The sequence below is a fragment of the Streptopelia decaocto genome (assembly GCF_964273445.1).
Source record: "Streptopelia decaocto genome assembly, chromosome: 9".
Taxonomy (NCBI): Eukaryota; Metazoa; Chordata; class Aves; order Columbiformes; family Columbidae; genus Streptopelia; species Streptopelia decaocto.
Window position 1 is genome coordinate 4,470,438 of NC_138664.1, and position 104,184 is coordinate 4,574,621.

The 104,184-nt window shown below is 43.2% G+C and overlaps 2 protein-coding genes across 2 annotated transcripts; both read right to left on the reverse strand.

The window, feature by feature from the left end:
• Positions 1–772: 772 nt before the first annotated feature.
• Positions 773–46,933, reverse strand: LOC309443964 (cell surface hyaluronidase CEMIP2-like; the record flags this gene model as incomplete). Its single annotated transcript, XM_082061379.1, has 22 exons — positions 773–1,125; positions 3,189–3,298; positions 4,577–4,737; positions 6,083–6,184; positions 6,931–7,159; positions 9,101–9,283; positions 18,239–18,447; positions 26,085–26,300; positions 30,475–30,652; positions 32,418–32,570; positions 33,392–33,427; positions 33,548–33,679; positions 35,035–35,120; positions 36,134–36,262; positions 36,894–36,963; positions 38,571–38,776; positions 42,449–42,658; positions 44,250–44,419; positions 44,761–44,949; positions 45,264–45,433; positions 45,721–46,282; positions 46,435–46,933. Coding segments are annotated over 22 exons (4,221 nt in total), but the record flags the coding sequence as incomplete, so codon positions are not given.
• Positions 46,934–58,632: 11,699 nt separating this feature from the next.
• On the reverse strand, positions 58,633–88,005 carry ABHD17C (abhydrolase domain containing 17C, depalmitoylase). Its single transcript, XM_082060809.1, has 3 exons — positions 86,698–88,005; positions 62,998–63,177; positions 58,633–59,083 (listed from the first exon to the last, which is right to left on the reverse strand). The coding sequence occupies exons 1-3, from the start codon at positions 87,228–87,230 to the stop codon at positions 58,864–58,866; spliced, it is 933 nt and encodes a 310-aa protein (XP_081916935.1). The 5' UTR covers positions 87,231–88,005; the 3' UTR covers positions 58,633–58,863.
• Between the last annotated feature and the right edge of the window lie 16,179 nt (positions 88,006–104,184).

The following is a 104,184-nucleotide window of genomic DNA, read 5'->3' on the forward strand; positions in this document are numbered from 1 at the left end:
CACCAAGTAACACCATGTTCACATCAAAAAAAGTCTGTCATCATTTTAGGGTAACTTTGTACTTAAACTGTAGCCAGTGAGGTCATCAGTTGTGTCTCGGTTTGCATACAAAGCTCCATTTTTGTCTTTACTTCAAAAAGCAGCAGCATAAACAAAAATTCAAAGAGAATTAACCACTAATACGGACAGTATTTCAGTCCTCAATGGGAGCAGAAAATCAATATGAGCATTGTCTGAAAGGAATGCAAGACTTTACACAGCACATACTTTATCCTGAGTTTTATTCCTGTAGGTCTTTAATTAATTGTTCACATCAGTTGGACAAACATAATTTCACCAGTCATTAGCTAGAGACAGAAACACATTTATAACTCCCTGTTGCACTCTAGATATTCGGTTTGATTAGAAGATATTATTGTAAGATCACTGCATGCTTACTACACAGATGTTACTGAGTTCACTTAAGATGCCACAGCAGATGGACACTTAGATATTCAAAAGCAGACATGAATGGAGGGGAAACGGGACTGAATGGAGAATTCCCTACCTCTGCTGAAGTTCATCTCTTTCCCTGGTGTTGCTAAAGTTTCCACGCCGAATTTCATTTATTTCCAGTCCTTGTGATATCAGAGAGCAGGCTTTTTCCTTTAAAACTTACCTTTTGATACCAAATCGTAGATACGTTGAAACACTTCTCCTTGGAAAGGGCAGCCCACAGGCTTTTCCTGCCCTGCACAGCACTGCGTGAAAAATAAAGCTCCACCACAGTGGGTAAAATGAGAATATATTTATTAGTTATAAAATATACAAGTGAACACCATCGGTTTGGTACAATCCCGTAAAAACAAGAGGAGGTTTTGGTGTCAGCAGTGGGCCTTGCCTGGCTGGAGTAGCCCCCATGATGCTAATCCCGGGGTGCCCCAGCCTCTGCAGACATGTGCTCCCAGGGCTTCTGAGAAGAAGAGAATTTTACCGATTCATCAGCATTCGCTGGACATTGATATTCTTTCAGCTTCAAGGGAACATAATGCTGTAGAGAAGCAGCTTTCTGATAACCAGCATGATTAAGGACTTTAATCCAGGAGGGTCTGGCTTGTCCTTTATAGCCAAGCATGGCAAAACTCCCTGAAAAACAGACACAAAGAGAGTGACCCTCTGGATGGGTCAGTTCACTTACTAGCAGCACAGCACCAACTCCCTCCACATATCATGGAAACTTCGTAGCCCTTCTTTCTTTTTCCTTGAATTAAAATAACAGAACATTTAAGAGAGTAAAAGGGCGATGGAAGAGAGAACGAGCCTTGCTGAAGCCATAACCTCACTGCATCCCAGATCTGCAGGTATTTCAATAAGCTAAGACAAGTTCCCAGATGTCAGTTAGCTGGACTATTGGTTTACTCTTTATCTTTAAGCATTGGTACTTTTTCATATTTGACTACATGAAGATGGTTAGGTACTTCGAATCCTTCTTTTATTAGTTTACATCACTTTCTTCCTGTTATGCCTGAACTATTATTCCCCATGCCGACTCTGCTCTGGTCCTCTGCTGTCACAAAGTACAAAGGCATTATGTATTCTTCCATTTTAATAATAATGTCTTGTGTTTATATTATGCTTTTCATTGCAAAGACTCCCAAGGCTATTTGCAGCTGGTTGGATCGAGACTATTCCTGTAAACACTTCTAATTTAAATAAGATTTTGCAAAAACCAGGCAACAAGACTCTAAATCCTGATCCCACTGGGGTTAAGGGGATGGGGGGTTTTTTTGCATTATCGCTGGCAAAAACAACATGTACTCGGGAGAAATGCTCCAGCCTGCCCTGAAACGCAGCCTCCCAGTGTGGACCAGTTCTGTGTGCGATCACTTTTGGAACTGTGAAGTCGCATAGTGCGCATACCTGAATCAGCGGGAGAAAGCTCGTGAAGCAGAACATAATTACCCAGACTGGAAATCAGGGCAGACACGGTGATGAAAAATCTTGCCCTTAGGAAAAGCAAAATGGGGGTGGCAAGTGATGGGCAAGAAGCGGCTCGGTCCCATGGCCAGACACCAGCATCCCACTGAAATGGCGGGGAAGGAGATGACCATCAACCAGTGTGTCCCCAGGACAGCGGTGGCCCTGGTTGCTGCTTTTTGTGTCCCAGGAGCAGTCGGAGCTGAAGGTTGAACTGAGCTCCCAAAATGACCTGGAAATGCTGCACCCAAGCGAGCAGCACAGGTGGTTCAGGGAACAAAGTTGGACAAAACAAACAAAAAAGATTGCTTTTTAATCAAAAAATTCCTTTCAAAAGTATTCAGGGCTTTGATGAAAGAATGAAGCAATGAAGTTTCGGGATGAAAAACAAAAAAGAAACCCTCAAATTTTTGCTTTTAAAAGGATGAAAGAAAAAACAGCTTCTCTGGAATCAAACAGGCACCAAAGTGAAATCATTCTCTCTGCTGTAAAGACTATGCTGTCCTTCCCTGGAAGGGTCATAGCAATGAGTTTTGAAACTTGAACTAGAAATTGATATAAATTTCAATATAGCAGTAGGGGAAAAAAATCCCCAAGCCCCCAAGAAAAAGAAGAGGCTGCAAATACAGCCAGTTCTACAGCTGATCTCTGCTTGAGAGGCTGCAAATGAAACCTGAATCAAGCTGGTTGTTTTCCTGATTTCCTTATCACTCCAATTATTCATTCAAAGCTGGACTCAAGCATGAATTACCTGCACCAATGATACCAATGGATTTCTTGCAGCAATCCAAGGTAAAACTGTAATAAGAACTTTCAAAAACTGGTGATTTCACCTTCCTTCCCTCAAAAAAGCAAATAGCACCTATTTCACTTCAGGCTATTTTCTTTTTGATCAACCTTTCAGTTTATGACTGTTTTTCCTTGTGTTCTAGAAATGTACTCTGTACCAAATGATTTTTTTTGTTTGGTTGGCCTTTTTGGTTAGAAATTCAAGTTTCCTTTAGGGTGAAAATTTGCAGCATGCAGCTTCTCACTGGCAAAGTAGGGTCAAATCCCCAAAATATCCCTTGTACTTCTCACCGCCCTTGAGCCAAGAGGTTTCAACTAGGTTATACTGTAATATTGTGGTGGGAAATATATTAATAAATGCTCTATCAGTATGTGTACATTTTTGGTAGGGAAACACACCAGTAATTCTTAAGCGAAAGAAACATGGTAAAATAAATATTTACCTTCCTTGTGGAAGACAATAGGCTTTGCTGAACCTAACCTGGTAAAAACAGACATTTCAGAGCTCCCCGCCTCCTCTGCAATATCTCTAGAGCACACAAGAACAAGTGATCTGAAAAGAAGGACAGTAATTACTGCATGACTGCAAAATATTAAGTTCATCCAGACTCTGCAAGATATTTAAGCATCTAATTCAGAAAAGTACTTAAGAGCTTGTTTAACCTTGAGAACACACTTAACTCACCTTGATTTCAATCACACATAAGCTTTACTAAGCTTAAGCCTCTGTTTAAATGTTCCTAAATTAAACCTGTGCTTCACATGGAAGCAAAACGAGCACAAATGCCTGTTTGCAAGCGCATCTCTCATGGGATCGTGACATTCGGATGCAGAAGAAATTGAGTTGCTGTACAGTCCTGAGACTCTGAAACCATCTATCTGCTGGGTTTGATTTTCAGTCAAGCCTCAGTCTGGCTTTGGCCCTCACAGATGAGCTTTTAGTCCCCAGTGAATTGAACCTGCAATTAATTGCAGGTTGCACAACTGGTTGCATTTAGCTGAATGCCTTGACTTGCAAAATACACATCTTAGTAGAAAATCAGACTGAACGTACAGGCATCACATGGATATATGTCACTTCATGCACGTTTTGTATGTGTACATACTCATGTGCATAAATACAGATGTAATAACTCAGGAGTGTTCAAATCTTTGGTCATGAACTGCTTGGAAATATCTTGGACTGAAAGTCTGTTTTCTGGTTATTTGACCTGCTTCTGCCAGCAGCCAAGAATTTATCTATAAATCTCTGTTGTTCCGTGTTTATGTGGCGACACATAAAACCACAAGGAATGTGAGACAGACACAAACAGAGATGATCCAGACCATTGCCAGGACACATGCAAGGTAACAGAGCCCGCAGGCAGGCAGGTCTATTCGTTGGTTCACCCCAGAAAAGTCCTGTTGGAAAATCTGGCACACCTATGATTTTCATCTGTCACAAGAGGCAAAAACAATCAGTAAGAGTAAACAGAAACCAGCTCATTTCAGAACTGGAAAACTGAATCATCGGCTGCCAGGAAATTGCTGGACACCAGGGTAGGTACACAGTGTTGCAAATGTCATTGCAAGAACCTTATCTACTCCATGCTGGAAAATTAATGGTTAATTTAGAAGGAATTGCCAGTTTTCCAGAGAAGCTGTCTCTGCTCTAATCTGTGCAATCCTGGGAGAGAGACACTGCTTCTCTTATTATCTGCGTGATATCTGGGATTTGCACGTATTTAATCTGTGCCAGATTTCTTCAGAGCACAGGTTGGGTTATGAAAGTAGGTCATTTTCCTTTCTTTTTCTATCAGCCACGGGTCGCTACATGAAGCAGTTTGCTTACCTCTCTTTTATAAATGTTTGAACATAATCGGTTATTGCATTAGCGGCGTTTTCACCAGTAACCGTGGCAAAGTGCCGCCTGCTCACAACTGCTCCTGAACACACATCCAACACCATGAAGAATATCCCACGGCTATTGAACAGGAAAACTGTGTCATTTATCTGCAACAAAAACCAGGGAGGTTTTATGGAGGCAGGCTGGAGGACTTCAGACTCTGATCCTGCTTTTCCATAAGAAGAGAGCGACAAGCGAGGAAAATACCAAGCTTTTAAACCCTATAATTTAAAATGTATAATAAGTGCAGATGAAGTGACATAATTTATAGATGGTCAGTGGCAGGAGGAAGCAAAACCCTTAGTTCCCAATGGCACTGATAAACCCAGTGGGGTACAAAACCATAAGAATGAGGTCATCAGCATCGTTTGTATATTAGGAAGATACATTTGGGAAGCCAAGAATCTTGGGAATAAAATGCTTAGTTCAGTCTTAAAACAGTTGCTTTCCATGTAGGGGAAATTACTGTCACTTGGCGAAGCAGATTTGACCACAGAACAAGGGAGAGGTGCTGAGACAGCAGATGGGGGAATAGAAGCGACATATGGACTTTTTTTGTTTTCCCTGGAAATGTAAATATCAAACCCAAAATATTCCTTCTTAGTAAGGCTGCCCCAGTGTCTCAAAGGAGTTGTAGCACAAGTGGCTCCTACTCCCTTTCCTACAGCAAGGGCTTCTTCCCCAGGCTACACCTCTCAGGACGTGTCACGATATTCGCTTTTAGAAAGACAATGGTTCTCTGAGGTGCCTGGCACTGGCGCATCTCCCCAGCATCCCGGGAGACAGACACAACCTCCACTTCACCGCGGGTGAGGATGCTGCCTCCACTAACACCTGCTTGCTAATGGGTTTGAATAAATTTTTCATGATGCAGCCGGTGCACGTGGCAAGAAATCTTGGCTGCTCTGGCTCCTTAAGGATGCTGTGGCAGCTTTGCTTGGCATTTGTTAGCATTAATTATAACTCAGTAGCATACAGGCATGTAAGGCTGGACAGTACCCTTGCAAGCGTGATTCCAGTCACCTTCACCCTCTAGACAGACATATAAGGCATGTGTAGGGGCAACCTGACAGCTCTAAACCCCATCAGCAGTGAAATATAGTTATTTTTATCTTCTAGTGCAATGCCAGCAGAGAAAATCGGAAAAACAAACTTGTTTTTGTCCCTACATCCTTTATAAACAATGAGTTCTGGTGTGTTTTCCTTAGTCTACTTTACAGTGGTGGTGTTAATTCTTCTTCCTAAGGGCTCAAATCCTCATCTGAATAGAATACGAACTCCCAGTGACATTAATGGAGTTAATTGTAAGGGAGAACAATACACTTGCCTCTTCCAGGGGAACTTCCCATTTCCTTTTGCCAAGGCTCAGCAAGACTTTGCAGTAACTATCCTTGGAGATAAAGTTTCCCCTGTTTCAAATCCCCATTTCAAATGCAGTAAAATACAACATACCTTAATGAATGCAGATGTCAAGTGGTTCTGTATGTCCACCCTGCTGAGAGACTGGATCTGGATTCTTGTATACTCGAATGAGGGTGTGCTAGTGATAGCAACCTGCAATGACACCAGAGACAGAAACTTAAAAAATGCCTTGCTAAGTGGTTTCCATCAACAAAATGACACCAGGTACCAATGTTCGTATATATGATCTCAAAAGTTTATAAATTCTTTTTTTCAAACTATGATCCTGGTTCACAAGTAAGTGCTTACTATTAAGACACCATTTATCAAAGGATTGTGGCAACGCTGGTTGGAAGGGACCTCTGATGGTCACTCTGCCACTAAGTAAGTTTAAAAGTTGAATATGAATTTCATATATTTTGTCTGGCTACAAACTCAAGGGCAGATTTATATGAGCCTGAAACAATTCTACAGGATTTAGAGCGGGGTGAATTTACAGTAAATGACAAGAGAACTTGGCTCTAATTTTCCAGTTATTCCTATTAACCAGAATTACTTCCCAGTTTGAAATTCAGAAGCAATGTCATACTTTGGAATTCAAAGCTAATCCCATCTGAGCCCTCTTAAGAGTCGTTTTTTTTTCTTGTTTAAAAGAAAGAAATGGAGAAAAAAAGGCGCCGTGAACGTGCATTCACCTGCTTCCATTTGGGTATTTTTTTTCAGGCTATCTTTGAAGCATAGTACAAAAAGTTGCAGAAATTCAGAGCAAAACCCTTCCCTCTACACAGGTTACGTGGTGCTGTGCACATTCGCATGTGGGAATTCCCTGTGGCTTTTTTGACCTCACGTGGATGCACATTCACGGCGTCACCTCAGATGCTGTTTGGGGCAGCAGGTACCTGCGGAGCCCCGCACGCCCGGCACGGCCCAGCCGGGCGCTGGGACACGGGGCGCTGGGACACGGGGCGCTGGGCACCCGCTGGCCTCTGCGGGAAAGGGTTTGGGTCACAGCTCCAGGAGTCCCCTGAGTACATATGCGCCATGATTTTAATACGTTCACAGCCTTGCCGAGAGCAGTAACTGTGTCCTTTCCGAGCTTCATGGGCTTGCAGGTGAATAAACAGGTACCTACAAATGAGAGCGAACAGAGGGATCAGAACCACCACGTGGTTTAGAGGAAAAAGCTGAGTAGAAGCGGGGTCTGCACTTGCTAAATTACATTATCCCTGCCATTTCCCAACAAAACAAACCAACCCTGTCTTAGACCAGCGTAATGCAGCACAGCCGTGGCAAAATGGGTCCTGCAGGGATGTAGGTTGAGCTCCCCTCTCATCCTGCCGTGACAAGACCTGCAGCACTTTTAGCCCATACACCCCAGCCATCTGCCTTCCCCAGGCAAGCACCGTGTGGGGCAGACACCCCCCAGCCCCAGGCACCCCGTGCTGTCCCCAGGCATGGTGGCATCCCACCAGATAAAGAGCAACAGCAGCGCTCGGGCCGTCATGCAGAAGGGGACAGGTTTGCCTGGAAATACCAGCATCCCCCCTTGGGCTCTCCGCATCGCCCGGTCCTGGCCCGCAGGCAGAGCTCAGCCCAAGGCACGCGTGACAACAGCTCCAAGGCAGCCAGGTCCTCTGGCCTTTGGAGTTCATATTTTTTGCTGCCTGTTCTAAGTATGTTTTCAATTGTGTCCGTTCTGCAGTTCAGGCTGAGGAAATTATATAAACAGCTCACTTCAGCTCCAGGATCAAAAAGATACTTGAGCTTTAAAGGGATTTTTCTTTCTCTTTCTTTTTAAGCTAAATATTTGTTTCTATTTGTCTGGAAGAAAGAATGAGTAAGCTTGGTTCTTGTCCAAGGATCCAGCATGTGGGGTTAAAAAAAGAAGGAGAAATATCCCACTCATTATGAAATAAAGTCTAAAAAACAACAACAGGAAAATAAAAAAGCCAATCCCCTCGCTTCTGTACTCTGAAAGGCTAAAAAAATCACTGCTGAATTAAACAGAAAACCAAAAGGCTGACACTGCCAGAATTAAGTTAGGTTAGACCCATCAATCTGCATCTACTGGGACCAGATGGCTGCTGGCAACCTATGGCTCTTCCTCCAGAGACCCACATGTGTAACCATTTTCCCCACTATTCAGTAGTAAACAACCTGTTTACAGAATTTGGGCTTTAAAAAGAAAAAAAAAAAAAAAATAAAAAAGAAATGGAGGATTAGCAAATTGTTATTTCACAATTCCTATGATGAGAGAGACCTGGCCATCAAGGAGCCTGGTTAGCGGGGCAGGCATTCCGGGATTTGATTGCTCATGTGTTATGGTTGAATGAATAAATATATCCCATCTTATTTTCAAATCTGGCATTTGTGGATTGATTCCTGAAGTAGCTACTTAGTCAGGTGAAGTATCATGGGACCCATGGTTAAACCACAAAACACTTTTTTCCTCCCTAACTATTTTAGCTGACTGAGAAACAAAGTTTTGCAATGTTTTTTTTTAACCAAAGGTGTCCTAGAGTCTTATAAAGGTAGTGCAAGATCTCCAGGACTCTCTTCATGCCCTCAAAATAAGAGATGTACTATGGGGCTCTCCTGTTTTTTTCATGAGATTTAACTTTTAGAATGTGATGGTTTTAGAAATCTCTCATCATGGGAATATGAAGAAGTTGAAACTTCCCAAACTACCTCAGTGTTGAAGTTGCCACAGTCACGAGAGGACTCCTTTTCACAGCCCTTTGGGTGCAATGGATTTAAACAAATATTTATGTTGCACCCACACCTGCAGTGATCTGAGCAGCAGCGATGCCTCAAGGGAGCTAAATCCAGGCAAGAAGTCAGCAATTTTCATAACAGGATTGCAAATCACTGCTTGGTGATAAGGAAATAGACCTACTCCAGATACCCCAGCCTATAAAGGATTTTGACCTGAAATAAGTGAAAAGACCATACAAGATGAGTGAGCCTCAATTTTTAACTTTGAGAAAGGCAAAGGAGACACTGAGGCTGGTAAGAGAAAGACCCCGAAGGTTTTCTTTGAGGGACCCTCTGGGGCAACACAGGGCTCACCCTGATGCTCTGTCGAAGTAGAAGAGCCGCTGGCCGGTCCCGTTGAGAACGCTGGCCCGGGAAGGAGCAGCGAGGTGGTGTCTTACGCTGTGCACCATCCCTGTCCCCCGCTGGTAGACATCTGCCACCACCTGGAACACGGTGTCCCGGGGATAGCAGAGGGCAACGTGCAGCCAGTCTCCTCTGTCGGCAAAAAGGAGAGGCAGGGGAAAGAGAGAAAGCGCACTTAAGGGCCTGAGTACAGGGGAGATGGTCTCCAGCCAAGAGTACAGTCTTCAGGGGAAAACAGAAGAATGTCCTTTGAGGTTCTATTCCTCCTTTAGAAAAACACAGCAAATCCTCAAAGCCAAAGAAAATCACTTTTTTTTTTTTTTTGCTTTGTCTGGAAACAATGGCTGCTTATTACAAAGGTCTGATCCAGGGACCCCGGCTGACCTTGGAGGACTTTGAGTCAGGTGCCAGGGTGGCTTAAACCCAGAAATTTTTCTCTTCCTTGCCCTGTAAGCCTGAGGTACAACCGGTCACATACACTCTCACATCTCCCAAGGCAGCCGGGGCTTGTTTTAGTTCATCTGGAGCTGCAGCAGGAGAGGGAACCGGCATCCAGCAGACGTTTCACCAGGGGCACAGATTCAGGAATTAGAAAGTAATCTCTGACTTGAACCAGAGCCATGGTCTAAAGAGACCTGCTTCCTTCCCTTTACAGCAAAGTTTATTATTATGGTTTCCATTAAAATCTCCCTCTCCCCTTCTCTTTCTTCAACATCAGTTTAGAATAACTAAGGGTAAAGTTAAATCATCTTTTAACTCTTGTGTATCACAATTTCAGCATGCACATTTACAAAAATTTCCCCCATAACTCTCAATTATCCTGTGATTTGCATCACCATCCTCATGGTGAGAAAAACTGGCTCCAAACTAGATACCTTTGTTACACAACTCAGCCAAAAGATGCAGTCACGGTGCAATTTGGATGCAGACGGGAAGGATCTTCCACAAAACCCAACACCCTTTCCTGTCTGTGGGATGCTCTTGTGCTGTACAAAGCAGAAAGCCACAAGAAGTTTACACTTGAAAAGAAAAGCTGAATACCAAGATAATTAGCCTGAACCAGTACTGTGATTAGCTTTCTTTATAATACCAAAACCATCCAGGCTTTAAATTTATTATTTTAATTACCTGGCTTCCTGGTTAAATGTGGGAATATCAATTTGGCTCAAAGAAAGACAAATACCACCTTCATCAGCTGTCTTTCTGGGTCCTACGAAGCTCAGGAAGACAAACTTTCTCCAAAGGCTCCCCTGAAATGACCCACCACCCATCACTGCCTACAGAGCGATCAATGGGGTGAAACCGCTTCTATTCAGAGAAATCTGGGAATCTGCATGCCTAGATCTCTACTTTGTGTTACACATGGAGAGCACAAAACCAAAGCTATTTCAGTCTTTCTCTGGTTTTCTCATTAAAACAAAACAAAACGACCTATAGGATGGAAGAGGGGACAGGCTGTTCTAGAATAATAAATCAAAGCTGCACAAAGACACATCAGCTTAAGCCAGATACTGCCCTCTAGATTTTAACCAACTCCAGCTGTGTCATAACACAGGACAGCTAGAAAACAGATATATTTTCAGATTATTTGGCCTCCAACTAGAGGAAATGAAAGAAATGTACCAGAGCCATGTTTGTGGAATATTTTTAGGACACAGTCCCAAGACATTTTGGCTGTTCCATAAGGGTGATTTGCATTGTGTTAGCACATTTTCATCCCCTGAAGACACCATCACAAAAAGGGCTCATCAGCTCCCTCAGATGCTGGGAAGCAGCTTTGGTGCTGCACTACATTGACTGTCACTTCCCCACGTAATGAGAAAGGCACTAGAAGAGGGAATTGGAGGGTGAAAGGAAAAGAAAGTGTGAAAAAATCCACAGCTGTAACTGTCCTGGATCACCAGTGGATTTGGGAATATGAGTGCCTAGTGTGCATGTGAGCAGGCTGGGTAAAACATTGAAATAAATTATATCAAGATAGAAAAAAAATCAAATGAAAAGCACCTCCCTTGGAGCTTGGGGAGGAAGAGATGGAAATAAGTACATTCCCACAACAAAGAGCTTGGGAGGAGATGTGAGAAGAGAAGGTATTAGAAGTTATCCTTCATGTAAATATAGGAAAGAATAAGGTGGTTATTTTCTCCTTAATTGAGTGGTATTTTAACAGCTTCCTATTTAGTTCTTTACTTCAGTTCTGTTTCTTTAGCCTCTACAAAATCCACTGTAAACCCTCCCAAATACCTGCCTGTGTGGCTGAATGGGGCTCCACCATCTCCAGGAAAAGCAAAGCAAGAAACTGAGCTACTGTGGAATGGTCCTCAGGTCCTCAGGCACCGGTCACCAAGGACCTCCTGGGTGGGTCTCAAGTGCGGGAAGCCTTCATCTTCTTCAGGGTGGGCAATGAACTGTTGTCCTACATTATATCTCTGCTTAAAACCTCTCCATCCTGTCTTATTTACCAGCTGCTACTCTGGGTTGAATATTTGCAGACAGAATAAGAAAAATAAGCCCTCATTCTGCTGGTCTCAGTACCAGCACATCAGCTGGGATCTTTGCAGATGCCCCGAGGCTTGGGGACACACACAGCACTAGCAAGAAGAGAAAACACTGAATTAATAGTAGATCCCAAATTCAGAGTAATTTCAGACCCCTGCCTGAATGCTGTGGGAACCTCTGTAGCTTTAGATGCTCTTATGCTTAAAACCAGCACAAACAAAGGGAAAAAAATAACTTAAAACACAAGGGATGAAAGTCAGACTATTGATAAACAAAATGCTGTCCAATGTAGTCAATACAGCAACATACATGACTTTTCTTTTAATTCTTTAAGCTTTCATTCTTAGGAGTTTCTTGCAAGAGAAACAAAAATATTCTCAGGTGGAAAGTCTGACTTTAGAATTAGCTGTCAGCTAAGTTAAAGTCATATTAGCATGTGTAGGAAACTAACCTGAGCTATTTAAGTAACTGTGTTCACAGCCTTTTCTAGTGATAAAGTTCAGTCCATTTTAGAAGCAAGGAACAGGAACTTTACTGTTCATAATATGGGAACCAAGCAGAAATCCCTACGTACTACTTCAGTAAGTTAGTCCCTCACAGGCTGAATTTTGAACTTTAAAAGACAAAAAAAGCAAAGTCACCATTCAGCCTCCAAATCGTCCCACAAACAAATCACAGGAGGTCAATGTTCCTCACTCTCAGTCAAGATACAGCTGGTTTTTATCTCCAAAATATGTTTCCCAACCTGACAACAACCTGCCCAGCACCGACTGAATCTCCTCTGGCACAAAACCTGTTTTCAGGACAAGACACCTCCCCTCCAACCAACACCACTGGTGGGGAAAATGACGTGAGAAATACCCACACATCTCACAGCTGCCAAGAAGAGTGGAGAAAGGGTTGAGAGGAACCTGGCTACATCCTTACCACATTTTCCCAGTTCAAGCTCTTATCCTCAAACCCACATTTCCCACTGGCTCCCTGCAGCTGTCACTCCTTCCCTTTTTCTAGATTTCTTTTTAATTTTCTGCCTTCAACTCAAGTCCATTAAACTCATGCAAACCCCCTGCAATGATGCACATGGCTACTGGGCGAACATCCAGCAATTCTTTTTCAGGACCTTGTTATTAAGGATAGACTCTTCTGGAAGACCACTTGCTGCAGGGATAGTAACAACTTCGGTATGTGTTTAGTTAACTAGAGTTGTGTGTATTGGGATTTAAATGTCTTTCCTAAATGTTGCCATTTAGGAAATGCCATTAAAAATTCAAAAGCATTGGCCATCTCTTAATATAAATTAAAATTTTTTGTTTTACCCATGTGCCTCCTTAGGCAAAAAGAATGATTTTTGCTTTTGTGAAGCTCAACAAATTATGAACGGGATCCTGCCCTGAGGTACGCTTCTGCTGATACTCATGAAACCAGGGTTTGACTCAGCCAGCATTTGGCTCACGGACAATTGCATTCAAGCAAATATAAGAACTTCCTGTGTTTAAATACAGTACATCATCTTATTGTCTTTTTTCCCACCCTACATGTTTTCATGAAGGAATCACATCCCAGTTCAATTTGTACTTTTTTTTTTTTTAATGTATTCCCAGGTACTCTAGTGCTAACTATTGTGTATTTTGTTTTTTCCTGCTGCTGTGTCTTGGATACATCAGGTCAGAAGAGACTGGTGGTCCTGAGGAGCCACAAACCCCACTCCATGGGCCAGGAGAATCACAGAATCATTGTGGTTGGAAGAGACCCTCAAGATCATCGAGTCCAACCATTAACCTAAGACTGGCACTGGTTTAGTTTATCTGCCTAATAACCTGCAGCAAGGACTGCAGGTGGGAGGCAAAGACAGGGCTGTAGGATCACTCAGACTTGGCCATGTCAGCACCAGCTTTGGCCCAGCTGTACTAAAACAGCACAATCTGCAACCTGGTGTTCTAGCAAATGTTTTAGCTTCTTTCCAATTAAAAAAAAAAAAAAAAATCTTGTGGCTTTCATCCACGGGCTGACCTGTGAGTAATTTAAGGGATTTAAATAGACAGAAGGGAATTCAAATATATCTGCTGACTTCTGTGTTGTGCAGATGATTAACTCTGAATTACAGATGTTATCAAGAGGGGCAGGCTATGAAACCCAAGTAGCACTTTACTTATTATTATTGGAAATGGAGTTGGTGTTACTTGTATTACATCCAGATCTGGGCAGATTGAGGTCAGAACTCATGTACGTACAAGTTACAAGCAAGCAGTCACAGCCTTAAACTGTTAGCTCTGCTTTGAAATACTAATTTTGCCTTCCTGTGCATTTATCAATCTGGGAAGCAGGAGAAAAAGCTCCTTTAGAACTAATCTGAAGAAGAAACAGTTTAGGAAATATCCATAAACTGGGCAAGTCTGCAACAAGTACATTCTAGCCTTGTCTCGTTATCTTTGTTTCCCTCTAGACCTTATCACTGCTAAGGAATTTAATCACAAAAATGACAAGTAGCTGAAAGTATGAATCATTCTGGCATTGATTAAGAAGCTGTAGGAAAAACACCTGACACAACCCTGACAAATACAAATATAACGAGTCCCCCAGAGTCTCAGTGCAGACATGGGCTGCAGAAGTTTGCCTGCACTGAAATCTTCACCTTTGGATGAGATGCAGCATCCTTGAGGCTTCATATCACCCAGTGTCCAAAGGCTCCACTACTTTTAATGAAGAATTTAAACACAAACTCATTCCAGGCTCTTGAATTTTCAGATAATTTACATTATTCACTGGTGAATATGATAACAAGCACTAGCGCAGAACTCCAGCCTAGCAAATAGAGGAGTTGAGCTGTGCACCTGTGCCCATCCCTGCGCAAACACGGCAGCAGGGGAAAGGCTGGACACGTGCCCAAGCACACACATGGACATCTGCCCTTTTGCTTGCTGCTGACAAGAAATTTGGCATTCCTCCACCAATTTTTATGGGTTTTTTTAAGGCTTTCATAAGGATCCTGCAAAAGGCACCGAAGAACATCAATGTTATAAGCCTCGCTGCACCTCTCCAGGGGAAGCTAAGAGGGATGCTGATGGAGAGAGCCCAGGGAAGGTTCCTGCACTGTCCTTGGAGCCAGCATCTGTTGGGAGACATGCAGTATGAAGGAAAGCCCCTGCTTGCAGAACTGTGGCAATCTACCTACAAAAAAATACCCTCTTTATCCAGTTAGCTGCTCACATTTCTCTGAATTCTGTCAAACCAGAGCAGAGAGCCCTAATAAGGGAAAACCCTTCCCTCTGAGCCTTAACAGACCAAGTATAGAGATATTTGCCTGTGCTCATTAAAAACAAGGAATGTTTAATCTAATTGCCACTGCTTTTCAGGCTGCTTCAACAGCACAACTTATTACACTATACTTCAGATATGTGTTTTGAGGAGATTTAATTCTTATCTTTAGATGTGCTGATAGCACAAAGCAGTCTGGCTGATTCACTGAACAGCTCTGTGCCTTTGATAATAGTATTTGCCTTAGCTTCTCCTGTGATTAGAAAATTTGCACATGCATAAAGCCTAAGTCATTAAATTGAAGGACTTCTTTTCTGACTTTGTTTACTATATGAAGTGCCAATCTTTGTACTGTTTTCCAGCACCTGAAAGAAGGCACTTGCTTGCAACTGAATAATGTTTTCCTTGCTCTCCTCCTGGCTTAACAGCCTCTCCCCGCTCTGGTAACAAGCTTGATGCTCTCTGCTGGCCTTTGTGCTTCAGGATAGTAATGTGAGCAAAGCCCTTAACTCAGTCTTGCAAATAATTCACATACTTCTGTGCAGCAGGAAAAAAACAACAAGAAAACCTACAAACAGCTCTGAGGGGGAGAAACCGCTCTAACAAAGAGATGAAGCCCATGGAGAAGAGGTCTGAGGTCCCTGTTCATGAAGGTTTCACACACGATTTATGCCCGATGAGCGCAATCCTCAGCAGATCTGCACTGGTTCTGAAGCGCACTTCATTGCTGGTCATTAAAATTCCAGCCGGCGCTCTCCTTCTGTTCACTTGCCAAAACCTTCAGAAGCTACTTGTCCTGCAATACCTCTATCCACAAGCCTCAATACCCAGCCGTCTTCTCATCCTCATAGGGAAACACCCAGCCATTAGACAGACAACCCTATCTACAGCTTAAAAAGGGCATTTCTGCTGAGACAGCTATGTTCCCCAGCAGCCTGAAAACACAGCCTGCAGGTCTCCGCCATGCCTTTATATTTGCCTATCAGTCAGCTAGTGGCTAATGCAAACAAGTCTACCATACCTCTCCTTGGAAGGAAACATGGTGTGCATCAAACAGCTCATTTGCACCACACGGCCACAGATGGCAGCATGTGGAGACACAGCGATAGTGTTTGGTTTAGCTACATATTTCAATGGAAGAGAAGAAACTGAAGAATTACTTTAAACATGGCTTGAATTAGCACAAGGAAGACACAAGTGCAGCAGCAGCCCTTCAGGTGCCCAAGGTAGAAAGAAAAAGATCTGCTTGGTGTCTGTGCTCAAACTAGTGCCCTCCTCTGCTCAGTAAACCCAACAGCGGAGCCGCTGAGCTCACCGGACAAGATCCACAGCTCGCAGAAAGCAGCGCTGCCAGTTTCAGCTGAGTCACATGAATTCATCCCCAACAAGTCCTGCCCACCTGAGGAATCCGGACGTTCCAGTCTCATAATAGACATCCGAACTGGCATGACTTGTATCAGAGCTTTCTACAGCACTTCAGAAGCAGGGAAAGGGTTAATCGTGCAAGTATTCAACATCAGTGCTACTCCTGACCTCCACAGCAATCCAAATCCTGGGACACATCTCCCTGTCAAATTCCTTATTTCCCCTCTGACCTTCCTTCAGCCAGCACAGAGCAAATCACTCCAGAAGCACAAGGGCTGTCTATCTGCAAAGGCAGCATCCCGGGTATATCTATCCATCATTTTACAATGACAAGACTAAAAATAGTTTCATTGTTCACTCAGATTGTGTTTGAAATTATTAATCCTAGAATATTGCTGTTGAAGTTCATCAAACATTTTTTGGTTTGCACCACAGATATTCTACACAGATGTTACTATTTTAAGGGCTCGCATTTTTGGCACATTATTCAGTATTTTGGATTTAAAAGCAACAAACAAAGCATAAAGCCACTTGAGATAAGTAAAAGTCTTCCTGATTTTCTAGGTCTGATTACTCTGGGCTCCACAATCTGAGATTTCTTCCATTCCAAAAATGATTAGAAAACAATGTTTAATAAAGATCATACATGGAACTGCTTAAGCAGGCACTTGATTTCCTTCAAACCCATAAACCCTCTTTTTCACCTCAACTGCTTTACCCTTCTACAGGAAGATCATTTCCCTGTGTTTTTGCATGAAGTCTGGACATTTCACCATTGCCATTGCATCAGCCCTCAGTCTCACAGTCGTTAGCATCCAGCACACTTGAGGTGTACACAGAGAAACCACACATTTCTCTCCCAATTATTTCTTAGCAAGATGCTTTAAGTGAAATTAAGTAAAATTGTGGTTTGCTTTCACTACAGTATATTTCTTGGTTTTAGTTCTTCAAAACACATACTTTGCCAACTGGTTCTGGATCAGAAAAACCTACAAACCTTTGCCCCGTTGAAATAACTGTTTTCACACAAGACAAAGAGAACCATAACCACATTGTGGCTTTCAATAGTAAAATGTAGTTAAGTTGCTGCTTGAACAAGAGCTAAACTTCAAGCCGAGTTTTACCAAAGACCCAGTGCTGCCTTCAAATTTGAATCTGTGCTTGAAGACCCCAGGCCAAAGCTTTGGCAAGCCTTAATTGGCACAGGGATGGAGTAACCACCAGTTACCCAGCAGAAGACTTAGATCTGCAATTGCAAGGAAATAGCTAATCATTTTAAAAGAGATAATAACTGCAAAGCTCAGCTTGTCCATGAGTGACTAATAGATTTTCCTCTTCCTTAAACTGCACAAAGATACATAAATAAAGAAAACAGGAAAACTGTAAATGAAATTATGCAAAATGAAACAGATTGCAAGGGAAAAAAAAGTACTGTCTAAAATGAATATACCCCACTTTTATATAACGGTAGAAGAAATCATGGAAAAACAATGCAGCACAGCCTACAGTTTTGCTGTACTGAGCCTTAACATTTTAAAACTTTATGTAAAAAGAAACAGTGATTGTAGGGCTGTTTGGATGAGAGAAGATGCAAAGCTCTGTGCACATTCTGATGTATTTCTGCACTTTATATGTATGGGAGATAAATTATGTGTGCAGTAACTAGTACAAACAAACGAACAAGAGCCAGAGCTCTTCTGGAGGGAATTCAGGGACAGCAGGCCAGGACTTACTTGGATTCTGTTTCAAAACTTTCTGGAAAGAGAAACATCTCTGCACATCAAAAAAAGCTGAATAAAGTAAAAGTAGAGGCATCTTTTTGCATCAGTAAGTGCCAGCCATTAACACCTTGCTTCCACACCCTCAGAAACTGCTGAGGCATTTGACAGGTCACTTGCGAATAACCTGGGAAATTGTTAAAGCTCCAGACCTTTAGAAAACAGAACATTTTCCTACAATGTAGGGCAGTACCTATTGAAGTTGATCGGGTACAGGATAATATCCTCAGGTGCTCTGCCGTCCCACTGGATGATATAAGCCTGCTCGAGCATGACGACGGGCTGGTACTGCTGGTACGGTGCTCCTCTGTTCACACCTTGCAGCCGCACGGGATGAGAATGGTATGCTGCTCTGGCAATGGATAAGGTCAGATTCTCGGGGCGTCTGGCCTGAATATAAAGCTGAGGGTGAAAGGAAAATGACAAACATACCCATTAAACCGGCCAAGCTCAGCTATAACATGTGCATTTGATCATCGTTGCCTGTACATGTTTTTTTGCCAATGAAGAGCTCAGAACATTTGGAAAGTCACTGAAACGTTTCCAGTTCAAATATAAAAGGTAAAACAGAAACAGCATCTGCAGCCATTCGTCGGGACACCATGAAGTGAGATATGAATTGTACAGCACCATAAAAATGCTCACTATTCAAAATCTCAAGGGAAAAGGGCAAGCAAGGAAATATCACGAAGTAACTCTTTTTTATGAATTCAAATAATTGCACTTTAAAAACAGGCTTATTCCATTGAAAAGACAGAAAACTTTTAAGTTATTTCAATGGGCTTTGGACTAGATCCAGTGATCTAATGGAATCCACATCGTTGCTCTCAAGTAGCAGACGAGGCTGAAATTTTGGGGGCTAAAATTCAATGGCCTGGCTATATGATCTTACAGTCTAATTACCATGTTCCACAGGCTTGACCAGAGAGCTGCTCTGTGCAGGAACCAACAGATGCCCTTGGCCTGTAGTTCACTTCTACAGACCAGTTACAAAACTACGCTCCGGTTGTATCTCTTTCTGTCCTGTCATCACTTAAATGAAGGCCAATTCATGTGACAAACATTGGTTTTAAGGACAAACACATGATGTTCACCTGCTTCCCCTTGCATGAAATTCCGATGCCAAAGGAGGATGCACAGCCAGTCATACAAATCTAGTCTCGGCACATGGGGTTGTAGCAAACAGCTTGCCATGTTCCCTAAGGGATTCAAATGCACTGAGGACAGGCGAGGACACCTATATCCCGCTTCCTTCACTCTCTTACAGTGTGGAATAGCGCTCTTCGCATCAAGAACTTGAAACATCCAACATAAAAATCCATGTGAGCTCAGAAATATCTAAGTTTCTACATGAGAACCCATTCAGCAAAATTGTTTTAAAATGCAATTTCTGTCTTTGAGGTAGGTCAAAATGAAGGCAGCAGTCTCTTAAGTTTTTAAAATGCAGGCAAGGATACAAGCACAGCCAAGACCAGCAGAGAGCCAAGACTCCATCTACCAGGATATCCACTTTCTAATGCTGGGCTGTGAGACTTTGGCCCCTCACATCTCCATATCTGCTTCTCTTCCTCTTGTCTGTCCAGATTGAAAGCTCTGCACAAACAGAATGTCTCTCACTGGCTTATTTTAGTTGGGATTTCCAGCCAGTTCCATTCCCAGTTCCAGTTTCACACTCGGAAGGACTCTGCACTTGTTCCTGATCCTCGTGTTGAGTTGGAATTCCTGAGGACCTCCACAAGACAGGTCCTCTCTGCCTACCCCTCACCTCACCTGTGAATTCAGCAGCCTCATGCTGAATGCTCAAGTTAAAAAATTTGGTGTCGTATCAAAGAAGTAATCCAAAAGTGATTGTAAATGTTTATTGGATGTTCGGTCTATTCCTCCTTTCGCACAATTGCACTTTAATGATGAGAACCTATCCTGAGTGCCATCTGCAGACCATTGAAGATTAAAGTGGATTGCAGAATTGCATTAAACGGAATTTTTTCCTGACGGCTGAACTTATTGATCAAGTAATTCACTCCAAACAATCTCTGAGCGGCAGCCCATTTGCTCTTTCTTGATGGATCAAGGAAGAATAAATTATTTTTACAGCCTGATAAAAGACTTTTTTCATCTATGAAATCAAGGAGGAAAACCTATTTTCCCTTCACATTCAAATAATGATTAGAAAAGCAGTAACATGCAATGCAATGAGCCACATTTTAATCTCATTTGTCCCCACCTGGATGGGTAAGTGCCAAGGTCAGAGCAGGTGATCAGTAAGGTCCCTTTGGACCTGAAATCCCATCAATGTGTTAATTGTTCTCAGTCAAAATGGCGATTTGTGACAAAGAAATGTGGGAATGAACTGTGATACTGCAAAATAATAGCCCACTTGTGTCTTTTTGGATAAGAGGCAAGAGTTTCTGTCCTATCACTGTAAACTTTGACATTATTTCCTTTTAATATGTGTCTCTAGCAAGCACAGAATGTTAAGGTGGTACCTGCTGTGCACTTAGTACAAAATGAAATGCATCAATGATAAACTAAACCAAGAAAGGAAGGAAATGCATTCGATGAGTCCAAAAAGTTCCTAAATTACAGACTGCCAAGAACAAAAGATTCTTATATACTTCAAGGTATTTGTGCAAAAAGAAAAAAGGAGAGAGAAAGCTCTATGCATGGCCTAAGTTGCTCGTTACAGTGGTTGTTAATGAGTTCAGAAAGTGCTGGAAGAGCATGCAGTATGCTTCAATCAGATGTTGAGGAAAGCATGTCAGAGATCTGCTGGTAACATTTTCCTCCCAGAGCCTAGGGACCAAGTCACAGGTCTGACATTAAGGATAATGGTGACAGCTGTTTTGAGAATGAAACTGTAATTACAAGAATGAGGAAAAATGCCACTTCTGTGTTGACAGAAATATTTGTAAACTTATTTTGTCTCCTGCAACGACCAACAGTGGAAACTGAGTGAACGCCCGCCAGAACTGCAAGCCACCAAGGATGTGATTTTCAGTTCCACAGATATACAGCAGAATATCTGGTGGATCCTGCAAAATATTTATCACTAAAGGAGGTCACGGTAGGTAAATTCCCTGAAAAAGAATAACCCTTTTAAGCTCTTCTGGCCCCAGGTAGGTGAAACATCAGCCACTGTCGCAGCGTAGTGCCCTTGGGATGTCACAACGTGGCCTCTTTCTTCCTCAGCCATCACTCTGTGACACCTTTACTTACTTGAACTAAACTTGGGAGACTTCATCACTTTTCTTCCTCCTACCTACCTTTCCAGGGGCAAAACACTTGTGAATAGGACTGAAAATGAGATTAACGAGATCACTTCTTTTCTAGAATAAAAAAATCCATCTTCTGTAGCAACACCTCCATAATTTTCAGTTAGCTCTAGCGAAATATTTAAAAGAAGAAAGTGGGTCATAAAAGTACTTTAAAATATGAGAAGTGGTGACAGCTTAATGTAGTAGGAGAAGAACAGCTAGTTAAAATGTTATAAAATGTGAGCCTTCTACTTGCTTGGATGGTTTAATGGACGTAGTTGTCATTTTAGCTGCTTAACACTTCATGCTAAAAAGATGTGTCAGATTTCCCTGTGCTTACATGGCAATTTTCCCAAGTAGATTGTGAAACTGAGAAGATAAGTTCTTTTACAATTCATGGGGGACCTGCTATACAACTAGATAGCAAGTATGAAGATAAGCAACATGCAAAGTATTGGAACAGAAAACTTTGGTTTCTGAGAATAGGTTTGCATTGCTTTCTAGTTTCAGCTGTCAAGCTGGGGCAAAATGAGAAGTTCAAACCACACCTTCTCCTCTTCTGGTTGACTATTCAAAAAAGGTTAATTTATCAGGGCAAAACATTTTCTCTAGGAAGTTTCCAAATGAAGACCTTTCAGAAAGAAATTCTTTCAGAAGGAAAAGAAATCTGTCTTTCTATAAGGCATGCTAGGACCAACTTTTGGTTGTAAAAATGACAGCACCTTCACTGCCATCAGCAAAACTACTTTGATTTTCCATTGGTGCACACCACAGGTCAAAATTGGACCTCCTTGTCCAAATACAGACACCATTAGGTGAAAAAATATCTTGCAGGCTTTCCTTCTTCCCAGTGTGTGAGGTGCTGACGATACTCAAGCATCACAGGTACACTGGGACTGTACGGTTTTGCCTGTGCTCAGAAAAGCACCATTTACTACCTGCTGCATCTCCCACTTTACGTTTAGAAGCATCAATACCAAAATTAGCTACACAGGCAGTGAATACAGCGGATACAAGCTGAAGATATATAACTTGGAGATGCAGGATCAGTGCAATTGTGAGCATTCAGTGCAAGAAATGAGTTAACAGAAGGGCAAGAATTTCTACTTGAGCAGCCGGCAGCAAGGCAGTAACCAGGTGAACTGGTGAAAAATCAACAGCATTGCCTGAAGTATTCTATAATAGCAAGGCATCAATTTTTTGGTAATGCAAAACTGACACTAATTTAGCTATGTAGCAGTCTCTTATGACTGTCTAACACCTTTTTAAGCTTACAAAAGAAAATAGCATGTCCTGCCAAAACCTCTGCTTATTTAATAAAGATGAATACTGAAAAAGAGAGCTTTCACAGCCTCTGCTGATGAGTTGCTGTGAAGTCTGTGAGGAAGCAGTAAGTGCACAGTTTCAATTGCCCAGTGGGAGCCAAGGCACTTGTCTTATAATTTATATAAAAATCAGAAATGGTTTAGGAATCTCATTTACATTTTAACAAGTAATGCAGGTGTTGAGGTGTCTCCAGTCCAACGCTGTTGGAAATCTCACCCATCTACATGGAGAGAACTACAGGATGAGCCTCACCCTACATTTTTCTTTTATTACTGACCTTTGCAAGAGCTGAAGTCAGGTTGACAGGACCTCAGTGCCCTGCCGACGGAGTCTGAGTGACTCATAGAGATTGCCAGAAGATGTGGTGCTGCCAACTCTTGTGATTTCCCTGTGAGTCTCCCCCTACTTGGTGTTCTTCCTCAAAGCCTCGCTTTATTTACATTACAACATGAGAGTTTCAGCCGTCACTAAAAAGCAAAGGGGTTGGTCTTGTTTGGACAACACTAACCCCACAGCCTCCAGAATCGAAAGGAGGAAACAAAAAGACCTGATAGTCCTTCCTTGTGTAAATTTTGTGATTTTTAAGGTGGTCCCAGAACTATTTTTACGTAGTGAAAAGCAACAAGGCTTTTCTCAGTGCTCGCTGCTACAGGAAGGTCTCAGATACCATGTGGGGAAGGTGAGTGGTGCTTCTTGGAGACGGCGAGCAGGAAGGACCATGAACCAACCATAGGAAGGTGGGAATGTCAGCCTGAGTTGCCAGATTTAAACACCCTCAGGAAAGACTGTCCCCAGGTTTTTGTGGATCTAGAAATGCTGCCAGAGGAATAGGTTTTCCCCAGGCATTTCCTTTCCTGCACAAGTTGCATCCAGGAGAAGATGAGCATGAAAAGTGCACGGAAGAAACCAAGCAGAAAGGAATTAACTGAACTCGAGGCACTTTGCTCAGAAAGGATTTGGCTGCAATGTTAGCTAAAGGACTTGGATCTCGTTTTTCCACGCCAAGTAGCCCATCCCTAGGCTGACTATCTTGGGACCAGTTCAGCAGTAATACGAGAGTCACTATTTCCTTCAACTGAAAGGACATTTTCACCTGCTTATGCTAGGGAAGAATAAAAGGTCTTGTCTACCACAGCCACATGAAAAGGCGAAGAAAAACAGATTTTGTAATAGAGTTGCTAAGATCAAAGCAAACCATCTTTCTCCATAATTGGATTCACTCTTTTAGGCTTTTGATCTAAAATATGAGACTCAGAATTTCACACACAAACAAACCATCGGTTTGTCAATGCGCTGAGAACAAGGGTTAAGCTGAAATACTCCAACACATATACCCTTCAAATTAAATCAAACCCTGCTGCACGGAACCAATTTCTTCTACCCTGCACACATATATATTCCCCTACCCAAAACCCATAAAGTGAAGCATTTAAAATGAGCTTTACTCATCCTGCTGGATGCTGATTAGTTGAAAAATGCTGGTAAGTAACGGATCCCAGAGAAGCAAATGTTTATGCTTGCCTAAACCTCGCCAAGGAAATTTTCTATGGTGGAAAAACTGCCTCACCACATAGAGTGCCATAACCAGGAGAGTATTAATAGAAATAAAAATATAACTGCCTACTTGTTTACAGTTCTGAATTTAACTGTTAGGGTGCCAGAGCAGAGAATATCATGCCTCTAGAGACACAGAGCAAAAATAAGCACCAAGCACAAAACCCTGATTCAGCGAGAGTGTTTCATAGGAGCCCAATCCTGTTTCTGCCAAGTCGATAGCAAAGCAGAGTGCATAAATCCGGTGTCTAAACACTTAAATAGCAACTCCTGCTCTCTACTGTGCAACTAAAGCAAATGCATATCATTGTTTTAGCTTAAGGAGAAATACATAATCTGGATTTGACTGTGCACATATTATGTAGGCATAGAGGTCTCAAAGGTACTTGCGTTCCTAAAAGTTTCACACATAAAGTTCCTTGGAGAAAGGGGAGGCAGTGTTGTGCCTGACTGCCCAAAGTGCAAGCCCACACATCACTACACATCAGAGAAGCCACAGAAAAAGCACCTCCAGAAATCTCCCAACGCAGAAAAAAATCCATGAGTCTAGGTTTGGAACCCATCCTGAGGTGCAGCTGTAGGATATCAGGCTCTGCTAATCCCCACACTCACAGTGCTGCATGTTACAAAGGGAAAGCTGAGGACAGCCTGTTCCTCTTGAGGCACTTTTGATGCTGCCCGATCTTCAGTGGCTTCAGGTAGAGTTTCATGTGCCACACCTGCTGATATCTGGGCAATGTCTGCTGACTCCCAATGAAACAGGAGTTTGCAGCATGTTTCCAAGCACACAGAAGGCTCTTAACAAATAAATAATTAAGTAAACAACACCTGCTGTATCTCATGAACTCTGATCTTATTTTAAGATCACTTTGTATTCCATTCTTGCCTTTCCCATCCAGCAGTGCACACCACTGCAGTGTTTATCTGATAGTCCAGGGCTGTTCTCTGGGGTTGCAAGAACACAATGGTCCTTCCAAAAGCAGCATTTTGCATGAGGGCTCCCAGTACCAACTCCCCAACCCCAAACCACATGGTGCTGTATGTGCCCACCAGACAGTGTCTTAATACAAGGAGAGGAGACCTGGCAAGAAGTCCAAGTAATTGGAGTTTTAAAACAGGCCTGGATAAATAAAATAAATTAACATCCTTTAGAAGTGGAGGAGCAAGGAGAGCCATCTGCGGTCTCATAAAGGTGAGCATGAAAGCTGTGGTGAGTCATGTATTTACAGTACACTCTATCCCCACACAAAGGACTTGTTTAAATGTGAGCAACATACAGTGAACCACAATCTGATTTTGAGGTCACATTTTCCCTCCATCTACTATTCTCCTCTTTCTTTCCCTACTGAAATGTCACCTGGGATTTGCAGCCCTTTCTACCAAGGTGTTGACATCTCAGTTAGGGTCTCTAACTCAAGTGTACTGAAGAAAACTGCTGTGAAGGTTTAAGACCACCCTGACTCAAGACTAACCCTCCCTCAGCCAGTGATTTCTGGATGGCAATAAGTGTGAGTTTGTGTCTCAACCACCATTTCACCATCCTGAACACAGTGGGATGTATCAGAGGAGTAACATCTTCCACTACTGAAACTTGATCCACCAGAGACCCATGACACAGTGGACAAGCTCCTGGAAGCAAGAACCAGAAAATGCCCAACTGTCCCCCAGCTAGATTTCAACTTGCAGCTTCTTGTGGGCAACTGGGAAGAGACGGGACTCCTGACAGCCACAAGCTGCAGACTGAGTGCCTGGAGTTAGGCAGATAACACTGAGAACAGTAAAATTACACCAAATCCATTATTCACCTCTTGTCTTATGGAGGGTTGAGTAGGCTTCACTCCACCACCCCTCAGCAGACCACCTGAGGACACCCACCCAACGCACCCAGCGACGCTGCCCCGTTACCTGTGCGAATTTCCCAGTGCACATCACCCCGTTCCAGCGGGGGACAGTGAGACACCCGGGGTGACGCAGCAGGTAGTTGTCCGCTCTGCCCACAAAGGTGTCTGGATACCCTGTCACTGAGCCATCCAGGTCATGGAAAACAGACATTTTGTCACCATCATTATCGTTGTTTCCAAACCACTGACCAGATCTGCCAAAAAACACTTTCAGTCCAACCTAGCAGAAGAAAATAAGAAGAAAAATTATTGGTTATTTCTAAACAAGGACTTGGGTTTGCAGGGTTTTAACAGCCAAAACAGTGATACAACAAGAACTAGAAAGCTCTGTTGTTTGTGTAAGAGTTTTGGTTTTGCCTCTTCTATTTAGAAACATTTCTGACTGTCTTGGTTTTCCCCCTCATTTCTTAATCTCAGGAGATATTTTCATTAAAATTGGACTTCTGGTTCTTTGAAATGCATCCACACAATCGTGTACTCCTTGGAATCACACAGCAATAAACTGTGCAGTGACAAAAGGAAGAGGATGACTCAAAGAGTGAAGAAGTACTGTAAAATTATTAATTTTACTGAGGAACATCACAGCAGTGATCAAAGAAGCAAAAATTACTCCATATTTGGGGAATTTTCTCATATATCTTCAATGGCTGTTCTAAGCAGTTCTGGGAGTGCCTTTTTTTTTTTCTAATTGTTCCCCTAAAACCTTGTAAAGCTCATAAAAGTGACAACAATTCTCAGAATTGGTTCTTGTGCGCATTCTAATATATCCCCTGAAGAATTTATCTAGGAAAGAGGAATAATAGGAAACAGCATTATCCTCATTATTATTAGCTCTGTTTTTAAGAGTTCTCAATAGCTAAGTTAAAGAATCTGTCCTGATATGAAAATCCAGCAAAACAAGGGAACTGCAGATGTTCGGGGAAAAAGGCATGGAATATTTTAATGTCTGCAGAGAAAATTATTACAGTGTATGGCAATTAAGTTCTGAAGTAATCAAGAAAATAATTACTCCAGGTCAAGTACTCCGAATGAATCCTGCAGCAATGTGTATTAAAGCAGACGGCATAAATAGCAACTGGATCATGCCGACCCAAAAGACTGTAATTTGTTTCATTTAGCCCAACTATTTTTAATTGGACTCTGCACATGAGTAAGAATTAATGTTAGCAGGATTAGGCTGCAAGTTTACTAAGGGCTTTAAAGGCTTTATTTTAACAATAATAAACAGACCAGCTTAGGAGAATAGGAGGGTCATTGTGATTCTGAGTTAGATGGAAAGTCCCATTGCCTTAAAAAGAATGGCCACTGCAGCAAGAACTATGTGCAGAATAAAAGTCTTTATTCCTTTCAAAATAAATGAGAGCCTAGAACAATTTTTCTCCCACATTCTTGTCTGAGTCTCATAAACAAACACCTGAAGCAGTCTCATTTAAAGGAGGCTCAAACACATAGAAATTTAATGTCTATTTTTGACTGTTTTCAAACCTTTTCTTACTGCAGTGCAGGAATTCTTTGCCCAAAGGGCTACTTGGCAAAGTAGAAGGATCACAAAAGTTAGTTCTGTTTTTTTTTTTTTTTTTTTTTGGTTGTGTTTTTTTTTCTTTCATTTTAATTTATAAAAGAGGAGATATTAAAAAAATGTAAACACTGTGCTGCCGCTCAAAGCTCCATTGTAAATACTTCGTGACAGTGTATTTCTGGAGTTGAACATGAAAATGGGCACTTCACTGGGGAGGAGAACAAAGTCTGTTGAACTTCAAAACAAACGGAGGCACAGCCAGTACAGCTCACATTTGATTAACACCCTCAGTGTTTCCATCCAGCAGCAGACGGTTTTGGTGCTAACGCTAGTCTGATCTCTAATATTCTCCTCTGAAAAGTCTGAAAGTCAGAATCAAAGTGGAAATGGTAATGAGCAGTGCCACGTCTTTCATAAGTCTCAAGGTTACCTTACTTCTGTGTGCTGAGGGATGGGGTGCACTGCATTTGCAGTTACAGCGATGGCAACAGGTATTTTTTCCTAAGTGGATGCCCGTGAATAGAGAAAAGACTCAGCTCGTCAAGTCTGTCCATGGGGAATGAGCTCAAGGAGGGTGCAGAGACAGGGCATGTCTAACCAGCACACTACTACCCAGACACCTGATTTTCATTATGTGTGGACTATCTGGGAGTGATATGGCACTAAGGGTACCTGAATTACCTGTCTGAAGCCTAACAGGGAGACCTGACAGATGATGGTTACATGAGTACATAATCTCTTAGGAATACGTTAACTCAACCTGTCCAAAAGCAACACACCTAACACAGATGCAGACAAGCTATGAAAACTGCAGTGGAAAACACTTTCTATAAATGCACAAATTTAATATATGAGATTTAGGTGTGTCGACAGAAAGGCAACTAGGATACTTTTTGTGGAGGGGAATGTTCAGGTCTTCTGTTCTGCTTGACTGTGAATTTTATGCTGGAATTAAACAAGACCTGACTGGCCCTATGAATTTGTTGTCTAGCTGATCCGTTGATTAGTCTGATCAATTATACAATTATTCCTTCCGCATGACTAATAGTTTTGTCATCACTACACAACTTGCAGTAACGCTTAATTTCTTCTTAAAAAACAATTGTAAAATGATTGTCCTTCAGGGAATTAGTACTTAGCTAGCCTTTACAAAGTAATAAAATGAAGCCTGTAGATGGAAAATTAATTAAAACAGCCTACAGGGTCTATCTTAACTAGTCAAAGACATATTGTCCCATATAGTAATTAGCATTGAAACAATAAACTAACCATGGTCCTTCAAGTCTGAAATCAGATTTAGCACATCTGGGTTCAATCCAGATAAAACAGAGTCAAAGTGAAAAGTGCTGGGATGCAGGTGGTTACAAATATAAATGGTTTTTAAGCTGGCAAAATACCAGCTTCAGAAATTGATATTTCTTGGAAATATACATACAAGAAATAATTATTGAGATAGTGATATATACTAGGGGGTTTTTGTGATCAGTTGACACTATATTATTTTAATTTGCTTCGCTGAAGTATTTAGTTAGTCTTCTGACCAATTTTACCCCCAAAACCTCAGATCTTAAAGGCGTTGGAGTACTAAACTGCCTCTCAGACAAAAAAAGCTGGGATATTTAACAGGTTCATTGGCAGCAAATGGTGCAACTGTACTAAAGAGCTGCATTTTCAGCCATTCAAGAGTTAATCATCCTCTTCGCTAATGTGCACAGATACCATCTGTCTGAAACCATTCTGTTGGACAGAATTCTGCACCCATTACTGGAGGAAAATTCCCACTCTCTTCAGTCCACCAATCGAACTTCTTCATCATACATTTTTCTTTAAGCTCCCCTCTCTGGTTCCAAGTTGATTTTTTCATTAATGTTCCCCATGATCATCTTATAACCATTTCCCCAAGGACATAAAGAAGGTATGGCAAATTAGCCCTTATTCTTGTTTCAATGCTCCCTAAAGCATCTAAGGTAACTAAGTTATCTTTACTGAAATGCACAGGAACTGTGTTTTCTTTAGAGAAACAGTCAAGTGACTGCAATCAACATCGCCCTTTCATGAAATACCCTCCTGTTGTTGGTCTGAAGTGTATCAGAGAGGGGACAGACAAACTAACTGCTTGCCAGAGGGAATGATACTGGTCAATCCCAGAGCAATGGAAATTTCCTCAAGATAAAGCCAAACCTCAAGCCAAAGTTACTACAGTTCATGGACATCCTAACAAGCATGGCCCTTGTTTGAAAAAAGCTAAGGAGAAATTATGATCCCTGGGAGCCAGCCAGGTGGAATCTGTCATTTCCCAAGCCAAGTGTGCAGGGTCATGATCCCTGCAGGAACCCAAGACAAGGACAGGAATTGCTCAGCATCCTACGGCTCCTCTCAAGGCAGATACAGAGCCCCCTTCTCCTGTCACTGCTCAAGGGAAGTCCCTGTTGCGCTCAACAGGAATTTCACTGCTGACCCCAGAAACTGGGCCACAGCTTTGCTTCTAAGTGCATTTGTTTACTTCTATATGAGAACTGCATAGCAGCTTACTGCCTCCTGAGATCTCTGTTGTGTTCCACTCAACCTCTGAGACTGGGTCCTCGCAACGTTCTCAGCATATAGAAGCTGGTAATGACACACCAGCTAAGGTTGGATTTCCTGGTTAGAAGATTAAATTTTCCTCTAATGTAGATTTTGTAATGTATGTCTGCCCAGTCATAAGATACCTTCACATTTTACTGGTTTATAAATAACCTCCATTAAGAAAAAAAAAAGTGTCGCAAAACAAGTCAAAAGTATGTACCAATGTAACATGCATCACTGCCTGGAAATTCTCTCACCACGTCAAAAACTCGCCCATCTAACAGCATGCATTCCTGCTTTTCTTACTTACACTTTTCTCCATCAGGATCTGCGACACATTATTCTGGGGGCTTATCTGCCAGGAGTTTTTCATGAAGAACCCAATGGCACTTGAGTATCTGTCAACAGTTGGGGTGAACTTTTTGAAAGTGCATTTTGCTATCCTGACAGGCCCATCATAAATCTGGAATCCACGAATAGGGAATGTCCTGTGAGATTTAAAAACAAACACAATCCGGTGTTAAAAGCTTGAGTAAACTGAGTCTTCTCCTGAGACACAGAAAGATACTAACAAGTAGCTAAACCACCTCTCCTTTCCCAAAACCGGGACACAGTTAATGAAAGATGAAACTCTGCTAAACATCCTCTACAGGATAAGGTTCAAGAGCCAAAAAAAAAGACTCATAAGCCTGCCTAAGGCTTTAAGCTGGGGCAATGCAGTTCAAAACTTGTCCCCAGCAACCCAGGGGCTCATCATCACAAGGAAGACCCAAGGAGCTGTGTGGCAGCATTGCCATCAGGTTTCCTGTTCCAGGGTAGTCGAGTTTCTCAGGAAAACTTGACCATGATTGAAAAAATATCTGTCAGACTCCCTGGAGGCAAATGTCTCTGTGGAAGCAAGTACCGACTGGTGCAGAACAGTTTCTCCTCTCCCTACAAGCCATTTCACACGAGATCCTTAGGACCTAGTCCACAGCGTTTCATACAGAAAAGCGATTTCAGTCCAGGGACGTGTCAAAATATCAGAGGAGATGCCACTAGAGTCACAGGTAAGAACCTGCCCCTTCCATGGTCTGCAGACAGTAATGAAGTTGACTAGTAGTGGCATGGAAGGGTGGGTCGATGCTTATGGAGGTCAGACAGAGTTGTTCAGGCATGAAAGCCACAAAGTGGGCATCCCATGGGCATACAGGCTCTCTCCAGCCTGGGGGTCACCGAGGCCCAGATTCCCTCCCAACGCTGCTGTTTTTCCTTACTGGTTGGCTCTAGAAATCCAGAAACACTTTGTCAATTGGAAAAAACAGGCACAAACAGTTGTTTCTTGACCAAATAATTCTTCAATTTCCAGAGCTGTTATCCCAGTAGTTTGGTCTGGTACAATCCCTACATCCCGTTTTGCACTACGGTGTAATGACAGGACAGATATCAGACGTTTTGGCATATTCCTTTCCAAGAGCACATTGCTTAACAGTTTCACAGATGATAAGACCTTGTTTGAACTGCAAAGGAGTTTTTTGCAATTGCAGTTAAAATAACACCACCAATAATGACTGAGGATAGCTCTGATTATGCTTGCTGTCCTACATAGATCCCAGTACTCTGTCACTTATGGTTGAGACATGTATAGTCAGTGCTGTGTGCATGGCATGTCTACTGAGTACTGCTTATTCCTTAGCTTTATATTCCTTGCAAAGGGATTAACAATTGGTGGGCATCATCAAAAACATACATTAGGGTAGAATTTCAGCTTGGGGAAGCACATTTTGCTGTGGGTTTGTGGGTAGGCACCATGGTTGCTAGACAGGAGGCTACCAAAATAGAAAATAACATACAGCTATTGAAAGAGAAGTAAGATGCAATAATGAAAAATGGTTTCTCCTTTGTCAAACTGGCCATGTTTGCCCAGCTACACTGGCAGGAGGGATGGTGACATGGTGTATGGGAGCTGCTCCATCAGCTCGACGCTGCGCTACTGAAGCACTACACAAAAGCCATTTGGTATCTTTCAGATTATCTAATCCATCCTCCAGTGACTAATAAATTAAGCAGAAAATTAAATCAAAACACTTTCAGTCAAGAATGCTCTCAAGCTGTTGGCCTGCAGGGTGAGCTTTTTCAGATGCTTATTATTTCTGGCCTGTACGATAATTTAAACACCCAGTATAAATTACTTGTTGGTAGTCACATTAATTCCTCAGGCTTTTCTTCTAGTTTATGCTAAGGCCAGGAAGAAATGGCAGAAGAATAGCTCACTTGTTTCTGGGCAGTGTTCTGTATTCTCCATTTGCCCCTTTTCCCCAGTAGCTGTTTTGGCCTCCCTGGGAGCCAACGTTGCTGCTTTCTCCAACAAAAATGGAGTGTGTAACCTCCAGGCTGGAGCCTTCATCTGTTGGGAAAGTCCCATCACTATGAGCAAAGAAACAAGAGGTAACTATGCAGTACAGCGCAACCAATTAATTAACACTTTTAATTAAACTACAGACACAGCAGAATTTCTTTCTTAATTTGGAAAAAAAAAAGTGCAGGTGCCGATATAACAACTTGCCTTAAAATCTCTTTAGAAACCAGCAAGTTAGTTTGGAGGTAGCTCAGTGCTCAGATATCAGTAATACAGGTAACTCAGTCTGGGTAAAAACATCTCTACACCATATATGTATATATATAATTTCTCTATATTGAGTTGGTTTGTACTTTCTAGCTACATTCCTGAAGTGAGAGCCAAACATCACTGGTTCTCATTGCCTGCAGTAGATTTTGGATATTTTTGCAGGTCTTTTGCAAGAGTGGTTGAGATGACAGCAGCAGGAGCTTGGCAGACACCAGCAGAGAAGACAGGAGACCTGCTGTGCCACCAGGTGGGACCATCCCAGCCACCCTGCCCCAGCAGCACAGAAGCTATGAGTGGTGCTGCTCCACCAGGCTAGAGCAGAAGAAAAGTCTCCCTGAAGGCAGAGCCAGATGTTTAGTCTACTGGTTCAGGACCTACAGTCCAAGAGGAAATATTCAGCAGTTACAATGTATTCCCCAGACATGCTGAGGAAAAGAGAATTAAAGCCTAAATTGCCCCTTGTATTAACGGCTGTGCAGGGAAGACTTGATGTGGTCTGGGATGCAAACATGAGGTTTTCTCATGTCTTACAGTAATTACCAGGGGAGTGTCTCGGTTTCCATTCATGAGCCTCTTACATTGGGAAAAAAATGGAAGAAGGTAGATTTTAAGAAATTACCTTGCCAGAGTGAGTCCAATTCCATTGTCTGAAAACCTGGGACAGGAGAAACACAACAGTGTAAACGGGGAGGAATGTCTGCAGTGAATTTGGCGTACAGACCTATTTATGTCTGCTGCGAGGGGAATGGTATAACACGTCATTACAGTAACCTACCCCGAGTTGCGGAAAATAATGTCGCCACCCCTGGCCCAGGCCCCGTGGTCATTATTTTTAAAAGCAATAAGACCATCAATCATGGCAGGAACTCGTGGCTTTTCAGGATCAGCATCTTGATGTGGGTGAAACCTGAAGGAAGGAGCTTAGTTAATGCAGCGCAGGAGACATAAGAACCGACCTCAGACAGAGGAGGTCATGCCTGGCAGACCTCATTTGGCTTCCAAATATCAGTGTGATGGGCCTAAAGAGGTGATATGCCCTGGACCGGAGTCAATCTATTAGCTTGATTTCACCTCTGTGCTTTGGTACAAAGCAGAAAACAAGAAACATTCATAAGCATGAAATTCTCACCCTGGAGAAATCAACAGGAGATTTCTTGCTAGACTTCAATGGGCCCATGGTTACTCCTTAATTTGATTCAGTGTGATTTAGAAGCATAGAAAACATTTTTCCCAAGTCTCTTGGGCCCTTGTGTAATTGTCCTTACAAGGCCCACTGAGAATCCCTGAACTGATGCTAGAAAATCAATTAGGCACTTTCAAGAATCTCATTCAACAAAGATAACGGAGTAATTGGAGCTGCTTTCCTTGCATGTGCAGACAAGACCTCCATATGCTCCTGTCTCTGTCAAAAAAGAAACTGTCATATGAAAAAAAGGATTCGCCCAGGGAACTGGGCAGTTCTCAGTTACTTTCAGGCTATTTCTTGCCACAATGGCTGTTCAGGGTAGACCTGTGCTGTGTTTGGAAAAACTCATCTTTGCTTTTTTTGAGTCTACCTTCACCTCCTACTTCCTCCAGCTGATGTCCCCAGGGATGTGCCACCTCAGTGCCCAATGGGGTGGCCCGAGGAGGGAAGTCTCACTAAAGGGGGCAAAGTCACCCTTTCCTTTCAGCCATACAGGAGCATTGAGAGGGTGCGACAGAGGAGGAAAAAAAAAGCCAAGGCTTGGCCAGGAGCAATGGCTGATTTCTGCCACATCCTCCTCAACCAGACCCACAGGGCTGAGGTGGGTGAGAAAATGGCTTTAATTTACCTGCTTCCACTCTGCAGAAGGAAGCTCAGAGATTTCTAAAGCAGCTGACAAAAAGCTTTGAGGCTACTTTACTTTGTTCATTAATCCTAGACCAGTCTCGGCAGTCTCTTATATCTTTCAGATGTAAGTTCTTTTAAGCAATTAATAAGAAATGTTGGAGTTTACAAACACACTAACAGATTAATGGGATCTGGATCCCTTTACATGTGCTTCGCTGCTTAGTCCTCATAACCTCAAGTGCGCGCGTATCATTCTTGGTCAGCAATAATACAAACAATTCAGTGCGTAGCTATGAAGTATTTGCCTCTACACATCAGAGAGAGCTTGTGTGTGTTTTTTTTTCAGATGCTCCAGCCATAATGAGACATTAATGATCTGTTAAATACAATGCAGAAGCCAAGCAGCAATACAACTATCCAAAATACTCAGCCATACAGCATGTGCTTACCTGGCATTATCGACAGTGAGATACTCTCGGGGATCCTCAGCGCTGGCTCTTGTTGTTTTTACTCCTTTTCCAATAAACAAACCAGCCTAAAAATGCACACAACTCCAATTATTTTAACAGACCGCCCAACAGAGACCAGAAATCTCAGATTTTTATCAATGAACATAGGCAGCCAGTGCGTGCAGGCACAGCGAGCGCCTGCAGCCTGGGCTTTCTGCTTGCTTTTGGTGTCACTTGGCACCGATCAGCATGACATTAGCACAGGATGGAGCTCGCTGAAGTCAGGACAGAGCCTGCCCCACCATATGTTATGCATCAGCATGTTGGGCTGTCTTTTGACCCAAAGCAAGGCACTGAACTCCCACTCGCTCGCTCTCCCTTGCAGAAAGCAATAAGGGACTCTGCCAAGCTCTTGATAACTTTTTGGAAAAAAGAGTGTTGTTAAGAAGTAAGGTTTTAAATACAGAGTGACGAGTCCCCCGACAGTCAAAGGAGAACATGAGCTGCTGTAGCCAAGTTAAAGACTCTGGGCTAGAGCAGCAGCTGTCATGGACGAAGATGTAAAATATACAAGGCACAGAGAACAGCACTGATTTCAATCTAGAATCCTGAAAAACAAGTTAAAAATGCTTTTCATAGTTTACAGGTTACGTTTTCATGTCAACAGTATATTTGGGGCAAAGTGTTTTACTTGGAATTACCCTTGAATTTTTGGTCTCATTTGTCAAAGGTGATGAGCAGGCCCTGGCACAAATGACTTTCGCTCATCCTCCTATATCCTTGCACCACTGTAGCCAACAGCAGTGCTCAGTGTGCTGCCCACCATTCCTTAAATCTCACTTAGAAGCAGGTCTGTCTATGGCCTGGGCACCTCCCTCTAACACAGGTACCCAGCTGAAGCACCTGAAATGGGACCCCCATTCTGCTCAGCTCCCTCTTTAATCATTAGAAAGAGCATCACCCCCAAAACCTGATTGTGTTAAAAGGCTGTTATCAAAATGTAAGACACGCGCGATCATCTGATTTCAGTGCACCATGCATGGTCAGTCCCATGCCATACTGTTATATGGACAGAAACATATAAAAATCATCCACATGCCTTGAAATTGGAGTGGACTCTGTTGTTGAAAAATACTCCCAAGGGGGTATGTTCAGCCTGTCCCTCTGGATATTGCCCCTTGGACTGTCCAGTGGGAACCCGGTGGAAGATGTACCATATCCCGACATCCTAAAAGAGAAAGAGAGGTCCAGGAAATGGGACAATACAATTAATGATACAGGTTATCCTGGGGACTTATGGTTTCCCACTTGCTGGTCCAATTCCCAGCCTGAGCCTGCCAAACACGTGCGAGTCCCAGGGGACACACACCAACCCGTGATCTTACACCTCCCAGCTCAGCCTTTGGCATGGACAGTGGGCCCCCAGGGCACACACATGGACTTTAAAAATGCATATATTGTGGCTGAAATTCAGATGGTTTATTAGAAAACATAGCCTTCTCTATACAGGCACATTAAATAGGATTTGAGGGAACATCATAGATAAAAACAAGAAGAGAGTATATATTAGTATCTACAAATATAAAATTTTATTGGGCATTTAACTATTAACTACTAATAAAAATCAACATTTGCTAAGAGACACCACACACCATTTCCAGCCACAGCTGGGAGAGATTCCAGAATGAGAACTGTAGGAAAATACTTGTTCTTAACGGATACAAAGGTTGCAGAAATACATATTCAAATTTTACGATGCCTTAGCTAAAAGGTCATTGCCCTCATGCTAATGACATCAATAAGAGTAGAATATATGGGAACTGGAGGAAAGTACAGCTCTTGCTGTTAAATGATTTTACCTGAGCACCAGCTGCTGCATTCTCTATTAAGTTGTTATTCGGATTTGCAATCCAGAATGTGCTGACAGCCCTGAAAAATCAAAATCAAAATGATGCTAAGCAGTCACCAAACAGGAAGGGATCGTTTTTATAGCACTGCACAGGACTTGAGCCACAACTCTCCTACGGACTTTAAAACTCCACACAACCTTTTAATGATATTCTTTAAGGAAAATAAAACATCTAGTGCATCTAGTGATGTCAGACATGTTCATTTATGGAGCCACATGCTGAACCTATTGTAAATTATATGAGACCATTAACACAAAATCCATGCTCTCTTAAATGCAGCTTAAGGAAATGCAAAGTCTTTTTTCTTTTTAGCTAAACAGCTTTGGAAAATGTCTGAAAAGTGAAATTTGGATTGTTTTTGGAAGTTTGGGGGTAATGGCAGGAGGTATGGGATTCTCTATGGATTTATGAAGCTTCTACATGGAACACAAAATTAATGTTCTTGCAAGTTGCAAATGGTTTGTTAAGTAGGAGATTAAGGAGCTAATATTTTGACATTTGTTCAAGGAGGTTTTGCTTCAGAAGGAAGATCAGTAGTGGCAAAAACAGATGCCAGATATAGCTATGAAAATATTATCAGTTATCTTACTTATTTGATATCATCTTTTGCAGGAATAAAGAACACATGTAAAAACATCGTAAATCTTTTCTCATGACCATACCAATTAACTTGATCCTTCTAAGCAAAAAATCTCAGTCATTTTTTTATGCACCTTAACTATCACATAATCAAGAATCCACAGTACTTGGGATTAACAGAAACACTAAATAGGTGCAAAATAAATCTATGTTAACCATACAATCAACCTTAGCATTTCAATAATGATATATTTATGCAAATTTAAATAAGTTGGGTTTGTCCACAAATATGAAAATACAAATTTCCTTGGCTAAACCGTGTTCTTACTCTCAAACACTAGCTGGGCCAACACCTGGGTCCACTGTTACAGCTCATCAGTTGCCAAAATAGAAGTGAACTTGAGTCTGCTGTACCGGAATGTTGTATATTGTGAAATGATGCTCACTGTGGTTTATACTAATCTCTACATTCTCACTAAATCTCCTGGTGTTCTCTAGATATTCATGCACTCACATCCTATTGACCAATTTAGTCTAGATGCTCCAGCCCCACTGAAAAAAGGCAAAATCCTCCCTTTGTAGTAGGTGATATCTTTGTCAACCTATACCAGGGCTGAACTGACTTGTATTTATGAGATAGATTTCACAGAGACTTCAACAACCTACTTAAAAAGAGCTGAAAGGGGTTCAGAAATGAGCAAAGTGCTCTAACATATCTATGATTCTCAGGAAACAGCGTCAGGAATAACCAGCAGCAAATACTCCTTGCCTAGGACTCATGCAGGTGTTAATAGATATATTCACATGCAAAACATGGTCAGGTAGCTCAGCTATTTTAAAATGAGAAATGATAGAAAAAGCAACAATTATTTCATTTAAAATCAAATAGCACCTTTCAAAACCTTCACCACTGTGTTCTTTGGGACCCAGCTATCAAGCACAACATAGGTTGTGGTTGGACTCGATGATCCTGAGGGTCTCTTCCAATTGAAATGATTCTATGATTCTATAAGCACAAAACCTGACTGCAGCTCCCAGAGCACTTACATGCAGTCGGTGCTTGGCACAGGGACGTAATTCCCATAGACGTGGCTGCGGATGGCAAGGCACATAACCTCATTGCGATCCGATGGCAAGATGGTTCCCGATCTCGTGAGGAGGCCCAGGTTGTGATAAAACGTGTTTCGCTGCTCCGTCCCATCCTCGAGGAAGAAACAGTGCCCCAGAGTGTCATAGCCAATGGTGTCTTTTACCTGGAAAAAGGTATAGAGGCCATAGATCGCAACGCTAACAGCAGCAGGAACTATAACTGATGTGCTTTGCTTATCAATAAATGGCTGAAATACTCGTGGGGTGGTTTTGACGCCCTCTGCATAGCGAGCAGTGCCCACATAGGCACTGACTCCAACTACATGAGGTTTGCACAACTGTGGGCTGATCTCATACAGCAAAAACTGCTACTAAAATCACTCTGAGGTAGATCACATGCATAATTAAAGGAAAATTGCAAAATACAGGAATTAAAACTGCCCTCAGCTCTAGAAGAGAATATTTGATTCAGTGTTATGGAATAAATATCTACACAAAGGTAAATGTCTCTCGCATGATATTTAGTCTGGTTAATCCAAAAATTTTCATGACTGCAACACTTCCCAAATAAAATAAGAAATTCTTTAAAATGCACCATGGGAAGTAATTTATATTAACGAGGTTTCTGTTCTTTCTCCTCCACTCTCAGAAGGTGCAGGGCCACATCACTCCTGTAACGATCAGCTTGGGCAGAGATGGTATTTTACTGCTTCAGCCTATTTAAGATTAACTGACATGCACAGGGATATTGCATTAAACCCTAATTTGACAAAGAGGACTTAGCACAAGCCTCCTTTGATGTACAGTCTTATGAAGACAAATTCAGAAATCCTTCTTTTAAATGTAAATAATAAATCAGGTTAGTTATAATACCAGCTATTTGTTACTAAATCTTACTGAAACCTAACTTTGTACTCAAATGATCCCTGTCAGCATATTTCTTCACTCTTTAGGCATACAAAATTCCTGTTGATGTCGGAATTATGTCTCTGTAAGACTGCAAGATTAACTAATATTAAACTACTTGGTTATTTCTGTATACAGAGGGATACTTGAACCAAATCCATTTCAGATTCATATCCTGTGGTTTCCCCTTAATGGGTTAGAAATGTACAGAACATCTGGAGTCACAGACAGTATAGTCCCCACAGGTCTATCTCTATTGGATTTCATTGTTTTCCTGGCAGTCACCCCTCAAACATGTCACCTGTTGCTCTTGTTTCTGCCTCAATGAGATGTTCAAGGGAGTTAAAAATAAGGCACAACACAACCAGGTACCCAACTCCTAACTGATGGAGTTTTGGAAAGCTGGGAGTGAGCTACCAGGAAGGTAACAGAGAACCTACACACCCTGGAAGTGTCCCTGCCAGCTGAGTCTTGGAAATACAGATAGGAAACGGATTTAGATAAAAACGCAGGTGTCCTTGCCAGCCTGCTAAGAACAGTAAGCCTGGCTACTTCTACTCATCCGAATGATGGGCAGAAGCTGCACTGAGGAGGCCACGGAAGACTATTTTTGGAAAGAAACTCTAACAGCAAACCACCCGCTGTTTTAAACAGTATTTCAATTGTAGAGTTTAATTCTTCTGAGTTTAGCTGAACTTTGGCTAATCTGTGCCTCAGACAGCTGTATCTGAAACCAGATTTTAGCTTTAATTAATAAGATTTGTCACAGCTTCAGAGACAGATGGCAGCCCAAAAAACTTACACACACAAAACTATATTGATCACTTTCCTAACCAGAAATAGCATAGTTTAAAGATCATTTACATTTGCACCAAAAGGTAAGGACCCATGCCATTAGATCAAAACCCCAATAACTGATCAATTCTGGGACATCACAGGTAGAACCTCAAAGCTTGGAAATGAGAGCCCACCCGGGGCAGTATGCCAGCAGCACATTACTGTATGAATCAGCATGAAACACCGTCTGCAACGCCAGCCACAGCCCCGCTGGTGTGTCCAACGCCAGATGATTAAGATGCCTCTAAACACTGAATTATATATAGCTCAGCAACACAATATAAGTGACCTTTATGCACTGCAACGTTAGACATGAAAGACTACAGTGGTGCGCGCACGCCTGACGTGTGCCAGGGCCGCCGGAGCCATGTCCCAGCCAACGGGGTAACCCAAGCCGTGTCCCCGCTGCCACCGGCTCGCAAAGCAGCACAAGCCTGGCACAGGTGAGCAGCAGATGGGAGAACGGCTTTGCAAACAGCGTTGCATGAGCCCTACACAGCAAAGCACAAACCACAGCACTCCAGCAATGTACTTCTGCAATTACATCCTCTAAACTCTCAAGACAGGACAGGGGAAAAATCACCTATCTGGTTTATTGTGCCTCAGGGGCTGAAGTTTCTTAATCTGATGCTAAAACAGGTCCCCATCTATGTTATTTAACCTCCTTGCTCTGATACATATATGCTCTTCTCTGAAACTACAAATCATTTTAATTTATTTTAAAGTAAGGTTTTTTATTACATCTTAATTACTATATTGAAACCACATAATTTTTGCACAGAATCATATATTTAACCTTTGCTATAAAATCTGTTCACTGATTCATGGACTCAAAGCCCTCAGCAGTCAGGTGTGGGGCAGGGCTGGATCTCATACTTGGATTCTTGATTTCACAGCTATTGCATCCCACGCATCCAGATAAAACCTTGGCAACCTCACTTCTGATAAAGTGCAAGACCACACACCCTTGTTCTCAGGACCAATATTAACGTAAGGATTGATTTTTCATCCCAGGCAGGTCCCTTCTATTCCAGGGATTTAACAGCAATGAGAAGACAAAGCATATCCACATATACTGGGTAAGTCTCCTGCCACCTAAGGGCACAAAATCAGGCTCTACAGCCAGAGAAAATCATGTATATGAGAAGGCAATCAATATTTTGAGTGATCTGGACAATGCAAATCCAGTTTAGGATACATGAAAAACATTCCTGGTTGTACAAGTCTAGCATCACGTTTTCATGAATACAACCTTCCAGGGGGACCCTTTCACACAAGAGTACCAAGCCAAGTGCATTTTTGTTATGCCTTACATAGCTTTATGTCCAGTGTCGAGAAAAAGCTATCAAGAAAAACACGGGAAGTCACAGATAGTTCAAGGAGTGTCTCTGCTTGAGCACACATCAGGTGAACAAGGAAATGCCCACGGACACCAAAACACCGTTCAGGGTACTGCAGAGCACACAGCAATTAGACGTGTCGGGACTGGAGCAGGAATCTGTGTTTTCCAGCTGGGACATGTATCGCATTTTTTTTTCTGGTTCCTCTCCACAATGTCCTTGCAAGGATCTAGGTCAAAGCCAAGTTCCTGCGGGCTTTTCTGGCACTGAAGCGGCTGTTCGGGTCTGTCCGTCTCGTATTTCATTCCCTTTGTCATGTGAATATTTTCAGATATATTTCACATTGCCCTGACTTGAACAACCCCTGTCTTTTCCATTTTCTTTGCAAATCAAAGGTCCATCACTTCAGCCAGGTCCAGTAAAGGTACATTGCTTTCATTTTAAATGAAAGTTCCTATTATCACAAACTGTCCAAAATAATCACGGGAAAGATTTCACTATATCTGATCACACCGTTAACAACATCAATTAGGCAATACTAAGAACATGAAGTTCATTTTGAAGAGCTGCACTATCGGAGCAACAGCCTAACCTGAACAGCAGTCAAATAAACTTGACAAGTCAGGACAATTCTTGGGGAAAAGATGCCTTGTTTCAATATTCTGATTTCTCTTTGCATCACAAACGGCTCTTACTGTTTAGCAGTCTCTAAGCAAAGAAATGAACTGGGTACTAATAAAATATGTCTCCTACCAGAAGGCCATGAGTTCCATGTATGGCAACACACCTAGAGAAGCAGTGGTGGATAGCCAGGTTATCAAGGTACGTTGGGCGTTCGTATCCTCCTCTCACATCCACATCCTCAGCCAAGTGAAAATGCACAGGGTAACTGCCCAGGATTTGCTGCCCCATGTTTTTTAATTCCACTCCTGACATGTGAACAGAGCTAAAATTCCTTAGGATCTGTTGAGACATATGTAGATCCAAATAAGGCATTACAGTATAAACACATGGAAAAAGAAAAACACTTTTTTTTTTTTCTCTCTCTCATTAGGCAATAAGGTTGCAGAGTAAAATGGGGCCTGATCCCGAAGGAGGTGTCAGCCCCTGCTCTGACTCCCAGCAGCGCAGCGTGCCAGGAGCTGCACACCTGCGGGCATGGGGCTGCCAAGGAACCGCTGCCAACACCACCAACAGCATTTAGCGATAGCGGTGTGTGACACGGCTATGCACAATGTGCTCCTGCCAGCTACAGAAAGGGGTGGCGTTTACCACCAGGCTCTATTTGCTGGCAGCTTTTATCTCTGTCAAGTGATTTTGGGTCAGAGATGCACAGCTCCCCCCGATTTCCAGCTGATGGAGGAGTCATTTTACGCAAAGGTCCCGCACCAGCAAGATGTTGCACCTCCACAGTATCACAGTATGTTTGGGATTGGAAGGGACCTCAAAAGATCATCCAGTCCAATCCCCCTGCTGGAGCAGGAACGCCCAGGTGAGGTCACACAGGAACATGTCCAGGCGGGTTTTGAATGTCTCCAGAGACGGAGACTCCACAACCTCCCTGGGCAGCCTGGGCCAGTGCTCTGTCACCCTTACTGAGAAGAAGTTTTTTCTCAAATTTAAGTGGAACCTCTTGTGTTCCAGCTTGATCCCGTTACCCCTTGTCCTACCATTGTTTGCCACCGAGAAGAGCCTGGCTCCATCCTCATGGCACTCACCCTTTATATATTTATAAACATTAATAAGGTCACCCCTCAGTCTCCTCTTCTCCAAACTAAAGAGACCCAGCTCCCTCAGCCTTTCTTCATAAGGGAGGTGCTCCACTCCCTTAATCATCTTCGTTGCCCTACGCTGGACCCTCTCCAGCAGTTCCCTGTCCTTCTTGAACTGAGGGGCCCAGAACTGGACACAATATTCCAGATGTGGCCTCACCAGGGCGGAGTAGAGGGCAAGGAGGACCTCTCTCGATCTACTAACCACCCCCTTGTAATACACCCCAGGATGCCATTGGCCTTCCTGGCCACAAGGGCCCAGTGCTGGCTCATGTCATCCTGTTGTCCACCAGGACCCCCAGGTCCCTTTCCCCTACACTGCTCTCTAATATGGAATTTCCCAACCTATACTGGAACCTGGGGTACTTCCTGCCCAGATGCAGGACTCCACCCAAAACACATGGGATGACTGAGAGGAGGCACAACAGGGTGAGACCCCACACTTCTCTTGGCCACGAAGGAAGCAGGTTTGCTCTGCAGGAAGCACAATTTCTTCAGCACCATCTCACGAACTATGTAACTTCACACTGACAGTGGTGCCACTGAAAAATCCCCTCTAGCCCAGGGAAAGGTATGTTTTTGTATACATGGTGAATAAAATGGTACAGCCTCATCGCAAGTCTAGTTTTGCAAAACATGCCAGCCAACTTATCCCTTCTTCACAGATATCCCTTCTTTGCCCCAGGCACAATGGTAGTTTCATACATTATATTGCTTGTTTAGAAACCAGGAAAGGAACTATCTGAAACCACCTACAGGCACATGCATGAAAAATGACTCACTTTAATATGTCCTCCAAACGTGTCAAAGGAGAAAAACTGGCACTGATTTTGTCCATAGCAGGAATCTTCCATTTCTCCTTGAATAAGTATATTTCTAGTCAGAAGACCAACCTCTGCCCTCATGTCGACACCATCTATGACTTCTCCAATGTGAAGATAAAGTGGGTTGCCTGTGAAAATCAGAAACCTTTTTATTCAGGTTGAGCACACCATCTTAATTACTGCATTGTTCTAAGCAATTGCACACTTTTGATGTAAGCAGTCATTAAGTCTGGGGATGTGCCCAGTTGTCAGTATCTGATCCCAGAGGAGTTCAGCACTTCCCCTGGCTTCTACAAAGGACTGCTGCCTCTGGACAGACTTTCAAATCCCCATATAATATTGGGGCCTTCAGGTCTCATGTGTTTATGGGACAAAAGCTATTTAAAAAGACAAGTAAATGTAGAATGTAAAACACAAGACAATGCAAATATTTACCACAAATGAGTAGCTTGATGAAAATATTTCATACCATCAATTTTCACTTGATTACTTTTACATTCAGGGCAAGGAAGGAGATTAAACTCTTCAGCCTGATGCATAGAATAATCTGTACTGGCAATGACAATCCGGTCACCTGGTAACCAACTTGTAACCTCATCCACCAAATGAAGAATTATTCCTTTGGACACTTCCACTTTAAATCCATTATGAGGCACCCCTGAAAAATGAAGCAATCATTTTTTTTACAATTATGCATGACAGCATCATGCAATTAGCAAGAAGAATACCAGATTAATTTTTATCTAGATAACTCTGTGTATGATAGAAGTGCTCAAGCCATTAAATGTGTCAGTGTCATCTCTTTGTAGGCAGCTAAAATATTACTTTGTGAGAGTACTGTTGTTAGCTTGGTCACTGTCCATACAAGCACAAGACTACAGTATTGCTATCATTGCACTGTTCAGATTCACAGCAGCCAGAAAAAGCAGAGCAAAGCAACAGAAGACAGGCAATTGTCAGGGAAAACTAAACCTTTTATCCATCCACTGAAAGCAGTAACAGTGAAACGGGTGCCATCGTAAGTGAGGAACTCTTTTTGGGCTACAGCTAACCCTGTTGTTCCATTCCCGTGATACTCTCGCTTATCTTCTACTGTGGAAAGCCGGTCCCCTCCGAGGATCCCCACCAGCGCCCAGGGCTGCCTGAAGGAGACCGGGAAGGAGTAAAGCGAGTGAGGCCCGAACCCTCCATCCCCAAAGAGCTTGGGCAGCCAGGGCGGGAGCGGCGTGGCACTGCATCCCCTCCTTCCACTCCTCCCTTCCCCGGCCCGGGCTGCCCACCCGTCAGGCCCGGCTGAGCCCCCGGTCGCGCCCTCGCTCGGGTCGGGCCCCGTCGGGCGCGGCAGCGCGGCGCGGCGGCCCGGGCGCGGAGCTGTCCATGGTGGCGCCGCCGGCCCGTCCCCCCACCCCGCGCCCGCCGCCCGTCTCACCTGTAGCCCAGGCGGGCGATGTACCGGCTGCCCAGAAGGTCCCGCAGCAGCAGCCGCGTCTCCAACGTGAGGCTGCGGGCGGCCGAGTCCCCCACGGCGGCCGCCACCACCCTGCCGGGGGCCTGGAGGGCCAGGAAGGCGCGCAGCCGCCGGCACTCGCCGGGCTGCAGGTGGGTGTCGAAGCGTCCCGCCGCCAGCACTCGTGCCGTGCCGGCGTCTAGGATGCGGAGGTTGAGCCCGCGGCTGCCCCACCGCCTCTCGGAGGAGTAGGGGCCGTGGAGGAGCCCGCCGGGGTGCAGGGTTTTGTCCAGGAGGGTCCAGGAGCGGGGCCGCCGGCCGTGCAGCTCCAGGACGCCGCCGCGACCCACACCCACGAACTTCTGCCCGAAACCCTCCACAGCCGCCCCCTCGGCGGCTCGCCCGTACAGCGAGATGGTAGCCCGCGAGCCGTAAGGGCAGCGCTCCGAGCCGATGTGCAACTCCCCGCCGTCGTGGATGAGAATGTAGCGGGCCCGCAGGGTGATGGGCGGCCCGTGGGGGCGGTCGGCGAACACCAGCTTCCCTGGCGGGAGAGGGGAGAGAAGCGGGGTTGGGGACGCGCACCGCCGGGGACTGGGAGCGCAGGGGGCCGGCAGACGCGGCTGGGCCGCCCCCCACAGCGCCCGGCCTCCGGGAGCAGCCGGCAGCCCCGAGGGGACGGGCGGCCCCGCTTACCTCCGTCGCGGATGACGAGGGAGTGGAAGGTGGCAGAGCTCTCGAGGCGCAGGGCCGCCCCTCGGCCCACCACAGCGGCGCGGCGGGTGTCGGAGTCGGGTCGCCACGGGGCGAGGTGCGGGGCGGCCTCCGGGCAGGGCCCTGCAAGAGATGGACAAGCGGCGGCAGCGGTGGCGGGACACGGAGGGGCGCGGAAGGGCGCGGAGGGGCGCGGTACCGACCTGATGCGCTGCCGCCGCTCGCTGCTCCCCGACGCGTCCCGCGGCGGCGCCGAGACCGGGACCGGGTCCGGGTCCGGCTCGAAGGGCAGGAGGAGCCGCGGTACCCGGGGCTCCTGCGGTTGGCGCGTCCCGGGCGTCGCCACATCCGCTACCTGCTGCCCGGAGCCGCGGGCTCCCCCGCCGCAACACGTGCGCCGCGCCGGCTCCCTCGCCGCGGCTTTGCACGGAGCCGGCGCCAAGACACATTTTCCCTTTTTTTTTTGTTTTTTCTCCTTCACTTAAGGTAATAAGATCAAAACCAGAAATGCCCCAGTTTCCCAGCTCCACACAACCCCTGACACGGCGGCGCAACCATAACAGCAGTACGCAGAAAGAGCCGGCGAGGAGAAAACCCCAGCGGCAGATCGACGAGAAGCACCGGCGGGTTTCAAACTTCGGCTGCACAGACCGCTTACCTATCCCCGGCAGAGCCGAGCCGCAAACTTTGTACGCCGCCTCTCGGGAGCTCCCGATGTGGGCTGCTTGGCACCGCGGCTGCAGGCGGCAGACAAGGGGCAGGCAGGCGCAGGCAGCTCCCGCTCCTCCGCTCCGGCTGCCTCCCCTCCGCCTCCCTATTTATATCCATCTCCCAACCGCTGGCGGTGCCCGCACTGTTTACAGCAGCGGAGCTGCTGGCTCCTCCCAGCCGGGGACGATCCCTCCAGCCTGGACGTGTATCTGCGACCGGAGCCCAGATGCTCGGGGCCGGGCAGAGCCCCGCTGCCCGCACGCAAAGGTCTTCCCTGGCTCCGAACCCCTGGGGGCTGCGGCCTCCCCGCCGGCCTCCCCGGGCTCATGGGAAGCAGGGCGAGTTTCATACCGGGGAGGGCCCTGGGGGTCTGTGCAGATCCCCGGAGCAGCCGGCTGGGCTCAAAAGCCCCATGCAAAGTGTGCGACTGGGGGCCAGCTGCCTCCCCAAGAAGGGCAGGGGGCTGAGGTACGCCAGCCCCCAGACTCCCATGTGGTTACCGGGGCTTGGCATGGCTTGGCCCTTCTTGGGAGGCAGCTGGCCCCTCTGGCACCTTCCCACGGGGTCTTTTGCCCTTTGTTGTTCTGCATCTGGCAGATGTACAGAGAATGCTGTATCCCAGTGGCTGCGAAAGTTCCCCTGACAGTGGGTGAGCAGAGAGGTATCTGCCACATCACGTCCCATCACCTGACCAAAATAACCTGCAGCCAGCCTGTGGTGGAAGAGAGGAAAAGCCTCACAAGGTGCTCTGACAAGACACAGAAAGGCCATAGAAGGTGCTCTGACAAGACACAGCCTGAAGAAAACCCACATGCTTTTATCCCCATGGCCTGGGACCGCATTCCTGGCTTTGACAGGTTCCTGTCTGGACTCCAGTCCTAGTGGACATGGCAGTGCCTGTGGAAGTACTGGCACTGGTTTGTTTTCCATGAATCAGAATACGACATTTTTTAATAGACTCTAAAATATAGCATAACTCAGCTTTCCTGGGGACACGTAATGACAGGGAAGAGGTTACTGTGGCCACTGCTGTCTGCCTCCACGAGTCTACACATACACCCCCATCTCCACTCCAGAGCCCAACACCCAGAGAGGACAAGCCAGAAGCTGACAGGCAACACTGCCAACCGTTGCTCCTGCCCAGGGCCAAAGCCTGAGAGATGCAAACCCACAGGTGCTGCTGATCTCAGAGACATTTGTGTGCCATCATCTGGTCAAACCGTTACAATCTGTCACCTCTAAAATTTATTCTGGTGCAGGATTTCTTCTGACAGAGGGCACAAAGAGGCTATAGTCATGTTAATAAGGAGCAAGTGCTGTCAGACAAAATATGGGAACAGCCTGGAAATGGGGGGGTGGGCGAGGGGTACAGCCATGCCCAGCGCTCCACACAACAGCTCTGGAGCTGGAGCAACACTCGCTTGTGCTTAACACAACCCATCCACTTCCTTACACCCTGTCCTGGGACTCAGAGAACTGAATCTGAAAATAAGCATCCGCCCCAAAGAGAAACAAATCCAGATAACACTCCCTCATTTCAATACTCCATAAATACAGGGAAACGTTAGAGCTGCCACCTTTGCTACCGGCTGTTCATCTATCATTTAGTGCTGGCACTTCTATTCCTGTCTCAAATAGTTTTTGTCATTTTCCTTCCAAAAAAGCGGCGTTAGTCAGAGTTGTGCCTCCTTATCTGAATATGACATATACGAATGCAGGTCATGGGAAAGCAGAACTGTTATCAGAAGTATAGGAGGCTGTGCTCAAATTTTTTTGGAGAAAGATTTATCTACTGGTGGAAGTTTCAGGCAAGAGGAGACCAACAGGAATATTCTGTCTTAAAATACACTAACAATTCTCTGAATTCAACAGTTCTAGAAGTGCAAAATTTGAGGTAGAAGAGGACTTGAACCTTAATTTTATACCCGTGGGGGCCCTAGAAATCTCATACCTCTTTATTTAAAACACTTATTCTGTGCAAAAGATTTCACAGACTTGCAATCTAAATAAAGGGCAACAATGATTAATCTAACACAGTAATAGCAGAAATAAATGTAGCACAAGCTTTGATTCATGCTGAACTTTGTGCTGGCCTTGTGAAACAATCAGCAAAGCCAAAGTCACCCTGGTCTAAATGGGACTGCTCCTGAACAAGAACCCAATATTTTTAAGGTACAAGCACTGTTTAAATCCATCAAAGGCATTTTCCCTCTGTAGCCTCCAAAACCACAAAAATACACAGGTCTGATGCTTTTTCTGAAAGAACTACTTTCAGATGAATGATTTCAGTGCTATTTCCCTTCTATTTTAACAGCCTGAGGAAGAAAAATTCAGAGTAAATGAAACTGGGCAGATCAACCTGCTTTTCTAAAGATTCCTGTTGCTTGTTAAGGAAATCACAGAAGCTCCTGTAGTTACCTATAGTCTGGTGCTCAGGAACTAAACTGCTTTCCTTCCACTCTTTTCCAAATTTCATTTTTCGAGATGATTTTTGTTTTGCAGCAGCACTGGCTTTGAAGCTCACACCACAGCGCTTGGTTACAGAACACATCCTCAGCGCAAGCACATTCCCAAACATCCTCACACCTGCAAGTGGGAAATCATGACTAACACTCACTGCCTCCAACATATGGCTGATGTAACTCTTCTCTGCAAAAATAACCAACCCAAACCCTCCTTTCAGTGTTATTATTAGCTATAAACTTAAGTTCACCTTTCTAACAAAAATGGGTCATTTTCTGTAATGGGCTACCAGGTATGTGGCAACCTTGACCGTGTCTTAGCATGTCGCAATGACTTTAACGCTTTACCTACAGACATGACCGTAACATTCGGTAACAAATATCAGTGACTGGTGAGACTTCATTTTAAGGCAACGGCAGAAAACAAAGCTGCTCTACATGAGTCAGCTGCGGGTGCACCCACTCCCAGAGCACCAACACCTCTTCCCAGAGATACGCATCTCGCACACGAATGCAGAGAGGATGGTTCCTCCTCTCTAAGTGTTTTTTTCCCGGGCACACTCCCTCTCTGGGCGGTATCCTGTTTCCTTCTTACTACAGCGAGAAAGGAAGGAGAAGCCGAGTCAGCATCCCCTGAGCAACACCCCATTCCCACGGAGCGGGGAACCGGAGGCATCCCGGGATCAGTCTGGCTGCGCGGGGCCCGCAGCAGCGCCAGCGCAGGCCAGGCGGCCCCAAACCCCCCATCTCCGCACCCCCCCCCGCCGCGGGCACCGCTCCTGCGTCGGCAACGGGGACACGGGGACACGGGGACACTGGCAGCGAGCAGCGGAGCGGTCCTGCCCCTGCGGCGCCGCGGACGGCCGAACGGGGGCGCCCTTGCACAGCCGCTGCCCGCCCCAGCCAGACCTACCCGCGCATCCTGGGAGCGGGGGACGCGGGTCATTAGCTCCTGCATCATGATAATTAACACATACTATTTTTTTTTCCCCTCCTATTCCCAGCCGCAAATCCTGCAATTCTCCACTTTTTCTTTTTTTTTTTTTGTAAATTCATTTTACGCTCTCAGTACAGCGCAGCAGTATTTCCCCAGGGAAGCCCCAGCTCGCAGCACGGAGTGGAACGCATCAGCTTCTGGTGTTGCTGGCCTGGCCGGGCCCCTGGGGACCACTGAGCAACACGCTGCTAATGCTGGTGTTAGAGCTGCACTCAGGGGCCGCCCTGGGCCTGGCAGCCCCACCGAGCTGAGCACCACGTTACCACAATGCAGCTTTTAGTGCCTGTATTAACTCTCACAGACTGTCTCCTTATCATGGCCTGTCTGTGATGACTGCCCTCTGCACACTGTACCAGCCTTTGTCTAGCATCTGCTGCCGGCAGAGACCGCTTCCCACCTGCCTTGTCACAGACCTCCTGCTTAGGCCTGAGCGCTCCAGGCTGGCTCCAGCTCAGCCTGAACACTGAACGCCAGCTCCCGGCGTGGCACAAACCACCATGTACCAGACTGCACCCAGTGATGTCCTCCCCTCACCCAGCAGCACAGAGAGCAGCCCCCAAAGTCACTCAGCCAGCACCAGAAAGCATTTGAGATACCAAAGCTACATCTCTTCCTTATATACCTACCACTTTGTTCACCTTTGGGCTCTAACGGTGTCTTCCTTGGTTTAGGCATTTGCTTCTTGAGCAGAGAGGTGGCCTTGGACTGCTGAGCTTCAGACAAGACTCCCATATCCCTGAGAAGCTGAAGCGCCCTGCGTAGCAAGAACGGTTTCACCTTGTGCTGGGCCACCTTGAGAGGACTGATATGAATTTTGGGCAGGTTGATTTCTTGATCACAGTTATAAAACCGGAAGAGATTCCAGGCCAAGCTAGGTCCAAAGGTATCCATTAAAATATATCTGGAAAGTTTAAGGAGCATGTCACAGGACAGCTGCTTTTCTTGTGGTTTCTGGCCCATGTTCTGACTCAGCCAACTTCTTCTTGCCTGGTGACTCAGGAGAGAGCTGCTCCTGAACGGGCTGGTCCCAGGAAAGGTTTTCTCACTGTGCAACAGTCCTTCATAATCCAGCTCCCACAAGGAACTGTTGGAACTCAGGCTATGTTCTGAAATAAGTGTAAATACAGTAAACCCCATTAAACATGAACAGCAAAGAACCCAGGTGGTTTTGTTTCTTTAAAATATATATATCTAAATTTATCAATGTTCTGCTGTAACCCTGGATACAGTGCAGATTGCTACTTTGACAAACTTCCTGAATGTTTCAACAAGCCAATCAATAGATTTGCTATAGATGGGTTTTCAGGTACTGTAGTGTAATAATGCTTATTACAAATTATTACAAATTATTACAAATAAATTTTTTATTTAAACTATTTTTTTTCTGTAATGCTCAGGAAAACTGTATTTGTTACACATACATATACTGCAGAGTACAGAGATTCCTAAAAAAAAACCAAAAATATAACCAAAAGTGTATGTATTATTCCAGATACATTTTCTGAAAAACATTAAGAAAAATAATGATTCCTATTAAAGACTAGAAAACCTTTTTCATACATGACTAAGAAAGGAAACTTTAACATTCCTGCTGAGCTGTTTGCATTTTGGGTCCAGGACCAGCACAGCCTCTAGGTTTCCAACAGACACAGGTTGGGCTTAAATGAAATGGTCAGTTTGGCTTTCTAGGTGATCTCTCTGATCCCTGCCTGCTGATCAAAGCCATTAGCCTGGTCTAACAGGGTTAAGCTGTGGTTGCTCAAGGGCCACAGTATGTTTATTCTGTGGACAAGAAGGTACCGTTGTGGGGGAATCGTGACTCTCTGGAGTTTAAATTTGCTTCTAAGGTAGTGCCCAGCTGTCCTTCATCCAGACTGAGCCTGAAGGTTCCATTTACACCCTGAGAAATGATCAATAAAACAATTAATTGCAACATAAGTACTCTGGGGCTTCATGATAAGTAAGGCTGCAAACGCACAAGAAAACTCTAACAATGAAAAGGGACGGGGAACCCCCAATTTAATTGCATCTTGCCAAAAGTGTTTGAAATAGTTAATGTTTTAACACCAGGGCATACTGCTGAAGGCTGGAGGTCACGTCCCCAGAGCCCTGGAATGTGCCTGCACCTTTCCCTCTCTCTCATTTCTAAGCAGAGGAAAAGATTTTTAAGAATGTTCTTCTATTTCCTAGAGAAGGATCCCAGTCCAGGAATGTCTGAGAAGCTTCAGGTATTGTTTTTTATTTGATGTCAAGATTAAGGTTATCAATCAGCTTCAAGTAGTTGTTACTTATGGTCCAGGGGATTTTTTTCATATTGTGGCTGTACTAGTTAAGTATTCTGCTACTATGTTGGAAATTTACATATCAAAAGAGACATTTATGGCTATAATTCATCCCTGAATTACTTAGAAACTGCAAAACAGAACTGCTAGGACTAGATGGCAGTGGATAACTCGGGAATATGTCAGAATTAAAGCAGCATTTTGCACCTTTACCGCCTCTTTCATTGAGAGCAATCAATAACCATTGCAAGAATCCTGTTCATAAGACCTCTGAGAGATCAGTGAGCTCTTCTACTATTTACTGATGGGCTCACAAAGAGAGGAGCGAACTGCTTGTGTGAGATCCCCGGGAGGTACAAGGGGAGAGGAGGAGTGACCCAGCTCCAGGAGGAGCCCTTTGCTCCTTCCTCCTGTTGGATGCGTTGGGGTGCAGCTGGTCCATGAAGGGCTGCATGGACTGCTGCCACCCACCTGGACCGGCCTGAGCCGACGGGAAAGGGCTCTGGGGCAGACCCAAAGCATCCCTAAGTGCACCTAATGGCACCGCTGCAGCGGAGTAACTTGAAATGTAAGGCATGTTAAATCTTTAAGCAGGTCTGCGAGCTTTCTGGAACAAACTGCTGTGTAAAACATTATTCAGAATAAACAAAACTTTGGATCAATGTCTTGCACTTAAAGGCAGCCCTTAAACTAAAAAAGGCCTGAGTAACGAAAGGAGAAAATAAATTAAGGGCCCATTGCATGCAGTCACCTCCAAAGCCACAGTCAATCCATGCTGTGTCTTGGAAGTTAAACTGGAAACCAGAGGCATGTTTCCTTTCCGTTTTTCCATTAGATAAAAGAAAGGGTTGGCCCCAGCAGCCACAGGCTCCTTCTCCTGTCCCGGAGAAGCCCACGCTGGGAATCAATAGCAGCGGAGGCCGGAGCGCTCCCGGCCCCGGGCGGCTGCAGCACCGCCTTCCTCTCTCCTCCTCCTCCTCCCCGCCAGCACTGCCCTCCCCACCGCCGGCCCCCGGGGACACCGTCACCGTGTCGCTACTGACTGTTGACGCTCGTCGCCCGCTCCCCGGACCCGGCGCCCACCAGGAGCAGCAGCGGCAGCAGCCGGGCGGCGGGGGCACTTCTCGGGGGTTCTCGCCCGCGGGGGGCACCTGCAACACAGACAGAGGGGTTGGTCCCTCAGCCCCCCGTCCCGCACCCCCGCCCGCTCTCGGCGGCTCCTCACCTGGCTGCGCCCGGCGGAGCCGCATCGCTGCCGGCGATCCCTCGGCTGCCGGCCCGGCCGTGCCCGGGAGCCCCGGCCGAGCCCGGAGCTGCCCCTCGGCGCGGGGCCCAGGCGGCTGGGAGGCTGCCCGGGCTGCGGCAGGAGGGATTTCCCCCCGACCTGGACACAAAGGCCGGTTATGTCGAGAGCCGCCGCCAGCCGGCACTTCCCCGCGGGGAGCTGAGATGTTCTTTCTGGTCTCTGCCGAACGGGAAAACTTCAGCCACGTCCCCCGCAGAACAGAACGGCGAGCACACCTTCGCCTTCAGCAGCCGCCAGGCAGAGCGACAAGCACAGGGCACAGAGTGGCCCAGGCCAGAACTTGCCCGCTCCCCAGCAAGACCTGCAGGAACCCGGAGTTTGACTTTGGAAAGCAGCGCCCTGACTGCTCCCGGCGCACCGCGCCGCCAGGAAATCCACAACACAGAATACTGACCTTTGCAGGAACCAGAAGACAATTTACAAGTAACATGCTGAAGGTGTAGGGGTATTTTTTTTCCCCTTTAAGGCATTTACTCTAATGCTTTCTGCAAATTTAGTTTGGTTAACTACGCAAACCCAGCTACAAAACCAGACATTGCCAAAGTGTCACAGAAGAGGTGCTCACGCTCCCGATGGGGGGACCTGCGTGTCTGTTTTACCATTGCAACAGACTTATGTGATCCGAATGTTGCACAGTTGGAATACAAGGTCCCACTTTCAAATTGACACCCATCCGATCTAAGAATTACTGCCCCACTTCAAAAGCAATAAATACTAAGCAGGTAGTTTCTGTGCTTTACCTCACTCCCATAGCAGAGTGCCCCCCCAGCAAAGAGCTGCCCGCCCTACCTACCAACCTACCTACCAACCTACCCACTGACCCTTGGCCAGTGTGGGGAGTACAAACAACTGCATTTGCACCACAAGGAATTTCAGAGCTAAAATGGCTGGTGAATTCCACAAGGATACAGAGAAATAAGTTAAATGGACTTCAACAAAATCATTAATTTACATTCATGAGAACAGACCTAAGGAAGTAAAACATTTTCCAAATGAGAGCAGTCAAGGTTTACTGCTGAACGAATAACCAGAGGAAGAAAGTGCATTGGTTCTCTATGTTTGGCGTCATGTAGAAAACGCAAATACAACACAGAGTTTATAAAAGATGTGCACCATATTAAGTGTAAATACAGGTTTAAGCATTTATAAAGCTAAAGGGACAGTACTCAGGACAGATTTGCCACAAGTTACAGGAATGACCTCAAAGAATGAGGAGGAAAAATGCATCAGAGGCAACACGGGGTCCCAGGTTTCTACGTGAATGCAAGTTTAATTTATAACGGTTACATAAATTTAAAAAGAATTCACATCAAACTCCCCAGAAAATGCTGCCTTTAATATGGTAACAAATATTTTCCTCTGTCTTTTCAGAGCATAAACATTAAACAACTACTGACAAACCCAGATGTGCCACATCTTACCTTCCTGGGAAAAGCGCTTCGCACACGGCTGTGCTGGGTGAACAAAGGCGGTGGGTCACACAGAAACGCTGGATAGAGCATCCCCATCGAGAGAAAAAGATGTTAGTGCTCATTTACACCCTCGGAAGACCCGTTGCATAATTTATCCCGACACAGCCATTTTTACAGCGACACCTTGGTAGCTCTAAAATATGCATAACAAGTTCTCGTAAAGCCCACATTATGTATTTAAATGAGAATGTTGGCAGTTTGCTGGAACAAACCATTTTCTAGCCCCATTTAAAGTTTCTCTTTCATAACCTCACATCATCCCATTCCCCATCATTTGAGAATTCTAACCTATTTTCTTTAAACAAATGATGGCCTGAAATCTTCCATCTTCCAGTATCACACTGTGATACTGTGATCTTATACGTAGTTTCATGATTTGGCCACAGATTCTTTCAACTATTAATTCTAATGTTGACCAGCAGCAGCGTTTTGAAATGCCTTGATACCAGCTTAAAACATAAAGCAGCTCACTACCACTATTTGTTTTATTTTGTGTAAAGGCTATGCCAGAAAATCATTAACACTGCAGAATTCATTAAGGAACTATTGGATGGGAATGGGGCTACAAGGAAAATGAAGGGACCAAACAAGTAAACAAATTATTGAATTAAGAGAGGGAAATTCCATACCAGTAGATCACTGATAGGTCGCTAATTAACATTTTAATTAATGCAACATTTATGTTTGTTAAATGTAGGTGAACTTTGCAAACCAAAGCAGACAATGCAGAAAGCAGAAGAACAATGAGGCACCTCAGAGAATTAGTCAGGCAGGAATTTGGACAAATAAAAGATAGTACAAGTGGAAATTAATGTTCAGCAAGATTATTGTGAATTTAGGCTGATGGGACATAAAGGACAATACTGAATTCAGATCTGGGGTTCTCATTAACGGAGGAATATCGACCAAAAGCAAAGCAAATGCCAAGACAAGCCACAAAATAACTGCAGGAGTTAGAAAAGTAGTAATTAAAGAAAATAAATCCATTTATGGGGAAAAGGTTAAAAGTACCAGTTTGTTGAAGTAAAGAGTAGCTACAAGGGGTCATGGAAAGAAACGCTGGAGAGTGAAGTTTTCAGAGCAACACAAAGCTCAATGGGGTTATCAAAAAAACAGAGCTTAAGTAAAACCCACCCAAGCCACAGCATGGACAGGCTGACACTTCCAAACGTTACCTGGAATACCACAGACATCAGCTTTGTGTCTGCAGAGCTGCAGTCTCAGGAAGAACACAGGTAGAAACAGGAGAACACCCACTGCAGAATTATGAAGGTGCAAAACAAGCAAACAAACAAAAGGCAGACGTGTGTCTGAACTGTTATTTAAAGCACAGGAGGGAAGCAGGAAGCTCGAGGTGCCGATCGGGCAAAACCTGCCCGTTTGGGCTGGAACAGTCACCAAGAGAACTGCTGGGGACCCTGGTGCTTGGGGCGTTTAAAACTCGCGACTGGTAACACAGACGCCAGATCCGAATTTGAAGGATCGGGACAACTCTGAGCAGGACGCGTGTCCTCATCTCCCCCACTCCCACTGAAAATACCAGTTTGTCTCCTTTACGGTAACAGGGCCAAGTGACTAACCCGAGACAACAGACACTTGCAGTGCTGACAATTAACTGCAGGGCTCACGACAAGTACGTTCAAACATTTCTTCTAGGCAATGAATCATGATTTTTCATTACTTAAAACCAGCCGAACACCATTTAAAAGTAATCTCTTTTACATTTGATTTACATACCAAGCTTCATGGAAATGTGGCTTTGTACTTTAGGAGAACTTTCCTCGAAAGGAAGGAATTAAATAGTGAAATTCAAGTTTCTCTATCAACACCTGTACTTGGCATTTTCCTTGTGTATAAAAATGATGCACCAAATAAGATTCCAAAATTCGGCAAGCTCTAATCCATGCATCCTTTATTCCATTACAATCACTGCGTTGCATTCTAGCAACAGGACACAAACTGCAATCAATCGCGATCAATGTATACAACAATCTGAGGCTTACAGTACATTTAAGGCCTTTAAATTTGGAAAAAATTAGACCTATGCTAGTAGTGTAACAATTTGTAAGTGTCTTGCATTTCTGATGCATAATCTGTGCGATTCCAGTGTCAAAGAATCAAATTGCTTCTAAACTAAAAAGATCAGCTCAATGAAAATTTAGTTACATAAATTCATCAAAACATAAATGTGTAAATTTTTTTCTTTTTTTTTTTGTCCTGGAAACTTTATAAAACTTTAATAGCAAAATAATATAGGGATAAAAACATATTTTAACAAAATGTATTCAATCATATACAAACCAGAATTTTGCAGTTTATTGTAACTAGACTTAAATTAAAACTACCAATTAAGAATCTATGCACAATGTAAATTCAAATATGTACAGTACTTTTAAAAAGTCTACAGGAATGCTTTACAGAAGGAAATGTCTGTTATGGCTATTATTCAGACCATCTGAATATTAAAATGAGTTTTCTAGTAGTAAATTTACACATTTATTTTTAAACAAAAAGCAATTTTGTCCCCAGTTCCTTTAAGAATATTCCAGTTATGTTTATACAGGTAATGGAGAGGTCGTTAACAGAGTTTAGCCCCATATAGTAGTTTATTTTCAGGAAAAAGGATATTTAAATAATTTACTCGGGAAGATCAGTAAGTTAACCAAAGAACACGAGAAGGGAGGAGGGGGAACTTCATCACAATAACTTTCCAGTTACAATACCACAGCTAGAAACTTTACAGAGAAAGTACTCCCTTCGACTGAACCCTTGACTGATTGTTCAGAACAAGCTGTAGCTCATAACAGTTGTGTTCTCCACATTGAGAACACTGGGGAAAAAAAGTCTTTGCAGGACAGAATTATAAAGACAGAGAAAACTGATCTTCGATTAATACAGCACTAGGTAAAAAGTGTCCCCATAAGCAGCTAGTATTCCCACTTCCTTCAGGGCAACAAAGCTAAAAATTGTTGGAATTACAGTAGTTGACCATTTCTGTGTGCATTAGTAGAATAATTTCCAGATATAAAAGACAAATTTCATCAGATGTTTGATTAGAACACCCTCAAGACAGGGTATTTCTTCATAGTATAAAGCTATTACAGCTATCCAGTTAAAGCATGTGCAAAACCAGGTAATTTCTTCTGTTCACAGTAACTGAGGTAAAATCAGGTAGGCTTCTTCAGGAGTTGGGAAGTTCATGAGATATGAACTGTTTTAGTCTCTCTAAGTACTGTGCATAAAGCTCTATGTCATTATGCCCGGCCCCTTCCACCCAGAGGGGCTCCACGGCGCGCGGGCATCGCTCGTACATGGCCAGGCCGTGGGAGAAGTCGATCACCTCGTCTTCGGTACCGTGGATCACCAGCACGGGAGAGGTCACTTTAGAGATCTTGTCAATGCTGGGGGATGGAAAAAGAAGAAGACAGCTCAGTTTGGGTCTTTTACACCATCAAAGAAAGCAAGATTAACTACTGATACATAATCACCGCGTGTTTTTAAATGGCTGCAAAACACCGGAATTGTGGCCAAGTGGTAGGGAACAAGGCTCACTCCCGAAACGTACGTGTAAACTGGAGTCTGAGCTGCCGTCACCAGCGTCCCAATGGTTCTAACGACAACAAGCCCAAATGGGCAGCACACAAACAAAGTTTGCTGAATTCAGAAAAATACCCCCAGAACATAAGAGACAAATCAGAATAATGAAGGAGTTACTTCTTTTTTCTCCATAATTTCAATCCTCAAATAAATTTCATAGCCAATGTAAACGCTTTACAATCAACAAGCCATATAAACCGACATCTTAAGCCCACAAAGAATCTGTCCCTGAGTTCCACAAAAAACCCCCCAAACAGTGAGTATATCTATTACAAAACCATTGAGAAGCCAGTAAGATTCCATGGGACCCACCGCCAGTGTGGACTTCACATTACACAGTATCATCTTCCAATTAACAGATTAAGAACTAATTAATGACATTCCAGTCACAAGACTCATGCAAAAAAACCCAAAAAACCTCCGTTCATAAGGTTTGAACTGTCTTCAAACCCTCAAACTGAAGCAGGTTCAGCTAAAGGGTAACAATCTCTTCTTTGTACTGATTGCCTATGTTCAAGTGGTAGGAAAGAAACCTGCAGGAGAAGAGTGTTACACAAGGATATTTAACTACAAACCAGAAGAAACATACAGGATTTTAGGTCATCCAACTAAATTCTTCTGCAAAGTGGCCTTCAAGTAATTTTTTTCCCTTTTGTTCCAGCTACACTGAGCAGACCAGTGACCCCCCCTCATGGAAAACTGGGTTCAGCAGAATGGAAAGAGCAACAAAAGCACCTTCACACCTATGAATTCAGGCCAGAAAACCCCAGTTACGAAGCACACTGGTCGCATGTGAACTTCACGTGGTAACCAGCAGCTTTCCCCAACTGCCTTCGTGCAGGCACCAGCTTTTACTGCCAGACAACCATATCACATCGGTAGTTGCCAGTAATTCCAAACGAGTATATAAGCAGAGTGGTAATGAACCCTCCGCCTCCTACCAGCTCCTCTGACATCAACAAATGGTGGAACCGGCTCAGGACATTATGCAGAGTATGGGATGAAGGGGGTGGAGAAATGAGTATCAGTAATATTCGATTTAACAGAAGGACAAGTCTATTTCTTTGTGCTGTCTAATAAAAGCTGCTTGGATTTTTCTGCTCTAGGAGAAGAAGCAAGCGTGCAATTTTTGTAAGCCTAGAGATTTTACAAAGTGATCAAGACTGCTTAAAACAATTTAAAAGTACGGATGCCAACATACACGGGTTTAAAAACAGATTTAAATAAGCTTTATGAAAATATAAAGCTATTTAAAAATTAAGATGTAGAATGAAGCACTAAACCTCATGTATATAAATCTCAGCACTTGGTATGCTAGAGAACCGTCATTGCTATTCCAGTAAACAGTTGAATGTAAACACATTTCTGCCTCAATACTTCTCCAAAAAACAGGCTTCAAGTCATTTAAAGAGGAAAAGCGTTATTTTTCTGTCTGGAACCTGAGTTGTGTGCAACTATGCTGAATTCAGAAAAATACCCCCAGAACATAAGAGACAAACCAGAATAATGAAGGAGTTACTTCTTTTTTCTCCGTAATTTCAATCCTCAAATAAATTTCATAGCCAAATGTAAACGCTTTACCATCAACAAGCCGTATAAACCGACATCTTAAGCCCACAAAGGATCTGTCCCCGAGTTCCACGATGTGTCAGACACATCAGCTACATATAGCTACAGAGATCATTATATACAATCTTAGTGGCCAGATACTAAGTTCTCATTTATTGTAGGAAACCAGGAAATCCCTTTAACTTCAGTATTCAGATAAAGGAACTATTTTTTCCACATACATTCACAGACTATTAAGCTAGATAATATTTGTATTTTGCAGAAAACTGGAAAGCGTCCCAACTGCCAACTCAGCGACTCATAAGGCAGTATTTAAACTGCACATTAGACTTACTTAGTATTCTCAGCCACACTGCTCTGCAGCTAGAAAAATCTACAGAGACCAAATTCTCATGGAGTCCCAACATAAAATGCACATAATAGCAATTCACCGTAGGTGCACACAGAACTATTTGTCTCCCGCCGTGAAGACAGACAGTTGAGCCGCAGACATTCAGGAAAGTACAGTGCTGTTTATTTTCAGTGCTGACAGGGCAAGTGAAGTCAGACTGACAGCAACGACCAGCTCAGCAGGGTAAGAACAAAATACTCAAGGGCTACAGTGCATCTGTTGTCACTGTTCCCCCCTCCCGCTTTGTCTTTTTTAAACTGGTATTCTGTTTGGCTGATAGCAGCTAATCACTGTTACTTTTGTCATCAGTGCTATTTTTAAGGCTTCCTTTTTTTCCCCCCCTCTAGCAGAAGCATTTGTAAATATTGGATTGCGGGTTTAAGGATGATGAATGAGGAGAAGTGTGTTTCAAATTCTGACCACACCTTCAACTATTTATTTATTTAATAGCTTATTTATATATATGTATATATCTCAGCATAGATGCTGTGAGAGCCAGTATTACTTGGTCACTACCACTTCTAGCTGTCTTGGCATACGGACCTATATCTACATCCTCCCCCACCTTCTAATTTTAATCTGTTACAACTACAATAAAACAAACAGAACAAATTCTATGAATATCCCCTACTACATTTATTGCAAACATGACCTTCTGAAGCAAACTGAAACTTTGCACCAGGCTTCAGAGAGTCTCTGCGTTATCCTCTCCCTTCCAGCTCTATACACACTGCTATGAAGAGACTGGGGCAAATGAGAAGCTCTAAAAGATTCCTAGAATATCTGCTATTCCCAGAACCTCTGCTGTTCCCTAATATTTGGACACTCTAATTTAGGTCTGTTGCAATTGCTTTTCAAATGAAACAATAGGCTATAAGGGCAACTGTTTTATCTTGAAACCAGTTGTACGTAGCTTTCTACATGTAAAATATTCTAGTGCTTCTTAAAACAAGCTCAAAATCTTCCAAAAAAGGGACAGGAACTTACTTTATTTTGGTCACAGACATTAGGATCTTACATGACCTCCATCATGGAGGAAGAAATACAAGCCTCAGTATCTTTAGTGATTTTAGATGGACAGCACACCAAAGGTGCAGAAGTGTTTTTACTTACAAGGACCAAAGGCAAAGAAACACTAACTGCATTCCCTTGGGATTATACATGAAATGCAGAGCCAAACTGAAAAGTGAACCTCACCAGCCTAACACTCAGGCCTCTGACACTCTCTTGTTTTCTCCCATTAAAAACAGTAATTATTTATACCTTCTTCTCTGCTGATCCGGTAAAACTATAGCAACATTGTAACAAGCAGCTCCAAAATAGCACATCCATTTCATGATATCATATTACCTTCTAAATCAAAGCTGACCAAGATGTTAAGGGTGTACGATTACTCATTTGTTAGTCATTAGCCTTAAGGACTTAATAGTCAATTATCAGTTGTTAAGCTACTACTCCAAATTTGACAGCATAAAAATCCTAACAACCCATAATACATAAAATAGGAGAAAAATCAGCTGTAAACACGAAGAATTTATTTGTTTGTTACAATGACTATCACATCAATTTGAGACTGACATCAGCCTGCTTCTTACATGGTGAATCTCTGCTTGGATTTAGAAGGTGTGTGTATCTGAAGTTTAAAATGCAGGTGACAATTCAATAAAGTTCCCTGGAAAGTTACACAGCTAGTGCCTTTCAAACACTTAAAGAGCATGTTGAGTATAGAACAATCCCCTTGGCAGCGTTTATACATACCTTGGAAAAGCATCAAAGCAATAGGTTTTCCTAGTGTCAGGAAAAGCTACCCGTAATCCCGACATCAAGGGAGAATGAAGGATTACCGCTGCACACTCGTACCGAGATGCCAGGTCTACTGTAGGGACTGTACCAATGCTCTGACCGTACAGAATTATGTTCTCAGGACTAACACCATACCTGTAAAAAAAATAAACAGCAAATCACATTTTGCATTGTTAAACCAAAACTCAAAACAAAAGAAGGGGGATAAAAAGAAACCAAACATCCCTCCTACCCATTGTAGCTCTTTAAAATCTGTTCCTAGGAAGCATGAATTTACAAGTCTAAACTTTAAAACAGTCCAAAGTAAATAATCAATACATTGCACAGGCTGAAGAGAGCTATCCTCAAAGACGGAATGTCAGTTTGTTCGTTAATCTTCACCATCTCCACGAACACCTCTTATCTTTTACTCCACAGCACAGTAAATTATAAATTAGACTTCCCCACTATTCAGAGTCACTCCCAGGAATTTCAATTAGATTTTTTTCTGAAGGCTAACAACCCTTCCACTGTTAAAACAAGAGAGTTACTCCTCTGCCCACCTTTCTCTCCATGCAGCGGGAACAAAAAGGCCAAACTGCCTTGTTAGTGCAGCTAAAGACACCAAAGAGGATAATTTGAAAGGATAGTTCCATTCCTTCTTTTTAACTTCCAAACAGTGCAAAATATTCCTCATTTTTATTTTCCAGTTTAAAACATGCTAAGCTTCTTTTGTATGTATAAAGACACATTGTTCCATAAAATTCAGGGTTCACTGGGAGTCCTGGATGACTCCTCTATTTTCTCGTCCATCTACAAAACCATGCTGGCTTGTGTGCTGGTTCGCAACTACAAAAAAGTTCAAGATTATACCAATTCAGTTTTTACTTAAACTATGCAAAATATAAAGGGATTTGGAAGGGGCACGGGAGGAGGTGACAGTGCCTAGGAAGAAGTGAAGGGTATTTGGTCACCACAACTTGTTAGGAACGCTGCAAATCAAAGCTGTTACTCAGTTAATTATAAAATATTTACCCAGATTTCTATGTATATCTCCACTTCCTATTGCAAGCTGTATAAAAAAGTAACTGAGCGAAGAAGAGAACAGATTTCTAGCAGAGAATTATTTGTGCAGAACATGTCTTTTTGCCAGTCTACACTGTCCACAATCCTGCTGTCACTGCTATGGCAAGGAAAATCAAACCCCACACTTTAGGGTATTCCAAATGAACACCTGGAAGGTTTCAGCTTCCTTGGCAAGCCGATAGTGAGGTGTGTGGCAGGCCTGGATAGCACCTGACTTCCAAGCAGCTAAATGATTTGGTACATGCAAAAGAGAGAAAATGACAATGGAAGAATAATCAATTAATAATTAAAATTACAACAGAAGAATAATCCAGCACTAATCAACCAATTACAGGCTAAGATTGCCTGGTTTTATGATGAAGTAAAACTAGATTGGATTGCAGGCTCTGTGAAACTGGCATTTTGTTAATTTTTCTATACTGCTGAGCATAAGGGTGCTTTTGGCATCTACTGGAATATGAATAAGCAACTGTATAAAAATATCTCCCTGGAGTAAAATTTATCCTCTTGGTAACCAAGCAGCAGCTCACGTTGGTGGTCTATCACCACAGCCACGGCCTGATGTTTTTAAAGAGATGTTGTGAGGCTCTTTTAGGAGAATTTTTTTATCCCTTACTGTTAGAAACAGTCCAGCGCACGGTAGAGCCCGGCTGATTTTGGTATGCGCGTTAACAGGATCTTGGAGCAAAGCCTCGTCCTCATGGACATCGCTCCAGCTGTTGCGTGGGGCGGTGGAAACGTGGACCTTTGAAGGCAGCGCATGAGTCCCACCTGCTGATCCACCCACTGCTGCAGCGTGTTAGCGACAGGCAAATGGGAATACAAGAAAACGGGACTGGAACAAGATCTGCTACATGGCACTTAAGTAGGGATGGAATGATATTAGTGCTGCTAGGTTTTTCAATACCATCCTGAACTCCAGTATCACGATAAATGTAAAGTCCCCTTTCTAAATGGCTTAAGGTCTAAGCAGAATATGGAAAGAGATGTTTGAATGAGAATCACAGGATAACAGCTCAGCACGGGGCAGCAAGAGAATCCCTTCAACACACACAATCGCCTTAGAATGGCAATTTTCTTCAACATATATCTGCTTTGGATTCACACCTTTTGATGTTACTTTACCTCTGAAAACAGCTCATTGCAAATGAAGCACCTTGCTGCTGTGGCAATAGCTACTCTAGAAAAAACATCTGAATTTCACAGTATGTCAGTTAATATTGGATACAGTCTACACCATCATTAGGAAAACAAACAAATAAAAAACAACAACAAGACAGATCTCTAAATTTCAAGTAGCCCTTCCTCAGGAAATAAATGCTACAGCTATTCAGTACCTAACTCTGCAGAAAGGTGATGTGACAATTTTATGGAAAAGAAAATCTTAAAAAAGCAGTAGAACACTAAGTTAGTGCACTTGTAGCCTGTCATTAAGTCAAATGTCTTTACTACTTTGTACTCCTACTGACCAACAACTAAAAGAATCTCTTGGACCGTTTCAGTTAGGGACAGTCCAACTTTCCAAGACAGAAGAGTCATTATAACAGATTTATGTTTCTAAGCCCTTTACCATCAGGCCATCAATCAGAAGGTGAGACATTAAGCTTACCGCAAACATCAGCAGGAACAGCTACATGTAAAATTTATTTATTGTGAGGCCAAAGGACATATGACAACTCAGAAGCAAGGGCCATGAATAATTGACGCGTGCGAGGTTCTTGGAGCCGAAGGCCAGGGCTTGGCTCTGAGATGCTCCACATCTTCCCAAGTGCTGCCCAGCTGTGAGTCAGCAAATACTGTTCCACTGAGGTACACGAGGACCAGGGGGGGGTTATATTTAAAGGTCAGCATCCTTGAAGCAAAGGCTGGGCCCTTCCTCACCCTCTGCAAACGTCCCTGTGGTATTAGATTCTTGTGCAACAGGAATAGTGATACAGAAAGTGAAACTGAAGAAGAGAGGAAGAGCAGACATGGATGAGAAGGTGACAATGAAACTGAAACCAAGTGACAGAAAAACAGAGAGAATGAGAGAGAAAAAGGCAAAAGACATTCTGAGAAAAGAGGAATCCTGTTACAATCTGCTCTCCTATTAAGGAAGAAAGTCCTTCCAGCAGCTAAACAGCAGGTCCTAAAAATATCTTCCTTGAAACACAGAAGCTTTGGTCTCTGTGGAAACAGAGCTCCATCCAAGGGAGCAGGAGGCCCAGATTCAGTCCATGGGTGCTCCTGTTCTTCTCCCATGGAGCCCATCGAGGGCAAAACAAGCAGAGCAACATTGCAACGTGGAAACCAGCCTTCAGGAAAAGCAAAGTAAGACGTAATTAGAATCATTACCATGGGCATATGTAAAACACTGATTTGACGAGGCGGGGGAGAAATAAGAGAAAAAGAGGCAGGCATGCTTTTTTCCCCAAGAGAAGTCAGTTACTGAGAGGCACAAAGCTATTGCTGTTTAAAATGATGCAAGTGCTTCTACTTGCCCTACCCACAAACACTTATCAGGTGGCAAAGTTCTCCAGCCTAGTCTACTCTCAATAACCCCTGAGTAGATTATCTGGATTACGGATTACATTTCTTATGTGTGCAGAAAAAAACCCAGCTATCTTCACAAGCAGTACAGCTACCTGCATGAACAGCTTTCCAATTCAGGCCAGGTCAAGCTAAGGCACCAACACACTCCACGATTAATAGCAACGCAGGGTTTTGTTTTCCCCACCACCACCCTGTGTTACTGCCTCAAGTTATATAAATTAGGTTTACCAGCAATGTTGGTCTCCTTATGAACTCCGTGCACACAAGCTGGCTTTTATGAATATACATCCCAGGTTCTCCTTACTTACTCCTGCACGGAGTAGTAAGAGACCTCGGTGACACCAACAGGTCAGAGGAGGTGGGGAGCATCGCTGACCGAGTATGGTGAAGGAGGATGGGACACAATGACTTCTAGTTGTCTGGTTATAGCTGTATGGTTGTGGTTTGGACCACGTCCCTCATCAGTCTCCTCATACAACACAGATGAGGGTATCAATTGCCTTTGTACAGTACTTAATGCCTTCTGGCTGACAGCACTATGTACAAACTGTGTATTACCATAAAGCATCTTTAATTATGAGCATAAAATACTGATTCCCACCCTCTTCCCCGGGCTTCAGTTTTGAGTGACACAGGTGGAAAGCTTCCCATTGCTATTTTTACTGTCTCCTCCCTCAGCTGACAGCACCAGGGGAATGCTGCGGCAGGGACTGCAGACGTGTCACACAGCTCAACCTCTGCAATGGTCACGGCCAAAATTACAGCATCTGTGCCAATCCTCAGAGGTGCCAAATGCATATTCCGTAATGAGGCCAGGTCTTTTTTCAGGCTTACTGAACCAGTGAAGTTAACCACACCTTGTATTTTCAGTTTGAAGTTTTATGGTATTTGCTGTCCCAATATCCCTTACCTAAACTGGAAAGAATATAGAACAGCACAAAGATGGCAACAGCAACAAATAAGTTTTCAAAATCAGCCACAACATCTATCTAGGCAGAGCATTTTGACTATAGAAACCCCATTTCACAATGCTGTCAAGACCTGTTTAACCGCCACGGAACTAAGGCAGCTATTGGTGGTCAAGTTCTTGGTTACAACACAGCACATGAAGAGAAATAGCCAGGAAAATCAGGGTCACTCACTCGTGTGTTCTTGCAAGGAGGTCGAGCTTGAAACTGCGTGTATCCCTCTCAAAGGAAACACCACGACAAAATAATTCCATTTCAAGACACGAAGAAAATCCAGCACACATCAGGAACAACAAAATCATGCCACATTTGGAGGAAATAGTGATGTCTAGAGTATTTATACTAGCACACACACGTGCTCAGTTATAATAAGATCTTCGCGGGCTATCCAAGTCTGTATATTGAAGTCCCTTTGTCACAACATACTATTTGTTCCCTTTTCAGAATGCATTATCTCTAAACTTTATAATCCAGAGAAACTTAGATCAGTTGTTAAGAAACAGGGACAGATTTTTCTACAGCATCATTATACTCTTCCATAAGATGTGCATCTACATTTTCAGAAATAAGCGGCTATTGAATCCACTCTGAATCTAAAAAGCTAATTTTGTGGGTAGAAAAGAAAAACAAAAACGTAAAACCCCCACACGCAGATTGTCTATCTATCTTGAACAAGAGATTATGTTGTAGGATCTTTACGTTAAAAAAACTCAACAAGAGAAGTTTGGATTATTGCAAGTAATTTACAGTGTCAGAAGAAAACACTCAATTTCACATTGTGCTTCAGCAAGTACCACTTCAGCATGTCAGCCAAAATACCACAGGAATCGCAGCAGATTTTCAGTCTAAATGCCAACACTAAATGGAGAGCAAGACATTAGATTAGAGATTTTTGGTGTTAACCATAACATCAACTGTCAAATGAGAAAAATTGGAATTATTTCAAGATTCACAGGAACCCCTGGCACACAGCAAGAGTCCCTGTGCCAGTTTCTCACTCCAGTTTCCTTGAATTCGCACGAACGTGGATCTAAAACTCTTCACTGTTTTACTAAGCACCACAAACACTGACACTGAGTATTTAAATATACAATGTCGTCTTCCTCCTCTGTCTCCTTCCTGCACAAGCACTATGTGATTCAAGTTCAGGTACAGCAGACTCTCTTTGACTTCACATTTTTAATACAGTAAGAGCCAAAAACAGTTTGCATAGTATTTTGCCTTATGAAGCTGCAAAAAAAGACACCAATTTTTTTGGCGTCTATCCCAGCACACTGTCACAGGAGCAGACAAGTAATTCCACAAATGTGTTCACACTCAAAATAATTCCAATGGCTGCCAGAGAAATTTAATCAAGGAATCTGCCACCGTTTTATATCACTATTATTTTACTGCTACACCAGATAGTCATTGTGCTAATCAATACAGGCTAATACTGGAGTTACAGAATGAACTTATGACACTTGAAAATGACACCTTAAAGGTTGTTTTGGAGGTTCATTATTTGCAAACACCACACTACAGCCTTGCTGGACTATATGACTGTAGTGCTAATCCAGTGATGTACCAGCTCTTCTTTTCAAATAAATAAATGGATTGAGTAGCAACAACTTCCAGGCACTTCTCAGAATGATAATTTACACTGCAGTAACTTAATTATACTGAAGCATGCATCACTACAACTGCTTCTTGATTACTGTATTGTGATAATCAGCGATCTGTTATCAAGTATTGAGAACGGTGCTCAAAGTTCAACCAAGTCCTAACAGGGATATTAGATACCACGGGTGAGCTCAAGCACCCGTGACGGAAGCAGGTGATGCACACAGGGCTGAGCGGTGAAGCCACCACAAGTTTGCCCTGTAAAAGAAAGCTATTTCACAGCATTCTTCAGTACAAACTGTAATGACACATTTAACATTAACTGAATTACGCTAATCTACACTGAGTAGCTTTGGGGCGAAGGTTGGGTGTCTTTTTTTTTTCTTAATAAAATCCTAGTAATACTAGTTCCTCTAAAAAATGGCTCCTTTTTCAAATACAACCTTATATTGTGTTCATCTGCATTGAACAGAGGCTCCTGAATATGTCATGTTTCAAAGGGGAAAACAATTTCCATAACTAAAGTAAATCTGCTCAGGACTCAGAGCAAAACCAAGAACTCTTGAACTGTAAAATCCACCGCCCTCCTTTTTTCCCAGCTTCACCACTACAAGTGAATTCCTTCTCCCCCTTCAACACCCATTTTCTCGGAGGGTTTCATCCCACACCCCGGCAGCGTTTCCACATACCTGCCTTGCCCCACATATTTCTGAGCCAACTCATCGCCAGCCCAGCCCAGAACCCAGTGGGGAGCCGGTCCCATCTGTGCTCTGGCTGCTGCTCCTCAGAAATCAGTTCTGTCCTCACAACCAGTTATAGCTAAAGATCGTTTGACAAATGCGATCAGACTGCACCTATCCATGCTAATTTTCCAAGCATTTTTAAGAAATAACAGTCAAAAGAGCAGTAACTATAAGAGCATTAAAAAATAACCCCAAACCAACAGATAGCACACACCATCACCAAGGAACAAAGACCTCTGCAAACCTGCATTCTGGAAGAAATCTCTTCCAAACTAAGTGAACAGTAGCAAAATGTTGTGACATCAAAGACAGAATGGGCAAAAAATATGCAATCTGTGCTTGAAGATAATTTTTTTTTAAAGGAGCTAGAAAGTAAAACTTCATTTGTTTTCTCTTATAGTAAGAACTCAGCTGAATTTACAACATGTCTTTACACCACCACATTAACCCAGAATTTTGATGCCTGGCTTATGTCAGGTTGCTCATTTGTCTACTATGTGAAGCAGCAGTTTTATGTATAAACAACAAACAGATTTGGAACAGTTGCTTCTGCCTGAGTTGGTGGTGTTTGTGTTTCTTTAGTCTGTTTTTGTTTTACACCCCCTAGATAGCAGGGAATGAGGAAACAGAATTTTGATTAAATGTGCATTGACATTTTACATAGGAACTTGCGCCACTGGCATGCTGATATAAGAGAACAGAATAACTTTGCCTCTACAATCATTCATTCTTCCATATTGAGTCAAATTTAGCAAGAAGGCCACTGACAAGTGAAACCAGATCCAACAAAAATGAGCAATGCTGTGGCTGAGCCTTCTGTCTGAGCTCCTCCCTTGATCGTTACACTGCTTGATGGCAAAAGGTGAATAACACTCCAATACTCAACGTGTGTTCATGCGATGAGAGAGAGCACTTTCCTAAACAAAGTCCTGAATAAACCCCTTTAAATGCTGGGTCCTTTAAATTAGGATCCCCCTAATCACAGCAACAAATGCAATCCAAAACCAGTGTAAATTGAAACACAAGAAGCTAGTAAAAGTGGAAATAGGAGTTAAACGCATAGGTACGTTCAAATGTAATTCCCACACGCTCCAACTTTCTTTTCTTTAGCAACCTGAGAAATCTATTGAGTTCTGAAGCAAGTTCTGTGTCACAAGGTGATGGTTTTGAAGATGCACGTGTGCCTTCTTCATAGTTTCTTGCATCTCCCAAACTGCTTTCTTGGAGCAATCTTCATTTACACCATTTAATCCCAAGACACAACAAGCAGACGGTATACTATGACCAATCTCTTGGTCTAGTTATTTTTAAAATAGAGCACTGGAGTTAACTTTAACAAAGTATTTTCCATTTAATGGAGATGTTCTGTAGCAAATAAGCATGGAATACAGAAGTCTTAAGCTTTATTTATCAAAGACAGGAAACCTTTACTGCCCGCTAAGAACCATCTCCATTCACCACAGCATCAATAATTCACAAAAACTCAGTCAGCTACATTCTATTATATACTCTTTACTGTAACCGGTGTACAAAATCTATATAGCCAGTCTCTGAGGCACATTTAAATAACCTGAGAAAGCAGAGAAAATCCTGTTACTTTCACAGAGAAGCTCAGTCTATAGTATCTTCTGGAGTGAGGAATTAATTCTCTTCACCTCCAGCTTCTATCACATCTCTATCCTGCTGTGGTATTTTCATTTCAGCTTCACACATCCTACTCTATGTTTTATAATACAGCAGAGCTAAGACAGATGAGCACATTCCTCATAACATTTAACAACATATTAGAATTCTGAGAATCCTTTTACTGTTGCAAAAAGCCTTTACTTTCTCTTTGGATATCGTACACTCAAAATCTGAAAGAAGAAATAAACCACTGCCTGAAATTGCACTCCTAAAAGTCTTGCTACGAAGAACCAGAAATATTTTATGATATCCATGTACCTAAGCACAAAATCTTTTTATGTAAAGACTTCAGGTAAAACAAGTATGTGTCAAGTCATGCAGAAGCTGTGCTTGATAAAAAGTCTCCTCTGATTCACTAAGAAACCTTCAAAAAAACCCAAGTGCAAATATTAACACTGGTTATGCAGTCCCACAAGTTTTGTGCTTTCACAGCTGTTTCTTAGAATCCAGTTACTTCCAAACTGGAGAGCCTTGCCTTGTTCCCGAGGCTGAAAACCCACAGTGAGCCAATGCATTCTGGCCCCGCTCCCAAGCCCATCACACAACCCTCCTCACCACCCTTGGCTCAGCACTGGGGGACTGAGGGTTTACAGGCCTGGAGGAAGCAATCTTGCTGCTCTCTCAAAGCTTTTTTTGTTCAGAAGCACTGCGTTATTCTTTCAGTACTCCCATCTGTTTACTGGAGCATCCCTGACACCTCAAGCTTGAGCATTGCTCTTGTCCTGACTCCGTTTTACATCAAGCACCAAATTAACTTTCTGATGTATTTGTCTTACCTCTACATACCTCCAGCACCACGTAATAATAGTTTAAGGCCATCCGGGTGCAGCATGAATTGCCATGAGCTGCAGACTTAAGCCTCTGGGATTACTTATCTGAGAAGAGAGAGTGGCTTTTGACCCGGCTGCTGCCTGCACCCAATGCCAATATCCCCCCCTTTCACCAGGTACAGCTCAAATGCTCACAAAACACAGAATAATTGCTGAAGTGCACAAATGAGAACAGCCGAGACAAAAAGAAATGGCACCAGTTCAGTTTTCTTTATATCAGGATTCCAAAAATAGTCATCACTGAATAAGCATATAATGAAACAAGACTAACACTAAACTGTAATCAAACTTCACCTAAAATTTCACACTTCTAGGTTTGCACAGCTGGTTAGCTATACGCACTATAACTTAATAAAAAAGGCATTTCCAACCTAAGGATCTTAAACCAAAAGTATACATAAATTCTGCTGCAGGCAATTGTCTAGATGCTCTAGAAGAAGTGAATGGTTTCCTGAACTGGGATGAATCCATTGGAGACTCATGTTAGGAAGGACAGATGGAGGGAAAAAAAGAAAATCAAAGCAGACCACTCAAAACCTTTGATACCCTATAGGGCTTGGCCCTGGAACTACTCAGTTAATTCATCCCATCACTGATTTAATTCAACTAACTTCTCAACTTCTTCTTTTGCGCTTGGAGGTTTTTTGGTAGTTTGTTTGCTTTGGCGGCAATTTTTGCACTCTTTCCTTTTTCTTGCATTCTCCTCTACCTATTTACTGTAAGTCTGTTTACATTTCAGTCTCTAAAAGCTATTTTATCAACAGGTTTTACAAAGAAGCTCTCATTTCCAAAGATTAACAGCATTAAATGACTAGTTTTTCTATGATTCCTTGATAAGCCATTAAACTTGTAATACGTGGCACCGATAAGCATTTTCCTTACGTCACTTAAAGACAATCATAACTATATCCAGAAAAAACAAGCTGATAAAAAAAGATTCAAGTATTAATCCCATAATTCTAACAGAGGAGAACAAAGAAAAAGTTGAGCAGTCTCAGGAAGCAGCAGGTGCTTGTATCCAAAATCCTATTACAGCAGACCAAGTTAAAGCCATTTTCACACCGTTCTTCAAAGATCCCTGGGAATCTGAATTCAGTCTCTCCCACAGAACACCAGAGCCACAGTCCAAGAAGATTACATGGCAGCTGGAATGGATAAGGTTTTGCAAATGTGCAAGCAGACGAACTGGAAATATAATTTCTTCCCATTCAGAAGCATCAGTTTAGCTCCAGCAGTGATTTGAGAGTCTCTGACAGAAAGGGGATGAAAGGCAGGACGGAGGACAAGAACGGCAGAGAGGTCCTGATACGAAAATGATTAGTTCCCAATGAACTGGCCTAATATTCCTAAAAAGAACCAACTGCACATGAACGCATCTGTCCTCAGTATATTAATATTTTATCAGCCAGCATTATATGAAGATGAGTCAGCAGGCAGTATATACTTATCCCTTATATAGTTATGCTAATATGCACAAGCACTGCAGAAGAGCAAACAAAGTTATTAACTAAGACGGGGCTTCTCTTAAAGATCTGCAATGTCTCTGAAGGGCTCTATGCAGAAGCCAAGTGAAGAAGTGTCATGGCCTGCATTACCCAGGAGATCACACATTCTGCTCGGATAGTCCGCCCTCATTCTCGAGAAATATTTCATGTTTCTTTGAGTTACACTAACCATTTCCACAGATTTAAAGAAGAAAGGCAGTATCTACTTTTGATTTAAAAATCAAAACAATCGGCACATCCTTGGCACTGTCATGTCTTGTGAATCATAAATAGGAAAAAAAAAGCTACTTGGAAAAGTGACACTGTAACCTCTATTTTTCCCCCATCCCCAGATAAGTGGAGAAAACACCATTTTTGAAATTGCTCCAAACACCGAGCTTTATTACAGCATGAATCTGTATGCACTTCAGCATCTCCTTTCAAAGAAGTAGCAAATTCACAGCCTCACAGAGGAACTTTGCTCTCCCAATGAGTCTCTTGCCTTATCTCAATTATTCATTTTCTGCTAGATTCATTAAATATTCTAACAAACACCAAGAGTGATAACTGCCAAATGGAAGACAGTCATTTCATGAAAGCAATCTATTACCAGAAAAGATTTGTCCATCATATTTTCAGAAACAAGAAAACCTCAGTGTTCTCTTTTATCCTCATTGTTTTTATACCAGCAGTCTGACTTTTAAATCAGACTCAATTCCCTTCTTCCTAAGCATCCTCAAGTTCTATTCCTGTCAATTGGAGATGGGCTGACTTGAGTCTACCAGGATTAAAAAGCTGTTGTTCCACAAAATCTATACATTACCAAGACAATATTTAAACCTGCACTGTTTTACACTTCCTTTTCCTCTTGTGCATGTTCCTTTAATTAACTTTTAGCACACTGAATGTTCAGGCTCCAGTAACAGTCAATATAAAAATGATTAAAAAAAATATAGCTATTGACCAGGATTAACAACAGAAAATGTTCTAAAACAGCAGATCACAGGTAACCAGTCCAGAGCTTAAAAATCAAGTTTCCTAGCCAAAGACCCTATCATTACAAACCCAGGGACTAAATCCTTCCTCCCTTCTCCCAGTAAATACCACTTAGAACTGCTAACAATAAAACCTGGCACAAAGTTTCTCCTTTGCACTTCTCCTGTTGAAGTGCTCATGAAACCTGCTTCGTGCTCTCCAGGAACGTGAAAAGATAGCAGAAAGAAATAATTTCTTACAGAAACAGATATCTGCACTTAATTATATGCAGAAACATCAGTAAATGTTACCTATTTTAACGTAACAAACGTTAATCTAAGAAACGGGAACAGTACTTCAGCGCATTTAGAAAAGTACTAACTTTCTCATCGCTTTCCTAAACCCACATGAGAAAATTCAGTCCTGAAACCAGGTCATATATACTTGTTAGGCTCATCCAGCTGTCCTACCCGGCATCATCTGAGAGTCTATGAAGTAAAAACCATTTTGCCCAGATTGTACAAATCAGGAGGTTTTGGCGTTGGTCACAGTGCACACTTTGTTTTCTGCCAGCACCTCTAGTTAATGGGGCCAATTGCTTTTGTAGTCTTTTTGGTGAAAGATTTCTTGGTAGTCAACTTTTCCCCCTCAAAATAGGATGCTCAGCAGTTAAGAGTCAGCTATTCCACACATAGCAGCGATACCCAGCAGTAGATAGTGGACAACTGCTAATGCAATCACTTAAGCATATTGTTTCAGTTGATGTTGAACTAGTAGAAACTAACCTGTAGATGCATCTTGGAAAAACAAAAAAGAAAAATGAAAGAGAAAAGAGAAGCAGCTTCCTGGACTATGACGTTATTCGTCGCCCTGTTTGCTTTATCTGTGATGCAGTCCTTGTAAAGCACTTTATTGTGGTATCTCTACAGAACAACTGGTTATGCAGGAAAAGAATCTCAGCAATTCCAGTGCAGGCCACACCAGCACTGAACTGCTACCAATAAACCAGTACGGCATAAACAAGTCTCGTGATGCTGGAGATTCTATTTTTGAAACAACAGATAACAGTGCTTCGAAAAGTAGGTATATTAATGTCTACATTATGGCCGAATGCCAATTTGGACAGTGATATTTCAGCTATGGAGGTTTTCTTGAGTCCACTGTTCCATGACACATGAGCTTCTAGTTATAAGCTACTGCTGTTTTCTCCCCCAACGCATATTTTTCATACTTAGCTCTCCACATAGTTACATTTTACAAATGAACAGTGTTTCCCTTTCTCCTAATACCACAAAGCTTCCAAGACAGAGGCAAAATATAAATATTTAATGAGAATTTGAAAAAATATTTAAGGAAGAAGCCTGATCAGTTCTACAGGGAAGAGCAGGAAGGAACAAAGTTCACATCAGACAATTGCCCAGAAGCACATGGGAATAGTGGAAGGAAGAAAAACAGTAAGAAATGACAAACAATGCTTGCTGAGTTGTCCTCTCCCCCCTTACAATCTCATTAATAAGATTAGAATCATTTTGGTTGGGAAAGACCTTTAAGATCATCGAATCCAAATTAGCCAAATTTAATCTAACATTCTTTCCTTCATTCTGAATTAACACTCACTTCATAATAATAAAAAGAAAAATATAAAATTGCTGTGAATGTCCAAGCAAAGAGTAATAATCTTCAGTTCAGTTTCTGCTGCTGAAACACAAGTTTAGAACTACATCCACATAAAAAACATCCAGGATCCTTAGGTTTAACTTTCCTCATTATGAACATTATTGAAGTGGATTTTTGGATGGAAAGGGTAATTTCCTAAAATAACTGGAAAGTGTCAGATCTTGTTTGTATCAATAGTGTCTGTTCAATTCTCTACACAAAACTGCCTACAGATCTTAGATGAGCTTTGACAGAGGGACATCCAGTTTGGAAGGGTGGTATATTTGGCACCAGCTCACTTAGTCCCAGCAGAATAATAAGGGATATAAAACAGTTCAGCAAACCAAGGAGAATTTACAACCTCCACACCCTCTACAAAACTGGGTGGACATTAAGGTTTTATGACTATCTTATCTTTTACATCAAGAATTCAGATCCAAGTTGAATTCAAGTACATTGCCATCTCCATTCTTCGTTAAAGCAAATACAGTTTACAATAATTCCTTTTTTAAAAACACAACTATATTTGTGCTTGGATTCCTCCACAGACAGTAGTTTCTGCATTATCTGATTGATTTTTAGTACAAATTTCAAAAAACAACATTTTTTTAAATGCACAGGGAGCTTTAGAGGTGAACATGACATTACACGAATAAATAGCAAGAGCTCAGAGGAGAGGGCAGAGAATTTCTGTACCAGAGAACTTTGAAAGCTGGCAGAGATTCAGCAAAAGTCAAAACCTTTGAGGCTCACTGGTCAGGCTTAAGGCTAAAACACCATTCGATGCCTTGAACTACTGTACTAACACCTGAAAAGGTGTTTCTTGCATCAGAAAGAGATGCCTGTGATGTGTGCCAAGTCACAGTGTAATTATTAACCAGTGTGAGGCAAAGGTTACATATTCATCAACTAGTAGGCATAAAAATAGCAAAACTGCAGCTGAAACACTGCCCCACCTCTTCCTACAGCTCTGGTACAGCTGGTTACACTTGATAAGATGTTCATACCCACACTGAAACACTTTTTCTGTAGTATTAAGACATATTAAAAACATGCTTTACTAGAAAAATAGGCAAACTTTTTACAGTAGGGAACAACAAAAGTATTACAAAGAAAATACATAATGCAAATTAATATACAAGTTGAAGTACATTCCAGTCTTAGGGGAAAGAGGAGACTGACTGGCTCTTGACCAGTGGCCTCAAGGTAAGAATTGTCCAGGGAACACCTCCAAAATAAACATTATACCAAATGAGCTACTTCAATTTAAAAAAAATAAATCACAATGACACACCAAAATATACACACACTTTAGTGAGAAATTAATCTATAGAGAACAACTAGCATGTTGGAGAAGGCTTGTGTAAATTTGCCCCAGAGAACATGCTTCCAAAACAAGACCATTTTCTTGAAAGATGCCACTTTCCCCAGGCAGTCATACAGCCAAATGAATTAAATGAATTAATCAGATGTTGGGGAAGACTATAGAGAGATGGAACAAAGATTAAGATCTGTACAGACAAACCAGTCCAACGCTTAAGGCAGCAAGTTAACTACTGAAAACTTCCTTTAAAGTGCAGATGGTTGTACGTATCATTTTGGTTGCAAAATGCTTAACAGAAGTCTACTCCCGTATTACTATTGGCTTCTATCTTGCATGTTATTAAGGCTTGCAGTTTATTGTAGAGTGTAATAGTTGAGACAAAGTGTCTTGTTTAATTTAGTATAAATAGCCATTCAGGTTCATGGAATAGCGATAAAATCATCTGAACATTATGTCAGTTTATCTGTACACTGGAAAAAAACATACAGCTGGTTTTGCTTCTTTGCTGATATTGAAGACCATTTTTCAAGTTCTACGAGAACACCCAAAGCAAAGCTAACTAAAAGTCAGCAGAGAGGAGGAATGTCTGGAAAGATCCTATAATCTGAGCAAAAACCTTTCTAGACAACCTTATCTAAAGAGAAACATTTCAAGCCATACTATTTAAAGGGTGCTTTCCTAAGAAACATGTTGAAGTTGGTCTCAGAATTTTCAGACTTGTTGGATCTCATCCATTACTCCATAGTTGTTCATTTGCTGCAAACAAAAAGAAGTGGCCATGCCATGTCATGAAGTTAAATTTAACTGCTCTAACATACTGGGATCTTGAGAAATTTGGCAGTGTCCTGTAAAAAAATCTGTTTTTTGAAATATGTTTGAGCTATTAGCTGACACCACATGCCTTGAGAGGGGTTATTTGCCAGACACTGATGTATGCAGCTTGTTTCAGCAGCACGCCTTGGCTGATAAACACGGCTCACAAGAGTCAAGGTTCTTAAAGAATATTTCTATATGGAAGCAGGATTTTTTAATCAGGCATGGTAACACAGATGTTCCTAAAAGCACAGCCCGAACTGTCTAAACCAACAATTAATTTCAAATTAACAATTTTAAAAAGCTTTTTCATATTGAGTACCTAGAATACCTAGAGTACTCATATGGAGTATCTAGAAAGAATTGCAAGAGATTGTGTCGATAAATAATATCAGAGTCAGGAAAGCATACATGAAGCTTTTCTAACAAATTTGCAATACCAAAAAATACAGCGGCAGCACTCAGATTACCTCTAATTTAAATTTTTCCCCCGGACTTTGCAGCAAACGTACTAACTTAAAACCTCATCTTCCACATCAACATCACTTATAAACCCACATGGATGGAATTCCCCTCTTTGAAAGCAGAGATTTTACAGATTTATTTTGTGATTGTAGGGATCTTCCCAAACACATGCACGTGTTCATCAGGAGACACGAAACCAAGGGTGGGCACTGAGCCAAATCCCACTGTTTAGCACAATTTTGTGCCTTTGTATTATTTGATCTCATGGTCAGCAAACCCAACCACAATGTTTAACACCAATAGGAGCACCTTTGTTCTGTAAAGCTAGCATAGTGGTTAAAAAAATATTGGATAAAGATATGGATACAGATAATGTCAGTATAACACTGTTGTTATACAACTGGCCTATGTTTGCACCTTTCTGAGATTGTCTGCGGGTAGCACAGCTTCATGCGCAAACATGCCACAATAACCCATTTTTCTCAAATTAGCCTTTGAAATACAGAACACAAAGATGTTCCTCAGTCCTTAAGCTGACACTGTGCACTATTCATCCCATTCTACATTCTAAGCCTTCTATTAAAAGCACCTTTATTTCTTTGTGTTCAAACAGATTTTCCCGGGTTTACAATCACACACTTCCATTGCTCACAAAACCTGACACATTAAAAAATCCACACCAACAAAACACTCAGTTTGAGAGCAGAAATGAAATTTAGCATGGTCATCAGATATCAGGCTGAGCAGGCAAGACCAGCGTGTGTCATCCATCTAAAAACTGGAAAGCAGGACAGTCAAGACAAAGTCGTAGCAAATGGGTCACTGAAACTGCTTATTCAGTTGACAAGTTACAGTCTCGAGCAATCTCAACTATCCACTGACTCTCTTATGGCCACAAGAGGTTTACTCACCTATTGTAATTTAGGCTACATAAACTCAACAATCCTTAATTATTTCTATTTCAGATCAATATAAACAGTCAATATATACTCAAATGAACATGAAAAGACATACAAGAACCACCGGTGTTCAAAAACTGGAAAGATGTGCCTTTCCTAGATTCAAGAAAACACAAGGAACCCCTCATCTTGCACCCAGATAAGCACCTTCTATTTATCTCAAGCACAGTGGCAACTGAAACTCTCTCCTAATCAACAGAGAAAGATTTCTGCCCTTTTTAGGGGCTAATTGGCCAAAGCAAGTCTGCATGTGCACAAGCATGTTAGGTACAACATATTCGCAGCTTATTTTATGACTCATTTCAACTGCTTCCAATGCAGTCTTGTAATTGATTTATATTTGTGAGGGAGGGCAGAAGGGAGTGTTAGTTATTCATTAAATTTATTACCGGCTTTAGGAAAGAAAAACACCAGCTATGTTATTTGTTCATTTAATTTATTAGTGCTACATAACTTCAAGACTGTTGTCATTAAAGCCAACATAAAATGAAACTAAGGAACTAATTTCTTGATATTTTGCCTAAGAGTGTTTTTGGGGCAGGGTTTAACAGTTACTGCAATCACATTGACTTCTCCACCAGGCAAATGCTGTATTAAAATGAAATATGAAATTCAGACATATGCTACAGAAGTTGGGCTCCAAACAGCTAATTGCTTGGCACTTCGTCCTCATCCATCTCCATGTGAGGAAGCATCACAGGAACAAAAATACAGAAAACCAAAAAGAACCTGTTCTCTTCATTCAATATGGAAATATAAATATCCATTTGCTCAAGAAGTGTCAGTTTTCCCCATAAAACCACTTGCTGGCAGATACACTTTTGTTGCTTGAAATGTTCTCTACCTATACACACAGCTATCTACAGTCCTGGATAGCACTGCTAATTGTTTTTTTTCTTTGTTGTTTTTACTTATGTTCACAAGTAATAAATTATTGGAAACTTAGCCCAGCACTTAGAAACGCTGCAAGACAGCAGAGTAACAAAGGATAAATGTTGAACTTCGGAGGGATTTTTTGGTTTTGAAGTTGTGATGGACTGGAGATTGACTCCAGCTTCAGAGCAGAAGCACTGAGGTTTACACAGCCCAGCTCATCCTCCTCTTAAGAACGAACTGAGCAAAACCAAGTGCTACCAGCAACATGCACAGGTCATACAGCCGCCCTCAAATAACCAGAAGCTCAATCTCACAAGGTGACACACTATTCAGAGCGAGAACAGGGAGAAGCTGCCTTTCTCTGCCTCATACAATTCACGCAATTTAGCAGCACTAAAAGCAGACAGAAAACCTTAGTCAGTTCAGCATGCAGGATTTAAACAACGTGGTCCTCTAGAAACCTTTATGATGCTCTGATGGTGTTGGGAACCAGGTCCTACCACCTTTGTATGGCAGGTTAAACCCACGTCTCCAGTTCAGGCAGCTGAATTTCAGGACTATCTACACCCCAGATAAAAAGTATAGTTAGGCAAAGGCTCTTTGGTAGGTTATTTTTCTTCCCAAATAACACTAATTGCAAAACATTATCGATAGTGAAAAACTTCCTTTTTTTAAAAAAAAAAAACAAAACAAGCTTTGATCTTGCAGGCCTGAGAGCAATGGGGAAACATTTAACACAACTGTTTTTACCTCAGTGACTAAACCATGAAATAGGACCAAAGCTCAGTAAACATTTTGAATAACTTCAAATATCAGAGCACCTGTTTTAAACAGTTGTTGGTATTTGTCCCTGGGAGGCTCATCTGAATTAATCTCTGCTCACTGCACAGACAACAACAGGAGGCTCTTCCGTATGTTTCTATTTTTGAGCAAAGTTGTATGCAGTTCTTCTTGAAGTATTGACTACAGCAGGTAGGATAAGTTCAGTTTTAGAGTTTAAACAATCCTTTGCAGACACCACATCAATGTTATTAAAAAACTGGGAGTGGGAAATACCCCAAAGTCAATGACAGAAAAAAAACCTACCAGGTGACGCGCCACGAACAAGAGAACCCTGTAACTCTGGGACTATTTATAGTGACTCTGCCAAGCACTGCCCATGTCAGGAATTTAGTTGGTATCCTTTTATTGAAATCTCTAAGTATTCAGTCCAAAGAACTCAGGTTAGACCACGCACAGAAACACAGTGTTAGGAAAAGAAGTTTCCGTTGCAAAGCAAATTAAAGTAGAAATTAACTATTTTTATGAATCAAGGTAAACCCCCCTGAAGCTATTTATTATTTGCCTAGAAATCTGTAACCACTTCAGCAAATCAGAATAGAGACAAACTAAACGGACACAACCTCAGAAGATTAGTTATCACTCCAGCCTAATCCAATTAGGTGGGTTTCCTAATTTTACTCTAATGAAAATGGTAACACTTTTCCATCAACTCCTGCAGAGGAAACAGCAATAAGAGGATACTGATAATCAGCACCACAAATAATAACATTCTCATACAATAAAAGGTTTGGTGTTGCGGGTTTTTAACATTAAATTTAAGGGAAAAGTGTAACAACTATTTAAACAGTCTAAACTATCTGCTATCCATTGATCAAAAGCCCTTTAATTTTACTATAGCATTTCACAATTCAATTCCTTTCATCATATTTACTAAGAAGCTTAATGAAAAACAGAAGTGATCTAATGCTCTCCTACAAACTTAATGACAAACTCAAATGTACATATTTTGAGAATGAAGGATTTAAACATCACAATATCTATCATTTATCAAAAGCTTAAATAGAAACAGAACACACTAGTTTATATTGTGCACCATGAAAAAACATCAAGCTGTATGTTGTTAAATGCAACAGGAGCAGATCTTCCAAGCTATTTATTAACATTTCTTCACCTCTTTCAATATCTATAAGATGGACTAATAGGTTCTCCTCTTTGAAACTGCTACAGAAGCAGCAAGCAGGGAAGCAGTAACTTCTTTCATTTGACTGGGATTTTTAAATATTTCACAAGTCTTCTCCACATTTTTAGAGAACATACGAATGCATTTTAATATAAATAGCATGCCATCAACAATGCAGTCATGGTTTTGTGCTTAAGCACTGTATCCAAACCCTACGTGTGTATCCTGTTTTTAAGTACTGTACATTGTCTTAATGTAAACATGTTAGAAAGTTTAACCTTCCCATGTGGAATTCAGGAAAGGGGAGGAGGATGACAATCAAGGCCTTCTGTGCAGATGTTGTACTAAGTCAATCAGATATTCGGATTAGAGTTAATCACATCTCAATAAAAAGCAGAAACTTAAAACCATATGGGCCATGAGAGAAGACAGAGTCTGATACAGCTTCTGTTCAATATGGTTCTGGAACAAACAGAACAGAAACAGACCAACCTGCCTAAAATGAAACACCCACAAAAAATGGCATCTGAAGCAATGAAACAGAAGATTCTTTTTGAGAAATATTTAGACACCAGATGGAAAACTGTTAATCAAGTGGAAATAAATACATATAAAAGCCCAAATTAATTACCTACTAATACTTGATATTGGAACTAGAGCAACCAATGCTACAGTTAGACCTCTGAAGGAACACCTATAAAAACTCGTTTCAAGGGAATAAAATATGTCAACATCTTTACCTGGGCTGAAAGACAGCATTCAAACTTAATAACTAGTAAAATTATCATTTAAGAGTATACTTATTCATGAGGAGAGATATTCATTTGATTAGAATTAAGGAAAATAGGTTACTCTTTACAAAGATTAAAAGAACTGAGAATAGTTGACACTGGTTCTCCAAAGACAGGCTGATAATTGAAATTGAACAAAAAACTTGATGATTTTGTTTTTCATCTGCTATCTGCAAGATAGTTTTATAATAACTTGTTACATAAGGTTTGATACCTAGATGTGTATGTGATAGCAAGACCCTCATTTCAGTATCTTGAAAAAATACAGTCAAAATTTGCAGCCATGTTTGCGACCACATAATTTCTACAATTTGTCAGCAGCCTGTTTTGACCAACTGTAGGGTTAATTCCCACCTTACTCAGGACAACTTTCAAAATACACTGATAAATTAATATTTGCTAAGTATCAGTGGTATTTCAGACACACAATTGGAGAAAAAAAATAATAAAAATCTCAGACTTCCAACATTTTAACAATTCCTTTCTGGTGCCAGGTGGAACATGTGGTGGATTCAGAGGAGCAACAGCTTCCCACAGACTAAATGCTTTCAGTGGCATAGTGAACCTCTTCTATTTTAAGACTTCACATTACAGTTCACTACCACATGACTACAGGACAAACGTTAGGAATTTGCATTAAGAATGAAAGAATATACAAACCCTTGGAAGCTACCAATGAACTGCTGCAGCAGAAGTGGTATGATATGACATTTTACCTCAAGAAGCAGACTTGTATTTTTTACAGTAGAGTATTTCACTTGATTGTGAGCCACTTGGACTTAGCAAAAAGTGCTAAGAAATGATCAGCCTTGTAAAGTTCACACTACTGCTTATAGAACTCATCATCAGAATGACTATTGTTTTGGCTCATATGTTTTATGAAGACAGTTGTCTGTTAATAGACAGAATTAATTAACGTTTTTTTTAAAGTTCACATTTTACAGTAACTGATTTCTTTACTGAGCATCTAAAATACTGTAATATTTCCTCTCGCTCCTGGAAATCTAACCAATGATAACACAACTACTCTAACAGTGCTCTCAAGGTAACATCAAGACATGGGACTCAGAAAAATGGCAGACTTAAGAGTTGGGAAATTTCAACCCCTCAATTGAAGGAGGAAAGCCGAACCTAGACCTCATACAAACTACAGAAAGGACTCCAATATAAAACAATAAACTTCCTCTAGACACACTTTGATAGAAGGAACTCAATTCTCTCAGAGCAATCCAGGCATGTGTTGGCATCAACAGGCTTCTCTAAAAACTTAAGTGACGGAAGCCGTTGTTTCTGGATCCATGTAGATCTTTAACACGTGCTAAATGCCTGTTGAGGAGCACTTCCAGGCAGATGTGAAAGCACTTTTCTGGAGCTCTACAAGGCTTTCATGAAAAAATATCATTCAACTAAACATTAAGTGAAACAGAGAAACCAGCAACTGAAGGACAAGCATTAACTAGGCTTGGCTTAGACACAGCACTTTTCCTCTCTTAAACCTTATTTACATAATCCATATGCATAACAGTGGCATTTAGTAATTTACTGTGCATACAACATGTCAAAATTATTTCTTTACATAAAAACATGTTCTTTATAGTCAAGCAATTATTTTTTTGAGAGTGTACCCTGGAAACCAAACCCCGAATCCGGTTTACTCACCGAACAGTCAGAACACGTGCTATGAAAGAGCAGTTTCCCCCTAAACCTTTCTCCCCCATGCTCTTAACCTGACTTGGGCAGGTCACTGTCAAAAGCCGTTTGGACTCCTCAACTGATCAATCCTCAGATCCTTGAAAAGCCAATTATCTAAATTAGAAACAACTCTTGTCACTATTTCTGAAGCTGGTCCATATCCCCAAGATAGACATTAAATACTCAACCCCAGAGCCAAGAAAAGAAATTGCTCAACATTCTTGTCTCTTGCCCTGCTGCAACAATTTAAGCTTTTTAAAGCTCTCCCTTTCAGGATATGTTCTGCGAGGTCCTACTTTAAGAACCACTTATGCAACAGCAAAAGGAGCTCGTTGTTTCTGTGGACAGAAGAAGCAACAGAAGCCCTGGGATGGTACCAAGTTGCAGCAAGGACCCAGAGGCAGCAGCTCTGCTGAGGACTGCCTAGAAGCCAAGGGCTCCCTGTTCCTACTGGCCATGCTGTCTTGCCAGAGTCTTCTCATTGCTGCTCCATCCCTTTGGATGCCACCTACTTCAGCATCTCCTCCTGGCAGAATCCCCAGCTCTACTTCCACCTGTCAACACCTTTTCCTTCCACCCCTTCACCTTACCCAATTTGGTAAGAGTTGTTTGGTTGCCAAAAGAGAATGATTCCTATGTCGCACAAGCTTGTGTGAAACCCCAGATGCATCACAGAACACCAGCAGCTTCTTGATAAGTACTAGCCAAGGCTACTACCAAATTCAGTCAAATCTAGCTCACCGGGGCTACCTCTAAGCATAGACAGTGGTTGGCCAGTCTCAAACAACAGGGGTTTTGCATTCTGCAAGCTCAAACTGCAACCAGTACAATATCTCCCGCTCAAGACAGAGATTTTCAGTGGTGAAGCAATGGCCAACATACAATAGAGCTGAATAAACCCCTAAATTTAGAAAAAGCCCAAGAATGAGGGTTTGCACGTCACAGAATGTTTTCGGTTGGAAGGGAAAGATCATCTAGTTCCAACCCCCCCGTCATGGGCAGGAACACGTTACACTAGACCAGGTTGCTGAAAGTCCCTCCTTTTAACAAACGAAGCCATCCAGCAAATTGCGTTATAGCTGTTGATGCAACATTTGGTGAGGCCATCGAAATAACTCAAACCATCTACAAACCCTTCCCCTCCACCTCTCAGCAGGTTAATTGTGCAGACACCGGACTTACTAGGATTAAACAGAGATACAGAAATACCTTGTCCCCAGTATCCATTTACCTTGTCCTGAGGGCCTGCCAGGCTGCATCAATGTCTGCATACAGGTTTTTCTCAGAGGGCTTGCCGGTGCTCACCCCATAGCCAGAGTAGTCATAAGAGAAGACGTTGCAGTTGATGCGGGAGCCAAGGCCAATATAGAAGCTGCACATCTGGCCCAGGTCCACAGCGTTACCATGCGAGAAGAGCAGGGTGTACCGCCCAGTGGGGGCACAACGTACGAACATGCAGCCCAGCCTGTTATCTCGAGCCGTGCGGGAGAAGAACACTTCCACAGCATCCAGTTCCCGCTGCGAATACTGCCAGTCCGCCCGCTCGCTCAGGTGCAGACTGCAGGTGCCTGATCCCGTCGGGGTCCCTGCCCCGGCCGCCGCCCCGGCCTCCTGCTGCTGCTCGGGCTGCAGCACGGTGTAGGTGGGCTCCGGGGGCAGGAAGGCCAGCTTGGCAGCGATACGGCTGGGGCAAGGCGGGCAGCAGAACAGCCAGCAGAGCTCGCCCAGAGAGAAACCGTTCATTCTGGGCCCTTGTTCTGGCATCAGAGACACTGGAGAAAAACTAACCTATGCTGGAAAGAAGTCAAACCGAAAGCGACCCAGAGCCCTCCTCCAACGCGACCTGCGCACCGACCTGCGAGGCTGCCAGCTGCCCTCCCACAACGCAAACAACGACAGCCTTGGAGGAACTACAGTCCAGCAAAAATAGTGCAGCCCTTCGCAGCCTGAAAACGTGCTTATAGCAAAAAAAAAAACCACACAACCCCACAAAATACAAATGGAGTACGAGCAGCCCTTAAAAATCCCACGACTAATGCTACAGTAAACGCGACCCTCTAAAGCACCACCCTAGATCCCCTCAAAGAAAACAAATCCCGCGTACATGCACACATTTATAAAATAAATCCCCCTATGCTGGGGCTCAGTACCTCGCTCCAGCACCACAAGCAGCCGCCCCCCGCGCCCCAGCCGGGAACATGCAGCCACGGGCCCTTCCCACCCTGCACCGCTCGCGGCCCCGGCGCCTGCCCGGCTCCACCCGCCACAGCCCCGCGGCCCCCGCACGGCAGCAAGGGGGCCCTCAGCGCTACCGCCCCGGCCCAGGCAGCGTCCGAGCGGCGGAGGAGGACGGGAAGGGGAAGGCAAGGTCGAGGCTCAGCCGCGCGCCGCCGCGGGCAGGGCCATGCCGGCTGCAGCGCGCAGGCAGGAGCAGGCAGCGGCCATGTCCCGGCGCCCTCCCCTCCGCGCGAGCCGCACCGCTTCCGGGTTACGGGCGCGGAGCGGGGCCGCCCGCCGCAGGTGCCGGCGGGTGACGAGGCGGGTGCCCGGCGCTGCCCGCAGCGGCTCGCGGCCGCCCCCTAGGCCGTGCGCCGGGCGCCCAGCAGGTGCGCGGGGAGGGGAGCGAGAGCCCGTGGAAAAAACCGGGACACAGCCACCCGCGCGGGGAGCGCGCCGCCTGGTCCTTTAAGGGAGCCCCCCGCCGCGGTCACGTGCGGCAGGATCGCTCGCGCCCCCCTCCCCGGCCGCCCAGCTCTGGCGCATGCGCGGCGGGGCCGGGGGCAGCGCTGAGGGGCGGGAAGGGCGCGGGGGCCATTTCGCGCCGCCGGTGGTTCTTCCCCCTCCCGGCGTTCGGTGCTCGGGCCGCCCTGACCTCCCGCAGCCTCTGGGACCCTCTGCGCTGCTCCCGAGCCCTCCAGCTCCGGTCACCCTGAGGAAAGGCCGTTCGGGGCTGAGGCCGCGTTCACCCCGCGCAGCGCGGCATGGCGGGCCCGGGGCGGCCGGGCATGGGAGGCTCTGCTGGTCGCGCCAGCTGGCAGCGGGAGGTTCACTCCTAGAAGGTTGCCCGTGTAGTCATGCAGGAACGGGCAAAAAGCTGCTCCTCGGCTGGCAGCATCCAGAGCTGCGCTCTCCCGGTGTCAAGTGTTTGTGCATCCCAGAGCTGAAGGCTGCAGGGACCTCTAGGTCTGTTAGAACTGGCTGGAATTGGTCAGTGGCTTCAAGAGTTATGACAGAAAAGTCACACGGTGCAATTGCAGAAGCCTCATCGCTTTGGAAAATCAGGCTAATTACCCATATCCCAAATAATTCATCGAATGAATTAGCAAATCGTTTAGGCCATATGGCCGAACTCATGAATCACAGCTTACGGCTCAGTGTCTCCACGTTATCCGCTGGTCCAAAGACTGTGTGCAAAAGGCAAATGGACATATTTATTCTGTTACAAATACTAGTTATAACTATATCCTTAAATGGCCAGCACTCTGTGCTTGCTCAAAACAAAACTATAACGTAGCAGCCCACATGAGAATATAGGGGAAATTATACCTGTGCAGCTGTACTTCCAGTTCACATACATCCACCCAGTGCCCAGACTTAAGGTATGGCGTGTACATCCACCCCGTTATGGTGCTCTGTGAATGCGTGTCCAGGACCCGACTTACTACCTATGAGGAACAAACTTTCAAAGAAGAACATTGTGCTGAGGTCATTTCATTAGTGACAAGCCTGAGACGAACTTCTCAGTTCTAACGTTTGCCAACTCTTAAGAAAGTTAGTTCAAAACCTGCATACAAAAGAGTCAGTCATGCGTGATACTCCTTTTTCTTTGGAATGTCAGAAGTTGGACCAACCCGCCACATCAGTCTTCCGTTTAGTTTTGCTAACAAAATCCTAAATTCAGACAGCAATAATTGTGGTTATGCTGTTAAGAGAGAAAATGGAGGCTGTTCATCTCCAACCAGCATGAAAGTGAGGCCAGCGTGAAATTGTGGCCTCTGGCACAGATGGACTTTTCTTCCAGAGGACAGAGAACACCTGGTTTAACATATGTGTCCCAGGCATGTCCTGCTGGGAGGATGACAGGGCCCAGAGATCAGTTGGGTCATGAAGCGTGTCCCACCCACTGGCTCTGGGTTCCCTCAAGTGGCACAGACAGCCAATGCTCCCAATGTACAGACTGTTCAGACGTCCCATGAAATGGTGAAAGTGACACCTGCTCCATAGAATGTAATAGACAAATCTGGATAAAGAAAATGCAGAATAGATAAATGGGGAACCCTGTGAAATTCCTTGGGGATCACAAATGGCTTCAAACTCCACCTAAACTGTTACAAGAGGCACTTGATATTCTGGAGGAAGACTGATACAATCCTGAGAAAACCCTGAATATACCCTGAGAAGTGATTTGGCTGATGAGATCTGAGAAAGGCCTGTCTGGTGCTGCTGCTCCACATCCCTCTCACTGCACACACACTGAAACCAAGATAAGAGCTGGAATTTGGGCATGTAGCACCAACTGAAAGCAACACTTCTCGGAGCCCTCTCAAAGGCAGCATCACTTGCCTGGAGCCAGACAGCAAAGGCTGTTATATCATAAGTAGATTACTACTCCAAAGAATAGACAATTAAAAGAACAATATTTCCCATGCTCCACCCTGGTCCTTCCTTAGGTCATGTTTATAATAGTGAGATTAAAGTGTCCGCTTTGAATCCAGGGGGAAGCGTCATGAAATTTGCTCCTTGAGTGAACTGGGCTGTGCAAACCTTGTTAGTTATTAGAGTTGCTTCATTGTTCCTTTCATACGCTCTCTGTAGTTTACATTCATCTCAATCCATCTCTCATACAATAAAATAGTTCCTGCACAGTGGGTGCCTCCTCAAGAAAGATAACATTTGCCAAAGTCTTGGAGAACAAAATGAAGAAAGGAGCAAGGGGGAGTGACTGAAGTGGAAATCACATTGGATGAGAAGGATGGAGAAGAAAAAGGAGTTCTTGAATACTGCTGCAATCTCGGCAAGCTAAAAACACAGTATCCACAAGTTTGTAGCTCAAGACAGTAAAGGAATCAGGACTTAAAATTAGCACTCATTTAGTGTGCATCCTGTATCCTGAGTTGTCAGAGACCCACAAGTGCGTGAGCGAGTGAAAATTAAGACAATTTTTATCCATCCATTTGTGTGCTCCTGTGGTTGCAGTCAGATCTCTTAACCTCCCAGGATCCACGGTAGCCCGGGGGGCTTGTGTTGCAGTTTGAAGGGGTGGCTGTGGAAGGCTGGGCACAGCTTCATGCCCCACACACTTCCTATGTAACCCTGGCACTGCCCAGAGCTTGGCTTGTTCTGACAATTTAGACAAGTCTCAGAGCTGTCCTCTTTAGTGTAGCCCACTAGAGAACCGTGCTGGCCACTTCCACTACCACAGATAGCTTTGGTTCCTCATAGCTTGCTCCCTCCTTCCTTCAGCCACCTCTTTTGCTAAAGATCTGACACTTTCCCTGGGATGAAGATGTTTCCAGGATGTGCAGATCTTCTGACATCATTATGTCCAGGTACTCAGCTGTGGTGAGCACAGAAAAACAATGGATGGGGAGTGTTGCAATATTTCTCCTGCTCAACATCTGAAAGTGCAACTTGAAGAATAGCAGTTTGGGATCTTTGTGTGTTCCCCTCGATACTACTGCTTCAGTCCAGCAGTCCCTCTTGTCTCATCTCTCTCTTGCCTCAACCCCATACTTCCCTCTGCTCTTTCTTCTCCTTTTCATATTGCAGCCAGCAGGCATCTGCATAGTTTTCACTTGACCAAATACTGTGAAAATGCTCAAGAAAAACAAGTATTTCTGCTTGTTCTGTTATGGCAGAACTCATCTTTTTAATGATCTGTAAATAAAGAAGTCCTACTGCTGTGCCTTGTAACTTAACGTGAAACTGAGACTCTGTGAAGTACCCTGTTTCTTCACTAAATGTTAATACATGGCCTGCAAGGGTAGAACATGCAAGCATTTAATAATAAACAAATTGTCAAGCCCACTAAAAAATGGGAAGTAACCCACTGGAAAATATGTATCTATGAGACTTCTACTGTCGGCCTTTAATTAACTATTGATGGACCCAGAGAGATGCCTCAGGTGAGCAGAGAAAATCTTCAAATAGCTACCAAAAAGGTAAATATAACAGATAGAGTCCAGGTTGGTTATGTCTTGATTATTTCCACCATGTCCTGTAGTCTCACCATGCCTGTTGCAAGGGCAGAGCACTTCACACTCCCCTTCCTTTTCCTGAACACCAGACAGACAAAAGAACAGGCAAAAAGACAGTGAGACTGAAGGCAAAGAAGACACCTGGCAGCAGCAGCGCTGTGAAGATTATGTATCTGAAACATTAATCACACCTGACTTCTGCTGCCGCTTGCCAACTGGGTGACTGTTACAGCTGGATAAACAGCCCACATCTGGTACCTGCACCCGTGCAACTGTCACCTCATTGTAGAGCTGGCTACAAACACCCAATTCAGACTAGGAAGTTCCTCAAGGCATTATCTGCGTATTTCCTGGACAAAAAGTGCATGGAGACTGCAAGTATTGTTTCTTACTGCTCATGTAAGTTACTATCTGTGTATCCCAGCCCTGTCCTAGAAAATGTTAAAGCAGCAGCAACACTGAAAGGCAACGTCTGCCCCAGCTGAAGCACAAGGCAAGAGATCGCACTGGAGTAAACCAAACTGAGGTGCATGGGAAATAACGAAGCACGATTAATTAGCCTGCTTGGCTGTGTTCTCATCAGCCAAGTCACTGACAAGTTCTTTGCAGTTTTCTGGGCAAAGGTGTTCTTGAAGAAAGGATTTGAAAGAGAAAAATGAATTTGCCTTGCGCATAGAAGAGGACCCTCCCAAACACAAGAGAAGCAGATGTAGTGAGAAGTGGTGTGTCTGTAAATGACAATGCATGGACAACAAAAGGTGGCATCAAGAACTTACTGGAGACATCTATCATTCTTGTGCTAGTGAGAAGAAGATGAAAGGTTGTGTGAGGACACACTGAAAGCCTTGTCAGTGAAGTCAGGAATGCTGTATGGGATGTACTACAGGCACAGCATTAACCAGTGGAGTTAAAAGAGGGATCATATGATGGGGCTGTATTGGAGAGGCCACAAGAAAGAACCTGTGATGCAGCCAAAGCTGGTAGAGGATCGGGATTTGAAAGTGATGCCTTTGTTACACATTTCGACCAGCAGCAAGGAAGGAAGGGAGAGTCAGGGCAGTGACTGCTGCTCCTGGGACATGACGGGTCCTCCACCTCACAGACACCAGCCTCCCTCTTGGCAGCAGTGCACCGGGTTCTTTTCCAAGATGCCGCCATAAACAAAGCAGGCACTGGGGCTGTGGCTCTTCATCCACCCTTAGTAGCCTGACACAGAAGTCTTCTCCTCTGCAGAGAGCTTAAGCTGGTCTTCATGCTTAGCGTGGCCCTGAAGCTTGAGAGGGTGGTGGATGTTTCCAACCACGCAAACAGGGCACCAGACCCTGGTCTTTAAATTAGTTGCCCAGGGTAAGAAAGCAAAATATAGCTATCAGTAGATGGCCCATACTTATGTTTTTTCTGTTGGGTGTATTCTTCCCTGCATTGTGCCAGTGGAAAGAACTTAAATTTCTTATTTCTTTTTCTGCAGCTGAGCATGATCGTAGCAATTTCCTGCCATGTAAACCCATGTAACATTAAACTTACAGATCTAGGTGGACAAAAGTGCATCAATTACTTTACCAGAAAGAATAAAAAAAAAAAAAGGAAAAGTAAAGAAAACCCACAGAGCTTGAATGATCGATTTCTTCAGAAACACGAATCCAAGATAAATGACACTATTCATGGTTTAAAAGAGCTTTCTCTGAGGTTTGCAAGAGTTTAATCAAGACCCAGCTATCCTCAGATTTGCTGTGAATATAGTATGAGAAGAATGTGAAAAGGGAAGCAAAGATGTACACACATCAGAATTTATGGGAGGGACAGTGGGGGGTGAAGTGGCAGCTATGTGATATACAGTGAGGGTTTAGAGTCTTGATTTGCAGTGACTGCATTTTATGCTTGTCACTGGAAACTTGACATTTTAAAGATATGTTCCTGACTGCTTTTTCATGTCAGTATCTTTGTTCAGGCTATATCTGGTCTGATGAAAGGAATTTCAATTAAGGATGAAATCCTTTCCTTACTGTATTGAAATGCAGAGGGTGGGAGCAGCAGGAGAATGGAGCAGTGGAAGCTCTATAGAGAGTTCTTAAGGCATCTTGCTGACACAGGACAAGATAGTTCAGGAATGCCTGGGGCAGTGCACTCTGTCGCATGGTTTTCTGTTCCCTTACAAAGAAGCAGTGTGCATTCACCTTAGCATCTACTGCCTGAGGCCATATATCATTCAAACAGGGGGCTAAGGGTTTAATAAATCCTGGTCTAGTTTAGTCCTTAAGGGAATAGCAGTCTAGAGTCATTCAGGAGTGGGGGGGGGGGGGGCGGAATGGCTGCATAACCTGGTGAGAAAAGGCTGATTTTTGTCCTGTGAAAGTAAGCAGTGTCATGGGAAGTGAAAGGGGTTGTAAATCTGTGTAGCTATATTGGGAAGAACTGGGCTGAAGCATAGTGAAAGCCTTAGGGAAAAGAAGCGTGAAAAATAAGATACATGGATGTGAAGACTGTGCTTGAAAGAGAAAAAAAAATGAAAACAATGCAAAACCCATAATAAAAAAAGGAATACTAATTGTAGAAAACCACATCAAAACCACTTTATCTACCTTGCAATCACCTAATACTTGGGGTGAAAGGCAAATCAGTTCCTGCTGAGCACATTCACATTGATGTATTTCTCTTTTCATTCATGTCCTTGTTCACCATTTTTCCATCCTATCCCTTGGTGAGAATTTTTATTCTGCTGATACATCCAGGATGCTCATTGGGAGCCCTGGTCTCCAACTGGGCTCCCAGCAGCTGTGACCTTCAGAGAGCAGCTGATTCACACTCCTCTCCCAGCCGTGCATTCAGCGTGGGTGTAACAAGCGTGCTGCAAAGACTCTGTAGGACATCTGTATGGAGGCTATGACTGCTGCCTTTGTTGAGGTCAGAAACCAGAGTACGCTCTGAGGCATTGCTACCAAACAAAATCTGGACAAAGCCAGAACTCTCTGTCACTGCGGCCAGACCAATAATCAAACTATCAATTAAAAGCTAGTTTGTGTATGTCTACAGTGCTACAGAGTCATTAATGTGACTGAGGTGTAGACATACATTTCATTCATTACAATAACTCAGCTATTAAGATGATCCAATTTATCAGCAAGAGCCAGAATTACTGTTCATGTGGTTTATACTCATGCAGATATTCGGGGAGAGGCTGTCACGTATGAAATCCCAATCTGAGTATCTGCACACAACTGCCAAACCCCACGTATGTCACAGGAACTGAAGTGGAGAACTTCCAAATTCTCTTGAAATAATGTGGAACCTCTGATGGTTTATCACATCAAAACTAGAACAAGTGGTTTTTTATGTTTCCTCATTTTCCAGAAATCACCAGAAAGCATATGCTTCATTTCATCATAAACCTCCAGGGGATTTTCAAGGTCAGTGGAGATAAAGCTCAGGCTCCCGTGCATGAGTACTGGTCATGTAATTAAAATAGAAAAGCACATTTAGGCTTATGCATACTGCTGTCTGTCAGAAATCAGCAATGCTTTACTGAAGCATGTGTTCCCTTCCAACTGTCTGTCAAATGAAGACAATCTTCACATCGAGACTCTGAACCATATTCTTCAGCTGGAATTAATCTATTATAATCAGCTCAAATTTAGTTTTTTAAAAGTACAAGCTCAGAAGAGCCAAGGGTGGTTTTTTTATTTCTTCTGGGAGGTATACAGATTTTTTCTTCTCAACATCACTCAAACTCGGTTTTCTCAAATCGTATAAACCAAAAATGCCACTAAGTCTGAGACCATCCCTGGACTCCCTGAAGGAAACGTAAATCTGAAAACCAGGTCCCGTGTTTTCACCTGCAGCATTTGAGGCTGGAAAACAGACAGCCCAACTCTCAAGCATTACCTACTCCTCCCTTCCTTCTTTTTAAGCTGTTATCTCCCCTATTCTCCACTGAAAACCAGGATAAAACCTGTTGTTCTGGTAACACACTTTTATCAGTGCATAAGGAAGCAAGGAACTGAGCTGTGGAACATATTGCCTCTTCTCTTGAGGCTGCTTTACCTGTCACTATGTGCTGGTGACACTCTGTTTGCCTCCTGTGGCAACAACAGCAAGAGCAAGAAGAGACGCTGAGCTGCGGGAGCCCCCTGCGCTGTCTCAGAGCCGTTTGGCTGGCAAACTGAATTCCCACACATTGCCTTTCAGTCATTGTGGCTTCTGAAAGATCAAACCCTGATGTTTGTAGTCTAGGGAAAATTTCCTAGAAAAGTCTTCTGTACTTGGTCTGTAACATCTCAAAAAGAGCAGTACAATTACATCCAAGCATGGAAGCATAACATGTAGTAGAACTGAGTGACCTTTTCAGAGGTCTCAGAGTCCTGCTTGGAGACAAACCCAAGCCATGCCTAACGTGTTTTAACCTGTTCTTAAATGCTTGTAGTGAGGCAACCTCAGGCAGCCTATTCCATTGTGTCTCCATTCTTCCCATTGGCATTTTTTTGTCTTAATTTCCAAGCCACATGTTTCTACAATTTAAGCCCATCACTACCTTTCCTACAACCAACATTTCAAACAGTCTCTTTTCCTCTTCACAGCAGCTATTTATGTATTTATCATTACTTCTGTTCAGTCATCCAGATTAATGCAGTTCCTTCAACTTTTCTTTGTAACTTCTGTTTCTGAGTCATTCCTGTTCTTCGTCCCTCTCAAGCTGACCCACAGCTGTCCCCAGGCTGGATCTGGTAACCCAGCTGTGGCCTTACTCACACTGAGTAGAATAGTAGGATGATCTCACAGCTTATAGACTGCACTTTCACTGGTCTATCCCAGTATGAGGTTTGCCTTTTTTTTCCTCCTTTTTTTTCTTTTTTTTTTTTTTTTTTTTTTCATTAAGAGCTTCATTACACTGCTGGCTCCCGTTGAGCCTACAGCCCAGTCCAGCCCTCTAGCCAACTGCTGCTCGCTCTGTTGGCTCTTTACCCCATTTCTTTGCAATTGATTATTCCTACCAACAGGCAGAACACCACAAGTTGTCCTTATCAGGTTGCATTTATCCTCTGCTAACACAATCAACACACTCAGCACCTGCAGAGTTGCAAACAAACACGGCGCTGAGTCCAGGGGCCAGGCTCAGGTCAGCCTTGCCTTTTGAGGAAGAACTTCATATTCTTGTTTTCAGACCGCTGCTTCTCGCTAGATGACACGCACTGATAGGGCTGTTGGTCAGCCAGGATAACTGAGAGGGGCTATTTGAGACCCCCTTTTCCTGGCCAGGGGTGGGCAAGTTGCTGTGCTGTGTGGCAAAATGCCAGCCCTGCCCACCCCATACCCCACAAGTCAGCCCTCTACACCTGAACATCGAACAACGACCGGCAGAGGCAAACTCTCGCATTTCTCTGAAGAGAAGAAACATTTATATTCTTTTTGACTCACATCGCCAGAAAAAAACAAACAAACCCACAAAAAAATCTATCCTATGAAAAAATAACCATTTCCCCCCCCCTTTTTTTTTCTTGAATCTGGTGTGCAACATCTGCTGTTATATATAAGGTACCTTACAGGAAATATGCTTACTCAAAAGATAGGTTTTTTTTCTCAAGTGCATAAAGCTTTCCACACATTTGCCTCTAATCTTCCAAAACCTTGTACTGTTTTATATATAATTATCTGACTTTACACATACAAGTTCTCTGGCAATACAGAATTGAGCAGAGCTGGCCTAGTCATTCTTTGTAGCTTTGTCTGACAAGGGTGTCTAAAGAGATGTGCTGCTAATCACTTTGACTGCAGGAGGCTGGGTATATAGGTAAAAAGAAACTCATTATTCACTGGTGAAGTAGCAGTAATGAAATTCAATGACAGTGATGTGGAGGCTAAACCCAGAAACAAAATAATCGAAATTGCTGTGGTAGCAGATTAATGTTAAGTATGCAATTAGAGACAGCAAACTGAATGAAAAAGGAAACAGATGTAAACCAGCTTAATAGTTATTTTGTATCTTCTTGCCAAACGTATCTTCTTAAGGGTCTGTTATTGGTGCTTTTAAATCTCTGCTAACCAAAATCTATTGGATATGAAGAGCAATGATATATTCCTTCAGGGGTTACAGCTCTGAGGTTCTGCCAGGCTAAGCTCATTGCAGTAATCTGCCAGGATGCTAAATAGTTAATGAGGTAGCAACAACCACATTTATAAGAAAGAAAAACAGTAAATGGCCTGTTCCTTTTGGCTGAAGTCTTGAGGTTTTAAAAATTAACGCCAAGGTACTGATAAACTACATGGTGATTTCCTGAGGAAAGATTAGAGGCTTGTGCAGAAGATAAACCCCATAGCATATGTTTGCCTGCCTTGGCTTTCATGTATTAACTGTATATATAATGATGGTGTAATTGGAACAATTCTGTGACGGCCACAATTTGCTGAGAGCTGTCCTACGACTAAGCACACATTCCTTATTCTCCCACAACCACAAGAATCTGAGTATCTCACTGCCTTCCCTGTGTTCAATAATTAAAGGCAGTTTGGTGCTTGTGTCTGTCAGCAGGTAATAAAGACTGGAGTCTACAAACACCATAGGAGGTGATGCCTCCCAACTCTTCAGAGCAGTGCCCAGGCTGACAGGTGATCTTTGTGTGCTGGTTATCAAGAGAAGACACCTCCTCCCCACAGGCTCTCAGCCTGACTCGCATCAGCGAGGCTTTTGGCAACCACATGAGACGCCAGAGCTGCGTCCTAGACCAGGGGCTCGCCAGCTTCATATTGACCCTGATGTTATATTCGGTAGTGAAGACACCATTGAATGGGTTGCACAGGAATGGTACATAGCTCCGTGTGTCTGCTGGGCCATGGAGCCATCCCTTTCCAGTCTAACCACAGCCATTAACAGCTCGTAGTAAAAGTATTGCAGAGCTAGGACACTGAGGAGGAAGGTCTGACAAGTTCAGGAAGATACTGGAAAACTTTTCATGTGAAACACATCATTTTCCTCTTCCTGCACATGGGTCACTCAGGGGGAACAGAGGAAAAATCCCTTTTGGGCTGCATCATTCACAGTGTACTTAGAAAAACACTTGTAACAATGCTCTAGGGAATAGCTTTACAGTGGAATATGGGAGTACTAAGGTGAAGTGGGGCTCTTTTGTTTTACAGCAAATGTCACTTACCTGATTTTTATTGTTCCATTTCGAAGTATCTTTGTGATTCAGCCTGGGAGGTGTCTATTTTCACAAGCTGTTACTCTCTATATTTCAAAAGGGCAATTTGTTAGTACAATGCACTTCTTTAGTTGTACTGAGATAAGATTGATTTTTTTCTTACAGAAATTGGATGAATTTTAGCTCTGAACTGATTAAGTACTTAATCTGGTGCTTAACTTGAAACAGTCCAGTACTTCAATTGAAATGAATAAAATTGTCCACATACACTAAGTTATTTTCCTGTTTTTCTAGGCTGGGTCTTTTTAGAGATGTTCATTTAACTTAATAAATTCAACTCTAAGCATAGTTTTAGCTTGGTCTAAAAAGAAAATGGGTTTATAGTGTAGATCCTGTGACTTCTGGGTTTTGTTTTTGAACAGAAAGCTTTCTGCTTCCCACTTTGGGCCAAAAAGCAGTTTTTTGAGGGATGGAAATTCCACTCTGTCACAGTTCAAATTTCAACAGTGATGGCAACATTTGCAGTTTTGTTTACAGCAATTTTTAACAGAAGGATTATTTTTCCCTCTTGGATATGTTTGTTTCTTGTAAGCCCTTGAATGCGGTGCATCCATTTGGCAATAACCCCCTCATTGGGGAGTTACAATCTGCTGGTTTTATTTTCTTTCTGAAGCTTCTCAAACAAGAGCAAGTCCCAAGTTAAGTTTATCTGAACCAACGTACGCATGGTTTGCAGAGATGTTGAGTCACCAGACCCTCCTTTTCCTCCCACGGAAGCCAGTCATATTCTGGTGAAATAGAGGTGAAAATGTAGCTTCACGGGCCAGCAGAAAGACTCCTCAGCTAAAGGACAGTCAAGGCAACCTCCTCCTGAAGCCCTGCTGAACATGATACACAGTGACCCACTTCTCCAGCTTGGGAGGCTTGGCCGATCTTCACAGAAATCAGTGAAACAAGGTCAATTAACTGCAGTGAAAGATCTGGCCAAAGGAACAAACAGGATGGAAAGGGGGTGTGAATGATCAGGGGGCTAAACGCAGCTTAAGCTGGTGTTCAGGGACCATAATTCATGTGGCAAGAAGAAAAGGTGAAGTTCAGTGACAAGGTTCCCCTTGAGCCTCTTTTTTCTCTTTATGTGCACTATTTAGCGTGACCCAGTTTTTCGGCTGTTGGCATTGGGAAAAAACACGGCCCATTCTGATAATGATTTTATTTCTAACTCCACTGGACTGAAAGGAGGCTCCTGATTTACACTAACAAGGAAACTTGGCCCTTGGGGTTAGATGGTGGCTTGACACCCCCTTCCTCCTCCCAGCAGCGGATAGCTGGGCAGGAAAACGTTAAAACAATTGGCTGGGCTGGCAGATGTTCAGTCTGACTTCAGAGGACGAATGAAACCCTGAATCTGCAAATGTTGACAGTTTTCTGATTAAAACCGCTCCACTGACATAGAGATGGGTAGATGTAAAAATATATTTATCTATAAAAAAAATGCAGACTGCAGCACAGCTTTGATTTACGTATACACACCCAAAAGTTGTCACTGGCTTTGAAAGGCGTTTCCTTCCCCAGCACCTCAGCAGATGTGCAGCGCAACAATCCAGCCTGGCCTCCACCGTCAGGGGTGTTCTCAGGATCTCATTACTGCCTCTCAGTCCGGAGCCACCGGGCACTGCCTGTCACGTCTTATTGCTCCAGCACTATGACAGGAACAGCATTGCTGGAGTCCAAGGATGATTGAAATGTTAATTGCTTCTAGGAGAATGTCAGCAGCAGCACTTGCCTGGCTGAGAGAAAAGCCCCGGGGCAGTTACCCCAAGGGGCATGAGGATCCTCCTTATTCCAGGGTCAAAGCAGAACCATTGATTTCAGCCAAGCTTGTGCTTTTTGCCCCTGGAAGAGAAAGAGAGCTCAGAATCTGTTCTCTATTCCTTAGTACAGCCTGACACGGAGAAACTAACTTAGCATGATGGGAAGGCAGCCATGAAATAAACTGTTAATATAAGTAAGGAAGCAGTGACAGACATCAGAATGACTGCTCCTCTGCTTATGTTTTGGGAGATGACAGAATCCCAGCAGATCATTAGCAGGGGGCAAATGCAGGAGTCCTCAGGCTAAATCTCGCCACTGCTCCCAGTAATTGCCTTTTAAGCAACTGGGAGTCTTTAGGTGAAAGGTCTTGTACAACCAGAATGAACATTTTGTGACAGTAAATTTTTCTGACCGTAAGTCAGAAACATTGAGACCCTCAATATACACAGCTTTGCTGATGCTAACAGAGCAACGCAGTCTTTTAGAGGCTGCTTTCCCTAATTTTGTTGTAGCTTGTGCAGATCGTGCTAGCTTATTGCAAAGATATAAGTTATTTACACACAGATGGTATTAAAAAACATCTCTGTATATAAAATCTGTAAATATGCAACGAATTAGTTATCTGATACGCAATGGATTAGTTTTCTGTGCAATGCCGCCAACAGGAAGCAAAGCATGTGCAGTGACTAAAACCAATATTATTACTTGTTTAAATAGAGCAATGCATCCTGTTGTTGTGAAGGGTAAGCTTTGACTGGAAAGGACTGTTATTGCAGCTTCAAATCATTCAAAACACTTTTTTTTTTTTTTTCCATTTAAAAAGAAGTAAGTTGTATTCACTTCTAAGCAGCAACTGTTGGCATATTTCCTTACAGAAGACACTGTCGCGTCCGGCTATTACTCAACCACTAACATTAGAGACACTAAAGTTGCAGGAAACACAGTTCATCTCTTGCGTAGTTAGAAAGGAGTTGGCTTCCCAATTACCCTGGAAACTGGACTTGCTCCTGGGCAGAAAACCACAATTCACAACGGAAAAATAATAGTTGATATATGAATATCTACCTAAAGACTAATGAGCAAAACAAACAATGTATGAGGAAGATGAACCACATGACGTTGTTTGGAGGAAATTAGTCACCAGTATCCTCTTGCTTCCTTTTGTTTTAAAACGTCAGGTCACTGCCCCTCACCACTTTAGCTGAGAATGGGTTAATACAATCTGTTGTAAGAAAAGCTGTTTTCAGCGGGCTGTATTTTACAAGCGCCTGATGTTGAGCATGTGCCTGTTGACTTCCAAGGGTTAGTGCTTCGGGCTAGCACTTAATTCCAGGTGTTACTGCACATCTCGTGGTACTAAGGGTCCTACTAAGCAGCAGTACCACGAAAGGAAGACATGAGAAAACGGGGGTAGAGGCAGGATTAAGTTTGCTTTGTGCATGGTCCCAGCATACCTTTTGTGCTTTCCTGCCATATTCACTGGGTTAATAAGCACACCTCTAAAAGTTTTATTTCCTCTCATTAGTGGCTTCATGGCACACTATTTAGGGAGGAAAACTGGCTAAATGTTTCAGTGAGATAAACCTCTCTGGATCTGAAGTAACTGCACGGACTCTGACGCCAATGCTCAACCAAGAGCAATGGTCCCTCTCATGCCAACTGCATGACGTACAAGCAATAGCTCTGGAGTGTATGTTTTCTTCCTCCTTCATTGAGAAACTATGCGTAAAGCATTATGAACACCAAGTACTACAGGATGTGCGTAACAAACAAACTAAAAACGCCCCAAGATGAGTTCAGGACCCACTGATGTCAGTGGAAGGTTTTGCTGTTCATTCCATCACAGCCAGTGGTTCTCCTGTCCCAAATCTACAGGCAAGACAGGACAGAGTGAAATCAGTACTTGGGAGCTTTGTGGGTGGTGTGACTTCTCCTTCAAGGTGGTTGACTGCTGTTTAGTTTTGAAAGGCCAATGCATCTCCTAGTTGCCAGTGCAGCTGCTCTGTGCCTGCGCTTCACTCTGAGGCTGGCAGCCCCTTTGCTTCTTTGGTTTTAATTAGCCTCTCATCTCTAGCAAATTAGCTTGATTGCAGATGTCCACCTTTATTAGTCAAAGTCCTAACTAACGCATTGTACTTATAGCTTTCTGGAAAAAAACAACAACAACAACAACCAAACAAACAAACAAAACCAAAAAGATGCAGACTCACCAGTGTTTCACACTAGGCTTCCCCAGACCAACTGCATTTACTGACACGTAAGTTTTGGGGGCTACAGGCAGCTTCACCCCGAGTCCACTACAGTGCAAAGGCACGTGGCTTACTGAACTGGAAACCACTGCCAAATCAGTCCATTTTAATGTGTAAACCAGAAGAAAGGTCAGCGTGCTGTGGAGCAGACAGGCACCGACACCAATGACGTGTGTAGGAGCTGGAAAAAGCATCATCCTCCGCGGGTGAATACAATGACAAGGCAGCCTGTGCTGGGTGCTTTGCAGGTCTCATCCGTCACTCTCTACACTGCTTTGGGCTGCTCATTATGGACACCCATTTCTGTGAGCAAAGAGCAACTCTGGCAGAAGTTATGGGGTTGTCAGCCTCTGGGTTTTGTTTTCCTGCTTTTAGAAATGTAGCTGTTTCATTGAAAGAAAGGAAAGAAACAAAGAATCCTCAACCTAAACCCTAAAATGCAGTTTTGAAGCTTTGAGAAAAATGCTGGTTTCTTCCTAACCCCCCAGGAAATGACTCAGTACTAGAGAAACATCAACAAAAATAAACAGATCAGCTTAATTGTCTGTTAGTATAAAAATCAATTAAAAAAACCCAAAAACCCACACCCCACGAGTCGTGCAGCTGGCTTGGCTGAATGAGTCTCCTAGCAGTGGTCTTCCCTTGGCTTGCCTCTTTCTCCTTTGGCCTCCTACCCCACAGCTGTGTCTGCTCCGCTCCCTCTCTTTCCAACTGCTACTTCTTCAAACAAATCTGTGCTACTAAGAGTTGTGAAAAGGCCAAGCTCCAGCTCTTTTACCTCATCTCCTGGTGTCAGAAGCTCCTGCAGAGCCGCCTCTCTGAGCTCGCCTCTTCTTTCTTTGGCCACAGACCCTGGGATTGGAGTCCCGGTCGTCCCGGTCCTGCAGAAGTTCAGGACAGAGCCGGGGCTGCTGCCAGCAGATCTGCGGGGAACAGGATCTGCTCCCCGCTTTGCCCTAAGGCCATGATTTGGTTGTCCCAGCAGCAGGCTGTCTGAAGCAACTACTTACTGGTTGTACTGAGTGGATGTATCCTTTAAACCCTGTGACTTTTCATGTCCTGATAAACAATGCAAATATTTTCCGTGATCACTACCCACCCAATATTTTCAGCCTTGGCCATTCGTCAGCCACCATGCAATCCCAGGAGGGATCATACTGGTCCCTACAAATCACTGTGCTCTGACACTGTGCTATGGCTGGCTGTGCAGAGGGATTTCTGTGTTACTCATTTATCCACCACCGCTCCACACAGGCCCTGGGGAAGGGGCTGCCTCATGTTTCAGGAACGGGCTGGATCTAGGTATGAAGAAGATATATTTACAAAGAGG

Bases quoted from the DNA above. Each gene is read 5' to 3' on its own strand.
- ABHD17C (XM_082060809.1), bottom strand. From the start codon at position 87,230: ATGCCAGAACAAGGGCCCAGAATGAACGGTTTCTCTCTGGGCGAGCTC. The intron at 63,178-86,697 runs GTAAATGGATAC...TTTTTTTTACAG, and splicing joins TGGCAGGCCCTCAGGACAAG to GTATGGTGTTAGTCCTGAGA. The intron at 59,084-62,997 runs GTATGTATAAAC...TCCATCCCCCAG, and splicing joins TGCTTTGATGCTTTTCCAAG to CATTGACAAGATCTCTAAAG.